At 54.0% G+C, this 139,830-nt stretch overlaps 3 protein-coding genes and 1 pseudogene across 6 annotated transcripts; 2 read left to right on the top strand and 2 right to left on the bottom strand.

Moving 5' to 3' along the window:
• Positions 1 to 10,015: 10,015 nt before the first annotated feature.
• LOC116271187 lies at positions 10,016 to 10,212 on the bottom strand (annotated as a pseudogene).
• Positions 10,213 to 26,430: 16,218 nt separating this feature from the next.
• GRAP (GRB2 related adaptor protein) lies at positions 26,431 to 53,241 on the top strand. 3 transcript variants are annotated; one of them, XM_003912442.5, is made up of 5 exons: positions 26,489 to 27,269; positions 32,141 to 32,238; positions 38,405 to 38,527; positions 49,535 to 49,703; positions 51,761 to 53,241. In XM_003912442.5, the coding sequence occupies exons 1-5, from the start codon at positions 27,192 to 27,194 to the stop codon at positions 51,944 to 51,946; spliced, it is 654 nt and encodes a 217-aa protein (XP_003912491.1). In that variant the 5' UTR covers positions 26,489 to 27,191; the 3' UTR covers positions 51,947 to 53,241. The 3 variants fall into 3 exon arrangements, with proteins under 3 accessions (XP_021784516.1, XP_021784515.2, XP_003912491.1); XM_021928824.2 differs by lacking the exon at positions 38,405 to 38,527 and having other exon boundaries at positions 26,431 to 27,269; XM_021928823.2 differs by lacking the exon at positions 49,535 to 49,703 and having other exon boundaries at positions 26,434 to 27,269.
• Positions 53,218 to 123,521, bottom strand: SLC5A10 (solute carrier family 5 member 10). 2 transcript variants are annotated; one of them, XM_031657403.1, is made up of 16 exons: positions 123,197 to 123,521; positions 116,119 to 116,190; positions 115,635 to 115,739; positions 115,221 to 115,280; positions 114,280 to 114,384; positions 112,345 to 112,401; positions 105,980 to 106,085; positions 105,715 to 105,795; positions 103,916 to 104,121; positions 99,289 to 99,424; positions 61,783 to 61,890; positions 58,746 to 58,896; positions 54,330 to 54,498; positions 53,979 to 54,194; positions 53,697 to 53,754; positions 53,218 to 53,584 (listed from the first exon to the last, which is right to left on the bottom strand). In XM_031657403.1, the coding sequence occupies exons 1-16, from the start codon at positions 123,305 to 123,307 to the stop codon at positions 53,478 to 53,480; spliced, it is 1,848 nt and encodes a 615-aa protein (XP_031513263.1). In that variant the 5' UTR covers positions 123,308 to 123,521; the 3' UTR covers positions 53,218 to 53,477. The 2 variants fall into 2 exon arrangements, with proteins under 2 accessions (XP_031513263.1, XP_031513264.1); XM_031657404.1 differs by lacking the exon at positions 112,345 to 112,401 and having other exon boundaries at positions 123,197 to 123,342.
• FAM83G (family with sequence similarity 83 member G) lies at positions 72,311 to 106,358 on the top strand. Its single transcript, XM_021928822.2, has 5 exons — positions 72,311 to 73,041; positions 88,095 to 88,262; positions 96,599 to 96,723; positions 97,428 to 98,694; positions 103,389 to 106,358. Exons 1-5 carry the CDS (start codon positions 72,520 to 72,522, stop codon positions 103,776 to 103,778), a joined length of 2,472 nt encoding a protein of 823 aa, XP_021784514.2. The 5' UTR covers positions 72,311 to 72,519; the 3' UTR covers positions 103,779 to 106,358.
• Positions 123,522 to 139,830: the final 16,309 nt, after the last annotated feature.

The following is a 139,830-nucleotide window of genomic DNA, read 5'->3' as shown; positions in this document are numbered from 1 at the left end:
GAGATGGGGTTTCACTGTGTTAGCCAGGATGGTCTCGATCTCCTGACCTCGTGATCCACCCATCTCGGCCTCCCAAAGTGCTGGGATTACAGGCTTGAGCCACCGCGCCCGGCCGGCCCCTGGATTTTTTTAAGTGCATTTTATCATATTTTTTTTCCCTCTTCCCCCTCCTCTTCCACTCCCCCTCCTCCTTTTCCTTCTATTTCATTTTCTAATCATGTCATTCCCTTGCTTACTGCTCTCAGTACCAGGCACTAGGGAAATAAACATTCCTGAAATTGTATGACTTATTAAATGGTCGCAGCCCCTGTGGGAGGTCCACAGTTCCCCAACCAAATGGGAAAAACAGGTTCACAAACTAGGTACCTTATATTCACATTCTTTAATGCTTACAGTAACCCATTTTGAAGGTGGTAGGATTAAGAGCCTTAACCTAGGAATGGAGCCCGGGTTCGAATCTGTGTCTGGGGCGCTGGAAGTGCGGTTCCTCCCAGGGCTGCCCGGTTTCTTAGTCACATCCCAAGGCAGCCCCAACGGGCAGAGCCCCATCCTATGGCCCCCTCTGCCCTCTTGCGGCGGCTCCCGGAACTACAGTCGCCTTCCGGTCCCAGAAGCGAATGAGGGGTCCTCGCGGGGGATGTGCTAAGGACGGCCTGAGGCAGGGCCACTCCACACCCGCCAGCGCCCAGGCCACACAGACACAGAACGCAAGAGAGAGACTGACCCACCCACGCACCGGTACCCATAGAGCAGAGACCGAGGCAGAAATGACGGGATCTGCCGCAGATCGGCCAGGAGCCGGGACAGACAGCGGCTCCGCAGACTGTGGTGGGACTGGGCTGCGGCCACTCTCGTGTTTTCACCACACCCTCCCTCAACTATAACTACCTAATAAAACTTAAAATTTTTAGATTCTATAAATAGATGGGGGGGGGTGTTTGTGTATTTGTTGAGATAGGGTCTCGCTCTGTCCTCCAGGCTGGACTGCAGTGGTGCAATCTCGGTTCACTGCAACCTCCGCCTCCTGGGCTCAAGCAATCCTCTGCCTCGGCCTCCCGAGTAGCTGGGACTACAGGCTTGTGCCACCACTCCCAGCTAATTGATGTATTTTTTGTAGAGACACAGGGTCTTGGTATGTTGCCGAGGCTGGTCTTAAACTTTTGGACTCAAGCCATCCTCCTGCCTCAGCCTCCCAGCGTTCCTGGGATTACAGGCGTGAGCGCCCACACCTGGTCAATACTTGTACTTAAAGGGGAACTATCTATTGCTACTTTTAACTGGAAATTTTGTGTCACTTTCATAGCCAATAACAATGAAAGTGAATAGGATGAAAACAAAACAATGTTATTAAATGCTGTTGGATGCTTCCCCACAGAGGCTGTGCAGGGTGAGTGCTTTGTTCTAGCAAAGTGTATTTTAGCAAAGTGTGAGGACAGTTTTGCAAACATGTTTCATATTCCAACTCAGTAGACACAATTTTTCACAAAGTAACATTCTTCCTTTTCTGATATTTTCTATTCTCTGTTTTTCCATCTATTTATTTTTATTTTTTAAAGCACTCAAAGGTGGGTAGAGGCAAGAAGTATAAAAACAGGTGGGGAGGCCGGGCGCGGTAGCTCAAGCCTGTAATCCCAGCACTTTGGGAGGCCGAGACGGGCGGATCACGAGGTCAGGAGATCGAGACCATCCTGGCTAACCCCGTGAAACCCCGTCTCTACTAAAAAATACAAAAAACTAGCCGGACGAGGTGGCGGGCGCCTGTAGTACCAGCTACTCCGGAGGCTGAGGCAGGAGAATGGCGTAAACCCGGGAGGCGGAGCTTGCAGTGAGCTGAGATCCGGCCATTGCATTCCAGCCTGGGCGATAGAGCGAGACTCCATCTCAAAAAAAAAAAAACAAACAAACAGATGGGGGTCGAGGCTGAGTGGTGGTAGTGAGGGCTCATGGCTCATACCTTCCACTTTTGTGCATGTCCAGATTTAATTTGCAAATTAAAAAGAAATTGTTTGTTTTTGTTTTTGAGAGGGAGTTTTGCTCTGTCGCCCAGGCTGGAGTGCAGTGGCGCAATTTGGCTCACTGCAAGCTTCGCCTTCCGGGTTCACGCCATTCTCCTGCCTCAGACTCCTGAATAGCTGGGACTACAGGCGCCCGTGACCACGCCCGGCTAATTTTTTGTGTTTTTAGTAAAGATGGAGTTTCACCGTGTTAGCCAGAATGGTCTCGATCTCCTGACCTCGTGATCTGCCCGCCTCAGCCTCCCAAAGTGCTGGGATTACAGGCGTGAACCACCGCGTCTGGCCTTCAAAAGAAGTTTTTTAAAAAAATAGTTTGGATTCAGTATACTAACTTTATAGCTCACTAATCGGTCCCACTCCATAATTGAAAAAACTGAGTGCAAAATTCAGAAAGCCCTAACACTGTGCAGATATTTTATCTGGGCATAATCCACAGAATGAAAGTGAATGAAGAAGGAAATTGCCTTCCCACTATAGCTGATTATCTACTGAGGTGGCCACCAAGAAATTCTCCGCGCCCTGTACACTCCACCACTCCCACATCCGGAGGTGAAGCCTATTTCTCCTCCCCTTGCATCTGGCCTGGCCCTGTGGCTCTTTTCACCCCTGGAATGCACCCCGACTAGAATGCACCAGAAGCAGTGTTCTGGGACTTCCGAGTTAAGACCTCAAGAGGACTAGCAGCTTCTGATTGCTATCATTTGGGATGCTCCTTCTGGAAATGAGCCACCATGTTGGGAGGAAGCCCAAGAAGCAACGCAGAAAGACCCATGCAGAGAACTGAGGCCCTGGGCTAACAGCCCCAGCTAAGCTTCTAGCTGGCAGCCAGCAGCAACTGCCAGCCACATACTTCCTATCCATGCCTACTGCTTCACACCTCAAAAACACAGGATGGCCGGGCGCGGTGGCTCACGCCTGTAATCCCAGCACTTTGGGAGGCTGAGGCAGGCGGATCACGAGGTCACGAGATCGAGATCACCCTGGCTAACACAGTGAAACCCCGTCTCTACTAAAAATACAAAAAATTAGCTGGGTGTGGTGGTGGGCACCTGTAGTCCCAGCTGCTTGGGAGGCTGAGGCAGAAAAATGGCATGAACTCGGGAGGTAGAACTTTCAGTGAGCTGAGATCACACCACTGCACTCCAGCTTGGGCAACAGAGTGAGACTCTGTCTCAAAACAAACCAGCAAACGAACAAGCAAAAACAGGATGCCCAGTTAAAATGGATTTTTGAAAAAATAGTGAAAAATTATTATCACTATTATTTTTATTTTTATTTTTTTGAGACAGAGTCTGGCTCTGTCACCCTGGCTGGAGTGCAGTGGCACAATCTTGGCTCACTGCTACCTCTACCTCCTGGGTTCAAGCAATTCTCCTGCCTGAGCCTCCCAAGTAGCTGGGACTACAGGAGAGCACCACCACTCCTGGCTAATTTTTATATTTTTAGTAGAGACGGGGTTTCACCATGTTAGTTAGGATGGTCTGGATCTCCTGACCTCATGATCCGCCCACCTTGGACTTCCAAAGTGCTGGGATTACAGGCGTCAGCCACCTCGCCCGGCTGGGAGATGACCTTAAGAAATAGTGATAAGGAGGCCGGGCGCGGTGGCTCAAGCCTGTAATCCCAGCACTTTGGGAGGCTGAGACGGGCGGATCACGAGGTCAGGAGATCGAGACCATCCTGGCTAACCCCGTGAAACCCCGTCTCTACTAAAAAATACAAAAAACTAGCCGGGTGAGGTGGCGGGCGCCTGCAGTCCCAGCTAATCGGGAGGCTGAGGCAGGAGAATGGCGTAAACCCGGGAGGCGGAGCTTGCAGTGAGCTGAGATCCGGCCACTGCACTCCAGCCTGGGTGACAGAGCGAGACTCCGTCTCAAAAAAAAAAAAAAAAGAAAAAGAAATAGTGATAAGGGAGTAGGATGGGGGAAATAGTCACCAAATGGCATTGTTATTAAGTAAATTACTGCTACAGGTAACTGGGTCTTAATCCTGTCAGGGAATTCTGGGAGACAGGATAGAACACAGCTGTTACGTGCTGCCACTTAATGAACCACCCCAAACTTAAGGTTTTTTTTTTTTTTCTTTAGGAAATGTCCCTGAGTCATAACTTGTGGTGTAAAATTATCATTAATTGTTTATTACGTCTCTTGGTTCTGGTGATTGCCTCGGCTCAGCTAGATGGTGCCTGCCTCGGGTCTTCCTTGTGGTTACTCTCAGATGGAGGGCAGAGATGGAGATCACAAGTGAAGACTACTCCCATGTCTGATGGCGGATGCTGTCTGTCTGTCAGCTGAGACCTCAGTGGGGCTTTCAGGTAGCCTGTGTGTGTGGCCTGGCCCTCCTCACAGGGATGGTGGCAAGGAGTTCCAAAGAGTAGGGATTTTCCAGAGAGAGTGGACCTGCTCATGGCCTTCTTATGCAGAGTTCCCGCAGTGCTCCGCTTCTTTTGCATTCCATTTCTTCCTCTCCTTCCCTTTCCTTTCGTTTCCCCTTCCTTCCTTCCTTCCTTCCCTTCCTTCCTTCCTTCCTTCCTTCCTTCCTTCCTTCCTTCCTTCCTTCCTTCCTTCCTTCCTTCCTTCCCTTCCTTCCTTCCTTCCTTCCTTCCTTCCTTCCTTCCTTCCTTCCTTCCTTTCCTTCCTTCCTTCCTTCCTCTCTCTCTTTCTCTCCCTTTCTTTCTCTCTCTCTCTTTCTTTCTTCTCTTTTCTTTTCTTTGCTTGTTCTTTCCCTTTCTTTCACTCTTTCTTTTGAGACAGGATCTCACTCTCCCAGAAATAAACCCAAACAGTTATGGCCAATTGATTCTCGACAAAGGGACCAAGGACTGTCTCTTCAAGGACAAAGTGGCAATAGATGGTATTGGTAAAATTGTATACCCACATGCAGAACAAATTGGATCCTTATCTTACACAGTACAAAAATCAACTTCCTTGTTTCTTTATTTAAAAGTTTTATTTTAAAATTTATTTTAAAAGACAGGGTCTCTGTTGCCCAGGCTGAAATGCAGGGGTGCAATCTTGGCTCACTGCGGCCTCGACTTCCCAGGCTCAAGAGGTCCTCCTACCTCAGCCTCTCAAGTAGCTGGGAGTACAGGCATGCTCCATCGTGCCTGGCTGATTTGTTGCATTTTTTGTAGAGACAGGATCTCACCATGTTGCCCAGACTGGTCTCGAACTCCTGAGCTCAAACGATCCACAAGCCTCAGCCTCCCAAAGTGCTGGGATTACAGGGGTGCACCATCGCGCCTGACCGCATTCCATTTCTTTGTGTTTTTTTGTGTGTTTGTTTGTTTGTTTGTTTGAGACAAAGTCTCACTCTGACACCCAGGCTGGAGTGCAGTGGTGCGATCTCGGCTCACTGCAACCTCTGCCTCCCGGGTTCAAGCGATTCTTGTCCCTCAGCCTCCTGAGTAGCTGGGACTACAGGCGTGTGCCACCACGCCTGACTAATTTTTGTAGGTTTGGTAGAGACAGGGTTTCGCCATGTTGGCCAGGCTGGTCTCGAACTCCTGACCTCAAGTGATCTGCCTGCCTTAGCCTCCCAAAGTGTTGGGATTACAGGCATGAGCCACTGTTCCCACCAGCCACATTCCATGTTTTAGGAGCCTGTCACCAAGACCAGCATGGGAGTGTGTGGCATGGGAGTGTGGCATGGGAGACAGTCAAGGTCCAAGACTGGTCTTGGAGTGTCTACCCCCAGATTTTGTTATGGGAGAGAGAAATAAACTCTTTTCTTGTATAAATCACTGGTATTTTTTTTTTTTTCCTAATAGGTTGAAAATCTAATCCTGGTACCCCATCTTCTCTCTGTCCTGAGAAAGCTTTGCCTGCTCTCCTTACTCTTGTCATCATCGACCTCTTCACCTTAAGTGAGTTACATTAGAATTTTTATAAGAGCAAGAAGATTTCCCTTTTAAGTGGTACCTTCTTTCAGCCCAGCAGCCCACAGCCCATGGACAGCAAAGATAAGCAGCAAATCTTTTACTCTGAGAGGCAGGAGTGAGAGAAATAAAGTCAGAAGAAAATCAAACCAAGAGCCACCTGTGTACTGTAAGTCCAATGAAATACTTAGGTGTGTCATATGTTGTTTAACATCTGCTAGGCCTCAACATTCCCTGAGGGCACAACATTCCCTGGGTCAGTGCAGTGGAATCCTCGGCACTTATAGGAGCGGGTGAGGGAAGAAGTGACTACACCCTTATCAGTGGACACAGATACTCTAAAACATATTTTATTTATGACTGGGCATAGCGGCTCACACCTGTAATCCCAGTGCTGTGGGAGGCTGAGACGGGAGGATCGCTTGAGGCCAGGAGTTTGAGACCAGCCTGAACAGCACTGCAAGATCCTATCTCTACAAAAAATAAAAAAATTAGCTGGGCATGGTGGCATGTGACTGTAGTCCCAGTTACTTGAGAGGCTGAGACAGAAGGATCACTTGAGCCCAGGAGTTTGAGACCAGCCTGGGCAACATAGTAGACCCTGTCTCTACAAAAAATTAAATTTTAAAAAAATTAGCCAGGCACGGTGGTGCACAACTGTGGTCCCAGCTACTTGGGAGGCCAAGATGGTAGGATTGCTTGATCCCAGGAGCTTGAGGCTACAATAAACCATGATTGTGCCACTGCATTCCAGCCTGCTTGACAGAGCAAGACTTTGTCTCAAAAAAAAAAAAAAAAGAAAGAAAGAAAAGAAAAGAAAAGAAAAACACCAAAGACAAAACACTACAAGAGGCAGAAAAAGAGTGGAAGACAAAAATACAAAAATAGAAACAATGGCAACAAATAGAAAACAGTAAAAACAAAACTAGGCAGCTATTAATCCAATTATATCAACATCCCTTTGCATATCGATGGTCCAAATGAACCAATTAAAATACAGAGATTTTCAGAGTAGAGCAAAAACCAAGACATAACTATATGTTACTTACAAGAACTACACTTTAAAGACGTATGTATTAATGGATAAAGAAAGATCTACTATGCTAACACTAATCAAGAGAAAGCAGGAGTCTCTATATGAATTTCAGACAGTACAGACTTCAGAGCAAGGAAAGTCATCAGGAATAGGCCAGGCACACTGGCTTACACCGGTAATCCCAGCACTTTGGGAGACCAAGACAGGCAGATCACCTGAGGCCAGGAGTTCGAGACCAGCCTGGCCAACACGATGAAACCCTGTCTTTACTAAAAACACAAAAATTAGTGGGGCGTGGTGGCACTTGCCTGTAATCCCAGCTACTCTGCAGGCTGAGGCACGGGAATCACTTGAGCGTGGGAGGCAGAGGTTGCACTGAGCCAAGATCACTGCACTCCAGCCTGGTTGACAGAGACCCTGTCTCAAAAAGAAAAGAAAAGGCCAGGCACGGTGGCTCACGCCTGTAATCCCAGCACTTTGGGAATGGAGGCGGGCAGATCACGAGGTCAGGAGATCAACACCATCCTGGCTAACACGGTGAAACCCCATCTCTACTAAAAATGCAAAAAATTAGCCGGGCATGGTGGCAGGCGCCTGTAGTCCCAGCTACTCCGGAGGCTGAGGCAGGAGAAGGGCGTGAACCCAGGAGGCAGAGCTTGCAGTGAGCTGAGATCCAGCCACTGTACTCCAGCCTGGGAAACAGAGCGAGACTCCATCTCAGAAAAAAAAGAGAAAAGAAAAGAAAGTCATCCAGGATAAGGACAGGGCATTACATAATTATTAAGGAGTCAATGCTCAAAGAAGACATAACAATCCTTAACATGTATGATCCTAACAACAGGACATCAAAATATGTGAAGCAAAAAGCGATAGCACTGCAAGGAGAAACTATTATAATTGGTGACTTCAATGTCCCTCTATCAGAAGCAGACAGATCCAGCAGGCAGAAAATCCGTAACTCAGTAACACCCTCTATAACTGGATATAATGGAAACCTATAGACTATTTCATACAATGACAGCAGAAAAAGAAAGAAAAGAAAAACACTTGTTTTTCCTGTATCTTAGGCTGCAGATCAGTGGCACGATCACAGCTCACTGCAGCCTTGAACTCCTGGGCTCAGGAGATCCTCCCACCTCAGCACCCTGACTAGTTAGAACTACAAGTGTGCACCTGGCCAATTGTCTTCCTTTCTTTCTTTTTTTAATTTTTTTCATCATGCAGCTCAAAATGTCATAATTTTTTAAATTTTACTTTTCTGTAGAGATGGGATCTTGCTGTGTTGCCCAGACTAGTCTTGAACTCCTGGCCTCAAGCAATCCTCCTACCTCGGCCTCCCAAAGTTCTAGGATTACAGGTGTGAGCCTGAGTCACCATGCCAAACCACAGTTTTTTGTTTTTTTAATTGTTTGAGACGGAGTTTCGCTCTTGTTGCCCAGGCTGGAGTGTAATGGTTTAATCTCAGCTCACCACAAACTCCGCCTCCCGGGTTCAAGCGATTCTCCTGCCTCAGCTTCCCGAATAGCTGCGATTACAGGCATGTGCCACCAAGCCTGGCTAATTTTGTATTTTTAGTAGAGATGAGGCTGGTCTCCAACTCCCAACCTCAGGTGATCCACCCGCCTTGGCCTCCCAAAGTGCTGGGATTACAGGCGTGAGCCACCGAGCCTGGCCCAAATAAATGTGTGTGTGTGTGTGTGTGTGTGTGTTTTGTTTTTTTTTGTTTTGTTTTTTGAGATGGAGTCTTGCTCTGTAGCCCAGGCGGGAGTGCAGTGGCATGATCTCGGCTCACTGCAACCTCTGCCTCCTGGGTTCAAGCGATTCTCCTGCCTCAGCATCCAAGTAGCTGGGATTACAGGCGCGTGCCAACATGCCCGGCTAATTTTTTGTATTTTTAGTAGAGACGGGGTTTCACCATGCTGGCCAGGAAAGTCTCGATCTCCTGACTTCGTCATCCACCCGCCTTGGCCTCCCAAAGTGATGGGATTACAGGCGTGACAAATACAATGTTTTTTAAAGTATCTGTAGGCTGGGCACTGTGGCTCATGCCTGTAATCCCAGCACTCTGGGAAGTCGAGACAGGTGGATCACTTGAGGTCGGGAGTTTGAGACCAGCCTGGCCAACGTGGTGAAACTCATCTCTTCCAAAAATACAAAAATCAGCCGGGAGTGGTGGGCATGCGCCTATAGTCCCAGTTATTCCGGAGGCTAAGGCAGGAGAATCACTTGAATCTGCGAGGCGGTGGTTGCAGTGAGCCAAGATGGCACCACTGCACTCCAGCCTGGGGGACCAAGCGAGACTCCGTCTGAAAAAAAAGAAAAGCTGCTTTTTATTTTACTAAAGAAACATAAAAGAAGTAAGCATAGCACCCAAGAGTGATTAGAAATATGTTAAATTGCTTTCCTTTGTAAGTCTCTTTAAGGAGAGCCAACTACACTGTTGGCTGTATCGCATTGCTTAAAACACAGGAACAGCAGACAAACTGGGGAAACTCAGATAGACTCCTACTGCTATCAAATGCTACCGATTCCAAAAAAAAAAAAGAGAGAGAAAAAAATGGAGGCACGTCGGGCACTGTGGCTCATGCCTGTAGTCCCATCACTTTGGGAGGCCGAGGCTGGGGGATCACGAGGTCAGGAGTTCGAGACCAGCTTGGCCAATATGGTGAAACTCCGTCTCTACTAAAAATACAAAAAGTTAGCCAGGTGTGGTGGTGCGCGCCTGTAATCCCAGCTACTCAGGAGGCTGAAGTAGGAAAATCGCCTTGAATCCAGGAGGCAGAAGATGCAGTAAGCCGAGATCGCGCCACTGCACTCGAGCCTGAGCAACTGAGCGACAGAGTGAGACTCCATCTAGGGTTGTTGGGGGAGAAAAAAAAAAAAAGAAAAAAAAAAAAAAAAAAAGCGAGAGCAGAGGAGGCAGTGGGTGAGAAGAAATGGAAAAACAGGTAGAATATATCACAGAATCCCCTCTGTCAAGATTAAGATTTTAAAATCACTAAGATAAAATGCCAGGTTTACCACCACCAAAATAAAAACACAGAACTTACTAAACCATCATCCGTCCTTACATCACTAAGATAAGAAACCACTCAGACCACGCCCTCTCCCTCTTACTCTCCAAAGTGGAGAGAAGAACGATCATCAATGGCAACACCAAAAACCCCCACTTCACGCTCAGGAGAGAACACTACGCCTCTTCCTCCTGACTTTGGATGCTCTACACGTCTAGAAAAACTTCCCTACTAACAAACTATAAAAATGATCCCTGAAAGTATAGTCTTAATCCCCCACATTCAGCCTCTGCTGGGTCCACGTCCGCCACACACTTTTAACTGATGGCGAGATACTTTCGCTATTTCCGATTCCATTAGGAAATAAATAGGAAAATAGTTTGGCAATAACTTCTTTTCCAATATCATCACTTAACGACACATATTAATGTTTCAGGTGGAAACTTAATTTTAAAAATTTGTTTCAAAAATTAATTTAAATTGGCCGGGCGCGGTGGCTCAAGCCTGTAATCCCAGCACTTTAGGAGGCCGAGACGGGCGGATCACGAGGTCAGGAGATCGAAACCATCCTGGCGAACACGGTGAAACCCCGTCTCTACTAAAAAAAATACAAAAAATTAGCTGGGCGAGGTGGCGGGCGCCTGTAGTCCCAGCTACTCAGGAGGCTGAGGCAGGAGAATGGCGTGAACCTGGGAGGCGGAGCTTGCAGTGAGCTGAGATCCAGCCACTGCACTCCAGCCTGGGCGACAGAGTGAGACTCCGTCTCGAAAAAAAAAAAAAAAAAAAAAAATAATAATAATAATAATAATTAATGTTTTAGGTGGAAATGTAATTTTTAAAAATTGTTTTAAAAATGTATTTAAATTAAGCTAAATTAATTTAATTTAAGGAATGTTTAATGACAAACGTGAACTTTTAAAGCGGGACGTGTTTGTTCCTGGTGTGCTGCGCCCGCCTGTAATCCGGTAATCTCAGCGTTCTGGGCTCCCACGCCCAGGCCCAGGCGGGAGGATCCTTTGTTCTGTGAGTTGGAGACCAGCCCAGGCAACGTAGCGGAATCCAGTCCCTACCAAGGGGAAAACAAAAATAATAATAAAAGTAAAAATCAGGCTGGGCGCGGTGGCTCACGCCTGTCATCCCAGCACTTTGGAAGGCCAAGGCGGGCGGGTCACCTGAGGTCGGGAGTTCCAGACCAGCCTGACCAAGGTGGAGAAACACCGTCTCTGCTAAAAATACAAAATTAGCTGGGCGTTGGTGGTGCATGTCTGTAATCTCAGCTACTTAGGAGGCGGAGGCAGGAGAATCGCTTGAAGCCGGGAGGCAGAGGTTGCGGTGAGCCGAGACTGCGCCATTGCACTCCAGTCTGGGCAATAAGAGCAAAACTCCACCTCAAAAATAAATAAATAAATAAATAAATAAATAAATAAATAAATAAATAAAATGAAGTAAATTAAAAATGAGCTGGGTGTGGTGGCACCGCCTGTAGACCCAGCTACTCCGGACGCTGAAGCGGGATGATCGGTTGCGCCAGGGAAGCTGGCTGAATTCGAAGCTGCAGTGAGCTTTGATTGCTCCACTGTACCCCAGCCTGGAAGACAGAGTGAGATCTTGACTCTTAAAAATAATTTTTTTAGGGGGGATGGTATAAAATAGACGTAAAACGTACCATCTTAACCATTTCTCACACATACAATTCAGGGGCATTAAGTACATTCATGTAGCCATTGGTATGTAACCATCGCCATTATTTATCTCCAGAACTTTTTCGACATCCCAAACTGAAACTCTACCCAAAAAACAAACTTCCCTTTCCTCCCTCTGCCCAGACCCTTGTAAGCACTCTTCTACTTTCCATCTCTATGAATTTGATTCTTGTAGGTACCTCTGTAAGTGGAAATATGCAATATTGTCTTTTTGTGTCTGGCTTATTTCACTTATATTTGTTTTCAAGGTTCATTCACGTTGTAACATGTTGCAGAATGTCACTCCTTTTTCAGGCTGGAGTGCAATGATGCATGACGTGACGGCTCACTGCAGCCTTGACCTCCAGGGCTCAGGTGATCCTCCCACGTCAGCCTCCTGAGTAGCTGGGATTACAGGCACATGCCATCACGCTCGGCTACTTTTTGTATTTTCTGTAGGGAGGGGGTTTCACCACATTGCCCAGGAAAGTCTTGAACTTCTGGGCTCAAGGGATCCCCCCGCCTAGGCCTCTCAAAGTGTGGGACTACAGGTGTGAGCTACCCCGCCCAGCGGTTTTCTTAATTACATTTTTGAATTGTTTCTTGGTAGTGCATAGAAACACAACTGGTCCAGGCACAGTGGCTCACACCTGTCAAATTTTGCTGAATTTGCTTATTAGCTCTAGTAATTTGTGTGTGTGTATTCTTTGGGATTTTCTGTATTTATAGAGATGGTTTTATTTCTTCTTTCCCAATTTGATGCCTTTTATTGCTTTTTCTTACCTAAAGGCTCTGGCTACAACTTCTAGTAAAATGTTGACTAGGCCAGGTGCGGTGGCTCACACCTGTAATCCCAGCACTTTGGGAGGCCAAGGTGGGCAGATACGAAGTCAGGAGATCAAGACCATCCTGGCTAACATGGTGAAACCCCGTCTCTACTAAAAATACAAAAATTAGCTGGGCATGGCAGTACGCACCTATAGTCCCAGCTACTAGGGAGGCTGAGGCAGGAGAATTGCTTGAACCTGGGAGGCAGAGGCTGCAGTGAGCCAAGATCGCGCCACTGCATTCCAGCCTGGGTGACAGAGCAAGATTCCCTCTCTTTTTTTTTTTTTTTAGACGGAGTCTCGCTCTGTCGCCCAGGCTGGAGCGCAGTGGCGCGATCTTGGCTCACTGCAAGCTCCCCCTCCCGGGTTCCCGCCATTCTCCTGGCTCAGCCTCCCGAATAGCTGGGACTACAGGTGCCCACAACCGCGCCCGGCTAATTTTTTGTATTTTTAGTAGAGACGGGGTTTCACCGTGGTCTCGATCTCCTGACCTTGTGATCCGCCCGCCTCGGCCTCCCAAAGTGCTGGGATTACAGGCAAGACTCCCTCTCAAAAACAAAACAAAACAAACAAAACAAAACAAAAAAACATCGAGTAGCAGTGGTAAAAGTGAACCTCTGTGTCTTGTTCCTGATCTTAGGGGGAAGCTTTTAGTCTTTCAGCATTAAGTATGATGATAACTGTGGGTTTTTCACAAATACCTTTTATCATGTTGAGGCAAATCCCCTCGTTTCATAGTTTTCTCTGTGTTTTAATCATGAAATGTTAGAATTTCTTAGATGCTTTTTCTGTGTCAGCTGCTATGACTGTGTTTTTCCCTTTGTTCTACTAATGCAGTATATGACTTTAATAGATTTTCTTATGTTGAACCACCCCCTGCATTCCTGGGGTAAATCCCTCCCATCCCCTCAGCTGTAGCGCCTGATTAAAGCCTTCTTCCTTGGCAATAATTGTTGTTTCAGTGATTGGCTTTCTGTGAGGTGAGCAGCAGGCCCTAGATGGAACCCCTGGTGTTTTGGTAACACCGGGATGGCCAGTAGCCTCCAGACACTGGAGGAGTCAAGGAAGGATTCCCCTTCGAGACTTCAACACTTTGATTCCTGACTTTGAGCCTTCAGAACTGTGAGATAATCTTTTTTTTTTTTTTTTTTTTTTTTGGACAGAGTTTCACTTCATCACCCAGGCTGGAGTGCAGTGGCATAATCTGGGCTCACTGCAACCTCTGCCTCCTGGGTTGGAGTGATTCTTGTGCCTCAGCCTCCTGAGTAGCTGGGATTACAGGCATGCACCACCACGCCTGGCTAATTTTTGTAGTTTTAGTAGAGACAGGGTTTCGCCATGTTGGCCAGGCTGGTCTTGAACTCCGGATCTCAAGTCATCTGCCTGCCTTGGCCTCCCAAAGTGCTGGGATTATAGGCACAAGCCATCATGCCCGGCCTAATTTCTGTTCTTTTTTTTTTCTTTTTGAGATGGAGTTTCGCTCTTGTTGCCCAGGCTGGAATGTAGCTCTTGGTGTCTACCCAAATGAGTTGAAAACGTATGTCCACACAAGCCTGCACACATATGTTTATAGCAGCCTTATCCATAATTGCCAAAACTTGGAACTAAGATGTTCCTAAATAGAGCTGGGGGCGGTGGCTTGTGCCTGTAATCCCTGCTACTTGGGCAGCTGAGGCAGGCAGTCACTTGAGATCAGGGGTTTGAGACCAGCCTGGGCCACAGAGGGAGATCCATCTCTATAAAAAAATACTTTTAGGGTCGAGCGTGGTGGCTCATGCGTGTAATCTCACCACTTTGGGAGGCTGAGGTGGGTGGATCACCTGAGGTCAGGAGTTCGACACCAGCCTGGCCAACATGGTGAAACCTCCGTCTCTACTAAAAATACAAAAAATTAGCTGGGCGTGGTGGCGGGCTCCTGGAATTCCAGCTATTCAGAAGGCTGAGGCAGGAGAATTGCTTGAACCCAGGAGGTGGAGGTTGCAGTGAGCACACATCTTGCCATTGCACTGCTGCCTGGGCAACAAGAGCGAGATACCATCTAAAAAAAGAAAAAAAAGAAAAAAAAATAGGCTAGGTGCGGTAACTCATGCCTGCAATCCCAGCACTTTGGGAGACTGAGGTGGGCGGATCATGAGGTCAGAAGATAAAGAACATCCTGGCCAACACGGTGAAACCCTGTCTCTACTAAAAATACAAAACTTACCCGGGTTTGGCAGTGCGTGCCTGTTGTCCCAGCTACTTAGGAAGCTGAAGCAGGAGAATGGCCTGGGTGAGGCAGAGGGTGCAGTGAGCCCAGACTGTGTCACTGCACTCCAGCCTGGGAGACTCTGTCTCCAAAAAAAAAAAGAAAAAAAAAAGTAAAAGAAAAGAAAAAAAGAAAAACCCCGAAGACAAAACACTACAAGAGGCAGAAAAAGAGTGGAAGACAAAAATAGAAACAAAGAAAACAAATAGAAAACAGTAAAAACAAAAAAAGGCAGCTATTAATCCAATTATATCAACATCCTTTTGCGTATCGATGGTCCAAATGAACCAAGTAAAAGACAGAGATTGTCAGAGTAGAGCAAAAACCAAGACGTAACTGTATGTTGCTTACAAAAACTACACTCTAAAGACGTATGTATTAAAAGCGAATGGATAAAGAAAGATCTACTATGCCAACACTAATCAAAAGACAGCAGGAGTCTCTATATGAATTTCAGACAGTGCAGACTTCAGAGCAAGGAAAGTCATCAGGAATAGGCCAGGCACAGTGGCTCACACTTGTAATTCCAACACTTTGGGAGGCCAAGGCAGGCAGATCACCTGAGGCCAGGAGTTCGAGACCAGCCTGGCCAACACGATGAAACCCTGTCTTTACTAAAAATACAAAAATTAGTGGGGCGTGGTGGCGCTCGCCTGTAATCCCAGCTACTCTGCAGACTGAGGCATGGGAATCGCTTGAGCGTGAGTGTCAGAGGTTGCACTGAGCCGAGATCACTGCACTCCAGCCTGGTTGACAGAGACCCTGTCTCAAAAACAAAAAGAAAAGAAAAGAAAAGAAAAAGTCATCAGAGATAAAGACAGGGCATTATATAATTATTAAGGAGTCAATGCTCAAAGAAGACATAACAATCCTTAACCTGTATGATCCTAACAACAGAACATGAAAATATGTGAGGCAAAAAGGGATAGTACTGCAAGGAGAAACTATTATAATTGGTGACTTCAATGTCCCTCTATCAGAAACGGACAGATCCAGCAGGCAGAAAATCCGTAACTCAGTAACACCCTCTATAACTGGATATAATGGAAACCTATAGACTATTTCATACAATGACAGCAGGAAAAGAAAGAAAAGAAAAACACTCTTGATTTTCCCATATCTTAGGCTGTAGAGCAGTGGCATGTTCACAACTCACTGCAGCCTTGAACTCTTGGGCTCAGGAGATCCTCCCACCTCAGCACCCTGACTAGTTGGAACTACAGGCTTGCATTTCTCTCTTTTTGATTTTTTTTCATCAAGGAGCTCAAAATGTCATAATTTTTTAAAATTTACTTTTCTGTAGAGATGGGAATCTTGCTGTGTTGCCCAGACTAGTCTTGAACTCCTGGCCTCAAGCAATCCTCCTACCTCGGCCTCCTAAAGTTCTAGGATTACAGGTGTGAGCCTGAGTCACCATGCCCAACCACAATTTTTTTTTATTTTTTGAGACGGAGTTTCGCTCTTGTTGCCCAGGCTGGAGTGTAATGGCACGATCTCAGCTCACCACAACCTCCGCCTCCTGGGTTCAAGCAATTCTCCTGCCTCAGCTTCCCGAGTAGCTGGGATTACAGGCATGCACCACCATGCCTGGCTAATTTTGTATTTTTAGTAGAGACAGGGTTTCTCCATGCTGGCGAGGCTGGTCTCCAACTCCCCACCTCAGGTGATCCACCCGCCTTGGCCTCCCAAAGTGCTAGGATTATAGGCGTGAGCCACCAAGCCCAGCCCCAATAAAATGTGGTGTGTGTTTGTTTGTTTTTTTGAGATGGAGACTTGCTATGTAGCCGAAGCTGGAGTGCAGTGACACGATCTCAGCTCACTGCAACCTCCACCTCCTGGGTTCAAGCGATTCTCCTGCCTCAGCCTCCCAAGTAGCTGGGACTACATGTGCGTGCCAACATGCCTGGTTAATATTTTGTATTTTTAGTAGAGACGGGGTTTCACCATGTTGGCCAGGAAAGTCTCGATCTCCTGACCTCATGATCTGCCCGCCTCGGCCTCCCAAAGTGCTAGGATTAAAGGCATGAGCCAGCGTGTCCGGCCTACAGATACTTTAAAAAACATTTTATTTGTCATGCGTGCCCAGTGAGTCACCACGCCCTGCAATGATGAGTTTTATCTGGGCTGTTGTACATCTGATAAACGTCCAGGGGATGGCGCCCAAGAGGCATCTGGAGCTCAGAGAAGAGGTCAAAGGTGGACTTGGTGGGGTTGGGGAGGCTCTTGGGGCTGTGGGAGTGGTTCCTGAGCTGTGATCCCCACTGTGCCCCATACCCAGAACAGCCGGGCTTGGGTAATAGTGGGATCTCCTGCTCACACTCAAAGGGCAAAACTGGGCAGAACTCAGGGCTTCCATTTTTTTTTTTTTTTGAGATGGAATCTCGCTCTGTCCCCCAGACCGGAGTGCAGTGGCACAATCTTGGCTCACCGCAACCTCTGCTACCCGGGTTCAAGCAAGTCTCCTGCCTCAGCCTCCCAAGTAGCTGGGATTACAGATTCGTGCCACCATGCCTGGCTAATTTTTTGTATTTTTTTTTAGTAGAAATGGGATTTCACCATGTTAGCTAGGCTGGTCTTGAACTCCTGACCTCAGGTGATTCTCCTGTCTCGGCCTCCCAAAGTGCTGGGATTACAGGCATGAGCCACCGCGCCCAGCCAGGGCTTCCTTTTTAGAATCCAAAGTTAGGGACAAGGTGGGGCCACCCTGGCAGGTCTCTTAGCCCTGGAAGGATCTGGCTGTCCATAATTAATGAGTCTTTTCACTCTAGCGACACCAAGGTATTCCAGGGCCCAGCTTGGTAGGGCCAGGAGCCAACAATGAGTCCACTCAATGGACCTCAGGGACCAACATGGGCAGGCAGCAGACAGGGGCCGGGGTCATCAAGACAGTAGGCTTGGCTTAATAGTCATCCTAGGGATGTGAGGGGTGTGTCCTTGTGGGTTCGACTTGCATTTCCCTAATGATGGATGAGGTTGAGTATCTTTCAGGAGCTGTGAGCCATTTGCATACCTTCTTTGGGGAAAAGTCTTTTAAGATCCTTTGCCCATTTTTAATTGGGTTGTTTGTGTTCTAGTATTGAATTCTACGAGTTCTTGTATATTCTGGATATGAAACCCTCACCAGATTTATTATTTACAAATATTTTCTTCCATTCTGTAGGTTGTCTTTTCATTGTCTTGAAAGTGTCCTTTGATGAGCAGAAGTTTTAATTTTGATAAAATACAATTTATCCTTTTATTGCTTGTGTTTTGAGTATCATATCAAAGGTTCCATTGCCAAATACAAGGCATGAAAATGTACCCCTACGTTTTTTGTTTTTATTTAATTATTGTTATTTGTTTGTTGGTTGTTTCTGGTTTTTATTCTTTGAGACAGGGTCTTGCTCTGTGGCCCAGCCTGGAGGGTAGTGATGAGATCTCTGCTCACTGTAGCCTTGACTTCTTGGGCTCAAGTGATTCTCCCGCCTGGGCTTTCCAAGTACTGGGATTACAGGCGCGAGCTACACACTCAGTCATTTTTTTTTTTTCTTTATCAAGATTGTTTTGGCCATTCTAGATCCTTTGCAATTCCATGTGAATTTGAAATCAGCTGGTGAATCCCTTTAGTGAATGTTTTATTTCAGTTACTACACTTTTTTTTTCTTTTCTTTTCTTTTTTTTTTTTTTTTTTTGAGACGGAGTTTTGATCTTGTCGCCCAAGCTAGAGTGCAATGACATGATCTTGGCTCACTGCAACCTCTGTCTCCCGGATTCAAGCGATTCTCCTGCCTCAGCCTCCCGAGTAGCTGGGATTATAGGCCCCTGCCACCATGCCTGGCTAATTTTGTATTTTTAGTAGAGATGGGATTTCACCACGTTGGTCAGGCTGGTCTCGAACTCCTGACCTCAGGTGATACACCTGCTTCAGCCTCCCAAAATGCTGGGGTTACAGGTGTGAGCCACTGCACCCAGCTATTTTAGTTACTATACTTTTCAACTTCATAATTTCCATTTGGTTCTTTTTTTATAATTTCGATTTTTTTTTTTGAGACAGAGTCTCACCCTGTTGCCCAGGTTGGAGTGCAGTGGTGCGATCTCAGCTCACTGCAACCTCTGCTTCCCAGGTTCAAGAGATTCTCCTGCCTCAGCCTCCCGAGTAGCTGGGATTACAGGCATGCACCACCATACCCAGTTAATTTTTTTTTTTTTTTGTAATCTTTAGTAGAAACAGGGTTTCACCATGTTGGCCAGGCTGGTCTTGAACTCCTGACCTCATGATACACCCGCCTCGGCCTCCCAAAGTGCTGGGATTACAGTCGTGAGCCACTGTGCCCAGCAATTTCTATCTTTTTTTTTTTTTTTTTGAGACAGAGTCTTGCTCTGTCGCCCAGGCTGGAATGCATGGCGCGATCTCGGCTCACTGCAAGCTCCGCCTCCCAGGTTCACGCCATTCTCCTGCCTCAACCTCCCGAGTAGCTGGGACTACAGGCCCCTACCACCACGACCGGCTAATTTTTTGTATTTTTAGTAGAGATGGGGTTTCACCGTGTTATCCAGGATGGTCTCGATCTCCTGACCTCGTGATCCGCCTGTCTCGGCCTCCCAAAGTGCTGGGATTACAGGCTTGAGCCACCGCACCCGGCCCAATTTCTGTCTTTTTATTGGTATTCTCTGTTTGATGAAACACCGTCATCATACATTCCTTTATTTAGTTGTGGTTTCCTTTGGTTTTATGAACATGTGTATAATGGCTACTTTAAAGTCTTTTTCTGATAAATCAACATGTGGCCTCTCACAGGCAGTTTCCTTTGCCTGCATTTCCCCCCAATCTATGGGTCATGCTTTCCTGTTTTTTAAATTTTTTGCATGCTTCATATTTTTTTTGTTGGAAACAGGACATTTAAATAATACATTGTAGCAATTCTGGGTATGAGTCTCCCCTGCCCTGGGCTTCTTATTATTATTTTCTTGTTTATTTGTTTAGTGACTGGCTGGATTATTTTAGTGAAGTCTATTTCTTCCCTATGATGTTCAGCTTCTAAGGTCGTTCTCAGGGGGGCCCAGCTTTGAGTATGCCTGCAGTTACCCTGGGATGACAGTGGTTTTCGAAGGCTCTCTTCCTCTTTCCCCATGACCATACCCAGCTGTTAAGCTATGCAAATTTTCTTTTCTTTTTTCTTTCTTTCTTTTTTTTTTTTTTGAGACCGAGTCTCACTCTGTCGCCCAGGCTGGAGTGTAGTGGTGCAATCTCAGCTCACTGCACCCTCTGCCTCCTGGGTTCAAGCAATCCTCTGCCTCAGCCTCCCGAGTAGCTGGGATTACAGGTATTTTTTTTTTTTTTAGTAGAGATGGGGTTTGACCATGTTGGCCAGGCTGGTCTTGAACTGACCTCATGATGTACCCACCTCAGCCTCCCAAAGTGTTGGGATTTTAGGCGTGAACCACTGCACCCAGCCCTTCTTTCTTTGTTTTAATCCTTGCTTGGTTGAAATAAGCTCTACAAGTTGCCGATGGATTGCTTTATAATTTCCTGTAATGCCCCGCTGTACACACTGATCCTATCAAGTCTGGCTCCTTGGAAGGAATAGTGTGTGAGGTCCATGTCTGTTATTTGTTCTGACTTTGGGAGGGCTCCTTCTACTGGTGCTACTCCCTGTTCTCTCCTGCAAAGGAGCAGCCTAGAATTCAGCTTGTGTCTTGAATCTTCTCCCAATTATCTCTCACTGTAATCTCTACTATTCTCAAAAGCACCTTTTGGGCCGGGTGCGGTGGCTCATGCCTGTAATCCCAGCATTTTGGGAGGCTGAGGTGGGCGGATCACCTGAGGTCAGGAGTTCAAGACCAGCCTGGTCAACACAGTGAAACCCCGTCTCTACTAAAAATTGAAAAAAAAAATTAGCTGGGTGTGGTGGCAGGCACCTGTAATCCCAGCTACTCGGGAGGCCAAGGCAGGAAAATCGCTTGAACCCAGGAGGTGGAGGTTGCAGTGAGCGGAGATTGAGTCACTGCACTCTCAAACAAACCTAACCAAAATCAAAACAAAAGCAACTTTTGCTTTGAATTCCTTCATTCTCTGTAGCAAATGAGGTCAGTTGCTTTGGGAAGAGATTGGGAAGTCTTCTTTATGGCCTGTTTCTTCATCAGGCAAAAATCTTTCTCGGAGCCAGGGCCCTGGAGCTGGGGGTGGAGACTTTGGAAAGCTTCTCTCTGAGTGACACCCTGCGCTAGGGGCTGAGGACTTGGTGGGAGTGGGGGCAATGGCCGAGGTCCTCGAAGTTTGCCTCTCCTGGTATGGAGTCACTTCCACATAAGCCAGGGCCGGAGTGATCAGGGCCCCAGCACCCGCAGCACACTGCACCCAAGGCAGAGCCTCTGTTCCATGAGCGGGGCCGGGTGCAAGAAGGAGGCCCCCAACTCTTGGCTGCACTCACCCAGGACTTAGTCTCAGCAACAGATGGCTGGGGGTAGAATAGGAAATTGATGTCCTGTTCTTCCTGGAATGAAAACCTCCTGGCCGGGCGCGGTGGCTCAAGCCTATAATCCCAGCACTTTGGGAGGCCGAGACGGGCGGATCACAAGGTCAGGAGATCGAGACCATCCTGGCTAACATGGTGAAACCCCGTCTCTACTAAAAAATACAAAAAACTAGCCGGGCGAGGTGGCGGGCGCCTGTAGTCCCAGCTACTCGGGAGGCTGAGGCAGGAGAATGGCGTAAACCCGGGAGGCGGAGCTTGCAGTGAGCTGAGATCCGGCCACTGCACTCCAGCCTGGGCGACAGAGCGAGACTCCGTCTCAAAAAAAAAAAAAAAGAAAAAAAGAAAACCTCCTATTGGGAGCTGGGGGCAGAGGGAGCCCTGTTTCCTTGGTCTGGAGGCAGCAGGGGACCCCATGTTCTTGCCTGCAGCTGTCCAGAGTGGAGTCTCAGCCTCACTGAGCTGAGAGGAAGGGCACGAGGGGCCATGATCTCAGTGCAAACACCATGGCCTCACCTTTTCAAACCAAATATTCATAGATGTTCATGAATCCATGTTTCTTCATTCGCATTTTCTTTTTTTCCAGACAAAGTCTCGCTCTGTCCTCAGAGGCAAGAGTGCAATGGTGTGATCATAGCTCACTATAACCTTGACTTCCAGGACTCAAGTGATCCTCCCACCTCAGCCTCCTGAGTAGCTGGGATTACAGGTGTGAAACACCATGCCTGGCCTGTTTCTTCACTTTCTTTTCTCTTCTTTTTTTTTTGTCTGAGACAGAGTCTCCCTCTGTCACCCAGGCTGGAGTGCAGTGGCATGATCTCTGCTCACTACAATCTCCACTTCCCAGGTTCAAGTGATTCTCCTACCTCATCCTCCCAAGTAGCTGGGACTACAGGTGTGCGCCACCATGCCTGACCAATTTTTGTATTTTTAGTAGACACAGGGAGGCGGAGGTTGCAGTGAGCTGAAGTCATGCCACTGCACTCTAGTGCAGGCAGTAAAAGCAAAACTCTGTCTCAAAAAAAAAAATTTTTTTTTCAGGGAGTTCTCTCAGGTGTTTCAGCCAATCTCTGCTAACAAAAAGTTCCCCAGTCAGCCTCTTTGGAGTGTTCCAGGGTCTAGTAGTCTAGTCCAGTCTAATAACTACAGAACTCAAACTGCATTGAAATTGCAGTTTCTATCCCATCTCAAGATCTTTAACATGATCACACCTGCAAAGTCTCTCTTGTCATATAAGGAAACATTCCGAGTTCTTGGGGTCAGGACCTGGATGTCTTTGGGGCCGTTATTCAGCTGATCACAGGGGGTTAGGGTTTCAGCACTGAGACAGTGGGGGGGTCTGCCCTGGCCTGGTGTGGCCTGTGGCCAGTGATGAGTCTTCCTCCCGTGAGCAGCTTTTGAGGGACCTCCATAAACCAAAACCAAAATCCTAAGCCCCTCAACCATCCAAACGGACTCCTTCTCTTGGCAAGGGCATTCCAAAGTTAACCTGAAAATGAGTTCAGGATATGATGAGAAGGGAGAGCTGGACATGCCTCGTTATAACCTCCTCACTTTTGGAATTACTGATAGAACAGACTCTTTAAGTCTGATAAGAAACATTTACACTCTATTCTCTGAAGCCAGCTACCTGGAGGCTTCATCTGCATAATAAAACCTTGGCTTCCAAAACTCCTTATTTTTTATTTTATTTTTTTTGAGATGAGGTTTTGCTCTTGTTGCACAGGCTGGAGTGCTATAGGGTGATCTCAGCTCACTGCAATCTCCGCCTCCTGGGTTCAAGCAATTCTCCTGCCTCAGCTTCCCAAGTAGCTGGGATTACAGGCATGCACCACCACTCCTGGCTAATTTTTTATATATATTTTTTTGAGATGAAGTTTCACTCTTGTCGCCCAGGCTGGAGTACAGTGGCACGATCTTGGCTCACTGCAACTTCTGTCTCCTGGGTTCAAGTGATTCTCCTGCTTCAGCCTCCCAAATAGCTGGGATTATAGGCACTCGCCACCACGCCTAGCTAATTTTTTTTTATTTTTAGTAGAGACGGGGTTTCACTTGTTGGTCAGGCTGGTCTCAAACTCCTAACCTCAAGTGATCTACCCGCCTTGGCCTCCCAAAGTGCTGGGATTACAGTGAGCCACCATGCCCAGCCTAATGTATTTTTGGTAGAGACAGGGTTTCACAATGTTGGTCAGGCTGGTCTTGAACTCCTGACCTCAAGTGATCCTCCTGCTTTGGCCTCCCAAAGTGCTGGGATTACAGTGAGCCACCATGCTCAGCCTAATGTATTTTTGGTAGAGACAGGGCTTCACCATGTTGGTCAGGCTGGTCTTGAACTCCTGACTTCAGGTGATCCTCCTGCCTTGGCCTCCCAAAGTGCTGGGATTTCAGGTGTGAGCCACTGCACCCAGCCCATTCCTTTCTATTGATAATAACTCTCTCAACCAATTGCCAGTCAGAACATTCTTGAATCCACCTGTGACCTGGAAGCCCCCGACACCCGCACCCTTTCTTCCAGTTTTCCCACCTTTCTGTACTGAACCAATGTACATCTTACATGTATTGATTGATGTCTTATGTCTCCATAAAATGTGTAAAACCAAGCTGTGTGGCCGGGTGCGGTGGCTCATGCCTGTAATCCCAGCACTTTGGGAGGCTGAGGTGGGTAGATCACTAGGTCAGAAGTTCGAGACCAGCCTGGCCAGTATGGTGAAACCCTGTCTCCACTAAAAATACAAAAATTAACCCAGCATGGTGGCCCACGTCTGTAGTCCCAGCTACTTGGGAGGCTGAGGCAGAAGAATCACTTGAACCCAGGAGAAGGAGGTTGTAATGAGCCGAGATTACACCACTGCACTCCAGCCTGGGTGACAGAGTGAGACTCCGTCCGCCTCCCAAAAAAAGAACCAAGCTATGGCCTGACCACCTTGGGTACATGTTCTCTGAGGGCTGAGTCCTGGGTCATTGTTCTCTCATATTTAGCTCAGAATAAATCTCTTCAGATATTTTACAGCGCTTGACTCTTCCCATCAACACTTCCCATAGGAACCCAGGCTGCAACCCTGTGATGGGGCTTGATGCTCTGCAAGCAGCTAGCTTCTTATTTTAAAAAAAGAAAAAAAATTATTTAATTTTAATTTTTTTTTTTTTAAGAGAGTCTCATTCTGTCGCTGAGGCTGGAGTGTAGTGGTGTGATCCTGGCTCACTGCAACCTCCGCCTCCTGGGTTCAAGCGATTCTCGTGTCTCAGCCTCGCTGGGATTACAGGTGTGTGCCACTATGCTTGGCTAACTTTTGTATTTTTAGTAGAGACGGAGTTTCACCATCTCTACTGGCCAGGCTGGTCTCGAACTCCTGGCCTCAAGTGATCTGCCTGCCTTGATCTCCCAAAATGCTGAGATTACAGTGTGAGCCACCGCGCCTGGCCTAAGCCTCCAGCTTCTGATGGCCCCTTGTTCCAGGCCCCGGCGTCTCCCTCATTTGGGGTCCTGCATTCTCCAAGGGTCCTCTCAGTCAAGTCCCATTTGTGGGGTCCTCTCTGGTCTGCTGGAATCAGGGCAGATTTACCCTCCAACAAAGCTTTGCTGCTTACCTCACTACACTCCCTGAGCTCACTGTACAGTAGGCAGCCCAGGCTCCCAACTCTGGCCTGAAACACCTTGGGCGGGAATCCTCCGGGTTGAGGCCATGCGGCGAAGGAGCTGTAGGCATGGTTTGGCCCTCAGGCCTGCCTGGGTTTGAACCCCAGCCCTGCCACCTACCAACTATTGGTCACTTACCTCTTTGTGAAGGACTTGGCAGAGAAGAAATACTTTTAAAACACATAAAAATAAACCAGGCGTCTGTCCCACCAGCCCTGGGGGACACACATTCAGCTTCATAAGGGGAAGTCCTCCTCCCCTCATGTGGTTGGAAGCACCTCAAAACTGAGGCGGGGGCGGATCCCAACCCCTCCATTGCATCATTCTGAGGCTTTGAAACCTCAGCTGCAACAAAGCCGGAAAGAGGGGCCTTGTAACATCCTGTCACCCCTGGGGTCGGGGGCAGCCAGAAGGCAGGGGTCTTTGAGTAGAGGGCAGTGTGGAGGAGCCCTGGAATGGGGCTAGGTGAGGCCAGGGCCAGCTCCATCCTGCCTGGTTGGCTCAGGGACTCCACAGTGGGAGGAAAGCAGCTGTCATCTTCCCTTCTTTCCTCTCAACATTTTTTTTTTTTTTTTTTTTTTTTTTTTTTTGGAGATGGAGTCTAGATGTGTCACCCAGGCTAGAGTGCAATGGCGCGATCTCGGCTCACTGCAACTTCCATCTCCCTGGTTCAAGCGATTCTCCTATTATTGGCCAGAAGGTCAGGGTGCGTTCATAGAATGATGGGTCCATGTCAAAAGGATAAGGAGCCAGCTTGAAGGAGACCCCACTGGCCTAATCAGGGGCATTTTGAGCATCAAAATAAATGTGATAGTAGTGGATTATAATCCACTGGCTAAAATACGAAACCATGAGTCCATATTAATATAAATGAAGGAAGAAAAATTTATTTACAGAAAAAAACAATGTGACTTCACACTGATTCATCCAGTGTCCATGCAACACCATAGGGCTCTGCTTGGTTCTCCTTCCACGTCTGTGTCTCCCTTCTTTCCCAGGGAGAACCCTGGTTCCAAACAATATAGCTGTGCTTGTCCATGCGTGCTCTATCCTGCAACACTTACAAAACAGTTTCAAAATTGCTGCACCGATGCCACTGCTCATAACAAACCCACGAAGGAAAGGTAGAGATTTATTTATAATTCTTTTTTTTTTTTTTTTTTTTTTTTTTTTGAGGAGTCTCACTCTGTCACCCAGGCTGGAGTGCAAGGGTGCAATCTCGGGCAGGAGGATCGCATCGCTTGAGTCCAGGAATTCAAGACCTACCTTGGTAACGTGGCAAAAACCCATCTCTACTAAAAAGACAAATAATTAGTCAAACATGGTGGTGGGCACCTGTAGTCCGAGCTACTCCGGAGGCCAAGGTGGGAGGATTGCTTTGAGCCTGGATGGATCCTTGGCTCACTGCAACCTCTGCCTCCTGGGTTCAAGCGATTCTTGTGCCTCAGCCTCCCCAGTAGCTGGGATTACAGGCACGTGCCACCATGCCAGGCTAATTTTTTGTATTTATAGTAGAGATGAGGCTTCACCACGTTGGCCAGGCGGAATTCGAACTCCTGACCTCCAGTGATCCGCCCATCTCAGCCTCCCAAAGTGCTGGGATTACAGGCATGAGCCATTGCCCCAGCCCACAAGTCTTATTGACCTTAGGATTTAAGTCACACCTAAGGTGCCTGTGTTTAAACCAGAAGAAGTGCATTCTGAGCTGGGCTTTGATGGATGAATAGGAGTCTCCCGGGAGCAGAAAGAGGAGAGCACCAGGCAGAGGAACCGCATGTGCTGAAGTCCATGGTTGAAATGAGAGTTTGGTGTGGCCCCTTGCTGTGGCTGAAGCCTCGGGTTTGTTTAGAGTGAAGGGGATGACAAAGGATGAGAATGGGGGCTGTTTGTAGGGGCAGGTGGAGGTGGTGGCTTGCAAGGGCCTTGAGTGCCAGGTGAAGAGCTTGGGATTGAAGGAGCAGGAGGCAGGGCATCACAAGAGGCACCAGGGATTAGGAAAAGATGGAGGGTCATTGGCAAATTGGTGAAGGGGGGCCAGCATCTGGTGCCATGAGATTCAGTGCCTGAGCCAGCAGGACAGCTTCGGCACTTCTCCTCCAGGCACCTCACTTTTATGGAGGATAAAACATGGGCACAAGGGGGCCCCACTCCCAGAGCTTCAGGGAGACTCCCCAAAGGCCACTCCTGGCACCTGGGGTCTGAGGTAGGGACCGAGCTGGCTCACAAGCCCTCCCTGTTCTGTGACATGTCTGTTTCCTGTTTCTCCCCCATCAGGAGCAGTTTCAGTCTCAACTTCAAAAGAACAAACACGCACTCAAAACAAAGGAAGACGGTCCTCGACTGCAGAGGAAGCAGGAAGCTGTCGGCCCAGCTCTGAGCCCAGCTGCTGGAGCCCCGAGCAGCGGCATGGAGTCCGTGGCCCTGTACAGCTTTCAGGCCACAGAGAGCGATGAGCTGGCCTTCAACAAGGGAGACACACTCAAGGTAGGGGGGCTGGAGAATGCTGAGTTGGCCCCACACGGGGTGGGGGTGGATTTAGAAACCGGGGGCCTGGGATTGTCCCAAGCAGACGGTGGCCCCTGGAGGACAGGCCCAGCCTCTCCAGTTATTGGCTGTGTGACTCCGGACAAGCCACCTCTTCCCTCGGAGCCTCAGTTTCTCCATCTAGGAAATGGGGAGATAACTAATGACCCTCCTTTGGGGCTGCTGTGAGGATTCGATGAGATATTACCACAGTGTCTGGCAGGAGTTAGTTCAACCCCCAGTTTTCCAGGAAAAAGTTTGAAAAGAAAATTGTTGAGAGAGGGAGAGAATGAGAGCTAGAGAGAGAGACAGAGTATGGGAATGGAGAACAGAGGGAGAAAGAGGGAGAGAGAGAAGGTCTTAGGAAAGAAATAAGTACACATGCTAACCTAGTAGGGCTAAAATAGCTGTGATGAAGGCATCAAGGATGAGCTTCCCAGTAGTGTGGAGTAAAGGGAAAATAGAGTCATACCACAGTTCATTTCTCCTTGTCTGGGCCGCTTTTGACAGACATTGCAGCCTTCCAAGACAGTCTAGACAGATGGGCCTGTGGAATGTGTCTCTGGAAATGTCCTTGCTTAAAAGTTTGCATATGAAAGCCATGCCCAGGATTCTGGGAGTGGCCATGCCAACACTGTGCACTGGAACTGCCAGTAAACCACACTAGGGAAGTGACTGCCCTTCCCTGGGCCTCAGTTTCCTCACTGGAGCAATGGGTGTTAGACTGAATGCTCCTCTGCGCTGAATCTTGGGTGCTGTTCTTGACCACAAGCTTCAAGCACAAGACAGGAGAGCTCCATGTGCCATCACCCTGCTATAGCCAGGCCCTGAACTCAGCAGCACACCCCATGTCCCATTTAAGCAATGGGGACTGGCACCCCCATTTCACAGGTGACTAAACTGAGGCACAGGGAGGCAACATGACCTGCTCAGTATGGAGTCAGTTTTGAACTTGTGTCCCTTTGACTGTGGAACCTGCACTTGGTCTGAACAGGCTGGGCTGGGGGTTGGGGTCCAGAGGAGGAGGAGCAATTCCTCCTTCTCTATGCTGGGGTGCTGGCATCTGGGGTCACTGCAGTGCTGGCTGTGGGCCTCGTGGACAGGGCCAGGCTGAGCACTGGGGCTGTGAGCACAAGGCATGACCCTCTGCGGGGATCCAAGTCTTCGTTTCTCATCTGAGAGCACTTGGAGGTCTTTAGACCCAGGTGTGGTGTTGGGAGGGAGTGGGGCAGTGATGAAATAGGAATGGGGTGTGCGGGAGGCGCTGAGCCAGGCTTGGAGGGATCAAGTGGCTGGGGTGGAAGCTGAGCTCCACGACCAGCCTGTCCTCTTGCCCAGCAAGTGTTTTCCAGTGCTCCCTGTGGGCCAGCCCCTGCCACGGCACTGCCTGCCTACAGATTGAGTGCAGCCTGGGGGAGTGGGCAATGAAGCCCGTTCTTCAAATCTCAACTTTGGTCTTGGATGAAAACTCTGGCTCATGGACTCACTCTGGACAAATGGCCCCAAACATCACCTCTCTGGGACAAAGCCTCCCTCCCTGGTGGGCCAGGCGTTTCTGGGTGCACGCATCCCCCTGCCGCTGCCAGCTGGAGGGAGCTTCACTCCCATCTCTCCACGAGCAGCCTGGATGACGTGACCCAGACTCAGGAAGCCCATGTCACCCTGCCATCTCCATGGGAAAGGGTGATGGTCCAGCCCTGGGCTCCCCGAACCTACTTTCTGCAGCCTGTCATTGTCTTGTCGGCAACTCTGGCCAAACCTACCTGAAGCCCCTCCTCTGGCCCAGGCCTCCATCGTCAGTCACCTGGGCTTGTGCAGTGGTTCTCAAGGCCTCCCCCCGCCACCCCCTGCTTCCCAGCCCAGTCTCCATGCAGTGGCCATGACTCAGAGCCTGGCCCTCCCCTGTATATCTCATGACACCTGCTCCTCCCTCCTCGGCTCCAGGCACCCTGGCCTTTCTGTTTTGGGACAGAGCTTGCCCCCACCTCAGGGCTTTGGCACTGGCTGTTCCGTCCGCCTTGGACACTGTTCCCCACATTTTCTTACTGCTGGTTCCTTCTTGTAATTCGGGTCTCAGCTTCCATGTCACTTCTTCAGAGAGGCCTTTCTGGACCACCCCACCTGTCCCGTGTTGACAATCTCCCCGCTCCCACCCAACCAGACATTCTCCATCTCTCTCCTGATGTCCATTTTTCACAGCACTTACTGCTCCATTAAACTACCTTGCTTACTTGTTTCTTCCCTTGTTTATGGTCTGTCTCTGCCTACTAGAAGGTGAGCTTCTTGCTCCCTGCTCTGTCGTGGGGTGCCTGGAACACAGTAGGTGTTCAGTAAACAACTGTCAAGCAGCAACTGCATCAGGCTGGGAAGGTAAAGTGGGGCAGCAGCCCAGGTGGAGGGCACCATGGGGGCAAAGGCTCAGGGGCAGGCCGAGGTCTGCCTTTCACCTTGAGCAGTGATACTCCTCCAGGGAGGGGTTGGCCTCTCTCCCTTCTGAGAATTCCCGGGCCTCAGAGGGTCTGGGGCTTTCGAACAATGTTCACAGTAAGAAATCAGTTAACGTGAGGTCAAGAGATCGAGACTAGCCTGGCCAACATGGTGAAACCCTGTCTCTAGTAAAAATACAAAAATTAGCTGGGCGTGGTGGCAGGCACCTGTAGTCCCAGCTACTCGGGAGACTGAGGCAGGAGAATCGCTTGAACCTGGGAGGCAGAGGTTGCAGTGAGCCGAGATTGCGCCACTGTACTCCAGCCTGCTGACAGAGCGAGACTTCATCTCAAAAAAAAAAAAAAAGAAAAAAGAGAAAGAAATCACTAACTAACGTAACCAATGGGACACTCCTGGGTCCTCTGAGTGCAGAGGACAAGGAGAGAAAACAAAGCAGGGACTGCATGAGATATAGTGCATCCCATGTCCACACTGCTGCATGCAAGGCAGGCCACAAATACACCCACTGGACAGAAGAGGGAGGACACTGAGGTCAAGGCCACAGAGAGTCAGAAGCAGACAGAATGTTCTGGAGCCCCAGGCTTCAGGGCCTCCTCCTGGAATCCATGGCTGTGGCATGTGGCCTACAGGTCCTTGTTTTCTCCTTAGGTTGGGGGAGTTGTGTTGTTTTGTTTTGTTGTTTTGAGATGGAGTCTCACTCTGTTGCCCAGGCTGGAGTGCAATGGCACGATCTCGGTTCACTGCAGCCTCCACCTCCCGGGTCCAAGTGATTCGCCTGCCTCAGCCTCCTGAGAAAGTTGGGATTACAGAGGTGTGCCACCATGCTTGGCTAATTTTTTGTATTTTTAGTAGAGATGGGGTTTCACCATATTGGCCAGGCTAGTCTCGAACTCCTGACCTCAGGTGGTCCACCCTCCTCAGCCTCCCAAAGTGCTGGGATTACAGGCATAAGCCACCGTGCCCAGCCTGTTTTGTTTTGTTTTGCTTTGTTTTGTTTTGTGTTGAGCGAAAGTTTTCCTGAGTCAGCCACCTGCTTCCGTTCGCCCCTGGGGCTGCTGACCTGGCCCAGGCTGCAGGGACAGGAAGGAAGGGGCTCAGCCAGCCTGGCCTGATGGACAAAGCGGGGGTGGAGATGGGCGTGCAGAGGCCACCTGTGAGGGTGGGGCCTCAGGCCTGGGTCCTAGGAGGCCAATCCCAGCTATTCTTGGCAAAATGTCATTGCTGGAGTTGATGCCCCTATGTTGGCCTGCCTTGGGCCTTTGGTACCCCATGCCCATTTTTTTTTCTCTCAACAAGTACCCCTGAAAGATGGAGCTGACATTGGAGCGTGCTCCAGGACTGACAGGAGAGATGTCCCCTCAAGCTGGGGTCCAGAGACAAAGAGGACTGGAGGCGAAAATTGGTGGGCCAGGACCCCCTTGACCAGTGAGCCAAAAACCCCGGGCCTCAGAGTCCTAGCTGACCAAACAGGCTCCGCCTCTCCCCTGCTGTGTGGCCTTGGCCAAGTCACTTCCCCTCTCTGGGCTTCAGTTTTGTTATCTGTAAAATAGCATTTGGTGATGTTGACCTTGGGGGCTTTATCAGAATCAGGGGGACACATGGAAGGCGTGCCCAGGGAATGGAGGAAGGACCCCCGGCCTTGTGCTGTGCCCCTCCCAGGCCCGGCCCCGCTCCGCCTTGGTCGCTTGATTGCTCCCCCTCAGGGACTCCCACCCCCGCTCTGGCTATTTCAGTTCCTCCGGGCCCACCTGTGGGGTGAAGAGGAGCCCGTGTGACTGAGCAGGCCACGCCGGGGCTGAGAAACAGCCTGTCTCAGACCAAAGACCCCCTTATCTGCTCCCCAGAGCCTGAAATCCCCCCACTGAATTGTCACCCCTCAGCTGTTTAAATGAGAGGGACCCTAGGTGACCACTGGTGGCTGTGCTCAGGTTGGGCCCCCCGACTTTCACCCCAAGGCTCAGTGCATGGCATGTAGGTGCTGTGGACCCCCCAAACTTGCGGGCACAGCCCAGGAAGGAACTCAGGTCCCCAGTTCTGCTCCTGCAAACCCCATGGTCTGCAGGGCTCCTGCTCTCGGAGCCTGAGAGTCCAGCTGCAGCCACCCCTAGCCTCCTATGAGTCCCCGACTGTGCCTCCCTTGGAGTCTGTGAATCGCCTGAGGATGGGCTGTCCTGGGGCCAGAGGATGGGCAGGACTGAGGAACGAGGTGCTCTAATTCAGCCCTTGTGACCGTGGGCAAGTCCTGTCCCAGGCCCCCAGCCCTTCTCTGTGAGTAGACTCAGAAGCTGGTGCAGGCGAAGCCCACCTGGGGCCTGGCATGCAGTGGCATCTCCGGGGGTGACAGTTTCTCGGTGACTGAGTGGCTTTGTGTCTCCTGCCCACAGATCCTGAACATGGAGGATGACCAGAACTGGTACAAAGCCGAGCTCCGGGGCGTCGAGGGGTTTATTCCCAAGAACTACATCCGCGTCAAGCCCCATCCGTGAGTGGACACCCCCCATCCCATCCCCGTGGCTCCATCTCTCCTGGCCATGGGACCCCCTCACTCCTGGGCCTCTGTCCATCTGTCTGGGGCCCCCAGGCTCCACAGAGGCCACCAGCCTGAGCAGGCACAGGAGACTGAGTTCTGAGGATTTACCCAGGGTTGGGGCAGAGTCAGGGCAAGCCCAGGCCTCGACACCGAGGACCTGAGCCAGTGGAGAATGTCTAGGAGGTCCCTGAGAGAGGACAAGGTCCTGGGCTTTTAGCTGGCTGGGCCACTGGCTGCTGTGTGGCTTCAGGCAGGTCCCTGCTCTCTGTTCCTCAGTTTCCCTATCTGTAACTCAAGGAGGGCAGATGCTCCAATCTGTTCAGACTGTGGAGGGTTCTAGAGCTCTTGCTGAGAGCTGGTCCGGCGCTGAGTAGTGAGTGGGAGAGGGCTGGGCAGGAAGCAGACCCTGTAGGCCCTGCCTTTGGGGTGTGGGTGGAACTGGACATTGGCAGAGCAGAGTCTGGGACCAGGGTGGAGCAGGAACTGGGCCTGGGGCGCAGCTATCCTGGGGCCTGGGACCTGCCGGCCTAGGGATGTCCCAGTTGGGGCTCTGGGCAGGTGGCAGCCAATACTGCTGCCGTGAGAATGGCTGGAGCAGGACCCAGCCCCAGAACAGGCATGGGGCCCAGGAAATCTATGCGAACCAACTGGATATACTTTGAATGACAGCTGAGGCAGCCCCAAGATACAGCCACTTAGTCATTCACTAAACACTGGCCACAGCTCCAGGGGGCCCAGCCTGGGCAATGCTGCAGACACAAGGAGTCAGAGCAGCCGTGTTCTGGGGGAGACAGAGGACATGAAGGACATACTACATGGGAAGACAGTGAGCATTAAGGTGATTTCCCAGGGAAGGCTTCTCAGAAGAGGTGGCAATGAGTGAGGTTTTGAAGGATGTGTAGGAGTTGGCTAAGTAGCAAAAGAGAAAGGCATCCCTGGGAGAAGGTCAGGATGAGCAAAGGGAGAGCAATGACAGAGAACCTGTGGTGTGTGGGACTGGCAGGAGGACCTCAAATGCCAAGCCATGTGGGGAACCACGGAGGTGTTATGGTAGGACTCAGTCAGATATGGAGACAGGTGACAGGGCCAGGCAGGCTGGTGGGACAGTTTGGGAGCTGAGATGTGTGTGTGGCTGTGGGGTAGGAAGGGAAGGAGGTGCAGGGCCAGGGTGGGGCCTGAGAGGTATTTCCTCTTTATCTCTCTTTAAGTTGGTTCCAAAGCTGCCACCACCTCAAGCTTCCTGTGCTGGGTGAGGCCCCCTCCCACCCAGGTCCTCAGCCACCTGCCTGGGCTCCAGGCACTCCCAGCCTCCCCCACAGCGGCTGCCGCTTCCAGTTGGCATCTGGGGCTGCAGCCTGGGTTCCAGGCCCCACTATGTCCCTCGTGGTTGTGTAACATTGGGCAGGTTTCTGTAGTCTTTCTGTCAATTAAGGGGGAGAGGGAAGGGGTACATGAAGAGGGAGAGAGACAGAGAGAATCTGACCCAGGACCACAAGCTGGAGCGAGTGCCCCAGGTCCCTGTAAGCCAACAGGCACATCCAGACAGGCCAGAGGGCATGAATGGGAGCAATCCCCCTGGGCCAAGCTGTCAGGGAGGGGCCTTCAGGTGGAGGAAATGGCCTGGCAATGGCTGGAAGGCTGGCTGGCCTACAGCTGCTGAGAGGGTCGCATTTGCTCAGGTAGGGGAGAAAAGATGACAAAAGATGGTGGTGCCAGGCCAGGCCAGTCGGGGGGATGCCAGTGGTCAAGGCAAGACTCTAGCAGGGCAGTTGGGAGCCATGAAGGGTTCCAGCCTCCCATGCCTCTGGGGTCATCTCTGGCCACTTGTGTCTGGGACAGAGCAGGGATGGGGTCAGGCCCCTGACTAACCTGCCTGAAGTGGTGCCCAGGTGTATCCTCGACTAACCTCAGCACCTGCTTTGCTCCCAAAATAACTACGGGGAAACTCCAGCTCCACACCTGACTCAGCCCATAAAGGCCCCAGGGTGTGGGGGCAGAGAGAGAGCTGGGGCCTCAGAAATTCAGAGGTAGGCCTCGTGCCTGTGCCAGGCCCACTCCTTCCCTGGGCATCTCCTCTCACCCCTGCTAACCCCGGGAGCCCCTGGAGGAGGCACAATGTATGCCAAGTGTTCCAGAGCCGTCCCATCAGCAGGGACCACAGCGGCACATGACCCAGCCTCATGGCCCATAGGAGTCAGGGATGGCTTCCTACAGGAAGGGTATGGCCCACTGGGCCTGGAAGTTCAAATGGACGCTGCCAGGGAAGGCAGAGACAAGCCTGGCAGGGGGAAGTGTGGGGGAAGCAGCAAACACCCGCATTCAAGCAGCTCCTGCATCCTCCCAAGGCCCTAGGAGCTGAGCACCGCCATCGCTGTCTTTGAGACAAGCAGACAGAGGCACAGAGAGGTTGAGTGCCTCTCCAGGATCTCACAACCGGCAGGAGGTGGAGCGGGACTGCAGCTGTATGGCGTGGCCCTGGGCTGGGACACCCTGAAGGACAGCAGGGAAGCTCATAAGAACAGCTGTGGGACTGGGAGAGTCCAGACCATGCACTTGCTATGCAATCTGGTGGGGTGTGAGGGCGTCTCTGCCCCTATCTGGGCCTTGGTTTCCATATCAGTAAAACAAGGATGATGCGAGGTGGCCACAAATGGAGTGACACTGGTGTGGGGGAAGGAGCCGGGCCCTGGGGGTTTCAGGAAGTGCTTTCTTCTTGCCTCCATCTGTCAAGCCATGGTGGGGGCAGGGCTGGCAGGGGACGTGGGAGACTCTTAGGAGGGTGTGATTGCGACACTCTCTGAGGGCAACAGCCGCCCACACAGTGATGCCGCCTGAGGAGTTTTGTGGGTTCTTCGAAGAAACCTGCCCCTCAGGAAACTCCCGCCCTGGGCCACTCTGGGCACGGTTCCAGGATGGAGCTGGGGGCTTCCTGGTGAAGAAGCTCTCTGCAGCTCCCCTCCCTGGTAAGCCCAACCCTGGGCCCCCTGTGCTTTCCTCCTGCCGAAGCCTGTGGCATTCATCTCCGGCCTTGAGATACCCAGGCTGGCTGGGCACCTGCCTTCAGGTCTCCAAACCCCAGGAGACGCAGGCTGAGCTCTCCAGATGGTTGCCCCGAGCCCTATACCCAGCGGCTACCTTCCCCACGCTCCCTCCCAGGAGGAAACTCACTGGGACAGGGCCGACGGGCCCCCATTCGTTTGGGGGCAGCAGTGGTCTAGAATCTCATGTCTAGGGCTCCAGCTTCTCCAGAAGCTGTCCCTGGGACACGAGCCTGATCACAAGGAATTTATTTAGCAATGGGGAAGAGGACAGGGAAGAGGGGGAACCAGTGGGGCCCACTGTTGGCGTCATCGCTGCTGGGAGCAACCGGAGCTCCATCTGGCTGGGGATGAGCGCCAGCTGGAGATAGTACAGAATGCGCACCTGGGAGTCGTCCCTCCAAAGGGCTGGGCGCTGGGGTGTCTACCCCGCTGCTCCATCAGTCATCGCTGGGAGTCAGACCGTTCCTGGGAGCCTCAGCCTGCCCTGAACCCAGGCCAAATATGTCAATCACCAGAAAAAAAGCCCCAAGGTCTGTGCTGAGCAGCCTTCATCCTGCCAAGGCCGGTGCCGGGACACGGCCAGGACACTAGCGGCATGTGCGGCACCACATGCCTTCTGCACTCAGCCCCGAGGGCTCATCAACATCTGAGACAACAGGAAAAGTCCCGCCTGGCTTCCACCACCTGTGCCAAGCTCAGTCTGACTCAGGGAGAGGAGCATTTATGGAAGGAGTGAAGGGAAACATTCTGTCATGATCCCCACCATGAAACCTCTGGCTGTTCTGAGCCTCAGCTTCCCCATCTGAACAACAAAGGGGTCAGAGCCAAAGCTGGGCTAAAACACTGGAGTTAGGAAAGCCAGTCAGAGACCACGCAGCGCCTCCAGTGGCGGGTGTTTTAGTCCTGCAGGCTGCTGTCATGGAATGCCATCCACTGGGTGGCTTATGAACAACAAACATTGGTTGCTCACTGCTCTGGAGGCTGAAGTTCAAGATCAAGGTGCCGACACATTCGTGTCTGGTGAGGCTGCTTCCTGGTTCATAGACGGCTGTGTCTTTTAGCTGTGTCCTCACATGGCAGACAAGTGAGCTCTCTGGGGTCTCTTTCATAAGGGCACCAATCCCATTCATGGGGGCCGCTAGTCACCTCCCAATGACCCCACCTCTAACTCCTGTCACATGGGGGATTAGGTTTCAATATTTGAATTTTGGGGGACACAAAGTCAGCCTATAGCAGTGGCTAATTCCTGAAGAGGTCAGGGGCTACCGGGAGCCACACAGCAAGATCAGCAGGACTGGAAAAGGAGTTTCACTCCCAGACCCTGGGGATCTTGCAAGAGTCTAAGCATTTACCAGGCACCTGCTGCATACCCAGTTCTGTTTGGTCAGCAGGAAAAGGAACTTGTGCCTGTGAAAAGAATCCAGGTGGTTGCCGGGTGCGGTGGCTCAAGCCTGTAATCCCAGCACTTTGGGAGGCCGAGACGGGCGGATCATGAAGTCAGGAGATCGAGACCATCCTGGCTAACACGGTGAAACCCCGTCTCTACTAAAAATGCAAAAAATTAGCCGGGCGTGGTGGTGGGCGGCCGGTAGCGGTGGCTCCCGCCTGTAATCCCAACTTTGGGAGGCCGGTGAGCCGGGATCACGGGATGGGATCCGAGGACCACAGTGAAACCCGTTTCTACTAAAAATACAAAAAATTAGCGGTAGCGGTGGTGAGCATGTAGTCCCAGCTACTCAGGAGGCTGAGGCAGGAGAATGGCGTGAACCCGGGAGGCGGAGCTTGCAGTGAGCCGAGATCACACCACTGCACTCCAGCCTGGGCAACAGAGCGAGACTCCATCTCAAAAAAAAAAAAAAAGAATCCAGGTGGCCTGGAGTCTGTGGAATGGGTACGGAGAGAGGTATTTCCTCACCAGATCAAAGCTACTATTATTTTTGTTGTCTAGTTTTATATTTTTTTCAACTTAAAAAGTTGCTATGTTTTTTTGGCTGGGCGCAGCAGTAGTTCAGTAGTTCACGCCTGTAATCCCAGTATTTTGGGAGGCTGAGGTGGGCAGATCACGAGATCAGGAGATCAAGACCATCCTGGCTAACATGGTGAAACCCTGTCCCTACTAAAAATACAACAACTACAAAAAAAATTATCTGGGTGTGGTGGCACGCACCTGTAGTCCCAGCTACTCGGGAGGCTGAGACAGGAGAATCGCCTGAACCCAGGAGGCGGAGCTTGCAGTGAGCCGAGATCATGCCACTGCACTCCAGCCTGAACGGCAGAACGAGACTTTTTTGTTTGTTTGTTTTTTGAGACAGAGTCTTGCTCTGTCACCCAGGCTGGAGTGCAGTGGTGCGATCTCGGCTCACTGCAAGCTCCGCCTCCCGGGTTCATGCCATTCTCCTGCCTCAGCTTCCCGAGCAACTGGGACTACAGGTGCCCGCTGCCATGCCCGGCTAATTTTTTTGTATTTTTAGTAGAGACAGGGTTTCACTGTGTTAGCCAGGATGGTCTCGATCTCCTGACCTTGTGATCCGCCCGCCTCAGCCTCCCAAAGTGCTGATATTACAGGCATAAGCCACCGCGCCCAGCCCAAAGTTTTTTTTTTAGGAACGGGGTTGCGGGGGGCTCTATTCCCCAGGCTGGTCTCAAAGTCTTGGCCTCAAGTGATCCTCCCATCTCAGCCTCCCGAGTAGCTGGACTACAGTCATGCACCACCAAGCCTGATTTGTGTTTTGACTTTAAAGAATCTACCATCTCAAAGGGAAAGTTAGACTGAGGTTGGCTGGGTTGTGGCTCACGGGAGTGTGACTTTTCTGTTTTCATAAGGGTGTGTGTTTGCTGGCATGGTTAGATAGGCTGGCCTTAGGAGCTAAAATGCTGGGATTGTGTTCCAGCTCCTGCCTGCCTCTGCTGTGTGATTTTGGGTGTATTGCTTCACCTCTCTGTGCCTCAGTTTTCCCGTCTGTAAAACGGGTACAATCACATCTCCCTTGTCTCAGACACTGAACACTTGGCACGGGGTGGGAGGCTGGCTGAGAGCCTGATCTCCCGCTGCCTTCACCGGCTCCCTCTCTCCACAGGTGGTACTCGGGCAGGATTTCCCGGCAGCTGGCTGAAGAGATTCTGATGAAGCGGAACCATCTGGGAGCCTTCCTGATCCGGGAGAGTGAGAGCTCCCCAGGGGAGTTCTCCGTCTCTGTGAAGTGAGCTCTGGCCCTTGGGGGTGTGTGCAGAGGAGGGTGGGCAGGGGATGGGCAGCATCTGAGCTCAGCCTTGGGGCCCGGGACGGGCTCACGGAATGAGGGTGGAGGAATGGCATTCCTGCAGAGGGAGCAGCCCAGGCAGAGGCCTGGACACAGGTGATGGTCTGGGCACCCCAGGGTGCAGCCCAGAGAGCATTGGGGTGTGTCGGGAAAGCAGGCTCAGGCCAGCTGTGGAAGGCCTCAAGGGCCGGGCTGAAGGTCCAGGCTTCTACGAACATAGGAGCCATCATACGTTCTTCATCAGGAGAGGGCGATGTCCAGGGTGGTGGTGTGGCAAGAGACTGAGGGCAGGAGAGTGCTGAAGTGCCCAGGGCGGGTGTCCAGGATGTGCTCCGGACAGGGTCCCACTCTATGTGATCTAGTTGGGAAGATGCATCCTGAGGCCAGGCTGCCTGGGTTGGAATGCTGGTTCTGCCACTTCCTGGCTGTGTGAGCTTGGGCAAGTCATTTACCTTCTCTGTGCTTGTTTCTTCACATGTAAAATAGGCTATTGCAGGGAAAAAACAAGTTAGTATATTTAAAGCAATTAGAATAGTTCCTGGCATGGAGGCAGGGTGGCCGTGCTGGGGAACATCTGGCATTGTATTAGGGCGGCCCTCAGCCGTGGTGTGGCAGCCTCTGGGCAGCACAGGACCCAATCCCAAAGGGCCACCCTGGGGTGATCGAGGAATCCAGGCTGGAAGGTAGCAGCAGGAATGGGGGTGAGGGGAGACAGGGTCAGACTCCTGGCTGATCTCTGTCCTTCCCACTGTTAGGCCCTGGTAGCATCTAGATGCTTTAATTCAAGGAATATTTACTGACTACATGCCATGTGCCAGGATGCTCTAGGGGCTGGGGAAACTACGTGGGAAAAAGCAAAGTTGCTGCTGTCGTGGGTTTCAGTCTAGTGAGTGAACAAGAAAACATGTAAATACGGAATGAGCCAAGGTGGTCAGGAAAGGGCTCTCTGAGGAGGTGGCATTGCAGCAAAGATCTGAACTAGCAGGTGGAGGCTTCCCAGGTGCTCAGGAATGAGGAGGACCTGGGAGGAGAGGCTTCCAGGCAGAGGGATTAGCATTTGTAAAGACCCTAAGGTGGGAAGAGGAGGTGACGTGGCTGGAGCAGAGTGAGCGAAGGGCAGGGGCTGGAGTTCCACCCACATCCAGTGATCACGGAGGGCCTGAAAGGAGGTAGGGTTTTCTCTGAGAGCAATAGGGAGCCATGGAGGGTCTCGAGCAGCGGAGAGATGTAATTGGACTCCATTTTTAGCAGATGACTCTGACTGCTGTGAGGAGAAAGAACTGTTGGGGGAAGAGTGTGGCGGCAGGGAGGCCTGTGGGGAGCCAGGAGGGAGATGATGGCCTCTGGGACTGTACGGGTAGGGGCTGAGGGGACACAGAGAAATGACTGGGCCCAGGCGTGGAGGTGTGCGGGGGGACCACCAGCAATACCAGCTCTCAGGGCTGCTGTGGGCACAGAGCCCAGAACGGAGGAGGCACTTACCGTGCCTGCTCTTACTGCCACCAGCAGAGCTAGCACTGGAGTGGCAAAGAGGCCAGCTGGGAGGAAGGGATGAAGGAAGGGGTGGCCCCAGAGGAGGGCAGCGTGGCCTCTCATGATCTCCTAAAGGATGAAGAAGGCCAGGTGTGGTGGCTCACACCTGTATTCCCAGCACTTCGGGAGGCCAAGGTGGGTGGATCACTTGAGGTCAGGAGTTTGAGACCAGCCTGGCCATCATGCTGAAACCCCGTATCTACTAAAAATATAAAAATTAGCCAGGCATGGTGGTGAACGCCTGTAATCCCAGCTACTGGGGAGGCTGAGACATGAGTATCATTTGAACCTGGGAGGCACAGGCTGCAATGAGCCAAGACTGTGCCACTGCACTCCAGCCTGGGTGGTGGAGTGAGACTCTGTCTCTAAAAATAAAAATGAAAATAAAAATGAAGGACAAAGAAACACAGGCCTGGGTTGACAGCTAACACTGGGGCTGGGTGTGGAGATACAAGCTTGATGGGGCTTGGGGTCAGGGGATCCGCAAGAAGCAGACAAAGGCAGACTTCAGACAGGCTGGGCCTGATGCCCCATGAGGGCTCCTGCTGGGGGAAAAGCATCCCCACCTGATGCCTTCCAGGCTCTGCCGGGTCCCTGTGGCTCCCATGTGTTCAGCCAGTCCGTTTCGAAACAAGCTCAAGCTGTTCACTCTGTGGGATCAGCACATCTGCTGCTAGCCCTGCAGGGTGGCGAGCTCCCTTGGGCCTGGAGGAACCTGCAAGGGGTAGGAGCCTATGGTCAGGAAGGTGGCTCCAGGGGTGTGTTCGTCCCTTTATTGTTGGGATAAAGGAACACGTGAAGCTGGGTAGTTTATAAAGAAAAGGCGTTTATTTGACTTGGTGTTCTGCAGGCTGTATAGGAAGCATGGCACTGGCATGTGACTCTGGTGAGGCCTCAGGAAGCTTTTATGCATGGCGCGTCACATGGCGAGATGGGGGCAAGTCGGGGAGGGAGGTGCCAGGCTCTTTTCAACAACCGGACCTCATTCATTACTGCAAAGAGCCACTGATGAGGGTCTGTCCCATGACCCAACACCCCCCACCAGGCCCCACTTCTAACACTGGGTGTCACATTTCAAGGTGAGATTTGGAGGGGACAAATCAGGGAGGCAGATCCTACGTGTTACGGGTCACAGGCCCCGCACCCTGAGCCCGGGCCCCCAATTTGTGGAACCAGCCATCAGCCTTGTTCCCTTCCCTTTTCTCCTGGGGGCAGGCTGGTGATCCTGAGGGGCAGGAAGGGCGCATGCCCCCTTTGAGCCTCTATTTCCTCATCTTAAAAATGCGAGTGCTATCAGCGTGTGTGTGTGTGTGTGTGTGTGTGTGTGTGTGTGTGTGTGTTGGGGGGTTACTGTGCGTACTTGGCCCTGACTGCCCAGCCCCGCGATGGTGTGGGCACCTGGAGCCTGGAGTCCCCGCGGGCTCACCTCCCAGCCCCCAGCCCAGCCCCCACTTCCCTGCAGCCCCGGGGAGCTGCGGCTCCTGCAGAGGCAGGACGTGGCAGTCTTCCAAGTGTCGGCTGTCCAGGGTCTGGTCATCGCCTGGGAGTGGCGTCCGCCAGGCGGGCTGGCCTGGCTGAGTGGCTCCTGAAACCAACCCCAAAGCCCAAGGTCACCCAGCAAAGTGGGAGCACAAGGGACTCAAACTACGTCTGGAGCCCGAGTTGAGGGGGAGGGGCTGGCCCTCCCTCCGCCCTCCGCTTCCTCCTCTAGCAAATCACGCGGCCTCACGCTCCAAGTTAGCGCCCCAGTGTGCTGCCCTCTTCAGGCGCCTCTCTGTAAGTGCAGCCACCTGCGCACACGCACATGATCAGACCTGAACACCCCAGCCGTGTGAGTTTGTTCAGCACGCATTTACTGAACATCAGCTGTGCAAGAACCACAAGGCAGGACTGGAACAGGAGACAAACCAGAGGCATGTGAAGGAGAAATGGTCACAGCCTGGCCCAGGGGTCTCTATGATAAGCAAATGAATAAATGAAATTCAATGACAGTGGATACATTCCACATAGTGTAGGCACCAGGGAGGAAGTGACATCTGAGTTGGGCTCTAAAGCATGAGTAGGAGTTTGGTGTACAAGGAGAGTAGATGATATGCCAGGCACAGGAAACAGCGTGAGCAGAGATCTAGAGGTGGGGAAATGAGGGGTGTGTTTGGATAACAGGTGTTTTCTGACCAGGAGGAAAGATGAACAGTTTTAGGGAGTTCTTGAGCAGGCGAGCCAGCACCGGTGTTTCCTGGGAAGGGATCTGGAAGCGGCCCTCAGAGAAATCCTGGCCTGTGCCCCCTAACCCTTTCTCCAAGGCACACTGGCCAAGTGTGCCCAGGTCAAAACTGTCAGGGGCTTCCTGGGCTTGGCTGGCTGTGGTTTGCACACAGCACCAACAGGTGGCGCCCTTGACCCTTGGTTTCTTCCTGCCTGGGCCCAGGCTCCTGGGTCCTGCTCCCACTGTCCATCATCTGTCATGGGGCCTCTCAGTGGTCCTTGGACAACCACCAAGCAGGGGTCAGAGTTGGAAGCTGAGGCTTAAATGGGGCATGTGGCTAAGAGCATGGTATTTTGAGCAACAGTCAGCTCTGACACCTGCTGGCTTCTCGCTGTATAATCCTGGGCAAGTTACCCCACTGAGCCTCAGTTTCCTCATTTATAAAATGGACAGCTATGTAACATATTTTGTATGATGACTGGCACATGATAAGTGCCAGTTATCATAATTATATTAAGCCCTCAAGGACTGCACACCAAGCTGGGGAGGAATTAGGGAGGCCCTTCTGGCCTGGAAGGCTGCCCCCCACCCCCTGCCCATGAATCCAACACTCTTAGAGAAGAGGCAGCAGCACAGGGAGGCAGGGAACCCAGATGCAGGGAAGCTGGGTGACCCGATGGCCATCTAGGAAAATGACAACCTGGCAGATTTGTGTGTAAGAGCTCTTCCGCCCTTGCTGGTTGGTACTTGTGAACTCTGATGCCACTATGTATGGCATCTCTGGCATACTAACACCAAGCCCCGTAAAGCTGTCAGAGGTGGGGTTTATGGGCCTCATGCTGCCTCCCAGAGCAACTGTGGCCACGGCTAGCTACCCTTTACGAGTTTACAAAGGGCTGTCCCCCTCCTCCTCCGGGGAGCATGTCTGAGCTGGCGGGCGGCGGGCCAGGGGCCAAGGCTGGCGTGCAATGTCTGGGCTGCCTACCTTTTGCCCCACACTCCTATCCAGGTTACTGTGGACTCTTCTGCCATAAATGACAGTTTGTCTCCAAGTGACATATTTGCCTCCTTTCTAGCCAGAGGTACCCTGGAGTCAATGCACATGTGTTTGCCCTGCCCATCTGGTCACTGAGCCCCTGCTGTGTGCCAGCCCTGTCCCAGGGCCTGGGGATTCAGCCACCAACAAAATAGGACAAAGCTCTCTGTCCCTCAAGTGCTCATGTGCTACTGGGTGACAGACAGCAAGTGATTAGAAAATTATATAAAATCTTACACAATGACCAAGGCTTTGGAGAAAATGAAGCAGGGAAGGGGTGGAGGGGGGGTGCAATTTTAGGAGGAAGGGACTGGCTGCAGGCAAGGACAGGGAGGAAGTGAGGAAACCTGCATGATCCCCAGAAGCCCAGCTTGCAGGTAAAGGAAACTGAAGCCTGGAGAGGTGCAGCAACTTCTCCAAGGTCACACAGCAAGGAACTTAGAGCTGGTGCCCACCGACCTCTGTGCCCTGACAGACCTGGTCTGTCCTCCACCCACCCTCCCTGAGCTCCAAAGACCCAGCAGGAGTCTGTCTGCACCCGTGTCCTGCCCCTCCCAAGGTCAGCTTGACTCTGGTTCCTGTCTGCTGCCGGACAGGTTGTTCCACCCCTCCTTTTCACAGATGGGCAAACTGAGGCCAGAGAGGGGCCATGCCTGATGGAGATCACCCAGCAGGCAGTTAGCATCCAGGTGGGCCCACAGGTCCACAAGCCCTGGTTGGCGTGGTTGGCGGGGGGGGGGGGGGGGGTCCTAGGGCTCCTGCCCCCACCCCAGCCTTGTTTTTCCTCTCTGGGCTGACACTGTTACCTTTGCTGCTGCTGCTGCTGCTGCCACCAGGCCAGAAAAACTCGCTGGGCAGGACTGGCTGCTGCCAGCATTAGGCCTGACTTGGTCCTTGGGGCTTTTCTGACAGCCCAGGGGCCAGCCTAGCCCCTTGTTCCCCTGGGTAGGTGGAAGTAGGGGTCACACAAAGAGACAAAGACACCCATGATTGCTCAGTGAGAGACTCACACATAGCAGTCACTCCACAGAGTGGGAGACACGCACAGACACACACACGCAAGCATCCCAGGAATGCACGCTCAGACATAATGAAGACGCTCTCACACCCCAGGCACTGCCCACTGGAGTGAATGGCTCCAGCAGCCTCTCCTCTCACCAACTCAGGCCCACAATCCCAGTGCCCTCTCCCTCCTCTGGCTCTGGGAGGCTCATGCCGCAGAGCTGGCTGCACTGGATCCAGCCCTCCTCGTTCTGGGGCCATCTGGACTCAGATTCAGTTCCTGAACCTGGGCCTTGAAGGATGGCTAAGGCCAAGACTAGACAGAGAAAAGGGAAAAGGCATTATTCCTGGTGAGGGCCATGAGCAAGAGCCCAACCACGTTGGGGAAAAGGGCCAGGCTGGGAGAGGGAGTGACTGCTGGGGTGCTGGGCTGTGAGATGGAGACAGCACCGCTTGGCCTCAGGCAGGGACTGGCTCAGCAGGAGGGGCTGCACCCAAGCCTCACTGTCCTCTGCTGTAAAGCAGGACGTTTGGACCAGGTGGGAGAAGGGACAAGATTTGCCATTTGCTGAGCACCTCGTGTGTGCCACACACAGACTAGGTAGGGGCTGGCACATGCACGTTTCCAGATTTGAGAATTCTCCAATTCCCAGGTTGGAAAGCCGTAGAATCCCTGGGTCCCTGGCTCCCTTTCTCTTATCTCCTGTTCTCCACTCCCTGACTCTACTACATGGTCAGAGAACTGCTCCAGATAACTTTCCAAGTATCTAAAGATGACCTTCAAATACCATAAAATTTAACCGGGCGCGGTGGCTCACGCCTGTAATCCCAGCACTTTGGGAGGCTAAGGCAGGTGGATCACGAGGTCAGGAGATCGAGACCACCCTGGCCAACATGGTGAAACCCCGTCTCTACTAAAAATACAAAAATTAGCCAGGCGTGGTGGTGGGCGTCTGTAATCCCAGCTACTCAGAAACCTGAGGCAGGAGAATAGCTAGAACCCAGAGGTGGAGGTTGCAGTGAGCCGGTACCACTGCACTCCAGCCTGGCGTCAGAGCAAGACCCCATCTCAAAAACAAACAAACAAACAAAAACAAACACCATAAAATTCAAAGTTGTGGTCGTTTGGGGTTGAAATCCTTTTCAAACCCACCACACCCGTTCTGCCCCCTCACTCAGAGGAGTGAGGCCACCTGTACGCAAGCCCTTCCTCGGGGCCAACAGAGTCAGGGCCTTCTGCCTGGGTACCCGGTGCCCCAGAGGTGGAGCCATTGGGATTCTTGTCTCCAGGCTTCTCGCCTGCCCAGCTGTGCGTCACTGTCACTCCACTTCTTGAAGCACTGCTCCTCCCCAGGCACCACGACCAAAGTCCAGTAAACCCTGGGCTGGTTAGCACGTGGCACTAGGGAGTCATGGGGCTCAGAGGCTGCCTCTCGGAAGCCTCTGGGAGGCTTCGGCAGGCCAGACAGGGCGGGAGACATCCATCTGCCTGCACACCCACCTCCGCGTCACGAGCAAATGGACACATATGTCCCACAGCTGGCAACACAAGTGACTGAGTCACTGGGAACGAGGTCCTCTGACGGCACGTGAGCACCTTTGTCTGAGGTTTGGGGACCATTGTTCCACCTATCGAGAGCCTCTGTTCTCATGGGGAGAACTGGCTCCCCTTCTGGCTTTGTGACCCTGAGGGCTGGATGCATCTTAGAGCAATGGGTCGGCTACCAGAGCCTGGGTTCAGGGTCAGAACACCTGGCGGGCTGCCATCCCAGTTCAGAACCAACAGAAGAGGGTTTCAAGAACAAAGCATCGCAATGAGGACCTAAGGCCTGGGCAGTGATGCTGTGTTCGCTGAGTCCCAGCTAGACTGGACCTTCACGGCCCACTCCTGCCTCCCTGCCTTTTTAGTGTCTCATATGCAAATCATTATGAATAGCAAGTTACAAGAAGGGTGTGAGAGGGGCTGAGGGACCCAAGAAGGCCCTGACTCTGCCTGATGGGATCTGATGCAGCTCTCAGAGGATGGGCCATTTTACCTGGGCCTTGAGGCATGAGTAGGAGTTCAAGAAAAATTCCTTCCAGTTGGAGGAAATACTGTGTGCAAATGCCTGGAGGTGTATTTAGAAGTGGTTTGGGGCTGGGCACGTTGGTCACGCCTGTAATCCCAGCACTTTGGGAGGCCGAGGTGGGCGGATCACCTGAGGTCAGGAGTTTGAGACCAGCCAGTCCAACTTGGTGAAACCCCGTTTCTATTAAAAATACAAAAATTAGCTAGGCGTGGTGGCGGGTGCCTGTAATCCCAGCTACTTGGGAGGCTGAGGCGAGAGAATCGCATGAACCCAGGAGGCAGAGGTTGCAGTGAGCCGAGATTTCGCCATTGCACTCCAGCCTGGGCAACAGACCGAGACTCCGTCTCAAAAAAAAAAAAAAAGAGAGAAGTGGTTTGGACCCCTTGACTGTGATGGAGTAGGGGGAATCCCATTTTGCCCTATGCCTCATACAGACCAGAGGGTGGGAACCTTGAACACATCTATATCTTAAATCTTTAATCTTAAAACATCAATAAGGAAGTAAGCCGCCCCAGGGATGACTGGTAGAGAAACTAAACCACAGGCGGGGATAGGACAGATGGAGCAGCAGATCCGGGCAGCTGGGGTGACAGACACCACCCTCTTGTTCAGGATAACCATAGACCTGAAGGAATTCAGGCTGTGGGTGAATCCCAGCTTGCAAATGTATTGCAACCAAATTGTTTAACCAGATTTTAATTTACACCCCAGGAGGCGTGTGTGTGTGTGTGTGTGTGTGTGTGTGTGTGTGCATGTGTACCATCAAGTTATCAAGTGCTTTGGACTGGTGGTTGGATCTCATTTAGCCCAAATGTGAACAAAAAGATCCCTAGCCTGTGGCTCAGGAGGCTGAGGGGCCATCTACCTCCCAGTGGCCATCCTGTGCCCCTACCCTGCCTCACCCCACTCACAGGGCCCCAGGCTTTCCCAGCTATCAGCTCTGCCAGCCACCTGAACAGGTGCCCTCCCTCGGGGTCCTAAACTGTCTTCTTTCTGGTTGGGAGCTGGGACTGTTCTATGTTCTCCCCACAGCCCTTAGCCCAGCCAGGTGGGCCTAGGGCGGCTCTGTTGGCAGCACCCGCACAGCCCCCAGCATCCCAGGCCTCTCAATTCCCTTGAGAGTAGTGCACTAATGCCCACATTTGGCAGGCCAGGACGCGGAGGCCCAGAGACGGGGCTGGGTCGTAAGTCCAGGCAGGCTGGCTATAGAGCTGGGAAGGGTAGCTAAGGTTTGGCCAGGCAGAGAGGACGAGGCAGGGAGGGAGGGTCTCCTAGGGGTCACAGCCCAGGTAGCAACATGGCAGAGTAGAAATGGACTTGGAATGATGAGATCTGGGACAACAGTAATATCATAATTGGAATAATTATTATTGCTATTGTTTTGTGATAATAACCAATCGGGAGGACACTAGGCAACATTTTACATGTGTGAACTCAGATGTGGCCCCAGCTCTGACCTTTTCTTGCTGCTGTGGCTCTGGGCAGGTCGTGGCTGCACTCAGGGCCTCAGTTTCCCCACTGAGGCATGAGGAGTTCAAGAAAAATTCCTTGCAGCTGGAGGACACACTGTGTGCAAATGCCTGGAAGTGTGTTTAGAAGTGGTTTGGACCCCTTGACTGGAATGGAGTAGGGGGAATCCCATTTTGCCCTACGCCTCATACAGACCAGAGGGTGAGAACCTTGAGCACATCTTTTTTTTTTTTTTTTTTTGAGATAGAGTCTCGCTCTGTCACCCAGGCTGGAGTGCAGTGGTGCGGCTCACTGCAAGATCCACCTCCTGGGTTCACGCCATTCTCCTGCCTCAGCCTCTGGAGTAGCTGGGACTACAGGCGCCCGCCACCACACCTGGCTAATTTTTTTTTTTTTTTTTTTGTATTTTTAGTAGAGACAGGGTTTCACCGTGTTAGCCAGGAAGGTTTTGATCTCCTGACCTCGTGATCTGCCCGCCTCGGCCTCTCAAAGTGCTGGGATTATAGGCGTGAGCCACCTTGCCCGGCCTTGAACATATCTTTATCTGAAATCTTTCATCTTAAAACATCAACAAAGCAGCAAGCCACCCCAGGGATGACGGGTGGAGAAACTAAAACACAGGGCCCAATTTGCTCCTCCTGGGCCATGAGGCAGGCCAGGCACCCCCGCAGCACAGCGGGGCAGCGCCGTAGTCATGTCTGCCATGATCTTGACCCACAGCCGCACCACCTCCAGTCCCAGCCCCACGCGGCCTGTCCCGGGTGAGACATGCCGAGTGTGAGAGGCTCCAGTTAGGTCCCTCTGCCTGGTCCCAGCCAGGACAGGCTCTGCCTCTGGCCAGTTTGAAAGAGCAGGCTCTCTCGTCCACTGGGCCAGAAGGTACTTGGGGTGATTTGGCGGTAGTGGACTGGAAGTCTGGGCACAGACTGGGAATAAGAGAGAAAGGGGCCTGTTTGCTTCATCGGAGAGGATATAAAGTAAATGAAGCTGGACATGTAAGCAGAGCCGGATCTTGAGTCTGAGGTGTTGAGAATTTACCCTGAGGCCAAGGGAGAAGCCATAGAAGGTTCGTGGGAGGGGGAGGACATGAGACATCCAACAGGTCTGAGCTCCTCTCATAGCAGTAGGCTTTGGTCTGAGTCAGGATGAGTCTAGGACTTGCTCCCCAAGGGACCATGGGGACTGGGAGGAGCAGGGGAGCAGGGAGAAGGTCCAAGCTGAGGCGAATGGCGAAAAGATGTGAAGGAGACGCTCTCTGATCACGACGCACTCAGAGGTACCTATTTCACGTTGCCAATAGGCCAGCCACTGTGCACTTACCCATAATGGAGATGTTATCATTATGAGGAAACTGAGGTTCAGAGAAGTTAAGAGACTTGCATGAGGTCACACAGTGAGAAAGTGGCCTGGTTCAGAGCCCACACCCTTAACCCCATATTCTACCGCCAGATGGGACTCCCCAGACCCCATGGGGAGCTGGCTCAGTGTGGCCTCTCCCACTTGCACCTTATCTGACTCCAGGTCCCACCCTGAGACAGGCTGGTTCCAGGTGGAAGTGAGACGGGAGCCCCTGGGACCATGCCAGGCTGGGACGGCCACCATCTGAGGTGGCCCCATGTCCTTTCCCCTAGCTATGGAGACCAGGTGCAGCACTTCAAGGTGCTGCGCGAGGCCTCTGGGAAGTACTTTTTGTGGGAGGAGAAGTTCAACTCCCTCAACGAGCTGGTCGACTTCTACCGCACCACCACCATCGCCAAGAAGCGGCAGATCTTCCTGCGCGACGAGGATCCCTTGCTCAAGGTAGGAGTGGGTGGGGGCTGGCCTGTGGGAGCCTCTCTGCGTCTCCTGCCATCTGCAGCAGGGGAAATGCTGACACCGAGGCCAAGCACGGGCCTGGTCTCCCTTCCCCAGCAGCCTGGTGTTGTAAGAGGGTTCCAGCCCAGGCTTCAAAGTTATATACTGGTGGCGGCTGTGGTGAGACTTGCAAGGGTGGGAAAGGAGAAGAGGGAAAGAAAAGCAAGGGACAGAAGGAGAATCCCATGGGAACAAACTGTCTAGCTTGTTCTCAGCTCCTAGAATAGTGTGTGGCACACAGTAGGTGCTCAATAAATGTTCATCGAGTGCAGGAAGGTAGAGACCCCCGCTGAGTGTACTGCGTACCATGCACTGAACTGGTCTCTATACTCTGGGAGCCTCATCGTGCCCATTATATAGATGAGGAAACCAAGGCTCAGAGAGTGCAGTGACACATCCAAGGACACTTACTCAGTAGGCTCAGTCCTGGTTTCTGCTCGCAGAAAAGTTGACCTTGGGTGTGGGGCAGCGGGAGTGCTCGTGGGCGAGGTCCTGGCTAGCCACGGGGTGGGGGGTGGGGGTCGTCCACCCCTTGACCTCGCAATAACAGCAATTTGCCAGCCAGCCCTTTCATCAGGCGGCCCCAAGGGCCAGCTCTGAAGCTGATTAGGATGCCGACAGTAGCCACTGGGGTTATCAACCCCAACAGGCTGTTTTCTTCAGGAGCGGGGATGCTGGCAAGGCCTGGGGCTGGAGGTCAAGACCCTGGGACACTTGAACTTGGGCTCTGCAGAGGAGATGGGGAGTGTGGCCAAGGCCTGGGGAGAAGCTGATAACCGCTGCAAAGAAGCTCCAGCCATGTCTTGTTCCCAGCACCCGCCCCCTGCCACCTTTGCATGTGATCAGAGGCCAGTTCATCCCCTCAGTGTCCCCTCTGTTCAATAGGATGAGCCCTGGGGTCTGATATGCCAGGAGAGTCAAACAGTGCCTTGAGAGACCCCCACTAGTTTCTCCTCTGTTGGCCTTCCCTGCCTGACCGAGTGCCCAGGTCACTGTGAGCTCCCAGCCTCAGGGGACTTTTCTCTCCAGCTGGGCCCCTCCCTGCCAGATCTCCATCCTCCTCCCTGTTCACCGCCTGGACCAGCTCTGCCCTGGGAGAGTGTGAGGAAGCCAGGACGGAGCTGGGGCAGGGGCAACTGCGAGTTCCCCTACACCCACCACCTCGCTCTGGCCCAGGCCATGGGGTCACCTACCCTGTGGCTCGACTCCAGAGCTGCCTCAGGCCCCTGGGACCCATGACGCCTCCTCCTTCCTGGGCAGACAGTTGCTAATTACAGCTTCTCTGCTGATCCTATCACCTGCCCTGGATGAGATTCTGCAGGTTCAGAGCTGAGATCCTGGTGGGCAGGCAGGGCCAGGGTGCTGGGTGGAATAGTCACAGTGCCCGGCAGACGTGCTGCCGAGAGCTCCTGTCCAGCTGCCACGCACAGGTGGGGAAACTGAGTTCCACAAAGGGCAGGGACCTACCCAGCATCACACATGGGGCATGGATAGGACTGGAACCCAGGCCTGAGAGCTCAAAGTGACAGTTCTCTCCCTCAGTGGCTGACCAAGGGCAAAAGCAGTAAACATGGCTCTTAGCTGCATATCACTTTACAGTTTATAAGGCCCATTCTCATGGCTTTGTGACCTGGAGTCAGAAGCTACCATGGCTACTGCAGAGTCAGGGAAATAAGATCCCAAGAGAAGCAGGGACCTAACCAAAATCCCACCCTAAGGACCAGGACTCAGGTCCCCTGGCCCACCAGCCCTGTGATCCCAGCTGGGCGGCTGGGAAAGCCGTGTTCTAGGTAGATGCAGCATCTGCACAGCAGACAGGCAGGGGTGTGGGCAGCAGGAGGCCCAGTGGTGGCATCACCACTGATCTGGACTTAAAGTTCAACTTCAGTGCTGCCCCAGACCCCTCCTCACCTGTGGCAAATCACTTCTCTTGGGTGCCTCTGAGGGAGGGTGGGTTGCAGGGCTTCTGAAAGCGCCCTACTAACCACCTCCTCCTCTTGCAGTCACCTGGGGCCTGCTTTGCCCAGGCCCAGTTTGACTTCTCAGCCCAGGACCCCTCGCAGCTCAGCTTCCGCCGTGGCGACATCATCGAGGTCCTGGAGCGCCCAGACCCCCACTGGTGGCGAGGCCGGTCCTGCGGGCGCGTTGGCTTCTTTCCACGGAGTTACGTGCAGCCTGTGCACCTGTGAGCAGCCCGGCGGCCGATCTGGCCGACGGGCCATTTTACAGGAACTGAGGTCCAGAGAGGACATGGACACCCCCAGCCCGGTCAGAGTCACACGGGGCTCAGTGGACGGCCTTGGACTGAATGTGGGCTCCTAACTGCCTCCAGCCACTTTGCACAAATTGGGATGGCCCAGGCTCCCCAGCAAGGGTACCCTGTAAGGGTAGCTCTGGGGCTTCCTGGCTGGTTGCTTCCCATTGGCTGCCAGCTATGTGACACGACAGGGCGGAGTCTGTGGAGGCCCCACCCACCTCCTCTGGTCAATGGCCCCATCTGCCAGGAAGGTTGAGGACTCCCAGGTTTCACCCACCGGAGGCTCAACCTGAGGAACCCTGGCCATGGTGGGTGGGTTCACCTTGGGCTGACCACCCACTGGGCCTGCCTGCCCCTCCCTCAAAAGGCCCCTCGAGTTGTACGAGCTGTTGGGAGGTGGTTCAACCTGGAAGGACAGACTGCACACCTGTTGACCTAAACTCACTGGACAGACTCCAGGTGGACACCACTCCTCAACAGCCCCATGACTTCAACTCCACCTGGGGCACCCAACACCTGTGCCCCACCACAGGACTAGAGGCCCTGAGACCCTGAAAAAGGGGCTGGCAGTAGGGAAGGTGGAGGCACACTCCTCTCCTGTTGGACAGGTGAGCTCTGAGGGCAAGCCCTGGGCCCAGCCACGCAGAGACCCTGGCTGCCCTGGCTCTTGTTTGTTTAGGCCCGGGTTCTGCCCAGACCAGGGCCCAGGAGAGCTCTCAGGAGGCTGAGAAACCTCCAGGCCAGACAGAAAGTTGGTGCCAGAGCTGGGTTTTAGAGATCCTACAGGATCCCAATGGGACAGCTACCTAGGTGGGGCATGGCCCCTACCTGAGAACAGGAGGGTCCTCCAGAGAATGTGCCACCATCAGGGATATGAGCAGGGCCTGCCCAGAGCCTGGGCACCTTTGGGAGCGGGAAAAGTGAGGTGGGACTTGGAAAGGCTTTGAATGCCAGGCTGATGGTTGAGGGGATGGTGGGCAGGGAGGGAGGGCAAGGAGGCTCCCTCTGGCATTTGGGAGCAGGTGGGTGGAGGGAGGAGCCCCTGGAGGTGGCTACAGTCCCTTAATGGGAGGCCTTGTTCTGGGCATGTGGGGCTCTCCCTTTATCCAGAGATGGCCCAAGACCCTACAGCCCTGAGTGCTGGCAAATCTCACTGCTCCTGACCTGGCCTGTGTATTCAGAACAAAGACAGTAAAACCAACATCAGGATGTCCATCAGAAATCTAATTTTCTTTCCAATGATGACTGCTTTGGCGCTGTTTTTGAAATGTCACATGTTTTTCTCCCATTTCCCCCCTAAGTTTTCAGGGCTCCTGCTTTGCTGGCTTGGCCAGTTCTTGGGCACCGAGCCGCTGTGCAGCCGTGAGGGGAATCTGCCCCTCTTGGGGCCTCGGGATCCCCATGAGGGAAAAGGGTGGACCTGAGGACTCGGAGCTCTTGCCTTCCTGCCCAGAGCGGCAGTGTCAGGCGAAGTAGGCGTACAAGAAGATGTTGACACACATGAGGAGGATGGCATTGAAGCCACAGACACGGGCCCAGAAAGCGTGTTTCTGGGGCATTTGGCCATCACCTGGAGGGGATTGCAGAAGGAGAGGGACAGATGTGGGACACAAGGCTACACCTGGTGCCCTTGCCTCCAGCCCAGGGTCAAGGTGGAGGAGTGTCTAAGGTCACCCACTTACCTGCTTTGGTTCCCAAGGGCAGATCCCGAGCCAGGGTCCACCAGGTAAGGTTCTCAATCTGTAAGAAACCAGTGGGGATAGGGATGGGGTGAGGCTGGCAGGGTAGGGGTGACCCAGACAGGATCAGAGGTTGGGGATGGCAAGATGGCAGCTGAGTTCAAAAAGGGATGGGGTTAGGGAGTCCAGGGCTAGAAAATTCTGAGTCAGAGCGGGTCGGGGATCAGAATAGGACCAGAGTAAGAAACTGTTAGGGGTCAGGGTCAGGGGTCAGGGCTGGCTCACCTGGACACCCTGTGGGGGTGGGGTCAGCAGGCTTCCAGCCACCACAACAGCACCGCTGAGTACGAAGAGGGCAACAGCGAAGTGCAGGTAGTGGATGCTCCCCAGGATGGCCGGCCGCGTGTCTGGCTCTCCGCAGGGCGGGGCTGGGTGCAGGAATTCCAGGACCAGCCTCGTGGCCCCCACCACCAGCCCTGCTATCAGGCCCCAGAAGGCCCCCTGGGGAGGAGGGAGACAGGGCATGTGGGGCTATGGGAGGAGGACCAAGGCTCCCCCGACAGGCAGCAGGGAAGAGCAAACTGTGGCATGTCCCTAGGGAGAGCAGACCACCAAGTCCTGTCCCCCGACACCCACCTGCTCGTTGGCACGTCGCCAGAAGATGCCCAGGACAAAGACTGCAGTCACTGGTGGGGCCAGGGAGCTGGTCACTGACTGCATGTATATGAAGAGTTGCCCGCTGTTGGAGCCCTGCAGGACGGGGATCCAGGCCACACTCACGCCGATGAGCGCCACTATGACCAGCCTGTGGGCAGGTGGAAGGCAGGCAGCGGTCGTCCTGGGAGGTTCTTCCTCAGCCCTCTCCCACCTCCCCTGGTCACTAAGACTTGCTCTCTAATCGTTCCCCTGCTACCCCAGCTCCAGCCCCTCCCCGGCCTCTGGTCCATGCCACTGGTGACCTGGCCAGTCCTGCCCTGCTCCAAACCCTTTGGCAGCTCCCTGGCTCCTGCAGGTGTAGCTCCTGACTCTAAGTGCTGTCTGCTCCTTCCCTGCCCTGGGTTCTCTGTGGAGCCAGCCCTTGGAGCTCTGCCATAGCCACCCAGCCTCTCCCTCTTGTCTCTCCTTCAAAGCACCTGTCCCAACCACTACACGCACATTGACCTGGGTGTCTACTTGTTTACTGCCTGTCTTCCCCTCCCGACTGGAAGCACTAGGAGAGCAGGAGCCTCATCCCTTTAGTTCATTGCTGTGTCTTCCAGCATACAGTAGGTGCTCACTAAGCATTTGGTGAGTGCATGAATGACCACTGCCCCCACATCCGGGCCAGACTGACTGCCTGGTGGTTCTTTGAAGACACTAGGCTTTTTCACACTGGCCGGCCTTTGCGGGAGCTGGGACCTCTGGCTGGCACATCCCCACCGCTACAGGCCTGTGCCGCACATCCTTCACAGGGCAACCTCCCTACTAAGGATGCAAGGTTTGGAGCCAGAGGTGTGGGTTGGGGTTAGAGCCTATACTCCCCAGCTGTGAAGCTGGAGCCCTGCTGGGCCAGCATAAGCCCGTCCCCTCCTGTCCCCTGCGTGTCAGCTCCTGCCCGCCTCTCCCCTAGGCCAAGAGCCCCTCCACAGCAGGCACATGCTTCACTTGTTCATCCAACGAGCCACTGGCCAGGTGCCCACCTGGGTAGGACACTACCCTAGGATCCCCAGCTGGGCGATGAGTGGGACCTGGTGCCTGCCCAGCACTCAAGAGTCCAGCAAAGAAAACAGATGAGCCTGTTACCTACACTCAGGGCTGGGCTGGAGCAGCGCAGGGGAAACATCAATCTAGGAGGGCTTCCAGGAGGAGGCCCCCCCCCAAGAGCCTTGAGGGGCATGGGACCCAGCTAAGGGGACAAAGCTGGAGCAAGGCATCCATCTGCTCCTTCCTGGCTGAGCACCTCACCCCTGTGTCCTGGGTCAGTTGTCATTCCTCACCCCCAAGATGGGTGGTGGGTGACCCGCTGGAACCCTGGCTGTGGCGGCAGGGATGACAGAGGCTATGTGTTCAGCTAGGGTGGGTCCTCTCTGCGCCTATTCGTCTTCCTCCCTCCCTTTCTTCCCTTCTAGGCCTGAGGGAGAGGGTGGAGGAAGGAGGTGCCACCTTGATTAAGGCTAATTAACCCCTAGCCAGGCAGGCAGGCGGGCGCTGCCCTCATCAAAGGCCGAGGGGGGCCTCCATTAACGCCTGCCCACCCCGCCCTCTGCACACAGCTCTCCCGCCCAACACCAGACTCTGCATCTCTGTGCCAGGACCCGGGCCACTCCAGCCAGGCCCTCGCCGCCTTATGCAGCCTTCTTACCTAGTCTGCCAGAGGACCCCCAAACCCAGAGGCTGTTCCTTCTGCCTGGAATGCTACCCCCTCCCATGCCACCACCAGGGTGGACAGTGCCCTCCAGCATCTCTCTGGGCTGCAGCCACAGTTACCGTGGAACCTCTCAAGGAGGGGTGTCTGAGATCTCTCTGAGTCCTGTACAGGGTTTCCGGGAGGCCGTGGGCCCCATTTGTGGACTGAACAGCCGGGAACACAGACAGGGGAGAGTGGGGAGGGCAGTGGCAGAATGTTGGACTGGGGTGTGGGGGCTTGGGGCAGGCAAATAGCCGGGGAGTGGTCATCGTTGTTCCCCAACCTGTGACAGCTCCTCCAGCCTCTGCTTAGCTGGACGGAGCCATCATGGCACCGGCGTGGTCCTGTACCCGGCCTTGCAATGGCCTCCTCTCCAGGCCTCTGGACTGTTGGTCTTCTCTCTCTAAGCCTTGCCTCTCCCTGACGGAGGCTCTTGTCAGGCCATTCACCCTACCAGAGATCCATGACCCACGGGGGCCTAGGAGATACCGCTCCAATGGTAGTGGTTAGGGCAGGAGGAGGCTGAGACGACTTTGAGGGGCTGGGGGTGTTGAGGGTATCCCAGTGCTGTAAGAGGGAGGGGAAGTCGAACTGGCCAGCCTGACACCTGGCACGAGGACCCTTCTGCTCTAACCAGCAGGCAGCTGAGAGAACTGGGGCCCAGAGAGGGTGAGCAACCTGCCCCGCACCACACAGCCTTGTGCCTTGCTCCTCAGGGAGGCTGAACTCCAGGCTTGCAGGGCTGGGGGCGGGGGGTTGACTTGGCAGAAGAGGTGGGAAGGAGAGTCAAGGGCCTGGGCAGCTGTATGGGTGGGTGAGCTGGCAACAGCAGGAGGCCAGGTCAGGACTTTGGTTGCAGGTGGGAGTCTGGGTGAGGAGACCAGGAAGTAGTGGGCAGGGGACATGAGGGCCACTGGGCAGGTAGAGGGGCTACCAGTGTCACACACTGGGTGGCAGAAGGGCATCCAGGTCCCAGGGCCCAGGATGCTGGAGCATGGAGGGGCTTAGAGCAAGGTCTGGCCGCAGAGGAGACGCATGGTCAGAGAGGTGCAGGGTCTTCCCCAGGCCACACGGCTTCTGAGGAGAGGCAGGGGAGCCAGAGGGGGAGAGGTGGTCAAGGGGCCAAGTGCCCAGGACACAGGGACATGGAAGTGTCCTGCCCAGTGAGAGGCGGGAGGCTCCTTGTTTTGGAGGATCCTGTGAGCCCGTGGATGAGCTCACTCGCACCCGCCTCTGACATGTCCCAACAGGGCCCTTCCGACAGAAGTCTGACTGCTTTGCATCCCCAGGACGGCTGCCTGGAGCTCGGAAGGAGACCCCACCCCCAGGATGGGTGCCCTGGGCTCCTGACCAGGGGGTTCACTGTTGGCCAAGCTAAGTGCCAGAAGGCTAGAACCCTGACCAGCAGAGTGTGGGCCACACTGCTCAGAGGACAACAGGAGGGAGGGACTGGAGGGGCAGGGAGGGTGCAAATAGACACACACGTGCACATGGGAGCTAACCTCTGAGGATGTAAAGGCATAAGAATGATAGAATGGGCTGGGCACACTGGCTCATACCTGTAATCCCAGCCCACTGAGATAGGTGAATAACGTGAGGTCAGGAGTTCGAGACCAACCTGGCCAACATGGTGAAACCCCGTCTCTACTAAAAATACAAAAAGTAGCCGGGCGTGGTGGTGGGAGCCTGTAATCTCAGCTGCTCAAGAGGCTGAGGCACGAGAATCTCTTGAACCCGGGAGGTGGAGGTTGCAGGGAGCCAAGATCACACCACTGCATTCCAGCCTGGGTGACAGAACGAGACTCTGTCTCAGAAAAAAAAAAAAAAAAAGAATGATACAATGTACTTTGAGGACTCAGGGGAAAGGCTGGGAGGGTGTAAGGGATAAAAGACTACACATTAGGTACGGTGTACACCACTCAGGTGATGGGTACACCAAAATCAAAATCTCAGAAATCACCACTAAAGAACTTATTCATGTAACCAAACACCACCTGTTCCCCAGACACAGCCCTGGTCCGCATGAAGAGCCCAGATATGTAGAGAAGGGTGTCGGGGAGGTCTCTTGGCCTATAATGGCCACATGTGCTGTGGGAAGAATCTGGCAAGAGTTCCTGGGGTATGAAGGGGAGAGGGGCTCATTCCTTGGTTGAGGGTCTCAAGGAGGACTGCATGGAGGAGGGGACACAGGTAGAGTGTAGAAAGATCAGCGTGAGTCATCATGGTGTAAAAGGAGAGGACAAGCTGGGCTGGGAGGAAACAAGCTGGAGCTCAGTGGGACCAAGGCCATGGAGGCTGAGGGATGTGGCAGGTCAAGTGTGGCCAGTCCTGAGTGCTAGCACGGGGGCCCTCTGTGGGGCAGCTGGGAACCATCAGGAGGAATGGGGGCCCAGGTTTTGGGGAAGATAGATCTGTAGCATGGCTGGGGAGGGAGGGCTGCCCCTGCAGAGGGAATCCAGCTCGGGGGTGGAGACGCATCCCAGATGAGGGCTGCGATCACACAGAGGTGGACAGGAGAGCAATGTGAGAGGTGGTATGGACGGGGTACACTGGGCCCTTCTCTTCACTCCTCCCTGGCATCCACCTTTCTCTAAGTGGCAAACTCCCGCTCATCCCTCAAAGTCAGTGCCGGCGCCCACCCCCGTACCGTTCCCCCACCCCCATACCGTCCCACCAGCAGCAGCTCTCGCTCGCCGGAGCGGGGCCGCAGCCGCCTCCAGATGTCCATAGTGAAGAGGGTGCTGCTGCTGTTGAAGATGGAGGTCAGCGACGACATAAGCGCGGCCAGCATCACTGCGATCATCAGCCCCCGAAGACCTGGGGTGGGACGGGGGATGCGTGACCCTGTCCGGTGACAGCCCCGGGAGCCCCTCCAGCCTGGGGTCTACTGCCTGAGGCCTGCCTGCCATTCCCACGCCCCTCCAGGCAGAGGGCCAGGAGGGAGAGAAGCTGAGGAGGTTTGAGGTGAGCAAGACCCAAAATGAGGAGACTGGGGAGGCCAAGGACAAACCGTGGGGACTTCGGAGCTGGCTGCTTGAGCCCTAGGCTTGCTGGCAACCCTAGGCCCGACCGTAATTACTCATAATGCTGAGGCCGCGATCAGACCTCTCCTTTCTGCAGAGCCTGGCGTTGACAAAGCACTTTCACACCCATGCCTCTGTCTGAGGAAAGCGTGATTAACCCGCCTGACAGATGAGGAAATGGAAGCTCAGAGAAGGGAAGAGATTGCCCAGGGACTCACAGCAGGCCAGAGGCAGAACTTTGGGGTGCGGTGGGGTTGGTGAGGAAGGCTTGGGCGGGGCCTTTGCTTGAAGGTCACACCCTGGGCAAGATGCACACCTCACCCCAGCATGCAGTGCCCCAGTATCTGGAATATTCCACCACTTCCTGTGCATGGCAGGACCCAGCAGGCATAGTGGATCCCCTCTCTCCTTGGCTCTGTGGTTTTCCAGAGTGGGAGTGAGGGCTCCCCTAGGAGGTGCGGGTAGCATTGCTGTGAAAGGCCTTCTGGGAATTGTAGGCTCAAGAGGGCCTGGGGGTGAGGAACCCTAAAGAAGGTGGAAGGATGCTGAACTGCCCGCTCTCTGCTGTGTGGCTTCAGGCTGGTCACCTCCCCTCTCTGGGGACAAGTTCAAGTCTGTCTACAAGGACTCCTACAATTTTAAGCAACTCCTTTACCTCTACAAACTTTTGCCCGTCTATCCTAGGATAAGCCTGGCATTGGCCTCCCTGTCCCGAAGGCACAGCCATTTATTGCCTGGCTGGGTTGTCTGGCCTCGGTTCTGCGTCTGATTGGCTGTGTGACTTCCAGGAGTCTCTGGGCTCTCTGTTCACTTGTCAGAAGCTGACTAGGATGGAGCCCAAAGGAAAATGAGTCAAATCACAGTTTTCCCCAAAACATTTCTCTACCCGCCCCCTTGTCTTGCTCATGGAGATGGATGAACTTGGAGCTTATTCCATCCATTTCTTAGAGAGGGAACTCAGGGCCTAGAGAGGGATTGTGGCCCAACAATGGCTCGGTGTCAGCCCCGGGGGACTTAGCAAGTCCCTTTGCCCAGAACAGAAGAGAAAAGCGAAGCCCTTAGGTGGGAACCACAGCGTGGCCAAGCCTGCATTTTCCCAACGTCATTATGTTTAATCCCAGCAACAACGCTGAGGGCTGGGTAGATTCCATTATCTCCAATTTACAGATGAGGACACCCAGGCTCCAAGCAGGGAAGTGACATGCCCCAAATTTCTTGGCCAGCTAGTGGCAGAGCCAAGATCTGATCCTAGGTTTGTGTACTCACTTCCATTAGGCCTGAGCTCTGCAGGACGGAGGGAGGGAGGGAGGGAGGGAAGGAGAGGAAGAAAGAGCAGGGTGGGGCTCACCCCAGGGACTGAAAGCTTCCAGGAAGAGGGGATTAAAGGGAGGGGGTCAGAGGGAGGGGGACCAGGGAAAGCTCCAGCACCTGAGAATCTGTACAGGAAAAGCTTGGGCTGCCAAGGGCTCAGGAAACTGTTTCTGCTTTTTGCTTAGGGTTGAACCTCCCACACCCCTTGCCATGTTGCTTCCTCCACCTTGCATACCTCCTGTGATGGGGAACTTGCATACCTCCTGTGATGGGGAACTCATCACCCCACATTAGAATAGCAGGGATGCTGCTACCACGAGAAACATGGAAAAAGCCAAAACCTGCCCACTAGTTCTACCTGTGGGCTTGCAGTGTCTCAGGGCGGGGCGGTGCAGAGGATAGGCACTCATGCCTGCAGATGTAGTGGGGGGTCCTGAGCTCCTGATCCCAGCAGAGTAAGCAGTTTGTGTCTCAGTCACTATATAACCTCAGACAAGTCACTTTCCCCTCTGTGTGCCTCAGTTTCCCCATCTGTAAAATGGAGCCAATAACCCTATCTCATAGCATTTAATGAGAAACTGTTAGTAAAGGGCCTGGCACCCAGTAGGCATGCAAGAGATGAGAGTGGGTGGCCTTTCTCAAGAGATGGTACAGCACGAGATAGGAGGTCAAGGTGTGCAGGCAGATGCATCGGGTCAGCTTTGCAGCTTACTTGCCATGTGACCTGGGCCAGGTCACTTAACCTCTCTGGGTCTCAGTTTCCCTGTCTTTAAAATGGGGATGATATAGGCCAGATGCGGTGGCTCATGCCTGTAATCCCAGCACTTTGGGAGGCTGAGGCGGGTGGATCACCAGAGGTCAGGAGTTTGAGATCAACCTGGTCAACATGGTGAAACCCCGTCTCTACTAAAAACACAAAAATTAGCCAGGTGTGGTGGCACACGCCTTTAATTCCAGCTATTTGGGAGGCTGAGGCAGGACAATAGCTTGAACCCGGGAGGCGGAGGTTGCAGTGAGCCAAGATCACACCATCGCACTCTAGCCTGGGCAACCAGAGTAAAACTCCATCTCAAAAAAAAAAAAAAAAAAAAAAAAAAATTGGGATGATACTAATAGCACTAGGGGTTCCTGAGTAGAGGAGGCCAGTGTATCACTTGGGAAGCCCTGGGGATGGTGGTGGCATGCAGTGGGTGTTCGAGTGTTTTCTATTGTGAGTGCTTCTGTTCTCCTCTCCTAGGAGCAGAACAGCCCACCTGGATGTCACCCAGTATCACACTGGATCCACAGTGGCCTCCACAGTCCCCACACTCATTGGGCCCCAGGTCACACCCCACGCCCTCCACCCGGACCCCCACCCACACAGCCTCACCGATGGGCATCAGTTCCATGACCAGCTTGGGGTAGGCGATGTTGGAGCAGCCGACCTCGGCCCCGCAGGCCCGCAGGCACTCGGATGGCACCACGCAGCCCACGTCATCTGTTTGAGAGAGGGACACTTGGTGTCTCTCCCCATAGACATGGGCACCTGGGGTGGGCAAGACAGGGCTGGGGGCAGAAGCCTGGCCCAGACCTGCTCTGTCAATGCCTCTGACCTGTTACCATTTGGCCCTGGGCCTCAGTTTCACAGGGGAGTTTCACTGTTTCACAGTTTCACCGTTTGATCCAGCTGCCCTACCCTACCATCTCTACCCCCATTAGCTTTTCAGGAGCCATGGGGAGGGCATGGCCTCTGAAAATCCTTTTCCCTGCTGTTCTCCATCATAACGCTTCTCCCTGATCCCACTTCCCCTTGGCCAGGGGGCTCACCTGCCGTTGGCTCTGCTGTGTGAGGTCCGCCATTAGAGTCTACCTGGGGCCTGAGCCTCCCTTGCCCTCCTTGTCCCCAGCCATTCTTCCCAAAGGGGTAAATGGAGGCTAGAGAGGAGAGAGCCCTGCAGGATGGGCCCCGCCCCAGGCCCTCAGCCTGTCCCCTGGGCTTTGTGTTCACTCAGCAACAAGTCGACAAGCGGTGTCCGTCCATGGGCAGCCGGCTTGAGTGTGCTGTCACACAGCTGCAGCTCAGGCAGCAGGGCTGTGGTAAAAGCTCAGGGACTGGCGGCCTCCAGCTTCCTGGCTTAGGACGTGGGGTCAGAGCCCATCCATACCTCTGTCTCCGACCCTGGGGTCCAAGCTTTAGGCCAGGCTATTTCCTGCTGCAGATTGCTGAGCCGATGCCCAGGACTCTCCAGCTGCTCAACCTCTCAACAGTCTGCAAGACCCTGGGTGATCCAGACCCTCGGCCCCTCCCCGCAAGTCCCTCCTTGCTCCCACCCGAGGCCTGCCTCCTTCCCGAATTCGGGTCTGTCCTCCCCACCCCATTCTCCCATCTGTCCCCTTGCCCCACATCGCTTTCCCTCATCCCTTGTCATCCCTGGGAGGACTTGGACATGTTTATTCGGTTCTTGCCACTTCCCCGTGGCAGGCGAGTCCTGAGAGGATGGGATTTGCCTCGTGCTATCTCCCCCATGGCTGGGGTGGTGCACACGGCTCATCTGTTGAATGAATGAAGGACTCACGAATTTCCCAGGCTCAGGTCAGATCCCAACTGAAGCCTAAATCCAGGCATCCCTCGGCCTCCTGCCCTGTGTGGGGCAGAACCCCGACCCGCATCCATAGCCTTGATGATGTGTGGGGCTCCCCTCACTGTCCGTTCAGTGAGATTTTGCTGGTGTTGGCAGTCGCGGGCCTGACTTTGGTCTAGTGATGTAGGGATGGAGAGAGTTGACCCACATTCACGGTTTCCTTCCATAAAAGACTTTCTAGAAACCTTTGGCCCCTGCTCCTGGGGGTTTTCAGCAGGGCCCAGAGTGCAGAGCTAACCGGGAGACGATGATTATGGGGGAGTTCAGAAACAAGTTGACTGACAGCACTGCGGTGGCCTGTTAGGGGCAGGCCGAGTTGCAACACAGCAGCTGCAGGGGCGGCCGGCATTGACACTTCTGTCTTAGTGCTCCCTGTGTAGGCTGCACCCTCCAAAGCCCCTTTCTGATATGTCCCTTCTTAGATGCCCAGCCCATGGGGAAGGGCGGGCCTCAGACCTCTTCCTCCAGGCCAGCTGGGCTGGGGCAGTGTCCTCTACCCTGGCACCCTTGACTGTGTCCCAGTCTCCAGCCCAGCCTGTTTGAGCTCCAGGCTTCCTGGACACCAGGTTCCTGTCATCCCCCAGGCACCTCCCTGGCTCCTCCCATCAGCCCCCAGGCCCGTGGCTTCTTCCCCCTCCCGTCTGCGGCCCACCCTGCCCAATCCCAAGCTCCTCCCCAGCCTCCTGTCCATCTTCTCCACACTTTGGAATCACAGCTCTCAGCATATCACTTATTTCTTTTTTTTTTTTTTTTTTTGAGGCCCAGTCTGCTGTATCACCGGGCTGGAGTCACCGGTGCGTGTGATCTCGGCTCACTGCAAGCTCCGGCCTCGGGTTTTACACCATTCTCCTGCCTCAGCCTCCCGAGTAGCTGGGACTACAGAAGCCCGCCACGGCAGCCCAGCTAGTTTTGCCCCTGTATTTAGTAGAGGCGGGGTTTCACCCGTGTTAGCCAGGATGGTCTCGATCTCCTGACCTCGTGATCCACCGCCTGCGGCCTCCCAAAGTACTTTGGAATTTTGAGCTTGAGCCACCAGCCCAGCCCATATCACTTATTTCTTTTTTTGAGACGGAGTCTTGCTCTATCGCCCAGGCTGGGAGGTGCAGTGGCGGATCTCAGCTCACCAAGCTCCACACCTCTTCGGGTTCACGCCATTCTCTGCCTCAGCCTCCCGAGTAGCAGCTGGGACTACAGAGGCCCAGCGCCACCTACGCCTAGCTAGTTTTTGTATTTTAGTAGAGATGGGGTTTCCACGTGTTAGCCAGGATCTCGATCTCTCTCCTGACCTGCAGTATTGATCCACCCGTCTCGGCCTCCCCGAGTACGGGATTACAGGCCAGGCCACCAGCGGCCTTTTTTTTTTTGAATGAGGTCTCGCTCTATCGCCCAGGCTGGAGTGCAGTGGCCGGATCTCGGCTCACTGCAAGCTCCGCCTCCCGGGTTTGCGCCATTCTCCTGCCTCAGCCTCCCGAGTAGCTGGGACTACAGGCGCCGCCACCCCGCCCGGCTAATTTTTTGTATTTTTAGTAGAGACGGGGTTTCACCGTGTTCGCCAGGATGGTCTCGATCTCCTGACCTTGTGATCCGCCCGTCTCGGCCTCCCAAAGTGCTGGGATTACAGGCTTGAGCCACCGCGCCCGGCCATATCACTTATTTCTTAGGAACCTCCTCCCTATCTCCACCTCTCAGCCCATGGCATCCTGAGGAAAAAAAAAAAAAAATCCTTTCTATGGCATTCGAGGCCCTTGACAATTGGTCCCAGAACCTCCCATCCCAGCACTGTGCACCAGCCACCCTGACCTGCTTGCATTTTCTCACACACACCCAGCACTTGGACGCCTCCATGCCTTTGCAGACGCAGTCCCTCCTCCCAGGGCACTACCGTCCGTCTAACACCCACCCCCACCCTTGTTTACCTCCTGCTTCAAGGCTCATTGCAAAGGGCTTGTCCTCTGAGGCCTTCCCTGACTCTCCCACCCCCCCAGGCAGTAGCAGCTTCCTCCCAAGGGCTCCTAAGGCCAAAGATTGAATCACGGTTGTTTGTTTACATAGTCTACCTTCTGCACCAGGACTGAAGCTCCCCAAGGGCAGACACTGGGTTTGAATCATCTCCAAGTCCCAGGTATGGCCCAGAAGAGACTTTCTGGGAACACTGGTTGAATGAATGAATAAGTGACTGCATGGTGGGGAGGAGGGAGGAAAGGCACAGGAGGAGAGGAGGAGTAGGAGGAGGCATCCCAGAAAGAGCACTGTTTGATCCAGCTGCCCCATCCTACCACCTCTACCCCCATTAGTTTTTCAGGACCAGAAAGGACATAACTTGCCTGGGGGACACAATCAGATCCAAGACAGAGCCAGGGACCCCATGGCAGAACTCTGAGGCCACTGGGGTCCAGGATTCACAGGACAGGTGATGGGCCACTGCTGATGGGCTTTGAGCCTAGGCAGGCAGATTGGCACTCAGAGGACCCAGCCCTCTTGGGAGGGATAGGTGAGGTGTCGCAGCCATATAATGGTTCAGAAAGCCGGAGTCAGGAGATTGTTCGTGAGCTTCTTCAGGCCATTCCAGGCTCTCGGCATGGGAAACCGCCCTGAGTACCACTGGTTTGACTAAGTGTTTGTGCTGAGCAGCAAGAAAGAACAACTAACTTCTCCTTTGTGAGAACAGTGGTAGTGGTGTCACCATTGAAACACAGTCCCTCAGGACTCCAGAGTAAGCAGCCCCGGGGAGGCGGAGCGGGGGGCAGTGAGAGTTGGGGAGCTGGCAGGGGTCTATGGGTTTGCCAGGGTGCTGGCTTCTGCAGGCCTAGGAGTTCCCCACTGGGCCCCACTTTTGCATCAGCCCTCCGTCTAGCCAGTGCCCACACCAGAAGCTGGGGGTTGCCTCTCCTCGTCCCTTTGTCTTCCCTCCCCATGGCCAATGCCCAGTCCTGTTTGATTACTGCACTACCTCCTCCTGTGCCTCCTAATCCACTCCCACTGCAAGCAAGCAAAGGGAACTTCTAAACCCACCAATCCGCCCACGCTCCTCCCTGCTCACATCCGCTCCGTGCCTCTCCAGCCGCTGCAGGGGGATCACAGGCTCTAATCAAGGCCCTCCCACACCCCTTGCTATGGCCACCTCGCTCAGCCACCCTCTCCTAGACTAATTTCACCCAGACTTCTGGCACCCCAGGCTCTCCTGGACACCTCTGGGTCTCTGTGTTTGCTGTTCCTTCTCCCCGGAACACCCTTCCCACCTTCTGCCCTTCCCTGGGTTTATCCCAGGGAACTTACACTCATTCTTCTCAATTCATTACGGACGTCTGAGCCCTTCAGGCTTTGGGGCTATATCCTCCACGGCACCAATAACTCTATGCCCTGTGACTGTCCTGCCTCCCACCCAGGCTATGACTATGGGGCCTCAGGGAAAAGTCTGGGTCTCAACAGTGCTTAGCACAAGCAAACATACGGCAGCTTCTGCCAGTGTCTGTTGACTGAGTGAATGATTTTCTCCCAAGGAGGTCACTGAACAGAGTCTCTTGAGGGGTAATCAAGGTGCTCTCCACTCCCTAACCAGGCCCGACCCATTCCCAGGAGCCAGTCCAGACACTGCTATTGCAGGAGGGAGCAGGAGAAAGGCTCCCAGACCTGAGTTCAAATCCAGTTATCAGCCATGCAGAGTGGCTTACATCTGTAATCCCAACACTTTGGGAGGCTGAGGCAGGAGGATTGTTTGAGGCTGGGAGTTCAAGACCAACCTGACCAATATAGGGAGACCCCATTTCAATTAAAAAACAAAGCCTGGACCGGGTGCAGTGGCTCACGCCTGTAATCCCAGCACTCTGGGAGGCCGAGACGGGCGGATCACGAGTTCAGGAGATCGAGACTATCCTGGCTAACATGGTGAAACCCCGTCTCTACTAAAAATACATTAAAAAAATTAGCCGGGCGCGGTGGCGGGCACCTGTAGTCCCAGCTACACGGGAGGCTGAGGCAGGAGAATGGTGTGAACCCGGGAAGTGGAGCTTGCTGTGAGTGGAGATCGCGCCACTGCACTCCAGCCTGGGCGACAGAGCAATACTCCGTCTCAAAAAAAAAAAAAAAAAAAAACAACAACAAAGCTTGGTGAAAGCATGTCTTTCCCCAAAAAATTAAAATTAGCGGGATGGTTCGTGCCTGTAGTCTCAGCTACTCAGGAGGCTGAGATGAGGTAGGAGGATTGCTTGAGTATGAGAGGTCCAGGCTGCAGTGAACCGTGATTGCACCACTGCACTCCAGCCTGGAGGTGACAGAGCAAGACCCTGTCTCAATCAAACAAACAAAAACAACAAAACAAACTCAGCTCTCCCAATCCCTTGCTGTATGATCTTGAGTGATGAAGATCTCTGAGACTGGCCAGGCACGGTGGCTCATGTCTGTAATCCTAGCACTTTGGGAGGCTGAGGTGGATGAATCACTTGAGGCCAGGAGTTTGAGACCAGCCTGGGCAAGCTGGCGAAACCCTGTCTCTACCAAAAAATACAAATATTAGCCAGGTGTAGTGGTGCGTACCTGTAGTCCCAGCTACTTGGGAGGTTATGGCACGAGAATCGCTGAACCTGGAAGATGGAGGTTGCAGTGAGCCGAGATCAGGCCACTATACTCCAGCCTCGGAGACAGAGCAAGACCCTACCTCAAAAAAAAAAAAAAAAAAAAAAATCTGTGAGGCTGTCTTCTCCTCTGTAAAAACTCTTCTGAGAACATCTATAGGTCAAAAACCAATCCTCAATCTAAACTTCACACCTTATACAAAAATTAACTCAAAATAGATCACAGACTTAAATGTAAAATGTTTAAAAAAACTATCAAACTTTTGGGGAAAATAATAGGAGAAAATCTTTAGGACCTAAGTCTAGGCTGTAAAAGTTGATCATACATATTGGGTCATTCTTGTCTACAGAACTAAAACAGAGGTAAGAGGCCAGTGGGGGAAAGCACCAAGGGTACATAACATTATTCCAAAAATGCAATTCCCTGTGAGCCTGGCTGGTGAAAGCAACGTCCTGTTACAACCTGAAACCAGTTTTATCTATAGCTGCTGAGATAACTTGCTACAAATCTAGGACTAATTTTGCTTACCACTGTCACTCACCAATTAGAACTCTCCAGGTCCCCAAACCCTTACTAGTGCCAAGGAACTTTCTCAAAGAGCACTAAGTAATATTTCTGCTTTTTAGAAAACCTCTAACCTTCTTTGTGTTCTCCAGACACATCAAAGACCACCCAATCTTTGTGCATGCCCTGAATTGCAATTTTTCTTCCCAAATAAAACGTTAAATGTAGAGATTCGTCTCTACATTTTCATTTTGACTTCAACAAAGTGAATAGTTCTTAGACTTGACACCAAAAGCATGATGCATAAAAGGAAAAATTGATAAACTGGACCTCATCAACATTTAAAACTTTAGCTCTGTGTAAGACACCTGCAAAGAGGATGAAAAGGCAAGCTACTAACTGGGAGACAATATTTGCAGAGCACACACCCAACAAAGGTCCTATATCTAGAATATATAAAGAACTTTTGAAACTCAACAGTATAAGCCTGGGCAACATAGTGAGACCATGATTCTACTGAAAATAAAAAAGAATTAGCCAGGCATGGTGGTGCACACCTGTAGTCCCAGCTACTTGGGAGGCTGAAGTGGGAGGACGGCTTGAGCCCAGGACTTTGAGGTTGCAGTGAGCTATCATCATGCCACTGCACTCCAGCCTGGATAACAGAGCAAGAGCCTATCTCTAATAAAACAAAAAAGTAAAAAAGTTAAAACTCAAGAGTTAAAAAATAGACAATCCAATTAGAAAATGGGCAAAAGTGGCCGGGCGCAGTGGCTCACGCCTGTAATCCCAGCACTTTGGGAGGCCAAGGCGAGCGGATCACGAGGTCAGGAGATCGAGACCATCCTGGCGAACACGGTGAAACCCCGTCTCTACTAAAAATACAAAAAATTAGCCCGGTGTGGTGGAGGGTGCCTGTAGTCCCAGCTACTCGGGAGGCTGAGGCAGGAGAATGGCGTGAACCCGGGAGGCGGAGCTTGCACTGAGCCGAGATCGCACCACCGCACTCCAGCCTGGGTGACAGAGCGAGACTCTGTCTCAAAAAAAAAAAAAAAAAAAGTAAATGGGCAACAGACATGAACAAATGTTTCAAAGGAGAAGACAAACAGATGGCATATAAGCCCATGAAAAGAGATTCAATGACATTAGCCATCAGGAAAGCACAAGTTTAAACCACAGTAACATATGACCTACCTATCAGAATGGACCAAAAAAAAAAAAAAATAATAATAATAATGGTAACACCACATGTTGGCAAGGATGTGGAGAAACTGGATCATGCACATATTGTTGGTGCGAATGTGAAATGGTGCAGCCACTCTGGAAAAAGTTTGGCAGTGTTTGAACACACGACTACCAGGACCCAGGAATAACACTCTTGGGCATTTATGCCAGATAAATGAAACCTGATGTTTATATACATATGTATATGAAAGCTCATAGCAAGGTTATTTGTAATAATCAAAAGCTGGAAACTGCACATATCCTTTAATCACTGAAATGGTTAAGCAAAGTGTGGTATATCCGTACCGTGGAATACTAGTCAGCAATGAAAAGCACAGACCATTGATCCATGAAACAACTTGAATGACTTGCTGGAGAACTATGCTAAGTGGGAAAAAAGGCCAATCCCAAAAGTTTATATACTACATCTTCCATTTATATAGCATTCTTGAAATAGCAAAATTGTTGAATTGTAGAATAGATTAGTGGTTGCCAGAGGTTAGGAATGGTGGTGGGGGGAGGTGTGGGGATGGCTACAGAGAGGGAGATCTTTGTAGTGATAGAACAGTTCTGTATCTTGACTGTAATGGTGGTTACACAAATCTCTATACATAGTAAGGATGTAGACACACACACACACAAATAAGAGCATGTAAAACTGGTGAAATCTGGCCGGTGCAGTAGCTCACGCCTGTAATCCCAGAACTTTGGGAGGCCAAGGTGGGAGAATCACTTGAGGCCAGGAGTTTGAGACCAGTCTGAGCAACATAGACAGGCCCTGTCTCTACAAAAAAAAAAAAAGAAAAAGAAAGAAAAAAAATTAGCTGGGCATGGTGCCTGTGGTCCCAGCTACTCAGGACCCTGAGGCAGGAGGACCGCTTGAGCCCAGGAGTTCAAGGCTGCATTGAGCAATGATTGTACATACCACTGTACTCCAGCCTAGGTGACAGAGCAAGACCCTGTCCCAAAACAAACAAAAAACTGGTGAAATCTAAATAAACTCCGTGGATTGCACCAGTGTCAATTTTCTGGCTGTGATATTATTGTATTATAGTTATGCAAAACGTCACTACTGGGGAAAACTGGGTGCATACAACCTTCCTGTTCATCAACTGCAGAAGTGTGGGGGTGGTGGAGGGGAGGGTGAGACCTTGGACTCCCTTCCTGAACTCCCCAGCCTCTGTGCATTGGTAAGAACACAGTGAGAAGCTGAGGCGGCTCAGAGAGGGTCTTGCAGGGGATCCACAGTGGCAGAGGGGCTATAAATGGGTCTTCGGGACCCTCAAAGCAGGGCTCCCCCGCTGGGACCACCTCCCCTCTCTGGCCCTGGGGCAGGGGAGGGATGCAAATATGTGTGCCTGTCCCCCCAGGGCCACTATGTTCAGTAGCATAAAGCCCTTGGGGGGGCCTGTATGGCAGAGTGTAGGACTTCAGGCTTGAGGGGTCAGTGATGGGGACCACAAGGATGCTGGGCCTAGGAGGCCAGTCATTGTCCAGGGCAGTGGACTCAGAGGCAAGGAGTCCTGATGGGCCATGAATGGTGGAGAAGGCCTTGGAGGAGGAGGATTTGAGGGCGCAAGGCCTAGAGATGTCACCAGCCTACCGAAGCAGCATCCTTAAGGGCCCCAAACCAGCCCCATCCAGATCCAGAGCAAGTATGGGGGATGGGAGGAAGGGCTGGGCCTGGTGCCTGGCAGACTGGCTGCGGCACGCGATGGGGTGGGGGCTGTTTGTTGGGCCAGGTTTAATGGGCTTTGCTGTCCCACTCTCAAAGCCTGCCTTCAGATGTGGTCTCCACGCTCCCCATAACCAGGGTCCCAACCCCAGGGGACGCTCAGCAGAGAGCTGGGCCTGACCCCAGCCCACAGCTGCCCTCTTGGCCCCTCCCTGCCCTAGGGTTCAGGTCGGGTGCTGCCCGCCACGCAGAAGCAGCCTGGGGACCCCTCCCAGAGGGGATCAGGGCTCAGGACTGAGAACTAGGTACCTGCTCAGGAAAGGCCAGAGGTTGGATCAGTCAGTGCTCTATCCCTGCCTGGGGGCTCCCAGTCCACTACCCTAGACCTATTTCCACAACTGGACAGCTGGAAATCTACACAGCCGCACGGACTTCCCGCCACACCGGCGAAACTGGGCACAGCCAGGGTTGATCCAGGATTACCAACAGACCCTGGGGGCACAGGGGGTGCCAAGGCTGTTGACCCGCTGTGTGACCTCAGGAAGAACACTGTCCCTCTCTGGGCTGGGTGTTCCAGGAGCTCTTGGGCTTAGGCTTATGAGCTTTTCGGAATTCGGGCACCAGGGGACAGTGGGCAGTGCGCCCGCCCCAGGTCTGTCTGCCTGTGGAGGGGTGAATCAGCTTCCGGCCCCGCCCCGGGCGGCACGTGACTGCAGGTGGCGACGGTGGGGTGGGCGGGGCGGCCCTGAGTCACCGGTGCTCCCCCGCCCGGCCTCGCGCCGCCGCCGCCGCCGCCGCCGCCGCGTGTGCGCCGCGCTCCGCCCGTGCCCACTCGGTAAGCAAGTCACAGCCGCGCCCCCGGGATCCCGGGTCTTGCGGGGCGCCGCCGCCCCACAACCGCACTTCTGGCTCTCCTGGACCCCTCCCAGAGCCCCGTCCTCTTCAGGGCAGGCCTCCTGGGTTGCCGGCACCTGGGAATTTTAAGACCTCTCCCTTACCCGGAAGCCCTCGGTTTGCGGGGCGCCGCTGTGCCGGGGCCGCCTCCCACTCTAAGAAGCTACTGGGAAGTTCCCCGGCTGCCCTAGTTTCCCTCAGAAGTTGCCAGGACTTCAGGCAGCTCCGGAAATCTGGGATGTGGGTTCCCTGTCCCCTGCACATAGAGGCACGCTGAGCCCTGGGACGTGGCCCACGGCTCCCTCCCTGCTGTTACGATCCCTTACTTTCTCCCCATTCTAGTCCAGTGCCCCCACCTCATCTTCCCAGTCCCAGCCCCAGCCCCGTCCTTCCCACGCCCACCTGAGTTCCCGGCCCCGCCCCCCGCCGCCCCTTCCCGCGCGGCCCGCCCTCCGCGCCGAGCCGGGCTCATCAGGTCTTTCCCGCAGGTTGCTCATGGGCAGAGGAGCAGAGGCCGCGGAGAGGCCCCCGAGCGCGCGGTGCCCCAGCCGGGCCGGAGCTAGGAGCCGGACCTTGCCCACCCACCCGCGGCAGCAGTGCCCGGGCAGGCGGCACCATGGCCTTCTCCCAGGTGCAGTGTCTGGACGACAACCATGTGAACTGGCGCTCCAGCGAGTCCAAGCCGGAGTTCTTCTACAGCGAGGAGCAGCGGCTGGCGCTGGAGGCCCTGGTGGCCCGCGGCCGGGACGCCTTCTACGAGGTGCTCAAGCGGGAGAACATCCGAGACTTCCTCTCGGAGCTGGAGCTCAAGCGCATCCTGGAGACCATCGAAGTGTACGACCCGGGCTCTGAGGACCCTCGGGGCACGGACCCCTCCCAGGGGCCCGAGGACCACCGGGTCGGCGACGGAGAGGAAGCCAGCGGGGCGGATGGGGTCCCCACCGAGGCTGAGCCGCTGCCCTCCCTGGAGTACTGGCCCCAGAAGTCGGACCGCTCCATCCCGCAGCTGGACCTGGGCTGGCCCGACACCATCGCCTACCGCGGCGTGACCCGGGCCAGCGTCTACATGCAGCCCCCCATAGACGGGCAGGCCCACATCAAAGAGGTGGTGCGGAAGATGATCAGCCAGGCACAGAAGGTGAGGCAGCGTGGGGACTCCGGGAGCCAAGGCCCAACCAGCGACCGGACCCCTCAATACAGGCTCACTCAGAGCCCCAAACGGGAGCCCAACATGGGCTTCTAGGGATCTCTGCTGTTTCCCTGGCTGCCTCCTAGGTGGAGGTTTCCTCCCCACCTTTGTGGGGATCCGCAGTTTCCTTGCAGGATAGGGTTCCCAGGTCCTAGCCGGTGACAGTGGGCTGCCCTGTCTCAAAGGGCCTCTGTATTGTTGCGGGGTGTTTCTGGTTCCCCAGAAGAAGGGACCAAGATAGGGTGGAGTGGGGAGGGGAGGAACCCCAGGGCTTCCTCTCACTCTCCCTTAGAGTGTCTCCGATTCACTGTGAAGGCCCCCACACACCGTGAGCTCTCTGGTGGGGAGAGCTTTTGTTGCGGGGTGAGGGGATAGGCATGGTCCGAGTCCATCTGAGACTGGCCTGGAGGTCCTGGTTCAACACTGCCTGTTTCCTAGCTGTGCTGAGCAACTGGGAGCAGATTGCGCACCCTCTCTGAGTCTCTTTGTGAGCTTTGCAATGGTGGAAACTTTCCAGGCCAGGATGCACAGGTGAGGACAAAGCCTTCTTTGGCCCTCCCATTCTCCACCCCTTTTGGGCTATGCAGTGCCCTAGCTGTGGGGGGCCATTCTTGGCTGACACACCATCACACATTCTCAGAAGGGGTGCTTGCCACTTGCAGAGATAGCTAGGCCACTGCTGGACAGCTGTGACCATGAGCAGGTGCTAATGCCTGCTGCACGTAAGTACCTTCTCATCGTTGCCAAGTACATCTTGACTTGATAGATAAAGCTTACCTAGTGAGCTGTGTTGAGAAGGGGATTCTGAAGTCAGGTCTGGGCCTCAGGTTGTGGGATGAGGTCTTCCTTGCTGGGTCTAATCCCTTTATACTTCCAATCCCAGAGCAGAGCAGCCAATTGCACAAGACCAGAATGCTGGCTTCAGAGACCATCCTGGCTAACTGACAGGGCCTTGGGGAAGTTTGTAGGCAGAGAAACCAGAAGTGGGTCAAGAACTGATGAGGTGACCCCGGTGGCTCTTGGCCCTGGCTCCAGTTTCCAGGAAGGTGGAGTCCCTGCCCAACAAGGGGACCAGCTGGGTCAGCTAGCTGGGTCGGGGTGCCTGGTCCTCTCAATTCACTGACTGACCCTGGGCAACTTTGAGGCTTCGGGTTTTTGGTCTATAAGATGGAGGTGGTGCAGATAAAAGCTGCATCTTTGGCTATTGTGAAGATGGAATATCGGGTGACAAAAGTAAGGAAGGAGTTAGAGGAAGAGGAGGAGGAGGGGGAGGAGGAAGGGACTTTCATAGTTTGCAGGCTGAGAGACCCGCCCCACACCTGCCATGGTGTGTGGGAAGTGCTGCTGACGTCTGTGACTGGTGGAGATGACTGGCTGGAGGATAGAGAACCCAGTCTCCACAGAGAGCCTGCTGGGATCCCATTACCCAGCCTCCACTTCCATCTTGAAAACAGGGAAACCGAGGCCCTGGGTAGGGGGACTTGCTGTGCCAAGGTTCCCACTCCTCTGTGCCTCCCCTCCTCGTCAGAGACAGGAAGGAGGCAGATGGGAACAGCCAGAGGGTCTCCTCTCTCACAGACAGACAGATTCCCCACCCAACGATGGGCCAGATAGGGGCTCCCAGGGCCAGGGCTTCCCCTGCTGACTCCAGGTTCCTCCCTGAGTCTCTGGCTACAGCTGTGACCCAGCCACTCCATACAGTCTCATGGGCCACCTGGAGCTTCCTTTGCTTCCCATAAAAGCCCCACAAGGTTATTAGTGTCACCTAAGGTGACATTGCCTTCCTTTGCTTCCCACAAGGCTATTGCTGTCACCTGTCTAAGGTGACATAGCCAGGAAGAAGCTGGTCTCCAGTTTGGGTGCCAGTCTGTCTACACGGCCCCACAGTGAGTGATGTCCTCGAGCCTCAGACAGATGCGCCCTGCTCTCTGCTTTTCCAGCCCTCAGGATGGGGCATTCACTGCTGAGACTGCTCCCCACTCTCAGACCTCAGGGCGTCCTCAAGCGTCCCAAAGTGGGGGCCTCAGAGGCAGTAGAGACTAAGCCCCTCATCTGACAGACAAGGACACTGAGGCACAGAGAAGGACAGGGATTTGTTCATGACTCCACAGCATTGTGGTGAGCCAAGCCCCTGCTTTCTGCCCTGGGCATGTCCTTCCCTGCCACATCTGTCCTGGGACCCGTGGCCAGCATGGCATATGTGGGCGGGGATAATAACAATAGCAAGTGCTGATTGAGTTCGAGGCGCTTTATAATCTCAGCTAGTGTTATCTGTCCCATTTTTCAGATGTAGAAACTTGTTAGTCCCCGCCCAAGGTCACCTAGCTAGTTCTCGGGTGGAGGGGTGGGGATCAGGCCTGTGTTTCCCTCAAACTCTAGGCTACCCCTCATGCCCTGGCCCTGGCAGGACAGAGTGACAGGCCGGGGCTGGGAGGGGCAGCTCATCCAGGCCACTGCAGTCCTCCAACTATCCTGCTCCGGCTGCTTCCCAGGCTCACAGGGGCAGGGCCGGGACGCTGACAGATGCTGACGGTGCTCTTTGTCTGCCCGCCTGCCGCCTGCCAGGAGCGCTCCCTGCCTTATCTCTCCCCATGAATCACCTTTCGTGCCCCTGCTCCCGCCTCCCCTTCTCACTCTAGTATCATGTGGGGAGAACTCTGCCTGCCCCCTGCCTGGGTTGGGGATCCCTCTGCCTGGGCCCCCTCGCCGCACACTGGCCCCTTCCCACCGGGGGCTTCAGGCTGGGGCTGCTGGGGTGAGTCAGGACAGCCCAGCCCGCCGCCTCCTCACTCACCTTACCTGTTGTCAGCACAACAGGCAGACCCTGGGGCAGGGAAGTGACACAGCACTCAGGGGAGCGGCTGTGTTCCCGTCAGGACTGCTGTCAGTCCCCCCTTCCTGCCCCCCCCAGTTCCCAAATGATTAGAATGGAACTAGTGGACAGCAGGACTAGGAGCCAAAAGTCCGTGCTCTGCCTCTGCCTAACTGTGACCTGGAACAAGCCCCAGCTCCTCTCCAAGCCCCAGTCATCCCATCTGTAAAATGGGTACAGGTCTTGAAGACTGTTAGGGGCCCCTTCAGCCCTGATACCTTGCTGCCTTGCGATCCTAGACTCCCCTGGGTCAAGAGGCCGGTGGGTCCCAGGTCTCACTCCCAGCACCTTGTGCCCTCCGAGCCTAACCTCCAGCCCTAGTGGGCTCCAACTCCAAGATGGAAGGTCACTGCCTGCCCTTCCCCCAGCCCCAGGAGCCATGATTTATCTGGGGAAAAACCTGCTGTGGGGTTCCACTGCATACCAGAGGACGGGCCTGTAGGATCACGCCTGGGAGGGGCGAGCCCCGGCCTCGCTCGGCTGCAGCCTGAGAAGGGGTGAGGCTGGGCTGGGTTGGGGCTCCCTCAGCGAGAGCTGGATGTAGATGTTCCAGCTGGTTCCTCCAGCAGGTGCTGAGCCCCCCCTCAACCTGACACGGCATGGGGGCCCTAGCAGGATCCCTCACCAGCCCCAGGGTGAGGCCCCAGGAGCAGGGATGGATCACACCTTCCTTATTTCACAGCTGAGGAAACTGAGGGAGGGTGAGGCGCCGGTGGCCAGGGCCAGAACGCTGATCTCTGCATGCCAGGCCAGGGCTTGGGAACAGACCCAGAGAAATAAAGTCGAACCCAGGTTTCACGATGCCTGATTCACCCCACATTTTTTCTGTCAGGCCCCTGCCTTCACACGCTGAAGTCCTGGCCCACAGCTTGGCTCTGGGAGAATAGAAGCAGCTTAATGAGGCGCTTACTAAATGCCAACCCCGTGCCAGGTGCTGAGCGGGCACTTTACCGTGCTGTGTAATCCTCCCCACCACTCTGGAAAGTAGGTGTTGTCTCCATTGTGCTGCAGATGAGGAAACTGAGGCTTGGTGGGGCCCGGAGGTGGCAAATAACTTGCCCGAGGTCACAGAACTGATATCTGGAGGGACTGGGCCCAGACCCCCAGTCTGCAGGCCCTGAGCACCCCCCATTCCCTGGAGAAGCAGTGTCACTGTTCCTTCTGAGCCCTACCCCTGCATGGGAGCACCAGAGCCTCGCTGCTGGATCCTGTTGTTTACTGATTCAGGACAGTAAAAGCGTTTTTTTTTTTTTTCCTTTTTGAGACAGAGTCTTGCTCTGTCGCCCAGGCTGGAGTGCAGTGGTGCAATCTCTGCTCACTGCAACCTCCGCGTCCTGAGTTCAAGCAATTCTCCTGCCTCAGCCTCCTGAGTAGCTGGGATTGCAGGCGTGCGCCACCATGCCCAGCTAATTTTTGCATTTTTAAGAGAGACGGGGTTTCACCATATTGGTCAGGCGGGTCTCGAACTCCTGACCTTGTGATCCACCCGCCTCTGCCTTCCAAAGTGCTGGGATTACAGGCATGAGCCACTGTGCCCGGCAGTAAAAGCGTTTTCATGAGACTCCTTGGCAGCTAAATACTGGGCTCTCTGGAGGAGAGCTGGGATGGGGACTCACAAGAACAGGGTGAGCTCTGTGGCCTGGGGATCAGGAGGAAGGCCACTCATTGCATCCTTTAGCGGGGCAGTGCCAGGACAGCTCCCCACACTGCCAGAGGCCACAGGTGGCCCAGTTGGCTCCTTGGGGGGCCCACAGCTGTCCCAGGCTCCCACCACAGGTCAGAGAGTGGGTGGGGAACCATCTGATAAAGGAATCCCAGGTGTTAACTCCTATGCGCTCCAAAGTCTCCCTTCCCTGCGGGCGCTTGCGTCTTAATTAAGAGTTTCAGGATAGTCGGGAGCAGCCCTTCGAGGAAGGAGCTCTAAGGAGAGAGTGCCTGCCCGTCTGGGCAATCCAGTGGGAGAGGCAGCTGCTCAGCCACCGGGTTGGCCTCCTTCCCACGACCCCAAGAGCCAGGGCCTACCATCATGTTCATATCACAGCTGGGGAAACTGAGGCTCAGAGTCGGCTGGGGCCTTCATAAGGTTACACCAAAGGTCTTAGATGTGGCTGAACCTGGATTGGGTCTCGCTGGTTGGAGAGGGTCTCCCTGAAGCTGAGGGTCCTGGCCCCTGGGCCAGCAGAGGGTACTGGTCCCACTTAGCCACTCGCATGCTGCAGGACTCTGGACCTCAGTTTCTTCACTTGTAAAGTGGGGATCAGGCCTTGTCTTGAAGCAGTGACAGACAGGAGCATCCAAAAGCACCGAGCTACCCTCTGCCTCGCAAGCAGCTGGGGAGAAAGATGGGGTCTCGCCCTGTGCCATGGCCCACGTTGGCCCCAGCCTGGCAGGCCCTAGCCTGGGTGGGCTGTCCTAGTCCCCTTTAAGGGTCTGAATGACCCCTGGCCTCCAGTACCTTGCCAGGTTAAATGCCACGTGGGGTCGTGGGAAGACAGGCGTCCATATTACTGGGACCCAGGCATGAGCCCCAGCTCTGGTGTTATCTTTAGTGGTTGCTCGGAGATAGTTGCTTGGCCTCTCTGACCTTCTGTTCCTTCCTCCTCCGTGTCATGGTGGTGCTAACAGCTAACACCTGCCTCATAAAGTCATCGTGAGATTTAAATGGGAAAAAGTGGGGTGTGTAAAACACTCTGTGTCTGGCATGGAGCTGGCATTGGTAGATGCCAGATCTCTCCCGTCACCTCCTCCACCTTCACTCCTCACTCCTGTCCTGAGAGCTTCTCTCTGGGAGTAGTCTGGGGGTGGAAGTGGTGAGCTCGCTGTCCTGGCAGAAGTTCAAGCAGGGGCTCAATGGAATGCAGCAGACAGCATGTGGGCACCAGGTGGCCTGGAAGCCTCAACCCTGCCCTGGCGTGCTTTGTGACCTTGGGCAAGTCCTTTCCAAGCCAGGCTTTCTGGGGCATTAGGATGCTTGATGTCCCCAGTGTCTGTTGCTCTTGGACCCTGAGAAGCTGAGGTTTTAAAGGCTTTTGAATCCGTGGTTCTGAGATTTTCCTGTTTGAAAATTCTCAGCTGGTGCCATTTGCTGCCCACATGGGATGGTCTGGTTGGCTGGATCCTGTGCCTGCAAGCCTGGAAGCTCTGAGGATTCTGAAGCTCCTTGCGGCCAGCGGGAAAGGATCTTGCCTTCTTGCCTCATCCACAGGGAATAGCCTTGGTCACCTCATGGCCTTTCTCCAAGCTCTGCCAGCCCCTTGTCTCTGCAGTATTCCTGAGCCATGGCAAGGAAGCTGATGTCCGTCTGGGGGAGGTAGGAGACTCAGGGTAGTGCCTCCATGCCACTGGGCTAGGCAGAGCCTCCTGGTCAGAGCGCTCTGGGCATGACTAGCTTGGGCTTCTTGACCCCGACCCACTGCAGCCATTTGGTGCTCAGAAGGCCTGATCTTCCTTTAATTGGCCTTAATGAGGCTTCAGTCTTAATAGTCGGTGGGGAAGGTGTTCACAGAGCTGATGAACGTCAGAGGGGAACGGGACCTCAGAGTTCATCCAGTTTCACTCCCCGTGTTACCAAGAAGAGAAACTGAGGCTTAGAGTGGGAAGTGACCCGCCACAGACCACCCAGGGGAGGCATGGCAGAGCCAGGGAGGCCCAAGCATTGACCTTGCAGACAGTGCTGAGGGTCAGGTATTTGTTTCAGGAGCTGAGGTGGGCTCTGGGAGGCTGTGGGTGGGTTCAGAGCTTGGAATGGACACAGGGTCCCCCGTTAGGAGAAAAGCCTAGGAACAGGAGACCTCTGCCACTAGTTGACAGGGTGGCACTGGGACAGTGACACCCCCTCTGGAAAACGGGAGTGGCCATCACCACCCCTCCCTGTCTCCAGAAAAGGGACACCTGTATGCGTGCCAGCTGGTTGACCTAATTATCCTTGCTCTGGCTGGGGTCAGCATTTGTTACCAAGTACACAGACTCCCTTTACCCTGGGAGGCAAGATGAGACTGTTAGCTAAACTAGTCTTCTCGGTGACAGGCTTTCAGAGCCACTGTATGGGCAAACTGGTTTGGAGATTGCCAGGAGGTGGAAGGGAGCACCACCCAGGGATCCTAGGAGGCCTTCCTAACCCAGAGAACCTCCTTGGTCCTCTTCAGATGGCATCTCACTAATCCTCCCAGCCCCCTGCAGGGGAGGAGGAGGGGAGGGGGAGTAGGATCATGTCATGAGCATAGAAAAACTGAGGTGCTGCAGCCAGGTCTGTCCAAACCGTGCTGCTGGAGGAGGGGGTTGCAGCTGGAGGAGGGAGTGCAGGTCTGCTAGTAATGAATTCTCTCAGCTTTTTTGTATCTGAAAAAGTCTTTAGTTTGCCTTTTGTTTTGAAATGTATTTTTGCTGGGTATAAAATTCTAAGTTGATTTTTTTTTTCTTTTTCCATTTAGTGCTTTAAAGATATTGCCTGTTGTCTTGTGGCTTGCAGTGATTCTGATGAGAAGGCCACTTACTTTGTTCCTTGACATGCAGTTGTCTTCTCCTCTGGTTGTTTTTAAGGCTGTCTTTGTTACTGACTTTAAGTGATTTGATTATGATGTGCATTGGTAGAGTTTTTTCATGTCTCTTCTGCTTGGCAGTCATTGAGCTTCTGAGACCCGTGGATTTAGTCTTTTTTTTTTTAAATTGAGATAGAGTCTTACTCTGTTGCCCAGGCTGGAGTGCAGTGGCACAATCTCGGCTCACTGCAACCTCCACCTCCTTGGTTCAAGCAATTCTCCTGCCTCAGCCTCCCAAGTAGCTGGGATTACAGTCACATGCCACCATGCCCTGCTAATTTTTGTATTTTTAGTAAAGACAGGGTTTTGCCATGTTGGCCAGGCTGGTCTCAAACTCCTGACCTCATGTGATCCACCTGCCTCTGCCTCCCAAAATGCTGGGATTACAGGCATAAGCCACTGCGCCTGGCCTTGGATTTAGTCTTTAATCAAATGGTAGAAGTGTTTTGGCCATTTTTTTTCTATTTATTTATTTATTTTTGGTCTCTCCCTCACTCCCAACCCTTGTACCTTCTGAGACTGCAATTACACATATATTGGATGGCTTGAAGTTGACCCACAGTTTGCTGATGCTGTGATTATGTTCTTTCAGTCTTTCTGTGTGTCATCTTGGATAGTTTCTACTTACATGTCTGCAAGTTCACTAATTTTCTCTTCTATAGTGTCTAATCTGTTAATTCCACCTGTTATATTTTTAATCTTAAATGTTGCATTTTCACCTCTTGAATTTCGATTTGTTGGCTAAAAAAAAAAAATCTTCCACATCTCTACCTAACTTTTTGAACACATGGAACACAGTTTTAACTGTTTTCATGTCTTTGTTTGCCAATTCTAACATCTGTGTCATTTTTGGTTGATTTTGATTGTTGTTTTTTTTTTTCTCATGTGCATCATGTTTTCCTGTTTCTTTGTGTGTCTGGTAATTTTTAATTGGATACCAGGCATGTTGGATTTTATGTTGTGGGCTGCTTGTAGTTTTTGTTTGTTTTGTTTTCTCCTTTAAATATTTTGGATCCTTGTCCTGAGATGCAGTTACGTTACTTGGAAACAATTTAATGCTTTTGTGGCTTCCTGTCAAGCTTTATTAGGCAGGTCCAGAACCGACTTCACTCCAGGGTAGGAGTTGCAAATTATGGACCCTGGGCCTGTTGCCGGCTTTTATAAACAGTAGAACACAGACATTTATTTATGTACTTTGTTTGGCTGCTTTTGTGTTACACCAGCGGATTTGAGTAGTTGTGACAGAGAACATATGGCCCTCAAAGCCTCACATATCTACACTCTGGTTCTTTAGGAAGTTTGCTTATGCCTGGTCTAGGACTTATTTGTCCACTGCTGAGGCAGTATCCTTCTGAGGACCCCCCTGCAGGCCCTGTGTGTTAGGAGGGGTTTCTATTCTGGCTGGGGGCACATACACTATTCCTGGTCCTGCGTGAGCACCAGCGATTGTTCCAGCCGCCCCCTTCTGGTGGTTCTCTGCTCAGCCTCCCCTTTCCGGTGGTTCCCTTCTCAGCCTCAGTAGTTTCCTCACGTTCGGGTGCTGCTCGGCCATCAGCCGAAGACCCCAGGGCGACCCTCTGCAGGTCTCTGGAGTTCACTCTGTGCACCTCTCCCCGCTGCGGCACTCCGTCCTGCAAATCCTAGCTGCCACACTCAAAGTGAACCCTGTCTCCTCAACTAAGGGAGACCACAAGACTCCACCGGGGCGCCCCTCCCTGTGCTGCAGCCTGGAAGTAGTGGGGCAATCCTAGGGTTCAGCTGGTTTGTTCCTCTTCTCTCAGGGATCGCTGTGCTGATTGAAGCCTGTTGTCCGTGGCATCATAGATTTTATCCGGGTTTTTTATTGCTAAGGCAGGAGGGTAAATTCCATCTCTGTCATTCCATTATGGCCGTAAGTGGAAGTTGAATCCAAGGTCATCATGGCCACCACCTCAACCTTTAGGACAGTCTGCTGCATTCCTGTGAGCAGCCCTGACACGTCACTTACAGCCTTTCAGCTGACCCGGAGGGAAGTGAGACGCTCCTGGCCTGTTCACCCCAGAGGGAGCCGTGGGTCTGGTGGGATGGGACTTGGGTTAGTGGGAGGACGAGGAGGGTCCGTGCAGCTGCTGTTTGTGCATCCCATGCTGGGCCTTCACCTGCATGAATTCACTGTAATTTCCAACAACCTTGTGGGTGGGGATTGTTACTGTCCCCGTGAGGAAACAAAGGTACTTGCCCACGGCCATGCAGCTTCCCAGGAGGAGCTGAGATTGGAGCCAGCGGGTGCGGAGCCCGCACTGCCACTGCCTGGGCATCTGCCATCAGAGCTGGAGAATATCGAGCCCCAAGATGAGAGACTGTCTCCACCCCCTGCACTTCTCAGATAGGCCTAGGGACTTGTCTGCAGTGTGCACAGTGTCTATGGCTGCTTCAGGGCTCCAGGCTCTGGGGCAGGCTTGGGGGTATCTGTCCTCCACCTGCCTGCAGCATAGTGAGGAGGGAGAATATGGCCACCTCTCTGCTCTCTCTTTGTAAGGCTTGTCATGTGCAGGTTGGAAACCGTCCCCTCTTACCCACTCTTGGGACTCAGTCCTTGGGGAGACTCCATTGCTGTGCCTGAGAAGAAATTCGCAAGTGATACACGCTCAACCCAGACAGGTCAGAGTGACGACACGGGAGGCTGGGGCTGCACTGGAGTTGGGATTTGAAGGACAGGTAGGAGTTGTCTGGGCAGATGCAAAATGGGCAGGTGGCAAGGAGAACAGCATGTAGGAGACATGGTGGCTTGAGGCAGGACGCGTCAGGGAGAGGGGTCAGGACACGTTGGTCAGGGCCCCCCTGAAGAGGTGCTGCTGCAGAAGCCGGGCCTGCGCACCCATGATTTCCCACCATGTTCGGAACCAGGCCAGCCCGTCTTGCCCCTCCCCTCCTCCCCAGGCACCTCTGTGGAGACCTGTTCTACCCACTCGCCCTGCGAGGGCACTTCTGCTTCAAGAGTGGTTCTGTGGTCACAGGAAGGCTAGGAAACAGCTGTTGTGGGTGTCAGGAGCCACAGGCTGTTGTCGGCACCTGTGAGGCAGGAGCCCTGTGGGGAGGCAGGGAGAGGGCGGCCACCAGCACTTCCTCTCCCAGACCCGTGGGTGCAGTGAGATGTGCTAGCCGCCCAGACAGGCTCTGCTGGGCACCGGGCAGGGAACAGGAGTTGGGGTCCCTCGGCAGGAACATCAGAGACCAAGGGCCTTGGACATCTTGTCCACCTTCTCCTTTGGACAGATGAAGAAACTGAGACCCAGAATGCAGGTGTGGCTCGCCCAAAGCCCAGCCTAGAGCTCAGGCGCCGGGGCTGGGCCCACTCCGCCCGCTCCACCCGTGCTCAGGGGGGCTCCAGCTGGGGCTGAGGGAGATTGAGGAGGCGCATGCCTGTGCTCCCTGCCTCTGTGACCTAAAGCCCTGTCCCACCCGCAGTGCCCGCAGCCAGCGTTATGGGGCTTCAGGCCGTGTCTGCTGGGGGTCAGTGGCCACAGGTGGGGTACTCCTTTGTGTGAGATGCTGTCACCCCTCCACCCCAGCTCAAGCCGCTCCGGTCACTGCCTGGGTGATGGAGGTGCTCCTGGCAGAGCACTGGGGATCCCTATGCAGCACCACCTTGGACCAGTGCCCTCCCCTCTCCCAGCCACAGTTTCTGCATCTCTCACATGGAGGCAGATGTTCACCTGTCCCAAGGACACAGAGGGACACGGGGGATTCGAGACATAGGCAGAAGACAGGGTAGAGAGGGCCGGCGGATCCACTGGGCAGGGAGGGTACAGCATGGGAGGAGGTGCTCATAGGGCGGGGCGCTGGAGGGCTCACGCATATGGACGCCCCTGGACAGACATGCAGGAGGCGTTTGGGCACCAGGAGCCCCCAGGGAGAGGCCTGGGCTGGGGCAGGCGCAGGCTCGCTTTTGGCTCACTGGAGCCCAGTGCCCATCCCACATCCCTGCTGGTGTCCCAGCACGTGCAGCCTGCCTGCCTCTGCCCCCCAGGTGTGGCCGTCCTCCCACACCCTGCCATCTTGGGTCATCCTCCCACAGCCTGGCAGGAGCCAGATGGTTGTCTTGGGCATTGCACCTCCTGGGTTCTGCAGCTGCATCTTTGAGGCCTCAAGGCTGCCCAGCAGAGGCCTGTCCATCAGTAAGATGCACAGGGACCACTGGGCTCCCTCCTTCACCTGGGAGCTGGGCTGTGTGGCCTGCGTGGCCTGCACAGATTACAGACTGCTGGGCTGGGAGCTGCCCATCGGCTCTGACAATGGGGCCTGGGGTGCAGGACACGCACGTGCCCGCCCGCCATGCCTGCCCCTATGCCAGCTGCTCACATGGACGTGGCTGGTTCCTGCCTCAGGAGCGGAACAAGCTCAGTGCTGGGACGCAGGCCACCCGCCTCCTGCCCAGTATGGCCCCTGACATACAGCAGGCAGAGCTGGTCTTTGGAGTCAGCCTCCCCTCTCATTTCCACAGCCCTTGCCCTGCCCAGGACCTCTAAGGGGACGTGCAGGCTTGGGGCCGCGGGAAGCATCTGGTACTTTTCTTGACTTGGGCCAGCTCTGCCAATGTGTGAACTGGATGGAACCACAGGGGCAAGCCAGGCCCATATCCCCACTTGACAGATGGGGAAACCAAGGGCCCAGGAGGGGCTGTGGTCCCAGGTGCCCTGATTCCTGCAGTCGTTCCCAGACCAAGCCAACTGGTCTTGTTCTCAGTTGATAACAGGTCTCTAAGACCTTCCTCAAACCAGGCCCCATCCTGGGCCCAGACAAGGGCTCTGCTCTTGCTGAGCTCACAGTGTCACGAGTGAGCTGGGCCTCCCAACAGAGTTAGGCAAGGTAGCAAATGCCTCTGTGCCTCAGTTTCTTTGTCTGCAAGATGGGAAAAAGAACCACTGCCTCCCGGTGTGCTTGTGAGGACTGAACAAGGTAATAGTTGTAAAGGCTCCTTATAAACCATCAAGCAGCCCAAGGGCCCAGGACTGGCGCCCAGTCGCTTGCACAGAAGGTGCTCTGGGTGGGGCAGGGCCCTGGGTTGTAGCCTCAGTCATGGACTGTGATCCCAGCTTTCCTGTGTATAAAATGGGAAAGGGCATGACAGGACTCAAGAGCCCCCAAGAAACCTTTGTGACTCCATGGACAGGCCAGGCTATTGGGGGTTGCCTGTGGAGCACCAGGCACCCCCTCCCCATCCCCAGCATAAGCTCGCACCTGTTACAAACCCATCTCTGACCACGCCAGGCACTGAGCCCAATGCCTGGGGAGAGCCAGCGCTGTGGGGGGATCCATTTTGGGGTGCAGGCCCCAACATATCCAACCTGACAGCAGATGGTCCCTGGATCAAGCACCCTGCTGGCTGAGGGCAACGTGGGGAATGGCGCACATGGCGTGGGTCCTGCTGGGGCACGTCCCCCAACCCAAGCCCAGGGCAAGTCCCCATCTGCCATGGTAGGCAGGCCCTGGAGCTCTCCAGGGAGAAGCATGCCTGCTGCGCCCTCATTAGGCTCTTTTCCAGGGTGGCACGTGAGGCTGTTTGCCTGCTCAGAAGTGGCTTAACCAAGGAGATTCCGGGGCTGCAGTGGCTTTGGGTCTGGGAGATCCCAGGCAGGGAGGACCCTGCTACCATCACACACCCCTGCCCAATGTCTCATCACCCTTGACTGGTGGCTCAATCCAGGGTCATGGTGACCAGCCCGCATTGTGTCTCCTCTGCCCTCTCATCCGCCCCCTCTCCAAGCAGTCTCTGGCCTTCCTTGAACATCTCCTGGGTCAGGGAGTGAGCTCCCTCTCAAGATCCCTGTCTAACCTGGGGCAGCCCTGGGGGCAGCAAGTTCTTCCCATCTGGTGCCAACTCTGCCTCCCCTGCCAGTCGTAGACCCTGCATCAACCAGCTACTCCCTCTGCCTCAAAACAGCCCTTCAGAAACAGAGAGATAGGGAGCAGTCATCTCCGCAGAGGACAGAGAGAACCCTAGGCCTGGGAGTTCTGTGAGTCTCAGCTGGTCGCACACCTCCGCTTCTGAGCCCCCACTGTCTGGGGGGGGACCACTGTCTCGCAGGCCCTCCGAGACTAAACATCCAAGGCAAAGGGCTGGAGATCAACCCTGACCTGACTCGGAGGTGGATCCAGGCCCTGTCCCAACTTGCTTTGTGACATCCAACAAGCCTTACGACCTCATTGAGCCTCAGTTTACCCAGCTGCATGCTGGGCTGTCACCACCATGGTGCCTGTGAGAGGCTGCAGGAGTCAGACTGACAAGACCCCCTGTAAACGATAACGTGCGGGGTGACTGTGGGAGAAAGGCAGCAAACAGGCGTCACCAAGCCCCCCCCCCGCACCGCCCCCAGTCGGGCTCTTTGCAGGTGCTGCGGTATTCAGGTGTGCTCAGTTCTCCTGAGAGATGGAGCCTGATGTAGTGATGAGAAAACTGGGTCCAGAGAAGCCAGGTGTCTTGCTCAGGGTCACACAGTGAGTCTGAGGCAGGGCAGGTATGGAGCCCTCCCCTCTGCTGGAGTTTGGGCTTTGGTGCCAGATGAACGATGGGTGTCAGCAGGGGCCTGAGGCCCAGGAGGAGCCCAGATGGGCCTGCAGGGGCCAGCCTGGTGAGCTCACTGTGGGGCGTGCACACACATCCCCAGCAGGCTCCAGACCGCCTCCATCACCCTGAATCTCCACATCCCAGTAAGGCTGACTTCTGTTCCCTGGCAAACCTGGGTAGTCTGTAGCCTGACTCTGTCCCCAGCGTGCTGTGTGACCCAGGGCAGGTCCCTCGCCTCTTCTCCAGGGGGTCCTCAGACCTAGGACAGGGATGGTGGTGCCAGCCTCGGAGGGTGGGAGGGGTGGGGCCGCCCAAAAGCGGGACATATGTCTGCATCAGCAGTGTGGACGGCTGTGGCCAGGCACAGGCCCTGGCCTGACTCCCTCTTCTTGCTGCCCAGGGACAGGGAGGGGACTAGGTGTGAGAGAGGCCTGACAGTCACTGAGCCTCAATGGGGCCGGGCCCATATCACCTCATCCTGTCCTTCTGCATGCTCCACCTCACACCTTCACCCACCCAGGATCCCTGCCCTGTTGGTGGTGCTTGGCTGGGCTGGGGGTAGGTAGGTATACCCTGACCACTGAGGCCCCACCCTGAGCCAGGTCCAGCAGGTCACCTGCTGTGGGGACAGATATTGTCAGCTGACAGGAAGAGCACCTGGGTTTAGGCACTGGCCAAAGTCCACACCAGCCCAGGAATGCAGGGGAGGCCCCAGGGAGCCGCCACACCAGCTGCTGCCCTTCCAGTCATTGACACATCAGGTTCATCTCAGCATCCCCAGGTATTACAAGGAGGGCAGAGTATAGCCGGCCCTGGCCTGGGAATGCACCGACACAGGGCCCCTGGGCTGAGCCCAGAACTGGGACTGCAACTAGAACTTCAGGGCAAGAGAGGCCCCTGGTCCTGGGCCTGAGGCTCCAGGAGTGGGGCCAGAGTGGGCACCCATGAGAGGCTGATGGCACGGGAGGGCTGTGCGTTCTGCCAGGGCACCCTATCCCCACTGCTGCACCGTCTGACAGGCCCCAGTCTCTCTTCTTGCTCCCAGGTGATAGCTGTGGTCATGGACATGTTCACCGACGTGGATATCTTCAAGGACCTGCTGGACGCCGGCTTCAAGAGGAAAGTGGCCGTGTACATCATTGTGGATGAGAGTAACGTCAAGTACTTCCTGCACATGTGTGAGCGGGCCCGAATGCACCTGGGACACCTCAAGGTGAGCACGCTCCTCACTTGCCTGGGTGACTGGAGGGCAGGGGTCATTCAGTCTGTCAACAAACACTTGAAGTACCTGCCTGCCCAGGACGGAGTCCTGTGCCAAGCACTGAGAGTCCAGTAATTCTAGAGCCTCCTGCCAAGCAGTCACCTAGCCTCTGCTTGAATTTCCTGAGGGACAGGATACTCACTACCTCCAACGTGGCAGAGATAAGATACGCATTGATGAGGTGCTTGCTGACCAGGTGCTGGAGCTCATGCCAAGTGCTGCATCATGTTATTTCAGAGCAGCCCATGCCACATCGGTTATCTGTTTGCTTGCATATCTCTGGTGATAGTGTGCTCACTCCTTCCTCAGGTAGCTCGTGGCCTTTCTGGAGAGCTTCAACTCCCAGAAAGAGCTTCAACTCCCAAGTCCTTTCTTGGGTTGGGCCAAAATCTGTCTCCTTAGAATGTCCATTTACTTGGCTGGGCGCGGTGGCTCAAGCCTGTAATCCCAGCACTTTGGGAGGCCGAGACGGGCGGATCACGAGGTCACAAGATCAAGACCATCCTAGCTAACATGGTGAAACCCCGTCTCTACTAAAAAAATATAAAAAACTAGCCGGGCGAGGTGGCGGGCGCCTGTAGTCCCAGCTACTCGGGAGGCTGAGGCAGGAGAATGGCGTGAACCCAGGAGGCGGAGCTTGCAGTGAGCTGAGATCTGGCCACTGCACTCCAGCTCGGGCGACAGAGCAAGACTCCGTCTCAAAAAAAAAAAAAAAAAAAAAAGAATGTCCATTTACTTGTTTTAGGATCTGACTCAGACGGAGGAAGCTCCCTGAGGCGGAAGTCAGGGAAAGCTTCCTCGATGGCTGCTCAGTTGAAGTGAATTTGAGGCACAAGAGCAGAGGAGAAAGAACCTTTGGGGTGGGGGAAACCACGGAACAGAAGTGGATCAGAGAAGGCTGCCGATGGGGTCAGGGTGGGCTGTGGTTCTCAGCACTGCTTTGCTCTGTGTCCTTGGGCATGTCACCTCCCTTCTCTGGGCTACAGGATCTTATTGGTCCAACGCTCTTCTGCCCAGACACCCTGGCATTTGGTGTCTGGAGCGCTCCTTCTGCCAGCCATCGCTTGGCACCTGCTGTGTGCAGAGCGCTTCCCTGAGAGCAGATCAGCGTGCGTGATGACGGTGAATACTTCTTTTGCACTGACCGTGCGCCAGGCCCTGTCACAGGCACTTTGCATTGGTTAATTTAATCCTCACAACATCCTAGTGGGATAGGGAGTTGTCCCCATTTTGCAGATGAGGGAATAGAGCCACATACGCCGTGTCACTGCTAGTAAGTTAAAGATAGTGGGGTAGGGGCCAGCACCAGACCCTTGGGCTCAGCACCAGCGTCTGACAGGTCAGAATTCTGCAGGTTTCAGGCTTGTGGTCCTAGGAGAAGGGGCACTACCAGTCTGGTTAACAAGGGGCCGGGCTCCACGACTGTAATTTGTCAGCATTTGTCAAGCACGCCCACCCCCTGCTCCAACCCCAACGCCTCCGGCTGAGCCCTTTCAAGTGGTTGTGAGCACTCCGTGGTGAGTCTCTAGCTCTTGGGACATTTTTAATGTGGTGTCCCTGGTGGGTTGGCCCCAAGCCCCACGCCCACCTCACTCCCCGCCGCGTAATTAGCGCAGGGAATCGATTCCGGTGGCAGACAGCTCATGCCGGAGAGAGCCACAGTGTGGAAAGGCCACTTTGGAAACCTGACTGCAGAAGGCCTGGCCCTGCCCGATGCCCAGGAAGAGACCCCAGTGGGGCCCCACCAGCACCGTGCCCCTGCCCCAGGCCCAGCGAGTGCTTTACTCTTCCCCCAGTGTGCAGACGCAGGCAGGGAGCAAGCCTATCGGTTTGGAGCAGGGACCCTAACCTGGGACCAGCTGCTCCAGAGACCTCGCCTTCCACCCAGTGCCCCCAGGCCCCTTCTCAGCGGAGAAGCCCTGGCTGCTCCTCTGCTTGCAGAGTTCTGAGTTTCCAGGAAGTCGGAGGCAATGGGGCAGGTGGGGGGCCTGGAGTGCCTGGGACTGAAGGGGCCTTGAGGTCATTCAGATGAGGCTCCCACAACACAGATGGGGAAACTGAGGTCCGAGGGAGGCCATGCCTTGCCCAAAGCCATTCCCAACAATTTAGGGGTGGCGCCTAAAAGCCAGTAGTGAGAAATCAGCTCTGATAAGGAGGATGCAGATCCCTGGTACTCAAGCAGCAAATAATAAACAATAACTGCAAATAAGAATGCAGAGCATCAAAGGATGAACTTGATCCCTCATATTAATTTCTCTCATCCTTTTTATTGGCTCAACCAATCTTCTAGGACTCCCACCCCACTCATTCACACCAACTGCTCAACTATCAATAAACCTAGGAATGGCCGTCCCACTATGGGCAGGGGAGGTCATCACTGGCTTCCGTTATAAAATCAAAGCCAACTGCCAGCGCAGCCTGCCCTGGTGCTGCCCGCACGGCTCACTGGCCACTGACCTGCCGTGGGACCTGGGCATGTGGTTCTACCTCTTGGGCCTCGAGTGCCCCATGGCCGTAGTGATACCTCACGGGGTTGTGTGAGGGTGAAATGAAAGGAGATGGTGGTTGTAAAGTGCCCTGTGTGCTGAGGAAAGTTATACAGCTGCTGGCAAGAACCATACATTCTAAACCCCAGGCCCTGGACTGGGGCAGGGGCTTGGGTATGAGGCCTGCCCTGTCCCACCCCCAGCCCTTCCACTGGCTGTGACCAGCCAGGCAGGGGAGGGCAGCTGGCACTGCAGGTCCCTGGCCCAGCCTGCCCTGCTCGGCCGTCTCGCTTCCCCAGGGAAGGTGGCAGGGTCTGTAAGGTGACGTATCCAGGAGCTAGAGGCCTCCATGGGAAAGTGTGCCCTGGCTTCCTCATTCTCGCCTCTGAGCTTGCCCTTCCACAGCCCTGGGCGGGTGGCCAGAGGCCCTGAGAGCCCAGCCCAGTCTAGTGTCACCCTGTCGGAGGGCCTGCCTTCCCCACCTACCTCCCTCGCCTTGGGCTAGCTGGGCCCAGACCTGTCCCAGGAGCACTTCCTTTGCCGATAATCCCTGGGCCTGCCCTCAGCTGCCGCCACCCCTGCCCAGCTCTGCACCAACCTGCCCCAGCTCCTTCGGGCCCAGGGTACAGGTTTTCTGGTAGGGTCATCCTTATGACCTTGGGGTGTCAGGTGCCAGTTTGGGGGTGATAGCAGGAGCCAGTCCTGAGCCCCAGCTGTGCCACTTGCATGGTAACCTTGGGCAGAGTCACTGAATCTTTCTAGGCCTCCATTGTCTTGTCTGCAAAATGGGGATATGGTCATTTATTTGTCAGGGCTGCTGTGAAGAGTGAAGGAGGCCATTTGTGTGGTGGGCCTTCAGTCATGAGCTGCCTTCCCATCCTGTCTTTGGCTGGGGACAGGCACAGCCCCGCCATGAGACGCAGCTCTGGTCTGAGTGCTAAGCGGCTTTCTTTCCCTCTGTGCCAGGGTCTGGCCGTGGTTCACCCTGACTTGGCTCCTTCCTCCTGAACTTGGAGCCCACACCAACACACTCTCAAAACTCTGCCCTGTTGCTTGGGCCGAGCCCACTCCTGGTCCCCAGGTGAGGCGGGAGCAGCGTGCACCAGCGTCTCCCCAAGTGTGGGGCTCCCAGCCATTCCTGAGCACCTCAGCCAGTTGCCCTGGCCGGCCCCTGATGGCCTTCCAGGTGGGAGTACAGAAATGATCACCCCAAATGACAAATGGGGAGCAGGCCTTGGGAAGAGGGCCAGACCTTTCACTGCCACCCCCTAGGGTCACAGGACCAGGCTGCATGACTTGGCTGCTTTTGAGGGTGATACTGGGTGTGGGGGGATGCTCCCGGGCTAACAGGAGACAGGCTGGGCCTGAGGCTCCCAGCTTAGAACAGACAAGAGCCATGAGATGCCTGGGCCATCTGAAAAGCTAGTTGGCTTCGTACAGCCAAACTGGAAAAACTAGCAGCCCCTGGGCAAAGGCCAGACTGTTTCCCATTTCTGGTGAACAAAGAAACATGGGCTGGATGGCCATGGGAAGGCACGCGGTGAGGACGTGAGGATCACTGCCGCTCAGGCCGCACGCTGGACACGCCCGACGCAGCCCTTACGCTGCCCAGGCTCCCCTGGTCCCCGGGGATGCCTGGGTCTTGCTGTCTCTACTTGGGCCTGGGTCTGTGATGGATTCAGGGTATAAGGCAGGGGTTCTCGAACGGGGGGATTCACTCTGCCGAGGGACATTTGGCATTTTTAACTGTCACACCTAAGGGGTACTACCAGCATTGAGTGGCCAAGGATGTTGTTAAGCATCCTACACTGCTGGGGACAGGTCCCACACAAAAGGAGACATGTATCAGTTGCTCAGAAGCTGAGCAGCCCTGGCCTAGGGGAGAGAGGAGCTCCTCAGACCAGGGCCTTGGAGCCAGGCTGGCCCTGTCCCTTCATGCCGTCACATACTTTGGGCCAAATGTAGTTCACAAAGGGCCCACCACCCTAACTTCACAACAGCCTGGAGAAGGCCAGGGTGAGTGTTGACCGCCCTTCCCCACCCTCCCCAGAGAGCGAGACAGGCCCTGTAGAGGAGAGCGGAGGCTGCTGGGGGCCAGCACCTCAGGCAGCCAGGCTCCCGCCGCCATATTGGGCTCTGTTCTTGCATTCCTCACACTAGGCCTGGCCTGGCCTCAATGTTCCCAGCTCAGACCTGGTCAGGATGTGTCTCTGGGCCTCCCCACTCCTCTGCTGGGCCAGGAGATGCCGACAGGGCCCTGAGGAGGTGGGTGATGAAGAAACCCTGTCCTCAGTCCCGGCCCAGCCCAGGGCTACTAGGAGACAGTGGGCAGGTCACTTCCCCTCCCTGAGCCCACCAACCACCCACCCCATATGGCTGACAGTCTTGGCCTCCCTGGGGAGTCTGTGCCTTCCTGAATATTTTGTGGTCCTCTGTGTTGGTCCCCCACAGCCCACTGTGCCACTTCCAGTTCATGGGGCACCCACTGGGAGCCGGACACTTTCCCTGGGTGGGCCCCGCCTATACTGTGGCTCTATTCAGTCCTCACAGCAGCCTTGCAGCACACGGATGAGTAGGCCCTTTCATAGATGAGAAAACTGAGGCGTGGAAAGAGAGGCCTTGGTTGGCGTCCGTTTGGTGCTAGGACTGGAGCCTGTTTGACTGGAGCTCAGGAATGCCTAGACCCTAGACCCACTCTGCTCCAGGGACACCTGGGCTCAGCCCCCTCTGCGTCCCACCAGTGGGTTTGGTACAGTTGGATCACGAGTCCTTTAAGCACATGTGGCCTAGAGGCCTGCGGGGATTGGGGGCAGGGTGCTGTAGTTTGCCCCAGCCCTGAAGTCCCCACCTTGCCACCCTCTGAGAGCAGATGAAGCACCGCCCAGCCATCCTCTCCTGCCCTGACTCGCCCTTGACGTCCTCTCTTACGTATGAGGAAACTGAGGTCCCAGAGGGTCCAAAGACTTGCCCAGGGCACCCCTCTTGGGTCAGCCCCGGCGTCCCTCCACCCATTTGCTGTCCTCTGCCGGGGGTGTCCCAGGAGCTCAGAGACAATACGGCTTTGTGGGATCCTCCACCTCTGCACACGCGAGCCCAGAGTCTTGAGACGTTACCTCATCCAGGCCAGGCCCCGTGGGGTGGGGCCCATCCAGGCACAAGCAGGGGAGCAGGTCACGAGGCAGGAGGTGGGGGGCCCTGCTGCAGGCCCCCACCTGCTGCTGAGCCCCAGGTAGAATGGGCCTAAGAGTTGGAGGCCCGCCCTGCTGTGTGCTAAGGGAGACTAAGGCCCAGCAAGGGCCCGGGACTTGCTTCGAACCACACAGCAAGTCAGCGGCCCAGCCGAGGTCTGCGGCTCACATGGAGGCAGGGTCACTCTGAGATGGAAGTGGTGACTTTCCGAGCCCTCATCAGGACAAGGTTTGGGATGGGTGGGGACAGACACTGTCCAGAGGGGTCCTGATGCTGGTGGCCGATTTTCCAGGCTAAGGAGGGGCCTGTGGCTGGGCCAGGAGCCCGCAGGAGGTGATGGAGCTGGGCTTGGTTGGGCTCAGTGACAGGGAAGGCCTTGTACCTCCTCTAGGATCTTTGTCTGACTTCTCAACCCTGAGCGTGCTCCGTATTGGGTACAAAGTCACGAGTGCTAATTGTCCTGGGCCGCAGCCAGCTTCCTGCTGAGCTGGCTGTGTGCAGACCTGCAGCGTGCAGGGCGGGGGGGCGGCCGGTGAGGGCGGCCCAGAGCAGAGCTTATCTGCCTTCTGCACTGGGCCCTATGACAAGGTGATCGTTTATCCCACGGGTGGGCATCAGACAGGGACTCACCCACGGTCCACACCTGCCCACCTCTGTGGTTGCTGGCCTGGGGCCACCCCAGCCGCAGGGGTCTGGGACACGGAAAGGACTGGCGGGGCAGGAGGCTGGATGGCATGGCGGGCGGCTCTGCTCTCTCAGGCTCCGCTCCTCTCCCATAGCATTCGCTTCACACACCCACTCCCTGATGCCAGAACTGCTCCTGAGATGCACACCCAGCCCCATCGCTTTTGCTCTAAATCCTCCCATGGCTCCCTGTTGGCCCCAGGGCCAAGCTCAGGCCCTTAAGAAGGTGCAGGGTCTTTTACCAGGAGCCCGCCCCTGCTCGCTCTGCAGGCTCCGTCACCCACCCGTCCTCCCCTGAGGTGCTCTTGTATAAAGGCCTCTCATCCTGGCCTTTGAGTCCCTTCCCTGGAATGCTTCCCCACCTCCCCCTGTGACCCATGTCGTCCTTTCCTGGGAGCCTCCCGGCCAGCCCTTCACACTTCGGGCTACTCCTCTGCAATCCTGGGCATTCAGCTCATTTTCGTTTACCCCCCTGCCTCCCCTTCACCTCCTGGGGGGATCCTCATCACAGGCATCTCTGTCTGCAGCTGGGGGCCTCGGCAGGGGTTGGTGACTGCGTGAATGAGTGGGGTGAATAAGCTGGGGCCAGTGAGTGGGTGAGGGGACAGACCAGTAAGTCACAGCTCAGCCTGACTAAGAATATGTCATCGCCGAGAGCCAGAAGCCGGCACAGAGCCCCTCGGGAGGGAGTGAGACTCCCATCACAGGAGGCATGCAGGCAGACCAGTCAGGAATTCCTGGAGTTGGTGTTAAAACTGAGATTCCCCGCCTGACCGCAGGTCTCCTGAGTCAGACCCTCAGGGCACCCAGGAGCATTTCTTACAAACTGCCCTGGACACGGGCCAGATGAGCCCCAGATCCCCTTTACACCTGAGATTCTACTTCGGGATGTCCTTGGCCATTCTCGACACCTGGGTTCCAGCCAGGCTCGCCCTGCCCTTCCTGGGGTCTGCCGTGCCCAGCACCAGCCTTTACCATGTGCTCCTCCCTCACAGCAGGCCCTGCTGCCAGGGGAAGGGAAGTCAGCACCTGGAACTTGCAACACACAGACCCTTGGCAGCTCCAGAGACTCCATACTGGGACAGAGGGCCCTTGTGTGGCCAGGGTCCAGGAAAAGGCTGGTGACAACCTGGCCTTAGAGCTGAGGCAGTTGAGGGACCTGCTGTGCTCCTAATGCCCAACGAACCCTCTTCTCCTTGGGTCGCATCTCCCTTTGCCACAGTCTCTTGAGGGCCTTCCTGGTCTGCTCCTGGGCCAAACCGTGTAAGCCGGCACCGAATTGAATCTCTGACCATGTACAGGACCTGGCCTGGATGCTGGGTGGTGTCCTGGCCATGGGGAAGGAGAAAGGTTTGCTGTGAGTCCTGCCCTCCAGAGACTGGGGTGTTGAGAAGCACAGGGGAGCGGCCTGGTAGGGCCACGCACCCTGGAGGGCCACAGACTTATTGGAGTGTAAGGGCCAGATTCCGAAGGGCAGGCCCCCTTCCTGCCCTCCTCTGGCTGCATCACCCCCTAGCCATCCACGAGACACTTCTAAAACATGTGCACATCACCCTCCCGCTCAGGACCCCACCATAGCATCCACTACCCATGGCAGCATTTCCCAAACTGGCTGGCTGTGCAAGCCTTTTCCTGCCTGATGCTGCTCTTCAGACACCTTTGGGGCCAAAGCTCAGACCATCTAATCCCGCCCCCCGTTTTGTACCAGTGCCTGCCCCTTCTGCAGCTTCACGGCTCAGCAACTCCCTCCTTACCCCGGGCCCTGCAGTCCCAGACACACCAGCTCCTTCCTCCAGTCCTTATAGCCTCTTCCTTCCCCTCCTGACTACCCCAAAGTCCCCTTTGAGCCCTGGGCAGCTGCCGTCCTCCCCTCGCCCTGTGTGGTCAGGGCTGCAGTCGTGTAATTCTGTCTCTTGGTTCCCAACACAGAATCTCAGAGTGCGGAGCAGCGGGGGAACCGAGTTCTTCACGCGGTCGGCAACCAAGTTCAAGGGTGCCCTGGCCCAGAAGTTCATGTTTGTGGATGGAGACCGGGCAGTGTGCGGCTCCTACAGGTGACTCTCCAGCTTTCAGGGAAGTTGTGGGAGCCAGTCTGGTTCCCAACTGGCTTCTGTCCTTAATGCTAACTTACGACACCCTGGTTATTCCAGTTCATTGATCCCAAGGCTGCTGAGGTGTGCGCAGGGCTGGAGCACACCTGCCTGCTTGTCTGTCTCTGGAGGCAGGCAGAGAAGGGCTTTGTCTGAGGACACTGTTGTTCCAGCTTGGAGATGTCACCGGCCTGGAGGTGGGGTATGGCCAGGCTGTGCCTCCACAGCATATGGGGGTCACTCTGAGAGCTGTCCTCAGGGATGGGGCCAGCTGTGTGGGCACCACCACATGCGGCATGGGGTGGGCACTGCCCATGGTTACATGGGGGTTGGTGGCAGCATAGACACATGGCAGCAGTGGCCACCACGTGCAGCACCCCCCACGGTGTCCAGGGCCTTCCTGAGCTGCTTAGTGAATCCTGTACCAGCCTGAGAGAAGCACAGTGCCGTGCCATTTGCAGAGGTGGGAACAGGCTTGGTGCGACCAACTTGCTTGACATCCCAGACTCAGTCTGACCCCACAGCATGCACCTGCTCTCTGCCCCCATTCACTGCTCGATCCCAGGGCCCTGTGGCCACAGTCTGAGGCTCAGCAGCTGCGGGTGCACAGGGGCTGCTGGGAGAAGCAGGGTCGTGTGCCTGACCGGCGCCCCCTCCCTCTGTTGCAGCTTCACGTGGTCGGCCGCGCGGACGGACCGGAATGTGATCTCCGTGCTGTCTGGCCAGGTGGTGGAGATGTTCGACCGGCAGTTCCAGGAGCTGTACCTCATGTCACACAGTGTGAGCCTCAAGGGCATCCCTATGGAGAAGGAGCCGGAGCCAGAGCCTATCGTGCTGCCCTCTGTGGTGCCCCTGGTGCCCGCGGGCTCTGTGGCCAAGAAGCTCGTCAACCCCAAGTATGCGCTGGTCAAGGCCAAGAGCGTCGATGAGATTGCCAAGATCTCCTCTGAGAAGCAGGAGGCCAAGAAGCCCCTGGGGCTGAAGGGCCCAGCGCTGGCCGAGCATCCAGGGGACATCCCCGAGCTGCTGCCACCCATCCACCCAGGACTGCTCCACCTGGAGAGGGCCAACATGTTTGAGTACCTGCCCACGTGGGTGGAGCCAGACCCGGAGCCTGGCAGCGACATCCTGGGCTACATCAATATCATTGACCCCAACATCTGGAACCCCCAGCCCAGCCAGATGAACCGCATCAAGATCCGTGACACCTCCCAGGCCAGCGCCCAGCACCAGCTGTGGAAGCAGAGCCAGGACAGCAGGCCCCGTCCAGAACCTTGCCCTCCCCTAGAGCCCAGTGCCCCCCAGGACGGCGTCCCAGCTGAGAATGGCCTCCCCCAGGGGGACCCTGAGCCACTGCCCCCTGTGCCCAAGCCCCGGACAGTCCTTGTGGCAGATGTACTAGCCCAGGACAGCGGTGGTACTGGCTGGGCCCTGGAGCTCCCCAAAGAGGAGGCTCCCCAGAATGGGACAGACCATAGGCTACCCAGGATGGCAGGCCCAGGCCACGCCCCACTCCAGGGGCAGCTATCTGTGACCCAGGATGACCCCGACAGACTCGGGGTGGGGCTCCCCAATGGGCTGGATGGGGCGGAAGAAGAAGATGATGATGACTACATAACCCTCAGTGACCAGGACAGCCACTCAGGCAGCTCCAGCCGTGGGCCTGGCCCCCGACGGCCCTCAGTGGCCTCCTCTGTGTCAGAGGAGTACTATGAGGTGAGAGAGCACTCAGTCCCTCTCCGGAGGCGCCACTCAGAGCAAGTGGCCAACGGGCCAACCCCACCACCGCGCCGGCAGCTGAGTGCCCCCCATATAACCCGAGGGACCTTTGCTGGACCCCAGGGTGGCTCCCCGTGGGCCCAGAGTCGGGGGAGAGAAGAAGCAGATGTGTCGAGGAGGATGCAGGCCCAGCGCTCCCCAGACAAAGAGGCACAGGTGAGTCAGGGTCCCTGCACACCAGGGGACATGAGTCCCTCCCTGCCAGCCACCCAAAAGCCCGAGCTGCTGTCTTCTGAGCTACCGTGTCCCTGACTTTGATGACTTCAATTCCCTTGTTACAGATGGGGAAACTGATGAACAGGCAGGGGTGGGAACCATCCAGGGCCGTATGGAAGGCCATCATTAATACTGGGGACTCTTGGTCCCAGAGTCCTGAAAAGGCAACCTAAGGAAATGCACGTTTCCCCACCCATACGTCTCCAATGCCTGTAGTTAGAGGATCTTGATGGCACCTTCCAGGTGGGTGACACAGTCCCTAGTTTGCAGATGAGGAAACGGCGGGGCACAGGGACATTCGTTTACAGCCTTGAGGTCACGCAGCAGTAAGTGATACCTGTCCAGACCTTGTACCAAGCCACATCCATGTTAATCCCTTTGATTGTGGCCCTGAGGACCACTCTTCCCCACTCCCCAGGTTGGGGAACAGTTCACATCTATCCCTTGCCTCTCCTCCTGGTGACCTTTGCAGGACAAGGTCTCAGAACCCTGGGTGCCCTGCAGCCTGGGCTCAGTGCCCGGAGCCCGTCCTACCTGGGAACAGTGCGCGGCTAATCATGCCCGGCATGATGATCAGGCCCATGGGTAGCATCTTGAGGTAGCTGGCCAGGATGGAGCCCGCCTTGGCATGGTTCAGGTCCCGGGCTGACAGTGACCGCTGCACGATGACCTGGGGGTGGAGTGCGAGACGGAGTGAGTCCAAGCCTGAGGGACGCTTGTGTCAGGATTGGTCCTTGATGGGCCTCAGGGAGTGGGCATGAGGCACGATGATGTCCCATTAGCCCCCGACCCGCCCAAAACAGCCACACTCAAAGCCCCAATACTGTCAGCAACCAACCAGGAGAGCTCACTTCAGCAGGCCAAGCAGCGAGAGCCGAGGTACACTCATTCCCAGGGACTCAGTCCCCTGACCTGCCAATAGGGGAGGTGTGGATCTGCCCAGCCCACCACCCCTGGCAATTGTCAGGGCTGGAGGAGACCCTGGGTGGGGTGGTATGGGGACACACACCCCTACCCTCATCTCCTGGACCCTCATGACAGCAGCTGGCACGTTCATGATGCCAGGAGCAGACATTGGCACCAACTGTATTTGCATGGCTGGCAGAGTTCAGGCGCTTTAAGACCTGGGGTTTGGAAAGCTTGCAGTTCAGTAGCAGAGGGAGGCTAGAAGCTACCTGAGGGCATCGGCCCTTCTGGACGCCTTCGGCAAATCCTAACCAGGCCTTTCCAGATTTGCAGAATGGGAGGAGGGAGCAGTAATGTGGACCCATAATGTCTGAGATCCCTCCCAGCACTGATACTATGATTCTACTTCAAAAGAGTTACTTTTTAAACAGCTTTATTGAGGTGTTCACAGACCGTATAATTCCCCCAGTCACAGTGTACACTCCCATGGTGTTTAGTATGTTCGCAAAGCTGTACGACCTATGACTCTGAAACATAAGTATTTTTCCTTTGCAGTTCCACAGTTTAAGTCACCACCTGCAACTCAGCAGCAGGAAGCCTCCATGATTTTAACTTACTTTCCAAGCTTGCTAGTTTAACGGATAGCTCCCAGCATCTACCCCTAAGCTGTGGATGTCACGGAAACATTAATTACAGAGGCTAGGAGTGTCTGCGGGCTGCAGCCTCCGAACGCGGGGCAAGCTGCTGTCCTTCCTGCTTCTCTGCCAGCTTTCTGTGACTTGGGAGAAGTCCTTGCCTCAGACTGGGCCTCAGCTGTCCCATCTGGACAATGAGAGAGTTAGATGCTGGTTCTGTCTAGGTGCTTGGGAGAGAAGCATTTCCCTAAGACCCTGCATGTCGTTCTGCCATTGATGGGATATTTGCCTCTATATTTCCATCTGTACTTATGGCAGCTGGCCCTGGGACAGGTGCTGTCACCCCAGGTGGAGAAGCTGAGGCTCAGAGTTCCCATGAGCTGTGAGGCCTGCCAGTCCCCCTGAATAGGGCAGGGGCTTTCCCCACCCCTGACTGTCAGATAGCAAGGCTGGCCCCCCTACTCAGATGTCAGCAGGCCACTGCTCACCCCCACCTCCCAGCACTCGTGTCCAGTCCCAGCCAGACCCCCTTCCCTGAGGAAGCTCACACTCCCTGAGTGGCCATTTCACCTTGGACTCCTCGTCTGCAAAATGAGGAGAGTTGTTGCAACGACTTAAGTGAGGCTGCTAGTGTAGCCGGCCAAGCCTGTCCCTGGCTCCTCAAGGGCCTCCGCTGAATGTGAGTTCCCTTTCTCAGTGAGTAAGTTTTGGGGTGTGGCCACTGGAGTCAGCACGCTGCCCACGAAAGCTGTGGCTGCTGTTATGACTGAGGCGGCTGCTGCTGACTAAGGGAGGGCACCCAGCCTGGAGCTGCAGCATCAGCAGGTGACAGAGCTGGCAGGACCCTGGGAGGCCTTCTGGTCTGTGCACCGCCCTGTTTCACAAACAGGGACACCAAGGCCCAGGGAGGGGCAGGGGCAGAGCCCAGATGGGAGCCCAGACCAGGGCTCTGTCCACTGGACCCTCTGCCTCTTCGTTACTGGTTTTGTTTCTGGTTAGAAAAATGCCACCCATTTGTCATGGATGAGCCAGAAGATAGTGAACGGCTCACCCCTGTATCCCAGCACTTTGGGAGGCCAAGGTGGGTGGATTACTTGAGGTCAGGAGTTCGAGACCAGCCTGGCCAACATGGTGAAACCCCGTTTCTACTAAAAATACAAAAATTGGCTGGGCGCAGTGGCTCATGCCTGTAATTCCAGCATTTTGGGAGGCTGAGGCGGGTGAATCACGAGGTCAGGAGATCGAGACCAGCCTTGCCAACATGGTGAAACCCCGTCTCTATTAAAAATACAAAAATTAGCTGGGCATGGTGGTGCGTGCCTGTAATCCCAGCTACTCGGGAGGCTGAGGCAGGAGAATTGCTTGAATCCAGGAGGTGGAGGTTGCAGTGAGCCGAGATGGTGCCACTGTACTCCAGCCTGGGCAACAGAGCAAGACTCCATCTCAAAAAAAAAAAAAAAAAAAGCAAAACGCCCCATGGTCTCGGCACACAGAACTGCTGCCTCCCTTCTGACTAGACCGTGGGTGTCTTCGAGGGCTACCCTGGCCCCACAGCAAAGTGGAGTCAGACCCCTAGGTGCCCCTAAAAGTCCCCAGTATCAGTGAGAGCCACGCAGAGACCAGGAACCTCAAGCAGGACTAGTGCCTGGGCTTCTGGACCGAGGCCCCGCATCCAGCAGGCAGATCCAGCCCGAGGGGAGGAGGATAGGGAGATAGGGCAGAGGCCAGGCTACAGCCCGATGCTGGTTGGTGCCCTGAACCACCTGGGGTCAGCAGTGTCCCTCCTCCACCTCCCTGTGTGATCCTCTCTGGGCCTCGGGCTCTTTATCTGTGTAGTGGGGCCTGCCCAACCCTGACCCCAAGGCCAGGACGTGTGCAGATTCATTTGGCTTTGATGGGAAAATCTCCTGACTGATATTCCACCCAGAGACGCCTGTGCCATGCCAGGCCCATGCTGCGTTGGGAGGAGGTGGGATGTGGCAGTTGTAAAGGGGCTCAGCCTGGCAGGGTACCACATGCCTACTGTGCCCTCCACGGCCAACCTTTCACCAACCCCTGGCCCACTGGGGCTGCCCAGGAGAACTGGGCAGATGCCTGCTGTAAGCCCATGTGTTCCCTGGAGAGCCCTCCCATGAGGCATGGAGGATGTGAGCAGCTTGTGAGCACAGCATGCCGGAGTACAAGGGGCCCTGCTTGAGGAACACGTGTTACAGATGGGGAAACTGAGGCCCAGCCTTCCAGAGCTTCTGATAGCTCCCAGCTGGAGTCCATTCTTACTGTTGGAACCCAGGGAGGGTCTCTGGGCAGATTCTGATGGAGCCCGTGCTGCTTGGGAGAGGAAGAGCAGAGCTGGGAACCACGGAAAAGTCACTCCACTCTGGGTTCAGATCCGTCTCTGTCTTTGGCCTCAGTGCTCTGTCCTATGAATGGAGCTGGTGAGGCCTACTCCCAGGGGAGGCCCCATGGGAAACGCTTGTGTGAGCGCTGTCATCGTTCATTCCACAGAGGCTGGCTGTGGCTGCCTTGTCCTATGGTGGACCCCTGGGGCTGGGTCCAGAGGCATGGACAGTCGTGGGGCCTGTGGCCACTGCTTCCCAGACCTTTTCCCACACACATGCTCCCTGGAGCTGCCCACGGCCTTTGGGACAAGCAAAGCAAGGGCACCATCTGCTTCTGTCCAGAGACGGGAAGCAGTTCATCTGAGGTCACCTGGAGGGCTGGTGATAGGGTCTTGGGGGCAGGGCCAGAGTCACCCCCTGCACTCAACAGAAACTCCTGCATTGCTTTCGACAACCCCATTCAGCCCATTTCCAACCACATCCAGGCTTGTGTCGAAATAGAGGAGGCTGGTGGGGGTGAGCTGGGAGGAAGCTGCCTTGCTACACCCACAAAGGGCAGGATTATTCCTATTACAGACAGGGGAACTGAGGCATCGAGTGATTAAACCAACTGGCCTAGGCCCACTAGCTGGTGAATGGCAGAGCCAGGAGGCGAACCCAGGCCTGCTGGCTCCTGTGTGCCTGAGCAGGGTCCTGTGCTGGGGCGGGGTTGGCCCTTCTCGCTCAGCCTCACTCTCTGCTCTCTCTCTTCCAGGCCCAGCAGTTTCATCATCACAGGGCCCCTGCCTCAGGGACTAAGGATAAAGACGGCTTCCCAGGACCCCCTAGGTACCGCTCTGCTGTTGATGGCGTCCAGAGCTCTACCAGAAACACGGGCCCAGCCGTGGCCGGCCCCCACCGCTGGCAGGCCAAGGGAGGCCAGGTATCCCGCCTGCTGCCGGATCCTGGCAGCCCAAGACTGGCCCGAAATGCCCGCCCCTTGGCCGATGGCAAGGCCACCGAGGAGCATTCAAGTCCCTTCGGAATCCCATACTCCAAACTGTCTCAGTCGAAGCACCTAAAGGCCAGGACGGGTGGTAGCCAGTGGGCCTCATCTGATTCTAAACGGAGGGCTCAAGCCCCCCAGGACCGCAAAGACCCCTAGCAGCCTGTCCCAGCCTGGAGCCACACCTTCGGAGGCCCCAGCCCAGACTCATGCGGAGGGCAGACAGGCCACCTGGGCCTACCAGAGCCCGCTGGGACGGCAGGAAGGTGGGATGGGCGGGAGACGTTGGCACTCACCTGGTCGGTGCACCAGTACCAGGTGGCCATGATGGTCAGGCCAAAGGTCATCCCGGTCCACGGCAGGTCCCCTGTGTGGGGGTCTCGAAACATGTGCATGGCGTCTGCACGCGGCAGGTGGCAGGTGGTGTTGGCAATGGTCCTGGAGGGAATGGCCCGGGCATAGGCTGCCTCCAGCTGCCCGTAACCGCCGATCTGGTCGAAAGCTGGAGGGGTCAGGGTGGGACAGGGACAATTTGGTGGTTGGGGGGCCCTGACTCCCCGGGCTTCCCCTACCTTCATCTCACAGGAAACTTCCTGATGCACCAAACTAGAGTTTTTTTCCACCTCATCTTTCCCGTTGTTTGGAAAGGTGTGAGGGTAGAGGGGTTTTTTGGTTTTTTTAAAAGGTGTATTTGAATGACTATTTTATTTGTATTTAAAATAATACTATTAAGTGAGCATTTTGCACATGGGCACCCCAGTGTCCTGCTGGCCCGGCAGGAGTCACTGTTGGCCTCTGGACACCCATCAGCCTTGGGCAAGAGGTTCTCAGCCAGGTTTCTGATTGTCGATTCAAGGAAGCAACAGTAATTTTTCTTGACATTTGAGGACCTTCCTGAGGCTTCTAAAGTGTTCATCCTGATCACCTGAAGGGTGTGATTTTAGCAGAGCTGAGAGTGGCTAGTGGTGACGTGGCCCCAACCCCCTGAGACACAGAGAAGAGGGAGACAGAGGTCCAGAGAGGGATGGGGCCTCCATCAAGACCACACAGCCCATCTGGCGGGCTCAAGCCGGGCCTTTTTCCTCTCCAGTTCGGAACGCCTCACTGTTCCTGTCTACCTTGGGGTCAGGGCCTGGCATGGCCAAGCCCTGGCCCGTCTGTGTCTGTCACTCCCCTCCCTTCCAGACTGGGCCTGGCTGCTGGGATCCCTCTCATGAGGTGGGTCCTAGGGACACTAGAGCCCCTGGTCTGAGAGGGAGAAGCCTGGATGTAGGAAACTAGTTTCCACCCCAGGCACCACTCTCTAGCCTTTTCCAAGTGGGACATGGAAGAGGCAGCCTGCTGCCTGGATCCTGGTCCCCCAGCATCACCGTTTCCATGGAGCTCAGGCCAGGCTCTGTATTCAGACCAAGGGTTTGTGTGAGGCTCAGAGCAAATGAACAAGTGCCATTCAAGGGTTAGAAACTGCTCAACCACAGGGTCCCAGTGTCTGAGTCTGGAAGAGTCTTTAGACCTGTGTTCACTCTCTGCGGGGTCCTCCTGGCTCTCCTTACATACTTCCAGGGACGGTGAGCTCTGTCTCTCTCCGGGCAGCCCTGTGAGCTTCCTATCTGTTCCAGACTAGTATTGCCAATATCTCCAAGCTCTCTTCTTTCCTCCTTGGCCTTTGTCCTGCAGGAGGTGGCATCACCTCTTGGGATTTTGTACATGCTTTTAAACAATTGGAGGAGTTGCCCAGGCAGTTTTGTGGTCTCCTGGTTGTGTGCCTTCACACCCGCCTACAGCCCCACCTCACCATCGAGCGCTGAGCCAATGTGGGTGTGGCTGGTCCTGAGTTCCTGAGTCAGCTCCTTGCCAGGGCCAGAGCTGGTAACAGCGGGGCAGTAGGGTGGGCAGCCTCTACCAGCCAGGGCAGTCACTGAGGGGCCAGCAGTGGGGCTGACTGCCTAGTGGCTCAACCTCCTGAACCCACCCACCCCCAGCGATGCTACCCAGAGCCTCAACAGCATGAGTCCTGCAGAGTGCCGGGCAGTGCCAGACTCCACAGGGCTTGCTGTGGGGATAGCCCCGCCATGGCCACAGACCTTGTCCTCACCTTTGATTGTCAGGATGACAGCCCCCACCACCATGATGAGCGTCTGCAGGGCATCCGTGTAGATTACAGCGGCCAGGCCCCCTGCCAGTGGAAGCAAGGTTGCTGGAGGGGTCACTGGCCCCAGGGAGGAAGGACACAGGGAGGAACTTCTGGGGCTCCTGCTGGGGCCACTTCCTGGGCCGCTCCCTCGGGCCTGTAGGAGAAGGTGGCCTTCTGCCCCCTTTACACGTCCCCTGGGTGGATCTCCCTGCTGTGGGCGCCATACCTGCAATGGTGTACAGGGCCGTGATGCCGAGCGTGAGGATGGTGGAGAGGTAGAAGTTCCAGCCCAGGCAGATGTGCACAAACAGAGCCCCCGCATACAGGTCCAGCTGCGGAGGGAGAGAGGCTTGTGTGGGTGGCTGAAGTCGCTGTTAGACCCAGGGCTCCAGCAAGCCACTCCCTAGGTGACCCCAGGCAAGGCCCTCTCTGGGCCTCAGTGGCCTGTGGATGAGGAAGGGAGACCCCCACTCGCCTGTCTGCCTGCATCACGGGGGCCATTGTGAGGTTGGGGGAAGAACTGGCCATGGAGAAGGTGCAAGCTTGTGTGGATGTCAGGGGACGTTACTGTTACTAATAAAGTCCAAAGTGGCCAATGCCCTTCCTGAAAGCAGCGTTGTTATTGAATCTGGCCCCTTCCCCAGGGGATAAAAGGTAGAGCCCTGTCCCCTCGGTTCCCAGGGGGACCTTGATGAGGAGTTTGTGAGGAGTCCGTGAAGACCAGTAGGCCTCAGGAAAAGTGTGTGCTGGGCGGGCCAGGAAACAGAGGGTCAGCCTTGCTTCCTGCCCCCACCCCCCGGTGGGTTTGGAACTGAAGTCTGGAGTGGCTCAGAGGCTGGGTCTCAGGCTGAAGCTGGTCTCCACACTGACTGAACACAGCCCCTGCCCTCGCAGAAGCTGGGACTGCTCCTCCTAAAGGCAGGAGTGTTAGCCTGGAGGCCAACCTCAGCCTGGCATGGGCCTCACAGACCAGAATCCCACCCTCCACCTGGCAGTGGGGGCCCAGACAGAGGGAGGGCAAGACCCTGTTGTCTGGGACATGGGCTGGTAACAGGCTTCATCTTGCTTCACCCCGAGTTCCTAAATCTACCGCTCTGCTTTGACTCAGGAGATGCGAGATGAGCCAACACACAGCCTCTGGGGCCAGGAGCTTCCTGAGAAGGCTGGAGACCTGCGCTTCCTAGTGTGGGGACACATCTGCATGAGGCTCAGGAAGTGCAGGCCCCAGGCCCCTTTGAGCTCCCCCAGGCAGGGATCCCTGCCTCCCCCAGTCCCAGGGACACAGGGCCCAGGCGGGATGGGATCTGGCTCCAAAGCCTGTGCTTCCTGTACCTCTCCCTCCAGGCGCCTCTCAACCTGTCTTAGAGAGACCAGCCAGTTTGGAAACTGGCCAGGGGCTTTCAGTAGAACCTCGGCCCCTTCTGGTCCTTATCTTTGGTTCTGTGTGTGTGTGTGTGTAGGAAGGGCAGGTGGTTCAGGGGAAGGTGTGGTGGGGAGTGGGGGCTTGATCTGCCTCCAGCCCAAGCAGAGAAGTGCAGAGGTGCTGAATATCAGAGCAGGACGGTCTCTTCAAGCCGCTGCCCCATCAGACTAGAGGAGAAACTGAGGCCCCAGGAAGGGAAAGGACGTCCCCAAAGTCAGCCCCTAGTAGGTATCAGAGATTGGAGTTGCCAGGAGAGGGAAGGTCAAGAGGGACCAGGAGGCTTCTAGAAGGCCCACTACAGCAGCCTGCAAGCTTCTGTCCTAAAGTCACCGCTCCAGACTCCCGCTGGACCCTGGCTGCCTCTGGACAGAACCCGGGTCTGTGTGCCTGGCCTCTGGCTCTAGCCACGCCAGACATAGCCCTTCATCCCATGCCCAGAACTTCGCTGCCTCCAGGTCTTTGCTCACCGGCTCACCGGATTCCCTCTGCCCTGGAACATCCCAGCCTCTGCTTCTCATCGTTCAAAACACAGCCATGCCAGCCCCTCTGCTCCTTGAGTTTATTGTTCATGCACCCTCCCTCCTGCCTCCCTCCTTCCTGCCCTTCCTTCCACGGCGGCAGGCCCCAAAGACTGAAGAGAAGTCCCGCAGGTGCAGGAACGGCAGGAGCAAGGGTGTGCGGTGGGCCTTTCACTGCTGTCTCCCCTATAGACTGGACCCTACGTGGCATCCAGTGAAGGTTTGCTGCTGCTGCTAGAGGCCCAGTAGGTGTGCAGTTGCCTGTAACTCCCAGGCAACCCCCGGGCGAGGAAGTCAGACAACACCTAGCCCTATCCAACCCCTCCTGCAGCCTGAGCACTCTTCTCTGTGGGCCCGGGCAAGCTTCAGCCTGACAGACGCCAAGAGCCACACAGCCCTGGCTCTGTGTCCCTGGTCTGCTGTGTCCCAGCCGCATGGCTTTGAGCAGGCCACTTTACCCCCTGAACCTCAGTGCCCCGATCTGTGACATGGGGAAGTGGGTGTGGAGCACACATAGCCAGTCACCCAGCCCCTCCATACCTGCCGGCACCCTGCAGCCCCTCCATCCCCTCACCTTGGCACGGGATGGCCCCTGGGACCATCTGAGATAGCCAACTCTCCTCTGTGCCTCCCTCCCCAGTGACCTAGGAGCAACTGTAGCCTTTTTTAATTTTGAGACGGAGTCTTGCTCTATCGCCTAGGCTGGAGTGCAGTGGTAATCTGAAGCTCACTGCAGCCTCTGCTCCAGAGGTTCAAAGCGTTCTCCTGCCTCAGCCTCCTGAGTAGCTGGGACTACAGGTGTGCGTCATCACGCCTGGCTAATTTTGTATTTTTGTAGAGATGGGGTTTTGCCATGTTGGCCAGGCTGGTCTCGAACTCCTGACCTCAGGTGATCCACCCACCTCGGCCTCCCAAAGTGCTGGGATTACAGGCGTGAGCCACCGCGCCTGGCCCAGAGTCTATTCCAGCTCCTAGAAGGCACAGATGGGGAGGTCAAGGCCCGAAGAGCAGAGGAACTTGCCCATGGAGGCAAAACACTGAGAACCAAATCAACAAGACTGCACCCGGGAACGGCATCCCGAGGAAGGGCCACTCCTGGGGCACAGGTCAAACCAGGACCTCACTCTAGGCCGCCACCCATGGGGCTGGAGCTACTGGTCCACTCCCAGCTCTGTTCAGTAGCCATGCTCCTGTGATGTGGCCCCACACTCACCCTGCACAAAGTGTCCTGTCCACCCCTCCCCTGCTCCTTCACTCCCCCCTTGGGACCCCACAGCTCCCTCCGCCGTCTTGTACCCCAGAGCCCTGCCGGTCCTTCACGGCCCTGGCTGTTCCCCAGGATGCCCTGCTGACTGGCCACTTTTGACAAGTGACAAATGTGCCTCTGGGCCACATGCCGCCCTGATGTCTTTCGGGTCTCCCTCATCCTACCAGGTGGGTGTGATAATGCCCTCCACTCCACCGTGGGGAGCACCTGGGCATGGAGAAGTGAAATGACTTTGTCAAAGTCCCACCCGTCCCTGAGAGGTGGGCCCAAGCCTGGCAGCCCTTCCTGCTGGCCAGGGGCCTCACGAGGTCCTGGGGAGGAACCTCATGGCAGGGGGCCCACTCCCAGAAGGGAGTGCATGCTGTTGGCAGAGAGAGCCACCTCTCCACAACATCGCCATGCTGAGGGAGCTTACCCAGAGTAGGAAGCCCATTACACAGGGAGGGAGCAAGGCTGAGAGAGGACGTGTGGGCCATGGGGTGCAGGATGGGGCTGATCTGGTGGGCTCTGCACAGCTGAGAACCCCAAGCTCCCCATGTGCATGAAGAACCCTCCATCTCAGATGAGAGCGTTCACTTCCACGACATGTCACAGAGGGCGAAGAGGCTGGAGACCGGCCCTGGTGCTCGGCTGCCTGTCTGGGCCCCTGCCCTGCCAGCTCGGCTACGCCCCACATGGAACTTTTTAGAGACAAGTCTAAACTCCCTTCGCCCAGCCCCTGAAGCAGTGGCAGGATCTCAGCTCACTCCGCCTCCTGGAGTTCCATGTTCTGCTCAGGCCACCAGGACTACGAGGCATTCACGGTGGTGCATTTTAGTAGAGCGGGGTTTTCCCGTATTCGCCAGGATGGTCTCGATCTCCTGACCTCGTGATCCGCCCGTCTCGGCTACTCAGGTCACTGGGATTACAGGCTTGAGCCACGCGCCCAGCCCGATTTCTCCCAAATCTTTCCTGGTATCCCTCACCCCCTAAAGCCTTGCCCATTTCCATGGAGGCCGTCACCATCCTCCGGGGCTCCCCCTTGCCACACTCCCCGCCTGTGACCCACAGGCGCTGCAGTTCCTCAAAACCTGCACTCTCCCCAAAACCTCTACTGACCCCATCCTAGGCCCAGTCCCCTTGCCAGCTCCTCACCGGTCCCTCCTGCACTTGGCTTGTGCAAGGAAAACCTGGGGCTCTGCATTTCTGTTTTGTTTTTGTTTTAAAAAAAACCTCCGCCTCCCGGGTTCAAACGATTCTCCTGCCTCAGCCTCCCTAGTAGCTGGGATTACAGGTGTGTGCCACCACGCCTGGCTAACTTTTTGTATTTTTAGTAGAAACAGGGTTTAACCATGTTGGCCAGGCTGGTCTCGAACTCCTGACCTCAGGTGATCCCCCCACCTGGGCCTCCCAAAGTGCTGGGATTACAGGTGTGAGCCACTGCGCCCGGCCAGGTTCTGCATTTCTACCATTCCAGGAGTAAGGTGCACCCCCACCCGGCAGAGGCCCTGCCCAGAGGCTCTGAGTGGTCCCCACTGCCTCTCTGCTCTTGGTCATCGCTGCCCCTCCATATCCCTACGCAGCCCCAGCCCCACCAGCTTCCCGCTCCTGGACTTGCCAAGCTCTTTCCCTGAGGCTGCCGCAAGGCTGGCATTTCCACCCCAGACTGCGCTGTCTCCAGTGAGCCCAATCCCTGATCCTGTCTCCCCATTTCTGCCCCACCCCCTTACCGTGTTTACTTCTTTTATCACACTTTTACCATTTCTTATGATTTCTTATGATTTCCTTGGTCTGTTTCCTTACCCCCTCTGTCTAGATGTCTAGAAAGCATCTATGGCTGTGGGGGGCTCACCCGGGGCCTGGCACACAGTAGGTGTACAGTAAGTAGGCGCTTTCCATAGGGCAGGGAGTGGCAGCCCAGAACCCGCAGGCCAGGCCCAGTCATGCCTTGCAGTATTGTCTGCAGGCACTTTCAGGCCCCAGGGGCAGAGTTGAGGAGTGAGGACAGAGACCATGTGGCCTGTGAAGCTGAAAATATTTCCTCTCTGGCCCTTTGCAGAAAAAACGAGCTGACCCCTGGCATAGATTCTCTCACCTAGACCCACGAGGCATGCGGGCCGCCCTGGGGATGCGCCAGTGAGCAAGGGAACCAACAGAGCACACAGCCAGCAGGCATTCCTGGCCCATGGGGGTAGAGTGAGGTAGGGGGCTGGCCCGCGGGGACGGGGGTGAAGATGGAGGGAGTGGAAAAACTTGAGGGACATGAGGGAGCCACGTGGATATCCAGGCAGAAGGTTCCAGGCAGAGGCCACAGCAAATGCAAAGGCCTCGAGGTAGGAACATGCCTGGTGTGTCCATGGAAGCTCAGAGGCCAGTGTGGCTGGAGCGGGTGGGGGCAACAGGCGAGGGAGGGGTGAGGTCAGTGAGGGCGCAAAGCGACCTCGTGGAGGACCTTTACTGCAAGTGGCGTGGGACATCGCGCCCGGTTCCAGAGGCTAAATGACTGGCTAGAGCCCCACAGTGATGGAGCTGGATTTGGGTCCCTTCGTCTGAGGGTCAGGGTGGTGATTCTCCATGTCCTGCCATCGCGGGTCCTCCTGTGGGCCAGTGCCCCTGCCTGAGGGATGGCAGCAGGCACCCTAAGATCTCTGTCTACACAGGCAGCGGCTGGGACAGGTGCTGGACGCGCAGACACATGAGGCATTCCCGGGGCACAGCCCAGTGAGGTCAGGACCTCTGGGGACCGCCTGGGCGCGTGCACTTCAAACAGCCAGGGTACCAGTCCTCTCGCAGCCAAGCCCAGCAATTAGCGTTCCTCAAGCTTCGTCCTCTGCTTCATCCAGGCAGCCCCAGCGTTGGTTCTGAAGCCCAGCCTTGATGTGAGTGGGTGCTCACTGCTTTATAGTTGGGTACACTGAATCACTCCCATCAAAGTGGGGTTTGAAGGGCCATGTCCTGGCTGCTTCAGGGCAGCAGAGCTGAGGTTGGGCCTCTTGGCCGGGAGGCACAGGCCTGGGTTCTAACAGTAGTCCCTGCCTGACTCGCTGTGACCTGGACCTCAGTTGTGTCATCTGTAAACTCGGAGAGCCGGACAAGATTGTCCCTAAGATCCTCTCACTTCACTGAGCTCTTCCTTCTGCATTTTAGTAGAGATGGAGTTTCACCGTGTTGCCCGGGCTAGTCTTTGACTCCTGAGCTCAGGCAATCCGCCCGCCTCAGCCTCCCAAAATGCTAGGATTACAGGCGGGAGCCACCGTGCCGGCCCCCTCTGCCTTTCTAGAAGTCCCGCCCAAGCCATCCACTTTCAGGACCCTCCGAGTGTGAGGTATAAGCTCCACCACAGAGAAGCCAGCAGGGTGAAACCCTGTGCCCGCGGCTCAGCCTCCCTCCCTCACCAGACCTACCTGGGGCCTCCTCACAGGCCTGGCCTCCTCTTGTCTCTCTCTCCTCCAGTCCACCCTCTGGAAGATTCCAGAAAGCACAAAGTACAAACACGACCATGTCACTATCCTACTTAAACACCACCCCTGTTCCACCTGGGCTCCCTGGATACTTCAACCTCTTGCAATCAGACCTCCCTCACCTCATCTCTCACTGCAGGCCAGATGCTGAAAAGTGGCAGCTGAGAGGCAAATGTGGCAACGGGCCTGTTGTGTGTGAATGCTGAGGCATGTTCTCTGGTTTGCCTTTGTCCCCACTACTGCCTATTACTCACTCCCAGCTTCTCCCCACACTGTTTTTTATCTGGTCCCCAGAGGTGTCTGACTTAGTGATCCCTACAGTCTAGGGCTCCAGACCCGACCACCCCGAGACACATCCTGCCTCTTCTCACCTCTCTCTTTGTCATTTGCTCCTGTCCCCCATCGGCATCCCTGTTTCCACAGAGCCCAACTCAAATGCCACCCCCAGCAAGCCCCGCTGTGTCCTCTTCTGAGCTTCACGCCTGTCCCATGCATCCATCTATTTCTCACTGCAGTGCGAGCCCCTGGCAGGCCGGGGCCAGGTCTTGTTTATTTCTGTATCTCTGGCTTCCAGGGAGGTGGCCGGCATGGGGTGGGGTGGAGATCAAGAAATGTGGGAGAGGAAGGGAGAATATGAGTGGAAAACTCTAAACTCAGCCTTAAGGGCAGGCCAAGGCCAAGTCCCTCCGGACTCTAAAGGGCTCCCAGAGAAAGCAAACCTCCTACAGTACGCCAAGGGCATCTGGCGAAGACTGTGGCCCAGGGTTTGCTGCTGGCCACCCCCGAGACCTGCCCACAAGAAGGATGAGACACTCTGGGAACCCCCTCAGAGTCACCCAGCAACACCAGTGCAGATGGAGGCCCAGTGGGGGCTCTGGATGGACCCTTTCAGGGCCCTCTTTCCAGGTAATCCTGCCCACAGCTCCTGGTTGACCAGCGAGGCCTCTACCTCTCCTGCGCCTCCATTCCCTCCACTAAATCGACGCCTCTTCTGGGCTTTCCTAGTCCCAGAGCTGAATGAAGACGGCCCAGGAGGCCGTTTGCCTCTGAGGGAAAGCTGGGCCTCACAGAGCACTTCCCACAGACACAGCAGCCCTCACCGGCCTCACAGGAACCCTGGGAGACAGGGTCAGCTGCCCCACCTTACAAAGAAGGAGCCCCAGGCACAGGGACGCTTGGGGGTCTCAGGGGCTAGTGTCGGCCCCCTCAGAATCAGGCAGCCCCAGGACTCAAACCCCTTCAGAAGCCTGGGGCTGGATGAAGCTGGCTGCCCCCAGGGACTTGGAGTGAGAGTGAAAGGCCTGGTGTTGCCACACGGTCACCAGGAGGGTTGGGATAATCTTCCCTTCCGTGGGCCTTAGTTTCCCTCTCTGTGAAGTCAGAGGCTTGGACAAGATGAGCTCTATGCTTCTTCTGACCCTGACATTCGAGGTGTGTTCCTGCTCTTAATATGCCAGTGGGGCAGGGCCAGGCCCCCAAGGATAGGTGTCAGTGATGGAGCCCACCAGCCTTGGGGTGAGAGGCAGGTCAGCTCAGTGCAGACCAGACAGGGCCAAGACCACGTGGGCTTTTGGCGCCCCCTAGTGGGAGGTCCTGGCTCACCCCCGTGTCGGCCCCAGTACTGACCTCAGACCATCCTAACACCCTGCGTCAGAGCAGAAGTCAGCAGGTTGTGTTCTGTCCCTGACTAGGGAGCTCTGGACCACCTGTCCAGACTCGCTGCGTGACCCCAGGTAAGTCATTGCCCCTCTCTGGGCCTCAGTCTGCCCAGCTGTGAAACAAGGCAGAGATGAATGAGAAGACGTCAGGTCCACTTGAGGGGCTCACAGATTGAGGGTGTTTCCAGGCTATGCCAGCAGGGAGCAGGGGGCAGCTCACCGATATCTTGGTGAAGACAGACAGTAGCAGGGACAGGACAGACAGGTACATGCGGATCCGCTGGCCTCCATAGCGCTTCTGAATGTACTCAGGTAAGGTGACGATCTGGGGAGGCACATGGGTAGGGGCTAAGCATCCCCCAGATGATGCCCAGCGCTCCAGACAGGGCCTGTCTCAGTCACTCTGCCTCTCCCACCGCCACAAAGCAGCTGTGAGCCTCTCAAGGGCAAGGCCCAGGCACTGACCCCTTACAGCCTCAGCACCCGGCCTTGAAGCCCAGGCTGCTCCAGCTGTGTCCCGCGGGTGTCAGGCAGGGGAGTGGCAGGCTGAGATCCCAAGACTGGCTCTTTAGGGCCGAGACGAGGAATGGATTGGAGGGGCCGTGGCTGGAGACAGAGGGACAAGTTTAGAGGCTGTTTTGACAAATCCAGGTGCACTATGATGAGGCTGGATGAGGGAGGTGGCTGCGAGGGGCAGAGCTGGGGACAGGCTGAGAGACATCGGGGAAGTGGAGTTGACTGGACTTAGTGGCTGCATGGCCGGGGCTGAAGGAGTGGGCAGAGTCGAGGATGGTGCAGCCAGGTGTGCCATTCAGGCATGCCACCCAGGTGTACAGCCCAGGTATGCTACCCAGGTGTGTGGGCCAGGTGTGCAAACCAGGTGCATGGCCCAGGTGTGCAGCCTATGTGCCCTGCTGCATGGGACATTGTTCCTGAGATGCAGCACTCAGGGCCGTGGAAAGCAGCCAACACAGCACCCAGGCTGAGGTCCGAGGGGACCCACCTTAGTGGGTTGATACAAATGTTAGTTGGGCTAATAGCAAACCCAGCCCTAAGAGTTCACCAAGTCCTGATGTGAGGCCACGGTGGTCCTGCCCATTACTACCATCAACTTGGACCAAGGCCCAGCCCCCCGGTTGGAGGCCTCATGAGTAGACTCACCTCTGAGGAGATGTAGATGGGCACGAACACCCACGCCAGTGCCAGCAGCACGTACGTGGCCTGTGGGGACAGAGGCAGGTGAGGACTGCAGGTGCAGCTCCCACAGCTCTGCTCCAGAGACACAGCAGACAGAGCCATCTGGTGGCCTGGCTTCCCCCCGCCCCTCCTGACTTGCCATGAGATCCTGGGTGGCTCCTTCCCCTCTCTGAGTCTGGGGAAAGGCCCACAGCTCCCTGCCAGTCGTGCCATCCAGCACCTTGGTATTCTGAAGACAGGATTTGGCCCAGGTGGGCTCTGCACAGAGCCCACCTGGACATGGGCTGACACCAACCACTGGGAGCTGCCCCCCTCCAGGGCTGTGGCCGCACCCTGTGCCCTGGCCCTCCCACAGGCTGCCTGTCCTCCAGGACTCACATTCCACTCGAAGCCTGCCACGGCCAGACCTCCTGCCGCGCCTGAGCCCGCCAGTCCAATGAAGAGGCCAGAGCCCTCGCTGCTGGCGAAGAGGGAGGCTCCGATCTGGAGGAGAGAGAGGGAAACGCATCAGAGGCAGGCCCCCGGCACGGGCCCCATCCTGGGCCTGACAGCTTCTCCTTCATCCTCACAAACCTAAGCGGGGTCCTAGCCCCACTCACGGATGAGGAGCCCAGGGTGTGAGTTCTACCCATGACTAGCTGCACAGCTAATGAGTGGATGTAAGTTTCAGACTCCAAAGCCCCTGCCCCTTACACAATTTCTAGCAGCTCAGACCTATGCCCCTCACTTGGGGACCTTCTGCCCGCCTCCGGCCTGTTCCACTGAATTGGACTGGCTCAGAGATGCAGGTGCCAGGTGACCTAGAGATCAGACACAGCTCCACGGACAAAATGGGGTGTGTGAGAAGTCAGGGTGCACTCACCGGCCACCACGTCATGTCCCGGCCTGCTAGGAAGTAGCCATTCACCGTGTTCCTGCTGGCCCGACAAGAGGACTGCAAGAAGAGAAAGACGAGACAGGAGTTGGAAGCCCGTGCACTGCTGGTGGGAAGTAGAATGGGACTGCTGCTGCGGAAACGGCGTGGCAGCTCCTCAAAAAGTTACGCATAGAATCACCATATGACCCAGAAGTTCCACTCCTAGGTGCGTGTCCAAGAGAATTGAAAATACACATCCACTCAAAAACTTGTACACGAACGTTCATAGCAGCATTATTCATGATAGCCAAAAGTGAAAACAACCAACATTTCTGTTGACTGATGAGTAAATAAACAAAATGTGGTGTATCCTATATAAAGGAATATTATTCAGTCTTCAATAGGAATGAAGTTCTGCTGGGTGCCGTAGCTCATGCCTGTAATCCCAGCACTTTGGGAGGCTGAGGCAAGCAGATCACTTGAACCGAGCAGTTTGAGACCAGACTGGGCAATGTAGTGAGACCCCAGGTCTACAAAAAATGCAGGGTGTGGTGGCACACGCCTGTGGCCCCAGCTACTTAGGAGGCTGAGGTGGGAGAATCACTTGAGCCCAGGAGGTGGATGATGCAGTGAGCAGTGACTGTGCCACTGCACTCCAGCCTGAGCAACAGAGTGAAATCCTATCTCAAAAAACAACAACAGATATCTTGGGAATGAAGCTCTGATGCACGCCCAACTTGGATGGACCTTGACAACACGATGCTTCATCAACAGAGACAGACACAAAAGGCCACGAATTGTATGATTCCATTTATATGAAATGTCCAGAACAGGCACATTTATAGAGATAGAAAGCAGATGAGTGGTTGCCAGGGGCTGGGGGGCAGGAATAATGGTGCTTGACTGCTTATGGGGACAGGGTATCCATTTGGAGTGATGAAAATGTTTTGGAGCTAGCTACAGGTAATGGTTGCCCAACATTGCAAATGTACGAAATGCCATGAATTGCACACTTTAAAATGGTTAAAATGGGCAAGCGTGGTGTCTCACACCTGTAATCCCAGCACTTTGGGAGGCCGAGGTGGGTGGATCACGAGGTTGAGATCGAGACCATCCTGGCCAACATGGTGAAACCCTGTCTCTACCAAAAATACAAAAATTAGCTGGGCGAGGTGGCAGGTGCCTGTAGTCCCAGCTACTCGGGAGGCTGAGGCAGGAGAATGGCGTGAACCCGGGAGGTGGAGGTTGCAGTGAGCCGAGACCACGCCACTGCACTCCAGCCTGGCGACAGAGTGAGACTCCGTCTCTAAATAAATAAATTAATTAAAATTGTTAAAATGATGAATTGTATATTATGTAAATTTCATCTCAACTTTTTTTTTTTTTTTTTTTTTCTGAGACGGAGTCTCGCTCTGTCCCCCAGGCTGGAGCATAGTGGCCGGATCTCAGCTCACTGCAAGCTCCGCCTCCCGGGTTTACGCCATTCTCCTGCCTCAGCCTCCCGAGTAGCTGGGACTACAGGCGCCCGCCACCTCGCCCAGCTAGTTTTTTGTATTTTTTTTTAGTAGAGACGGGGTTTCACCGTGTTAGCCAGGATGGTCTCGATCTCCTGACCTCGTGATCCGCCCGTCTCGGCCTCCCAAAGTGCTGGGATTACAGGCTTGAGCCACCGCGCCCGGCCTCATCTCAACTTTTATAAAAAGAACAGAAGCAGTCAGTTCCTTACCCACGTATTCCCACATGCCTTTGGTTTCAGGGGAGTGTAGAATTTTGTCCTCCATGTAGATGGAATAAAAAAATCTGCAATCAGAATGTCTGGGAGTAAAATCCTGTCTTCTCTGCTTCCTGGCCATGTTACCTTGGGCAAGTTACTGAACGCAGGTGCCTTGGTTTCTTCCTCTATAACATGGTCCTAAGAAGTTCTTCCTTCATGAATTTTGTTTTGTTTTGTTTTTTGACAGAGTCTCACTCCATCACCCAGGCTGGAATGCAGTGACAGGATCTCAGCTCACTGTGACGTTCACCTCTAGGGTTCGAGCGATTCTCCTGCCTCAGCCTCCAGAGTAGCTAGGATTACAGGTGCACACCACCACACCTGGCTAATTTTTTGTGTTTTTGGTAGAGATGGGGTTTCGCTATGTTGGCCAGGCTGGTCTCTAATTCCTGACCTCATGTGATCCACCTGCATTGGCTTCCCAACCTTCAGAGGGTTTTTATGAGCTTTAGTGGGTTAATATATGTAGCATGCTGAGAATGGTGCCTGGCATCTGGTAAGTGTTTGATAAGGGTCAGTGAGTACATGGATTTTTCTTTTTTCTTTTTTTTTTTTTTTTTTTGAGATGGAGTCTTGCACTGTCGCCCAGGCTGGAGTGCAGCGGCGCGATCTCGGCTCACTTCAAGCTCCGCCTCCTGGGTTTACGCCATTCTCCTGCCTCAGCCTCCTGAGTAGCTGGGACCACAGGCGCCCACCACCACGCCTGGCTAATTTTTTGTATTTTTAGTAGAGATAGGGTTTCACCGTGTTGGCCAGGATGGTCTCGATCTTCTGACTTCGTGATCCGCCTGCCTAGGACTCCCAAAGTGCTGGGATTACAGGCATGAGCCACTGCGCCTGGCTGGTACATGGATTTTTCAAGCCCCTCCTTAGTGCTATTTGGATGGGAGAAATTGAAGTTAAATCATCTGGGCATGGTGGCTCCTGCCTGTAATCTCAATACTTTGGGAGGCCAACGAAGGAGGGTTGCTCAAGCCAGGGATTCAAGACCAGCCTGGGCAACATAGTGGGACTCTGTCTCTATAAAAAGTTTTAAAATTAGTTGGACATGGTGGTGCATGCTTGTAACCCCAGCTACTCGAGAGGCTGAGGTAGGAGGATCACTTGAGCCCAGGAAGTCAAGGCTGCAGTGAGCCGTGATGGCACCACTGCCCTCCAGCCTGGGCTGCAGAGCAAGACTGTGTCTCAAAAAAGAAAAAAAGAAAAAAGAAAGAAAAAAGGAAAAAACAGAAGAATTTGAAAAGAGGGGCACAGGACAGGTATTTAGACATAGATTTTGTATTTCTTTTCAGAACATACATAAGGCTGGATCACAAAATATATCCATCAATATGCAGGTCTCTTTCTTCCCGAATTAATTGCCCTGCCCTATACTCAAGATGATTAGGCTTCATTGTATGGACTCACCATTCAAAGTTTTATTTATCTATTATTTATTTATTTATTTTTGAGACCGAGTTTCGCTCTCGTTGCCCAGGCTGGAGTGCCATGGCGCAATCTTGGCTCACCACAACCTCTGCCTCCCGGGTTCAAGTGATTCTCCTGCCTTAGCCTCCCTAATAGCTGGGATTACAGGCATGTGCCACCACGCCCAGCTAATTTTGTATTTTTAGTAGAGACGGAGTTTCTCCATGTTGGTCAGGCTGGTCTCGAACTCCCAACCTCAGGTGATCCGCCTGCCTCGACCTCCCAAAGTGCTGGGATTACAGGCATGAGCCACTGCGCCTGGCCTATTTTTTTTTTTTTCTTTTTTTAAGACAGGGTCTCATTATGTTGCCCAGGCTGGTCTTGAACTCCTGGGCTCATGTGATCTCCCCGTCTCAGCTTCCTGAGTAGCAGGAACCACGTGGACACCACCACACCCAGTTTAGAACTTTTGATGTGGCTCCTGCATGTTTCTCTCCAGCTCCAGCTCCCACCACTTTCTCTTTGTGTGCTGTGATCTTGCCATACTACATGCAGCATAGTCTGAAGGCTCACCATCTTGGCCAGGATGGCCATATCCAGATGTATACGGGGTGCACTGCACAACTTCAGAGCATCTATGGTTACGGCCAGTGCTTTTTCCTGACACTTCTCATCTTTCAAGCCTATAGTGGGCATTGTCAGTTGCCTTCTTATATCCAGGGCTCTGGGGGCTGCTGGCAGTTGCTGGGGCCACATGTACCCATTTAAGGCTCCCCAAGGACCCCCTATGCCAGAGTTGGCTTCAACTGCTTGACCTGTGTGGAGTTCTTAGTCCTCGCAACAGCTCTTATGAAGTAGGTGCCATGTTACCAATGAGGAACCTGATGGTCTCAGAGATGAAAACATACCCATCTAGCAAGTGGCGCAGCCTGGATTTTAACTCAGGCTCAATCACTGGGCTGGTCATTTCACATCAGGTAATGAGGGGAGGTGGCTTAGGACAGAGCTACATATGGATGGAGCCTAAGAGAACCACAGTGAGGTGTAGCCGTATCCTTAATAATGCTGTGAACCTGGATCATACTGCACCTGAAGCCCTCTCTGTTGCTGGACGCAATTACATTTCCTGTATTCTTTTTTTTTTTTTGAGACAAACTTTCACTCTTTTGCTCACGCTGGAGTGCAGTGGCGTGATTTCAGCTCACTGCAACCTCTGCCTTCTGGTTTCAAGCGATTCTCCTGCCTCAGCTTCCCGAGTAGCTGGGATTACAGGCACCCGACTAATTTTTGCATTATTAGTAGAGATGGGGTTTCATCATGCTGGCCAGGCTGGTCTCGAGCTCCTGACCTCGTGATCCGCCCACCTCAGCCTCCCAAAGTGCCGGAATTATAGGAGTGAGCCACTGCGCCCGCCCTACATTTCCTATAATCTTCGAGCTCATTTGAAAGTAGTTTTCTGTCACTTGTTAACAGATACTTTAATGAATGCAAAGGCTCAGCTCAAAGTCCCCTCCTCCAGGAACATCTCTTCCTTAAAGGCTCCCGCCGCAGACTCTCCCAGGCCCACCATCTAAACATCTTTGCAGGGCTGCACCTGCCTGGCTTGCTCTGTCTGCCTCTCCCTGTGGGATGCAGCTCCAGCATCCTCCCTGTCTGGTTCTGATCTTTTCTGGATGTGCTCACTGCTCTCTGGCCAGCCACTCCCCACCGGGCCAGCCTGGCCTGCTTGGAGGGACAGGGCAGAAATCCTACAGCCCTACTGCCAGGGGCACCAACCTGCAAACAGCAAGGCTGAGCTAGGAGAGGTGGGTCATGGGCAACAAGGGCTGGTGACCCAAGTCACTGCGCTACAAAGGGCCTGGCCTCAGGTGCCCAGAACATCTTTCTTAGACGTGCACTTCTGACGAAATACCCCACCTGTGCTAGCCAGGACAGCCTTGTCTCCCCTCCTCTTTCCCTCTCAGATCTTACCTGGCCCTTACCTCCCCTCATCCAGAAACCCTCCACTGCCTGTTCTGCCCCACGTGGGCACCTCTTCCACTGAATTCTAGCCACCAACTCTCACAGGAATATAGCACATTACAGTTTGCAACAGATTTTCACTTCTATTGGCCCCTTGCTCCTTGGAACAGCCCTGAGATGTGGGCTGCACAGAAACCCACATTGCGTGTTTGAGGAAACTGAAGACCACAGAGGTTAAGTGACTTGACTTAAGTACACAGAGCAGAGCCGAGACTTGAACTCGGCTTTGCCAATGGCCAGCACTGGGCTACTTGTGAGTTAATATTTAATCACATACCGGTTGAGGAGCCCTTATCCGAAATACTTGGAACCAGAAGAGTTTTGAATTTCAGACTCTTTCAGATTTGGGGATATTTGCAGAATACCTGCCAGTGAAGCATCCCCAACCCAAGAATCTAAAATCTGAGATGCTCCAATGAGCACTTGCTTTGAGCATCATGTTGATGTTCAAAATGTTTCAGATTTTAGGATTTAGATTTTTGAAATCCAACCTGTGATAATTAATTTTAATGACTGTGGCTGCTACTATTATAATCACCACTGCTACAACCACCACCACCACCACCACCACTACCACTGTAGAACCAATGGCAGCAGCAAGGTCTGGTCCTGTGCGGGCCTCTTGATAGCAGACCTCACCCCAGGTAGGTGGTGTCTCCATGTCACAGATCAGAACACTGAGGCCCAGAAAACTAAGGGGACGTGACCAGTCTCCTGTTTGCCAGGCCTTCGTGCTTAGGCCAGGGGTTATGGTAGATAAGAAGGGATACTCGGCCGGGTGCGGTGGCTCTCGCCTGTAATTCCAGCACTTTGGGAAGCCAAGGCGGTCAAATCATGAGGTCAGGAGTTCGAGACCCGCCTGGCCAACATGGTGAAACCCTGTATCTACTAAAAATACAAAAAATTACCTGGGCGTGGTGGTGGACGCCTGTAATCCCAGCTAATTGGGAGGCTGAGGCAGGAGAATTGTTTGAACCCAGGAGGTGGAGGTTGCAGTGAGCCAAGATAGCACCACTGCACTCCCGCCCGGGTGACAGTGCTAGACTCCGTCTCAGTTAAAAAAAAAAAAAGAAGAAGAAGGAGTACTCATTCTCCCCAGGAGACTGTCAGGGCTCAGGGATGCCAGCCTGGGGACCTCTGGGACTAAGGAAGTGGAGCCCAACCTCCAGGCACTAAGCATGGAGCAGGTGACCTGGACCAGGCTGTGTCCACCTTCCCTCAGGAAGGCTTCCACGATAGACCAAAGAGGAGCCCTTCCCTCGCCGCAGGGCCAGAGCCTTGGCTTCTCCATCTGCACATGACACAGCCTGTCTCCAAGGGCCCCGCTGCGCCTGGAATCTGTGCGTGGGGTCAGATCACTGCTCACTTCTCACTCTTACGAAAGGAGAAAGGACCGGCTTATGATCTTGAGCTAGGCCACAGGATGTGAATCCCAGGGAGCTTGTTAAAAATAAAGACCGCTAGCTCCCAGGGCCCTCCCTTCCTCCGGATTCTGATCCAGCAGCTCTGGGTGCAGCCAGGGAATCCCTGGGAGCCTGTTGTTCAAGCAGATGGGAGTCACTGACACCATGGAGACTGGGACCAGGAGGCTGATGGCCACACCCAAGGACTCCACCTGGGCAGCAGCACAAAAGCCCAGTTACCTGTTACAGAGACCTTCCTTCTCCTCACTTTACAGATGGAGACGCCATTACCCAAACAGAGAAAGGGGCTTGGTCAAGGTCTCCAAGCAAATCTGCCCCAGGCTGGGAGGACCACAGGATCACCAGGCCACCAGGTGGGACCAATGCTGACACCACAGGGACATGCTGGACCCCGGTTCCCATCCCAAGCACCCGCCCTGAGAGCCCAGTTGGCCGCCACCACCACAGTTCCCCTTACCCATATGCCCACGGCCACATTCAGAGCAAAATACACGGTGATGACAATGATGTCAGCCACGCTTAGCTGCGTCCCGGGAGCATGGAGGTCGCTGGTGGAGTTGGCGGCCATGGCTGTCCTGCTGCAGGCACTAGGTCCGAGCCCGAGGGACTGAGGGGCAAACCAGGTCAGAAAGGACTTCCTGGCAGGGAGCTAATTGATCATTAAACCGAGCGGACAGTGGCATCTCCAGCCCATGGTGTGGCTGCGTGCAGGGCAGCTGCGTCACCATGCCGTTCGGCTTCCTCATCCCATGGTGGGGAGCAGATCCCAGAGCGTAGGAGTCAGGGAGGCTGGGAGAAGCGAGTGGGAGGAGGAGGGGAGGGAGCCTCCTTTGAAGGGGTGGCCTGCCCCTCCACACCTGTGGGTGTTTCTCGTTAGGTGGAACGAGAGACTTGAGAAAAGAAATAAGACACAGAGACAAAGTACAGAGAAAGAAAAGCGGGGAGGCCGGGCGCGGTGGCTCAAGCCTGTAATCCTAGCACTTTGGGAGGCCGAGACGGGTGGATCACGAGGTCAGGAGATCGAGACCATCCTGGCTAACACAGTGAAACCCCGTCTCTACTAAAAAATACAAAAAACTAGCTGGGCGAGGTGGTGGGCGCCTGTAGTCCCAGCTACTCGGGAGGCTGAGGCAGGAGAATGGCATAAACCCGGGAGGCGGAGCTTGCAGTGAGCTGAGATCCGGCCACTGCACTCCAGCCTGGGCGACAGAGTAAGACTCCGTCTCAAAAAAAAGAAAAGCGGGGGCCCAGGGGACCGGCGCTCAGCTTACAGAGGACCCACGCCGGCACCGGTCTCTGAGTTCCCTTAGTATTTATAGATAATTATCTTTACCATCTTAAAGATAAGGGAGTGGCAGGACAATAGGATCGTTTTTAGGGAGGAAATCAGCAGTAAGACGTAAGAACAAGGATCTCTGTGACATGAATAAGTTTAAAGGAAAATCCTGTGCCTAGAGATAAACCTTTTAGCAGCATTGTTTCATCCTATCACATGGGGATAAACCTTAGACAATACCTAGCTTTTCTAGGAACAAAGACACAGCCTGCACGCCCAAAATCCATTAAACCTTGAGTTACCACAGCACATGTCTCTTGCAAGGACAAGGTTGGGGGTAGGGTCACAGATTAACAGCATCTCAAATACAGAACAAAATGGAGTCTCTTATGTCTACTTCTTTCTATATAGACACAGTAACAGGCTGATCTCTTTCTTTTCCCCACATCCTTGAACTTGGAGGGGGCTTGGGGAAAATTAACTGTGTTTAGTGGACCCAGGGGCAACCCAAATAGTCCCAGAAAGGCTGGGTTGCTTAATGGGTGGCTTCAGCTATATCTAATTTGTATAAGAAGCATAGAGCGTCGGGACGAATGCCTTACCTCTGAAGACACTGCCGTGGTGGGCAGCCATGTCCTCCCTTGGCCATCGGGCTGTGAGTGGACTGAGCAGGGTTTGGGAGGGTGACACCCGCATTATGGCTCACTTCCAGCCAACACAGCTCAGGCTCAGAGACAGCCCTGTGTTGGACAATAAAGTCCTGCTGCCAACGTTTCTGCTGTCTTTTTCTAGACCAGTGAAACAGCCCCAAGCCCCTCAACTTGACCATCCATTCAGCCCCCGCCCCCAGTGTCTGCTTGGGACCACAGAGGGACCCAATGTCTATCAAACACCAAGGACCATGCATGGCTGTTCTGCACATGATCCCATTTCACGCTCACAGCAGCCACACCGAGTAGGCAATGTCTCATCCCACTCAAGGAAATGGCCATCCGCCGTTACACAGCCGTTGAAGACACAGAGCGGGTTTCAGTGCAGATGTGGCCCCACCGTCTCCACCGCAGTGACAGTGACAGTTCCATTTGGATTCCATCAGAGTGGGATGCTTGCTCACTAATTCTATCAGTGTACACAGCAGGGCTGGCTGGCAGTCTCACACCTCTGCTCAGTGACATGACTTTGCAAAGCATTTGCAGTTTAACCGGACAAGCAACACTTCCAGAAGTGTTAATGAGTGAGCGACTGCCACCAGGAACACGCTGGCCTGCAAACCCAGCCAGCCTGTTACTGGATAACCCTGAGGTGCAGGTAAAAATTAATCACCTCGGCCAGGCGCAGTGGCTCATGCTTTTGGGGGGCTCATGCCTTTAGGAGGCCAAGGCGGGTGCATCGCCTGAGGTCAGGAGTTTGAGACCAGCCTGGCCAACATGGCGAAACCCCGTCTCTACTAAAATTACAAAAATTAGCCGGGCATGGTCGTACGTGCCTGTAATCCCAGCTACTTGGGAGGCTGAGACAGGAGAATTGCTTGAACTCAGGAGGTAGAGGTTGCAGCAAACCAAGATTGCGCCATTGCACTCCAGCCTGGGTGACAGAGGGAGACACCATCTCACAAAACAAACAACAACAACAAAAAAACCCAGTTAATCCCCTCACATACAGGGCTAGGTAGAAGAAGGAAGGGAAAAAGGAAGTCACTGCTGAGAGAACCCACAGGCAGGCTCAACTGCCTGCCATCTCCCTTTGCCTCCGGCCAGCCAGTCTCAGATGGTGTTTACTTCCCAAGCCATTGCTCAGAATGTGTTATAAAATAAAAGACTGCTTTGCACTGATCAGAAGGACCCAGCTGGAAGGATCCACACTTATCCAACCTATCTCATTAAGATAGAGTAGTTGTACCAGCAGCATTGGCTCTGAGAGCCTTGGCTAGGTCTCAGAAGGAAATAAACCACTTAGTGATAATTGCCATCTTTGGATCAAAAGTCCTAGGGATTTTTGCCCCTGAGTTTAAAGGGAAAAAAAAAAAAAACAATGAAAAAAGAGAAAAAAATGCCTGGGGAAAGAAAGCACCAGTAAAGGTGCTCTTTTTTTTTTTTTTTTGAGACGGAGTCTCGCTCTGTCGACCAGGCTGGAGTGCAGTGGCCGGATCTCAGCTCACTGCAAGCTCCGCCTCCCGGGTTCACGCCCTTCTCCTGCCTCAGCCTCCCGAGTAGCTGGGACTACAGGCGCCCGCCACCTCGCCCAGCTAGTTTTTTGTATTTTTTAGTAGAGACAGGGTTTCACCATGTTAGCCAGGATGGTCTCGATCTCCTGACTTTGTGATCCGCCTGTCTCGGCCTCCCAAAGTGCTAGGATTACAGGCTTGAGCCACCGCGCCCGGCCAAAGGTGCTCTTAAGGGCCTGAGACTGATTTGTTGAAGGACGGGAACAGGAGGAGGGTGGTGGCAGAGGACATGGAGGGAGAAGTACCAAACAAGCCCAGCCATGTCTGCGGAAGATGAAATGCCACCTGGAACCCAATCACACCCACATTCCCACCCCACCTGACCCAGCAGGGTCACCTTTTCACTCACCCCAAGAAAGATGGAGACCTGGCCGGGCGCGGTGGCTCAAGCCTGTAATCCCAGCACTTTGGGAGGCCGAGACAGGCGGATCACGAGGTCAGGAGATCGAGACCATCCTGGCTAACCCCGTGAAACCCCGTCTCTACTAAAAAAATACAAAAAAAACTAGCCAGGCGAGGTGGCGGGCGCCTGTAGTCCCAGCTACTCGGGAGGCTGAGGCAGGAGAATGGCGTAAACCCGGGAGGCGGAGCTTGCAGTGAGCTGAGATCTGGCCACTGCACTCCAGCCTGGGCGACAGAGCGAGACTCTGTCTCAAAAAAAAAAAAAAAAAAAAAAGAAAGATGGAGATCCTTCTAGCTGAGAAGTCATCCGTACCACCCCCCTTTAAGCCGCTTCCATCCCCAGAAGAAGTCCCTCAGACTCATAAGAACCAGGAACGGGACGTGGAGGGGTCAGCGGAGCCTAAGCGGGATGACTGGAGCCATTTGTATCTTGTGTATGGGGGACATCTATGAGTTTATGAGTTTCTTTCTTAAGTGTTTCAGAATTGTGACCAAGGCATGACCAACCGTGGGATGAGCTGGGCAGCACTGGAACGGACCGCACGTGAGTGAAGGGAGCCCACGGTCATCTGTGGCAGCTTGCAGCGAACCCCTCCAGGGCCTCTCTCTGCCTGCCTGCCAGGTCTAGTTCCAGCTTATCTGTTGCTCCTGCTTTTGCAATAAGCACAAGACTGATCATTTATTCCTGCTAAGTATTGTCTGCCTGTCTGCCCTGATGGAAACACTCCCCAACAGTCCCAAGCTGCAAGGGCAAGGGTGCTCAGGGCAGCCAAAAAGTTTGGAAATTTCCTACATAACCACCCAGAGAAGGTGGTGAGTGAATTATGAGACCTCCAAACCATGCAACACCATGACCATTGAAAAGATGAGGTGGCTTTATATAATGGCATGGAAGGATGATACACTTGTTTTTTGTTTTGTTTTGTTTTGAGACGGAGTCTCGCTCTGTCGCCCAGGCTGGAGTGCAGTGGCCGGATCTCGGCTCACTGCAAGCTCTGCCTCCCAGGTTTACGCCATTCTCCTGCCTCAGCCTCCCGAGTAGCTGGGACTACAGGCGCCCGCCACCTCGCCTGGCTAGTTTTTTGTATTTTTTAGTAGAGATGGGGTTTCACCGTGTTAGCCAGGATGGTCTCGATCTCCTGACTTCATGATCCGCCCGTCTCGGCCTCCCAAAGTGCTGGGATTACAGGCTTGAGCCACCGCACCCGGCCAAGGATGATATACTTGTAAGTGAAAAAAGCAAGCTACAGAATATAGATCTATATCCATGTTTATCCTCTCATTATGTACAATGTAAGGTACTGAACAGTCACAGTGTTTTGAAGGACACACACCAAACTGCTAAGGAGAGGAGAAAGGAGAATTATCACTTTTTTTTTTTTTTTTTTTTTTTGAGACAAGGTCTGGCTCTATTGCTCAGGCTGGAGTGCAGTGGTGCAATCACAGTCTCAGCCTCCTGGGCTCAAGCGATCCTCCTACCTCAGCCCCCCAAGTAGCTGGGACCACAAGCATGCACCACCATAGCCAGCAAAGTTTTGTGTTTTTTTGTAGAGACAGGGTCTCACCATGTTACCCAGGCTGTTCTCAAACTCCTGGGTTCAAGCAGCCTTCCAAAGTGCTGGGATTACAGGCGTGAGCCACTGTGTCTGGCCCAAGTTATCACTTTTTACGCTCTGGTGTGGGTTGGGCTTTTTTGTAAGACCTCTGACCTTGGCCTTGGTTTAGACCAGCAAGCTGACCCCCAGGGGTGCCCCCGACCCTGCCTGGGCTCCCCTCACCAGCCAGGTCAGGCAGGTTCCTGCCACTGATAGGGAGGCTCAAGGACAGTGTTGCCAGGTGCTTTGTGAAGGGTGGTGGGTCCTGGACAACCATTTCCGGAATGCTCACCTGCCCACCTGTCCTGGGCACCTGCATCTGCGTTGGTTGGTCACCTCCCAGCAGCCCTTCCAGGTGACCTTCACTTCCCTCCACGCCGCTGCTCTGCTGGCCGAGTACCACGTTCTCACATCCAGGTACCCTCTTGACCACTCCCCTTGAGGGCTTCAGGTTTGAGAGTCCACCCTCCATCACTCCCCATCCAACCCCCCACCTCCCAAAGCTCAGTGGGCTCGGCTGGGACCCCAGGGGCCAGCCCACAGCCTCATCTTTACCACGGTTACGGACACCTACTGAGCGGTCCCATGTGTGCACGCATGGTCCACCCTCAACTCTCCCAACTCTTTGAAGGATGGAAAATCTGAGGCACAGAGAAAGAGAGGAACTTGCTCGAGGTCACACAGCAACTAAGAGACAGAGGAGGACTTTGAACCCAAATTGTCCAGCTCTTGAATCTGCCCTTTTAATATTAAACTCTAACACCCAGCATGGCTCATGACAGGTATTCAGTGGGAATGAATGACCGCCCCCCTCAGCCCCTGGGGTCCCAGCCAAGCCCAGTGAGCCTGGGGAGAGGGTGGGTTTGGGCGGGCAGTGATGGAGGTTGGACTGTCCAGCCTCAGGCCCTCGAGGGGAGTGGTCAAGTGGACACCTGGATGGGAGAACCCGGAGCTCAGCCAGCAGAGCAGCAGAGTGGAGGGAAGTGAAGGCAGCCGGGAAGGGCTGCTGGGAGGTAACGGAACCGATGCAGACCAGGCGCCCAGCACAGGCGGGGAGGGACGGATCACCGGCCTCCAGTCTTATCCTTTTGAATCTGACCACCACGCACAGGATGTCAGAACACCCTAAAAGCCTAACCCTGGACATGACACGCCTGTTTCAAACTTACCTTCAACGGCCTTTACTGCTCCAGAGATTGAATGCAAGGCCTTGGGCTCGGCACCAGGGGCCCTGGAACCTGGCCCTGCCCCCACCCAGCTCTAGTTCCTGCTGCCCCCAGTTCCTCCCTGGGTGTCCTCAAGTCCCCCTACCTCTCAGTCTGCTTGGTGAACTGGTACTCATCCTTCAAGATGGTACTGAGACATCACTGTCTCTGTGAAGGCTTCCTTGGCTCCTCCCTCTTCTGGGCCTCCCTGGCCCTGCTGGGCTCGTGGCTGTGCCACCACATGACACAGTAGTATCTGCCCCCACCCCCCCGCCACCCCGCTCCTCCGTGACCGACACAGGGTCTCCCCTCACCACATCACTGCAGGAGGTCCAAGGAGCCCAGGGAACTGAGGAATCTTCAGATGCTGGGGCCGCTGAGGCCCTTCAATCCCAGAAGCCTCTTTTCTTTCTCTTTTCTTTTTTTTTTTTTTTGAGACGAAGTCTCGCTCTGTCTCGCTCTGTCGCCCAGGCTGGAGTGCAGTGGCACTGCACTGGGCTCACTGCAAGCTCCACCTCCCGGGTTCACACCATTCTCCAGCCTCAGCCTCCCAAATAGTTGGGACTACAGGTGCCCGCCACCATGCCCAGCTAATTTTTTATTTGTATTTTTAGTAGAGACCGTGTTAGCCAGGATGGTCTCGATCTCCTGACCTCGTGATCTGCCTGTCTCAGCCTCCCAAAGTGCTGGGATTACAGACGTGAGCCACGGCGCCTGGCCCGCCTATTCCTTTTTTTTTTTTTTCTTTTAAATCATTATCGAGGGAGAACACTAACATAATGTTTTTATCATTATCGAGGGAGAACTTAACATAACATCTGTCATTTTAACCCCTTTAAAGTGTACAAGTCTGTGGCTTCCAGCACCTTCACAATGCTGTGCACACATCGCCATTACCTATTCCAACATTTTTCTTTTTATTTATTTAATTTTTTCGAGACGCAGTCTTGCTCTGTCACCCAGGCTGGAGTGCAATGGCATGATCTCGACCCACTGCAACTTCCGCCTCCTGGGTTCAATCAATTCTCCTGCCTCAGCCTCCCAAGTAGCTGGAATTACAGGCATGCACCACCACGCCTGGCTAATTTTTGTATTTTTAGTAGAGACAGGGTTTCACCGTGTTGGCCAGGCTGGTCTTGAACTCCTGACCTCAGGTGACCCACCCACCTCAGCCTCCCAAAGTGCTGGGATTACAGGCATGAGCCAGCGCGCCCGGCCTATTCCAACATTTTTCAACCCCTCCAATGAAACCTTGTACCAATTAAGCATCACTCTTCATTCCCCCTCCCCAAGCCTCTGGCAGCCACCAGTCTACTTTCCCTCTTTGTGGATTTGCCCTTCTCTGGTGTTGTGGTATCACAGGTATGTAGGAGTTGCCTTCCCTAGTGTTGTGGTGTTGTATATATACATAGGTTTCCACCCAGGGTTCCTGACTCAACTCCATAGCCCTTGCTACATTCTACTGTTATCACATCTGGCATGTCAGGCCTCAGGAAACAGAATCTCTCTGACCTTCTCCTGCCCTCCTCTCGCCTGCCCCAAGGCGGCCTCTAATCTTCCCCTGCCTTTCTAATTGTAGGTCATACAATCCTCATTCCAGAGTGGGTCCTGCCCCACACCCTGGGGGAAGGAATGCTGATCTCAGGAAGCTTTCAGAAAAACCCAAGAAGACTAGGTCCAGAGAGCTGCCAGATGGCTGAACACGTGGAGGCAGGCAGGAAGGTGAAGGAGAACTCATCTCCAGTGCTGGGAGGGTGGCACTCCCCAACTGCAGGGACAGAAGCTCCTGTGCTCAGGACCCTTCCAGACTGTTTGGGTGAAGGAAAAAGGACAAGATGGAGGAAGGTGAACAAGAAGGCACAATCCATGTTGCTTCCGAGTTCTTCCTCACCAACATTCCCGCGCGGGAAAATGCAGCCCGCCCCGGGAAGATGCAGATCAACCAAGCATGCGCCAGGTGATGTCAATCCGAAGAGAGCGAAACTTACCCGGCCACGCCTACGGAGACGCCCCTATCACGCCCTTATCCTGCCCACTGCCCTCCCCCTTCCAGTACCAATGCATAAAAGTCTGCCACTGGCAGGAGCCGCCGTGACTTCTTCGGCCCCCGCATTTGTGGACCGGAGAAGATCACCCGAGAGCGCGGGCGCGACTTCCCTGGCCCCCCACACCTGAGGACCAGAGAACTTCGCCCGAGAGTGTGTGCATATTTGCAATAAAAGACTGCCACTTTCTTATGTACTTTGGCCTCATGTTTAATTACTTAGCTCTCCTAAATTAAGTTACATTAAATTAAATTAAAACAGTGCTCTCTTAAATTAAGTTACATTAAATTAAATTAAAACACAGACCTCACCCTGTGTATCTCTTCATCTGGCTATCTTTGTATCCTTTAAAATACCCTTCCCAATAAACCAGTAAGCCTCCTAAGTAAGTGTTACACTGAGTTCTGTGAGCCGCTCTAGCAAATTAATTGAATCCAAAGAGGGGGCTGTGGTTACCCAACTTGAAGCTTGTGGATCAGAAGTTCCAGAGGCCCGGACTGGTGGGAAGGAGGAGTCAGCCTTGGGAACTGAGCCCTCACCCTGGGTATGTTGTGTTAGAATTGAATTGGAGGGCACCTTGCTGGTGTCTGCTGCAGAATTGATTGCTTGTTTATTGGTGGGGAGACATCCCCACATTTGGTCACAAAAGTCTTCTGCGTTTGTTGCAGTGTGAGAGCAAAGGTAAAACCCGGTTTGGAAGTTTTTCCGAAACAGGTATATTATGTAAGTGGAATCACACGATACGTGGTCTTTTGTGTCTGGGTGCTTTCGCTTAGGATGTTTTCACAGTTCATCCATGTTGTAGTGTGTGTCGGCGCTTTGCTCTGTCTTCTCACTGAATAATTGTCAACTGTACGTGTATGCCATAGTTCGTTTATCAATTCATCGATTGCATGGATATCTGAGTTTTTTCTACCTTTTGTGTATTGTGAATAAAGTTGCTATGAACACTGGGGTGAAAGTATCTCTTGGAGACCCTGCTTCCTTTTTAAATTTTTTTTTTAAATTAAAAACATTTGCTTTTGTTTTGTTTTGTTTTTGAGACAGAATCTGACTCTGTCACCTACGCTGGAGTGCAGGAGCACAGTCTCGCCTCAAAGCAACCAACCTCCACCTCCCGGACTCAGGTGATTCCCATGCCTCAGACTCCCAAGTGGCTGGGATTACAGGCTAAATTTTATATTTTGAGTAGAGACAGCGTTTCACCAGGTTGGCCAGGCTGGTCTTAAACTCCTAGCCTCAAGTGGTCCACCACCCCAGCCTCCCACGGTGCTAGAATTACAGGTGTGAGCCACCTCGCCCAGCCGAATTTTTTTTTTTACTTCTAATGGTACTTTGGAAGAAGCCCTGCTTTCAATTCCTTTAGGCATACACTTAGGAGTGGAATTGCTGGCTTGTGTGGTAATTCTATGTTAAACTTTGAGGATTGGCCAAACTGTCTTCCAGAAGAGCTGCACCACTTTACATTCCCACCAGCAAGGCACCCAGTTTCTCCACATTCTCACGAATACTTGTTATTGTCCATTTTTACATATTTTTTTTTCAGGCAGAGTTTTACTTTGCCGCCCAGGCAGGAGTGCAGTGGCACGATCTCGACTCACTGCAACTTCTGCCTCCTGAGGCAGGAGAATTGCTCGAACCGGGACCCAGGAGGCAGAGGTAGCAGTGAGCAAGATGGCACCACTGCACTCCAGCCTGGGCTACAGAGCGAGACACTGTCTCAAAAAAAAAAAAAAATCCCAACAAAGTAGCTATACCATTTTGCATTCCCACCAGCAGTGAATGAGAGTTCCTGTTGCTCCACATCCTCCCCAGCATTTGGTGGTGTCAGTGTTCTGGATTTTGGCCACTCTAATAGGCTTGCAGTGGTGTCTCACTGTTGTTTGAATTTGCAATTCCATGATGACATGTAATGTCGAGCATCTCATATGCTTATCTGCCATCTTTATATTTTATTCAATGATATGTCTGAGAAGATCTTTCACACATTTTAAAATTGTTTTCTTATTGGTTTTTTTTTTGCTTTTTGCTTTGTTGTTGTTGTTGTTTTGGTGTTTTGACAGGGTCCTGCTCTGTTGCCCAGGCTGGAGTGCAGTGGTGTGATCTCAGCTCACTGCAACCTGCACCTCCTGGGCTCAAGCAATCCTCCTACCTCAGCCTCCAGAGTAGTTGAGACTACAGGTGCACACCACCAGCCCCGGCTAATTTTAAAATTTTTTATAGAGACAGGGTCTCCCTGTGTTGTCCAGGCTGGTCTCGAACTCATAGGCTCAAATAATCCTCCCACTTCAGCCTGAGATTACAGGTGTGAACCCCCATGCCTGTCCTAAAGTTCTTTCTATTTTTTTTGTTTTGTTTTTTGAGACGGAGTCTCACTCTGTTGCCCAGGCTGGAGTGCAATGGCGTCATCTCGGCTGATTGCAAGCTCCACCTCCCGGGTTCACACCATTCTAAAAAAATTAGCTGGGCGTGGTGGCGGGCACCTGTTGTCCCAGCTACTCGGGAGGCTGAGGCAGGAGAATGGCGTGAACCCGGGAGATGAAGCTTGCAGTCAGCTGAGATCGTGCCACTGTACTCCAGCCTGGGGGACAGAGCCAGACTCCGTCTAAAAAAAAAAAAAAAAAAAAAAAGGTTTAGTGTTCCATTACCTAATCTGTGCAGAAGACATAGGTATAAGCTCAAGTCATGTGAATTTATTCCTTCTTTGATGTTCTTTCTTTCTTTGTGTAGATTCAAATTTCTGATCTATATTATTTTCCTTATTTCCTTAAAAGAATTTATGGCCAGGCACGGTGGTTTACACCTATAATTCCAGCACTTTGGGAGGCCAAGATGAGTAGATTGCTTGAGGACAGGAGTTTGAGACCAACCTGGGCAACACGGAGAAACCCTGTCTCCACAAACAATACAAAAAAATTAGCCAGGCATGGTGGCAAGTGTCTGTAGTCTCAGCTATTCAGGAGGCTGAGGTGGAAGGATCCTTGCTTGAGTCCAGGAGGTGGAAGCTGCAGTGAGCCAAGATCGCGCCATTGCACTCCAGCCTGGGCAACAGAGTAGTGTGACTCTGTCTCAAAAAAAAAAAAAAATAATAATAATAATAAATTTTAAAAAAAAGAAAGAAAGAAAAAAAGAAGAAAAAAGGATTTATTTATTACAGGGCAGGTCTACTGGCAATAAATTATCTCAATTTTTCTTTGTCCGAGGAAGTATTTCTCATTCACATTTGAAGGATATTTTCACAGGGTACAGAATTCTAGGTTGGTAGTGTTTTTCTTTCAACACTCGAATATTTCACTCCACTCTTTTGCTTCTTGCATGATTTCTGAGGAGTCACATGTCATTTTTGTCTTTGCTTCTCTATAGGTAACATACTTTTTTCCTCTGACTTATTTCAGATTTTTTCTTTTCCTCTGACTTCTTTCAGATTTTTTTCTTTTCCTCTGACTTCTTTCAGGATTTTTTCCTTTGTCTTTGATTTCCTGTAATTTGAAAATGTCATACTTAATGTGCAGGGTTTTTGTTTTGTTTCATTTGTCATTTATCCTGCTCAGTGTTCTTTGACCTTCTTGGATCTGTGGTTTGGTGTCTGACATTGATTTGAGGAAACTTGCAGTGTAATATTTCTTTTCTTCCTATCTCTCTTTTCCTTCCGCTATTCCCATTTACATGTATGTTACACCTTTTGTAATTGCTCCACATATTCTTTTTTTTTTTTTTTTTTTTTTTTTTGTCTTTGTTCTCTTTGCTTCTCAGTTTTGGAGGTTTCTATTAAGATATTCTAAAGTGAGGCCAGGCGCTGTGGCTCACACCTGTAATCTCAGCACTTTGGGAGGCCGAGGCGGGTGGATCACCTGAGGTTGGGAGTTCGAGACTAGCCTGACCAACATGGAGAAACCCCGTCTCTACTAAAAATACAAAAATTAGCTGGGCATGATAGTGCATGTCTGTAATCCCAGCTCCTTGGGAAGCTGAGGTGCGAGAATTGCTCGAGCCTGGGAGGTGGAGGTTGCAGTAAGCCGAGATCGCGCCACTGCAGTCCAGCCTGGGCGACAGAGTGAGACTCCATCTCGAAAGAAAAAAATATATATATATTCTAACGCTCAGAGGTTCTCTGCTCAGTCATGTTCAGACTACTACTAGGTCTATCAAAGGCATTCTTCATTTCTGTTAGTGTTTTTATCTGTAGCATTTTTTTATTGTTCTTAAGATTTCTACCTTTCTGCTTTCATTGCCCATCTGTTCTTGCATGCTGTCTGCTTAATGAGAACCCTTGGCATTTTAATCATAGTTGTTTTAAATTCCTTGACTGGGCATGGTGGCTCAGGCCTGTAATCCCAACACTTTGGGATGCTGAGTCGGGCAGAAGATCACCTGAGGTCATGCATTCGAGACCGGCTTGGCCAACATGGCGAAACCTGTCTCTACTAAAAATACAAAAATTAGCCTAGCATGGTGTCGCACGCTTATATTCCCAGCTACTCAGGGAGCTGAGGCAGGAGAATCACTTGAACCTGGGAGGCGGATGCTACAGTGAGCCAAGATCATGCCACTGCACTTCAGGCTGGGTGACAGAGCAAGACTCCGTCTCAAAAAAAAAAAAAAAAATTCCATGTCTGGCCAGACACAGTGACTCACGCCTGTAATCCCAGCACTTTGGGAGGCAGAGGTGGGAAGATCACATGAGGCCAGAAGTTCAAGATCAGCCTGGGCAACTTGGTGAAACCCCATCTCTACTAAAAATACAAAAATTAACTGGGCATTAACTGGCATGCGCCTGTAATCCCACCTACTCGGGAGGCTGAGGCACAAGCATCATTTGAACCCAGGAGGCAGAGGTTGCAGTGAGCCAAGATCATGCCACTGCACTCCAACCTGGGTGATACAGAGTGAGACTCTGTCTCAAAAAAAAAAAAAAAAATTCCGTATCTGGTAATTTCAGCATCCCTTGTGCCAGGTCTGGTTTGATGCTTGCTCTGTCTCTTTGAACTGTTCTTTGCTTTTTAACATGCCCTGTAATTTTTTTCTTGATGGCTGGAAGTGATGCATTGGGTAAAAGGGACTGCTACAAATATGCCTTTAGTGATGTGGTGGTGAGGTGTGGGAGGAGGTCCTACAATTAGGTCTCAGTCTTTTCTGGTGAGCCGGTGCCTCTGGACTGTGAATGTCACTGAGCTTTTCTCAGATTTTCTTCTCTACCCTTAGGTAGGAAAGGATGGCGAGAGTGGGCTGGGATTGGATACTAGCCTTCTCCCACATGGTTGGCTAGGGTGAGCTTTAGTTGAGTATTTCTCTTCTCCCACATGGAAAGTTAGAGCTGGCTAGAATTAGGTTTTACCCTTCTCCTAGTTCAGTTAGGCTCTGATAAAACCCCAGAATGTTAGGCTCTGGTTAACTAGCTTCTCCCGAGGGCAGAGTTTGTCAAGAAGAGCACAGTGCTCTGAAGCTTTCAGAATGATTCCTATTTCCGTCTCCCTGCTGGAAGCTCAAGGGGATTCTTCTCGAGAAGGTAAAATTCACAAAAGTATGGGGTCCCCATATGATGGGGTCCTCCTGAAGTTTTTAACTCTCAGACTTGTTCTCACCTAGCCTCTAACAATTTGTCAACTACAGTTCAGGTTTCCTGACTCTGGCTCCTGGAAAGACTTCTGTACATTGTTCTCAGTGTTTGCATTTCTGTCTCTTTGATTATGGCAGCAGTGGTTTGCCCTATGACCTCACTTCTCCTATGGATCTAACTAAGTAGCGTTGAATTTTCAGTTTGTTGAGCTTTTTACTTGTTGTTAGCTTGGAGTCACAACTCCCAAGCTTTTTACATGTGGAACTGAAATTTATTAAGAAGAAATTCACAAAACATAAAATTAACATTTTAAAGTGAATAATTTAGTCAGGTGCCGTGGCTGCCACCTGTAATCCTAGCACCTTGGGAAGCTGAGGCGGGAGGATCGCTTGAGCCCAGGAATTCGAGACCAACCTGGACAACATGACAAAACCCTGTCTCTACTAAAAATACAAAACTTAGCTGGGTATGGTGGCACATGCCTGTGATCCCAGCCTCCTGGGAGGCTGAGGAGGGAGGATCGCTTGAGCCTGGGAGGCTGCAGTAAGCTGCGATTGCATCACTGCACTCCAACCTGGGTGACAGTGAGTACCTGTCTCAAAAAATAAATAATAAAATAAAAAGTGAATAATTTAGTGGCATTTAGTGCATTCACAATGTTGTGCACTCACCACCTCTCTCTAGTTCCAAAACATTTCTGTCGCTCCAAGAGAAAATCCTGTGCCCATTAAGAAGTTTCTCCCTGGCCAGGCGCGGTGGCTCATGCCTGTAATCCCAGCACTTTGGGAGACCGAGGTGGCCGGATCACGAGGTCAGGAGTTTGAGACCAGCCTGGCCAATATGGTGAAACCCTGTCTCTACTAAAAATATAAAAAATTAGCCAGGCGTGGTAGCATGCGCCTGTCGTCCCAGTTACTCGGGAGGCTGAAGCAGGAGAATTGCTTGAACCCAGGAGGCAGAGGTTACAGTGAGCTGAGATCACACCACTGCACTCCAGCCTGGGCAACAGAGCAAAACTCCATCTCAAAGAAAAAAAAAAAGAAGTTTCTCCCTATAACCCACTATATCCCCTGGGTCAGGGGTCTCCAAACCCCAGGACCATGGGCCGCACAGCAGGAGGTGAGCGGCAGGCAAGTCAGCATTACTGCCTGAGCACTACCTCCTGTCAGATCAGTGACAGCATTAGATTCTTATAGGAGTGAGAACCCTATTGTGAACTGTGCATGCAAGGGATCCAGGTTGCACACTCCTTATAAGAATCTAATGCCTGATGATCTGACGTGGAGCAGTTTCATCCCCAAACCATCCCCCACCGGTTGTCCCAATCTGTGGAAAAATTGTCTTCCATAAAACCAGCCCCTGGTGCCAAAAAGGCTGGGGACCACTTCCCTGGATAACTACATCAGCTACATGTCTATCTACTCATCCCCTGGTAACTACATATCTGCTTTCTGTTTTTAGGGATTTGGCTATTCTGGACATTTTATATAAATGGAATCACACAATATATGACCTTCTGTGTCAGGTTAATTTCACTTAGCATAATGTTTTAGAGGCTTATGCACATTGTAACTCACACAGTAATCTATTTCTTTTTATTCTATGACTTTTCTTCATGAAGGATGACATGCCAGGAAAAACCACGGAGGTCAAAGTTCCCTGGACACAGTGGCAGGAGGAAACCTCTCACTGAAGGAGCTTGAGAGTCCACTGCATCTCCAAGGAACCCGGAGCAGAACCCGTCCTCCCTGCTAGTGTCGCACCGCCATTCCCAAACCATGGAGGGCCACTGTGTCAGCACAGCCACCCCAGGGGGCGCCCCATGGCTGTTCAGGAAGTGCCTGTCACTTGCTATAAAGCCAAACCACATGGTGACTTCAACCGTCATCTATAGTAGCAAATGGTTAGATAGCATCCAAAGAGCAGAAGGTAGGAACAAACCCAAACCCAGCAGAGGCTGGAGCTGTGAGACTTACTGAAGCCTCTTCAGCTCATTTCACAGCAACAGTGGGAGGTCCCGGCACCACAGGCAGGCTCCAATCTCATGGGCGGTGACACCTTGCTCCCAAAGCTCTTCTTCCAAATGTAGAAACTGGGTGGTCTCCAGCCTGCAACGGACAGAGCTGCCCTGGCAAAGAAGCCGCCAGCTCCCATCCCATGGCCTAAGCCAATTCATTCCGAAGATCGAGAGGCCTCATTTCTAGGAACAGGTTCACAGAAAGCAAGGACACTTTTTCAAAGTAAATAGCTCTATCATTAACTGGATTTGAAAACGTGGGGAGAGAACGCCTTTCCCCCAAAGCCGTTTCCTCAGAAGTAAACTAGGTGTGAGGGTGGCACTGCTGGGGGTGCAGGAGCCCATGGAATACTTGGGCAGCTTCCAGAAGCAGAGCCCTTGGTGCTTCTGCACAAACAAGGCCCTGGCCTACTGGGGCAAGCCCACGGGCCACGCTGCTGTCTGTGGAGCACAGGGAAGGCCAGCATGGCTGGTGACTGATCTTAATTTTGTGCTAAATAAACTACTATTTTATTCCAGATTCTAACAAGAAAAGCAGAAAGCAAAGGTTTAAGGTGTTTGGGGAGGAAGAAAAATTAGTTTTTATGAGCAAGTCTACATTTTCCTTCGTAAGTCAGGCTGAGTGGGAGGACAGGTGGGTGTAAACCCCATTGCCAGTGCTCCAGGGGAGGAGAGTCCAATGGACTCTGTGGGGAAGTTCAGGGTCCTAAACGCTAAAGACAGATGATATTTAGACCCTTGATAGCAACAAGGGTCATGTCACTTGCCCT

Source organism: Papio anubis, chromosome 17 (genome assembly GCF_008728515.1).
Source record: "Papio anubis isolate 15944 chromosome 17, Panubis1.0, whole genome shotgun sequence".
Lineage (NCBI taxonomy): Eukaryota > Metazoa > Chordata > Mammalia > Primates > Cercopithecidae > Papio > Papio anubis.
This window is presented reverse-complemented; position numbering and strand designations above follow the sequence as displayed.

Excerpts from the sequence above, each read along its gene's own strand:
- GRAP (XM_003912442.5), top strand. The coding sequence starts at position 27,192 with ATGGAGTCCGTGGCCCTGTACAGCTTTCAGGCCACAGAGAGCGATGAG. Across the intron at positions 32,239-38,404 it reads ATCCGCGTCAAGCCCCATCC|GTGGTACTCGGGCAGGATTT; the intron begins GTGAGTGGACAC and ends CTCTCTCCACAG. Across the intron at positions 49,704-51,760 it reads ACGAGGATCCCTTGCTCAAG|TCACCTGGGGCCTGCTTTGC; the intron begins GTAGGAGTGGGT and ends CTCCTCTTGCAG.
- FAM83G (XM_021928822.2), top strand. The coding sequence starts at position 72,520 with ATGGCCTTCTCCCAGGTGCAGTGTCTGGACGACAACCATGTGAACTGG. Across the intron at positions 73,042-88,094 it reads TGATCAGCCAGGCACAGAAG|GTGATAGCTGTGGTCATGGA; the intron begins GTGAGGCAGCGT and ends TCTTGCTCCCAG. Across the intron at positions 98,695-103,388 it reads CCCCAGACAAAGAGGCACAG|GCCCAGCAGTTTCATCATCA; the intron begins GTGAGTCAGGGT and ends TCTCTCTTCCAG.
- SLC5A10 (XM_031657403.1), bottom strand. The coding sequence starts at position 123,307 with ATGGCCGCCAACTCCACCAGCGACCTCCATGCTCCCGGGACGCAGCTA. Across the intron at positions 115,281-115,634 it reads TGGCAGGCTTCGAGTGGAAT|GCCACGTACGTGCTGCTGGC; the intron begins GTGAGTCCTGGA and ends CTGTCCCCACAG. Across the intron at positions 99,425-103,915 it reads GGTACTGGTGCACCGACCAG|GTCATCGTGCAGCGGTCACT; the intron begins GTGAGTGCCAAC and ends CTCCACCCCCAG.